General features: G+C 50.4%; 2 protein-coding genes across 7 annotated transcripts in view; one reads left to right on the top strand and one right to left on the bottom strand.

The window, feature by feature from the left end:
* Morn1 (MORN repeat containing 1) overlaps positions 1-46,705 on the top strand; it is a 63,751-nt gene extending 17,046 nt beyond the window's left edge. For 4 of the 5 annotated variants that reach the window (XM_027398507.2, XM_027398506.2, XM_027398505.2 and 1 more), the window contains 6 exons: positions 3,268-3,391; positions 3,884-4,056; positions 29,250-29,386; positions 29,469-29,548; positions 43,543-43,586; positions 46,369-46,705. In XM_027398507.2, the coding sequence (XP_027254308.2) occupies positions 3,268-3,391; positions 3,884-4,056; positions 29,250-29,386; positions 29,469-29,548; positions 43,543-43,586; positions 46,369-46,517 (707 nt within the window). In that variant the 3' untranslated portion in view covers positions 46,518-46,705. Of the gene's footprint in view, positions 1-3,267; positions 3,392-3,883; positions 4,057-4,220; positions 4,605-29,249; positions 29,387-29,468; positions 29,549-43,542; positions 43,587-46,368 lie in introns of those variants that run through there. The other variant, XM_027398508.2, reaches the window with a different exon arrangement.
* A 10,270-nt stretch (positions 46,706-56,975) lies between these two features.
* On the bottom strand, positions 56,976-121,894 carry Ski (SKI proto-oncogene). 2 transcript variants are annotated; one of them, XM_027398509.2, is made up of 7 exons: positions 120,725-121,891; positions 63,646-63,768; positions 63,389-63,504; positions 62,581-62,843; positions 62,163-62,455; positions 60,758-60,988; positions 56,976-60,277 (listed from the first exon to the last, which is right to left on the bottom strand). In XM_027398509.2, exons 1-7 carry the CDS (start codon positions 121,691-121,693, stop codon positions 60,089-60,091), a joined length of 2,184 nt encoding a protein of 727 aa, XP_027254310.1. In that variant the 5' UTR covers positions 121,694-121,891; the 3' UTR covers positions 56,976-60,088. The 2 variants fall into 2 exon arrangements, with proteins under 2 accessions (XP_027254310.1, XP_027254311.1); XM_027398510.2 differs by lacking the exon at positions 63,646-63,768 and having other exon boundaries at positions 120,725-121,894.
* Between the last annotated feature and the right edge of the window lie 20,758 nt (positions 121,895-142,652).

Genomic DNA, 142,652 nt, shown 5'->3' with positions numbered 1-142,652 from the left:
CTGTAAGACGCTGTCCTCCCCCCAGCTGTAAGACGCTGTCCTCCCCCCAGCTGTAAGACGCTGTCCTCCCCCCAGCTGTAGGACGCTGTCCTCCCCAGCTGTAAGACGCTGTCCTCCCTCACAGCTGTAAGACGCTGTCCTCCCCCCAGCTGTAAGACGCTGTCCTCCCCCCAGCTGTAAGACGTCTGCTCCTCCTCCCCAGCTGTAGGACGCTGTCCTCCCCCCAGCTCACAGCTGTAAGACGCTGTCCTCCCCCCAGCTCACAGCTGTAAGACGCTGTCCTCCCCCCAGCTGTAAGATGCTGTCCTCCCCCCAGCTGTAAGACGCTGTCCTCCCCCAGCTGTAAGACGCTGTCCTCCCCCAGCTGTAAGACGCTGTCCTCCCCCCAGCTGTAAGCTGTAAGCTGTCCTGTCCCCCCAGCTGTAAGACGCTGTCCTCCCCCAGCTGTAAGACGCTGTCCTCCCCCCAGCTGTAAGACGCTGTCCTCCCCCCAGCTGTAAGACGCTGTCCTCCCTCACAGCTGTAGGACGCTGTCCTCCCCCCCAGCTGTAAGACGTTGTCTCCCTCACAGCTGTAGGACGCTGTCTCCCTCACAGCTGTAGACGCTGCTGTCCTCCCTGCTGTAAGACGCTGTCCTCCCTGTAAGACGCTGTCCTCCCCCCAGCGCTGTCCTCCCTGCTCGCTGTCCTCCCCCCAGCTGTAAGACGCTGTCCTCCCCCCAGCTGTAAGACGCTGTCCTCCCCCAGCTGTAAGACGCTGTCCTCCCCCCAGCTGTAACGACGCTGTCCTGTCCTCCCTCACAGCTGTAAGACGCTGTCCTCCCTCAGCTGTAAGACGCTGTAGCTGTAAGACGCTGTCCTCCCCCAGCTGTAAGACGCTGTCCTCCCCCCAGCTGTAGCGCTGTCCTCCCCCCAGCTGTAGGACGCTGTCCTCCCTCACAGCTGTAAGACGCTGTCCTCCCTCACAGCTGTAAGACGCTGTCCTCCCCCCAGCTGTAAGATGCTGTCCTCCCCCCAGCTGTAAGACGCTGTCCTCCCCCAGCTGTAAGACGCTGTCCTCCCCCAGCTGTAAGACGCTGTCCTCCCCCCAGCTGTAAGACGCTGTCCTCCCCCCAGCTGTAAGACGCTGTCCTCCCTCACAGCTGTAGGACGCTGTCCTCCCCCCCAGCTGTAAGACGTTGTCTCCCTCACAGCTGTAGGACGCTGTCTCCCTCAGTGTTGCAGAAGTGTGCGGCTCCATCGTCTTCTCCACTTGCACTGAGTGTCTTCCATCTATGGATGTCCAGTGTCATCACATTAGGAAAATGTCCGGCATTTATTTCTCCCAGAAGTTTCTCTGCCACTCTCTTATTTCCCATGTGTGAGATTGCCAGAAATCGTCCTACTGTGTGCAGAGTCCCTCCCTCCTCCTCTTTTTCTTTTTCTCCCCCACTGTGTTCAATTTTTTTTTTTTTTTGGATGACTTCTCTAGCTAATTTTTAGGCTCATAAATCTTTCCTTCTGCATCAGTTAATTCATTGTGGACACATCCAGTGTACTTTTTACCTCACTCATTGTTTACAGAATCTCTCCGTATTTTCCTAGCTGGCCTGGAACTCAGTATGTACATTAGGCTGGCCTTGATCTTGCAGCAGATCCTCCTGCCTCCATCTCTTGAGTGCTAAGATTGCAGACGGGAGCCACCATGCCCAACAGCATGGTAGTTTTCATCTCTTGTTCTTTTCTTACCTCCTGTGTCTCTACTTCACTGATGAGCAGAAGAACACAGTTACAGTACCTGGTCCCCCACTGCTGTAAGTGCTGGGATTACAGCCTGGATTGTAATAAATTTGTCCCTGATTGTTAATTCCAGCACCCGGGTCATTTGCAACTAATTTATTTTTTTTCTCCTCATTATACACCATACTTTTTCTGCATTCTTTGCATGCCTGGTAATCTTTGAGTGAATGCCAGATATTATAAATTTTACTTTATTGGATGCCAGATATTTTTGTATTCCTATAAATATTCCTGAGCTTTTGTTCTGAAGCAGAGTTAATTTATATGGAAAAGGCTTAATCCTCTTGGCCTTGTTTTCATGGTTTCTCTAACAGGTCTGAAGGAGAAAGCACTATCTGGTACCAGCTTGTCCCCCAGGGTTGAAGCACCCACCTAACCAGTCTCCTGTGACTTCTGAGTCTCACTGTCTAGGCTCGTAAGGACAGGCCATCCCCAGCCTTGTGAGCTTTAGTTTTCTTTAGTTCTTTCTTAGCCTCATGGAGACTTCTTGCTTGTATGTCTCTCAACACTGTGCTGAGAGCATTTGCTGGGAAGCACCAGGGGTCTGAGCTGACCTTCTCCACTGCCACCTCAAGTCAGAGCTCACTGGGGGTCTGCCACTTTGTCTGAGTTTTTCCCTCAGTCTGTAGAACTCGGCTACTTCCTAAGTCCCCTGTCAGGCTGGCGACTCATCTCAGAGCTCTGTTTCAGGCCTGGGAGCTCAAGGCTGTCACTCTGTCCCATCACAGCCCTGCCCATCACTCGCACAGACATCTTGTCTTATCCACAACACTCAAGGTGTTCTACATATTAGCCAGCCCTTCTCCTCACCGGGCCTCCAGATGTGGCCACGTGTCTAGCTTTATTACCGCTGCCTGCCCCAGAAGGGTCCAGGGGATCTGTGCTCTGTGGTTCAGACAAGACTGCTGCCTGCAGAGCACCAGGCCCATCAGCATATGTGTCCATTCATAAAATACTTCCTATGTGTCAGTTGTGTCAGTTATTTTAGCGACTAGGGAGGTGGGTGGTTGAGGCTGAGCCTACAACCCATGGTCAAGCTGGTAGCTGAGCAGAATGAGCAACTTACCCATCTAGGGCAAGTTGTAGCATGTTGACCCACAAGATGGTGAGGAGGAGACCCTCCCCGAGTATGAAGGCAACTGGCCAGTGCAGGATAGCCTTCAGGGAGATGAGGTCCAGAGCTGAAGAGTTGGTGTCAGGATTCAAGGTGAAGGAGCAGAGGTATAAAGTGAAAGAGGGAACCTAGAGGTGTCAAGGCCGGCAGGAAGGAGACTTCTGCCAGGCATTCATCCAAGGACATCGAAACAGGGACCTTCCAAGTGACTAGCCAAAGGTGGGATGTAGCCACAATCAGTTATGAGTGGGGCAGCCCAGATGCCCTTCACCTTAAGCCCATCTTGGGTAGACCCCAGATCCTCCCACCCCAACCTGGATCCTTCATTCCTCACACTGCATTAAGGGTGCTTCTCTTGATTTCTTCCTCTGGAAGGTGAGAGTGGCCGGATCCTGAAGATCTCAGCAGGTGTCAGATACGTGCAGCTCCCAGAATACTCTGAGGTCAGCTTTTTCAAGATGGATGAAGATCACATGGAGGAGCCCATCGAGACACCATTGTAAGGATGATACGTCCTCCCTAGGGGCACCTCTGAGGAGATTGGACTAGGAGGATGTCCCCATGGCTCCCTTGCCCATTCTTTCCCACATACTATAACTGGGCCAGGCCTGGACGCATTGCCAACCAGCGAGACTTTGGAAGGTAGAAACAAAAGTGGGTGAGTTGACAGGGAGTGGAGGCCTGGAGGGAGCCACGTGCCTAATGATCACCAGACACAGGGAGCAGGAAGGGACCGACTGGCTGGTTGTTCTTTGGCCTTAGTTGGCCCAGCTCAGCAAGCATTTCAGGGTGACCCACACAACACTCCGAGTATGACTAAATAGTGCTCCTTGACAAGTTCCAGGATCAGGGTCAGGGCCAGGACATATGCAGAGTGTGGGCTGCCTCAGTTGCCCCTGCCCCCCACACCTGCCCCAGGCCCTGACCCCTACCCCTTTGTTCCCCAGCCTGCTCTCTTGACCCACACTGGTATTTGTGGTCTCTTTCCTAGTGGATTCCAGTGTATTCCCTATCCTCTGTCCATCCCCACGTCCTGGGAACTGGAGCCTGGTTCCCCTGAGGAAAATGGCAGAGCCGACATACTACTCTCCAAGAGAGACTCAGAGCTGGAGCAGGACTCAGGAGCCTTCCATGTCGAGGGAGACACCCCCAGCATCCTGCCAGGTGAGTGGGCCATATCAGCAGTGTGCAAAGTAACAGTGCTTAGGACCTGAGTGGGAAGGTGACGGGGCACAGTGGACCTGGGAGAAACATGAAGCTCAGGGAACTGGACCCAGGCCGGAGCAGCTGTCAGCAGAGAGAAAATATAACCTTTCCAAGGCCCACAGGGAGATGGGGCTTCCTACCCTGGGTGATCATGCAGCCTACATCTATCTTGACCACACAAACCCAGCAGCTGTGGAAGACAAATGGTCCCGGGCTGGCCAAAGCTGTAGGATCCAACCTGAACTGAGCAAGACCAACGGTCTGTGGGTCCATGGCCCTACTTGTCACAAGCTTCTTGGCCATTTCACTGCACACTTCACAAAGATGTGGTCCCAACTTCCAGGCCAAGCAGGTGGAGCTGCACCCTGAAAGAATTCAAAGCCAGATTTATTTTGAGTCATTTGAGAGTTATTCATGCAGTTCAAGTTCAAATCACTGCAGTTTGCAGTTTGTTGTGCCTGGCAGTACTAAGTTATCTTATACTTTGATACATCATAAATACTCAGCTTGCATCTTTTTTTTTTTTTTCTTGGTTTTGGTTTCTTTCTTCTTTTTTTTTTTTTTTTTTTTTTTGAGACAGGGTCTCTCTACACAGCTCTGACTGTCCTAGGACTCACTATGTAGACCAGGCTGGCCTCGAATTCACAGAGATCTGCCTGCTTCTGCTTGAGTGCTGGGATTAAAGGTGTGGGCCACCATACCTGGATCAGCTTGCCATATCTTAATATGGCAACAGGTGTAACCTTAGTAGTGTGTGGCATTAATGCAGGCATCTGATTGGGGGTGGGCTCTGGAGACCAGCAGGAGAGTGCAGTGCCACTAGGGATCATGTGGTCTCATGGATCTTCTTGTGGCCTCCTTGCTGTGGACCGGCATCTCCGTTCATCTGAACTCTTAACAGGAGCGAGAAGTTCAGTAAGAAGGTGCCTTCCAGGCAAAATCACACACCTTATGTTTAGGACCCTTTGAGGGCTCCCTGGCTTGGGATTGACAGCCGGGATCCCCAGCCCCCAGGACTGGGATCCTAGCTCTCTGGTTGCCAGGCACAGAGTACAGGCTCTGGGTCAGTGGTTCTCGACCTTCCTAACCCTGTCACCCTTAAACAGTACAGTTCCTCATGGTGTGGTGACCCCTAACCAAAAGTTACTTTTTTTTTTTTCAGAAGTTACTTTTGATGCTACTTCATAACTGTAATTTTGTTACTATTATGAGTGGTAATATAAATAACTGATATGAAGAACATCTGTTATGTTTCACAGGGACTCTTGTGAAAGGGTCTTTATACCTTCAGGGGTCATGACCCATAGGTTGAGAACCCCTGCTCTAGGTGATTAGAAAGGCAAAGCAGAGTTAAACAGAAAACTGTAGCACATCCCAGACCTGAAACCAAGGGCAGATGTGGCATGGGGCTGAGAGTCCCATAGCTCTCCACAACTTGTATGTAAGCCTGGACTAGTTAGTGGTGTTGGTTAGTTGGTTTGTTAGTTGATTTTTGAGAGGGGGTCTTGCTGTGTCTCTCACACAGCTGTCTTCCTCCTGACTCAGCTTTTCTAATGCTGGGACTACAGATATATGCTACCATTCCTGGCAAAAGCTAAGGTTTGACAGGACTTTTCTGATCGTCACAAGTATGCTCAGACATGTCTGTCCTTCCTGCCTGTTGCTTCACCATGGCTGCCAGTGGGAGCTAGAGTCCTACCTTGACCCCCTTTGTCCTTGCAAACCACAAACAGCCCTAAGTAGAGTCCCTCTCTTTGTGGCTAATACATAGATGAGGTCACCAGGTGGCTGTCTAGTCAGGTGAATACCCTGAAGTTTCCATTCAGGCATATCCCCCACCTCTGACACGACCCCCTCACAGAGCCCTCTTACCGGCCCCCAACAAACCCCTCCCTCCCTCCCTGGCTCCTCTTTTCTTCAGATGGCCCAGCCCCTCCACAGGCTGGAGCTTCCTATACCCTGACTCTGCCCCTTTGGCCCATCCTGGCTATACAGCCTATGGCCTCTAACATGTCTCACTCATCCTCTTGCCTGGTCTCCCCTGACTCCAGCTCAAGCTCTTCACAGGCTGTCCTACCTGATGGTGGTGTCTAAGCGCTCCTGAGCTTCCTAAGGTTCATCCTGAGCCTTCTGAGGCCCTGTGTGGCCCCAGGACTCTCAAAGGCCCCCCTGGCTTGTTCTCTCTGTAGTTGTGCTAGCCACATGACAGAAGAAAGGCAGAAGACAGTGGTAAGGGGGCAGTTCAAAGTCTCAGTAGCACAGATCTTTGGGGTATGCCCCCCCAAGACTCCCCAGAAATCCTGCCAGTAGGTGGCCAGAGGCTTCCAGAGTGATAGGCCTGTCTTTGCTAGGGCAACAACATTTCTGACAAAAAAGAGGACCGTCCAAACAGCCATCTTGAGGCAAGCAGCAAAGGCTGAAGGTCCTCCCATATAAACACAAAGGCTGGGAGGGTGGGGCTCATATTCTTTCCTTATGGGCAAGCTGTAGTCTCCAGAGGAGAACCAGACCCTGTATACCCGTGAGCAGAAGCCTGCTTGACCTGGCCTGGGGGTCAGCACAGCCACAGGACCCCGGGAGCCAGCCTGGTCCATCTCCCCCTTTGTCTGACTCCACCTCAGTTACAGGAGCAATTTCCTGCTGCATCAGCAGAATAGTTCTCATGTTTCTGCATAAAAATACTCACTGGGCGCCACGCCTTCCGCTCTGAGAGACTTTCAGAGCCAAGTGCTGCAGTCTCAATGAAAACCAGGCCCCAGAATTCAGCTTGCCCTGTGCTGCCAGAAAGTGCCTGCCCTGTCTCCTGCAGACAGCTCCATGGTGCGGCTCAGAGTATGATCTTGTGGTGAATTATAGGATAGCCGAGAAGCAGTCATCCAGGGTCCCCAGTGGTTAACACAGGAGCCAGGCCCAGGTCCTTTCTGGGACCTGTGAGATCTGTGTCACCTCAGGGTCTCAGGCACTTAGGAAGTCACAAGGTGCATGGCTCTCCTTTCAGAAGATCCACAAGGCTTTGAATCTGACACTTGAAGTCTAATACTGACCTTGGTCATTCTAGGTAAACACTCTACCACTGAGCTACATCCCTGGTCATTGTTCCCTGTTGGGAGCTCCTCAAGGGCTGGCCAGCACCTCTGGACCCAACTGTGAGAGCCTAGACTGCCATTTCTCTGTTGTTTCTAAAGGACTTGTGCTCATTCCATAAAATGGGATCAGCAACCCCCACCTCCCAGAGCTGGCAGGCCACATGCTTAACCACCCTCACCCCATCCTCCTCCCTGTGCAGGAGGTCAAGGTGAGGGTGGACCCACTTAAATCCAGACTGAACCAAGGTGGCAGACCAAGGGTCAGAGAAATGGATTACTGCCTATTTCTACTTTTCTTAAAACTTACTTGCCCAAGAGTCTGATGGAATGGGTAAGCCTTTGCTCTGTCTGCCCATCTGTCTCAGCAGGTGGGCTGGAGGGCCCAGGAGTGGCCCCTGGGTAGGCAGTTTCAGGCCCTTGGACCCCACTGGGAGCTGGGATGTTCACTGAACAAGAGACACCTGAATTCCCTTCCTTCTCCAGGAGTTCCCTGAGCTCCCAGGGCTCCAGTACCAAGGGCTGGCACCTGTCTCTTAGCACTGCTTCCAGCTGAGGTGACTCTCTCTTCTGCCGCCATTCCGTGCCTGTGTTGTAAAACCTAAATCCCCGCAGGAAGTGCAGAGGCCCAAGCCAAGAGGAAAAGCAGCAGCCCAGGAGACAAGGTGACCCCTTTTCACCAGCCAGTGGGGGATAAAGCTGAACACACCCTTCTCCCTTGTTTCTGGAGTCTTACCCTTGTCTTCTGTGATCACATGTAGGACAGTACATTATTGTACTACTAATTTTCAAACTATGATCCAGTTAAACTCGTTTTCCTTCTATCAAAGTTACTTTCTTCTGTTAGTCTGCCTTGTACCCAGTGACAAAGACACCTGGCTCCTCTGCTCCAGGGATCCCCCGAAGAAATTGCAGGGTCCCCACCCAGCACCTCCAGTTTCCTACTCTGGGCCTTTGCAGGATGGAGGGGCCCTAGGCCCTGTGCCTTTCCTCTCCAGGCATTCTGCAGAGCTGTTAATTAAGTCACTACAGAAGTTTAACTCTGTCCTGGGCAAGAACAAGTTATGATTAAAAAAAAAAAAAAAAAAAAAAAAAAAAAAGACCCTCAACCAGAATGATGAATCCCCTGTAGCTAGGAAACCTGAATTGTACAGCTGAGGACCAAACCTGTGTCAAGTACCTGGCTGAGGCTTCTCCCACATCTCGGGGACAGTCCTAGAGCCCCTCTCTGCATCAGCAGGAAGGAGGCATCTGGGGAGGCATGCCTCAACCTGTGACAAGGAACTAAAGGGCAAATCCTACACAGAAGAAATGCCAAACTGTGCCTAAAGACTCCAACCAGAGCGGGGCACTAGTTTCCTTGAGGAAGGCAACAATAGGTAGAAATCCAAAACAGTCTCATTGTGTAAAGGGAAACTGGACCAGGGACTGTGTCCTTAGAGTGGACCTCAGTGTTTCAGACAGACAGAAACGCTGATCACCTTGCTCTTGTCCCTGGTGCCAACACCCGTCTCTTCTAGGCAGATGTTTGCCGAGGCTGGGAGGCATTCTCGGGTCCTATGGTTCTGAAAGCTATGTGAAGGATTGAGGGCCAGCCTAGAGCTGCTGCCCACCCTGGGCACCGTGGGTCAAGGAAGTCCTGATTATATGTTTGGTTGTCTCAGAAACTGTCCACTCATCTTACCATCTAGACAAGTCACTCAAGAGCAAGGCAGAGACAAGAGCCCAGAGAGCTCACATCAATAGCTATGCTGTTAACCCAGCAGAAGGCCCGAGATGGAGGAGACCAAAACCTTCATTGATCTTGTTCCTGCTGAGGCTCCTTAGGCTAGTGTAGGAGTACGTAAGATACGTCAGAGGCCATGTGCACATGTCTCCTGCTTACCAAGCTGCAAGCATAGCCAGAACCAAGATGATTTCCATCCCACTTGTTACCCTCGCTTTGGAGCTGACCCAGATATATGGGACTGACCTGTGCTCCTGAAAAATACGGCTTCCTTGTGAGAAGGATGAGTGCCTAGGATGAGACGCGGCTGCTTTTAGCAAATGGCACAACAATAACTTTGCTCCCCCCACCCCACCCTGTACAGGGACAGGGACAAGTCCATCACCAGTCATGGGATCCCCATTTCTCTCTCTCTTATTCTGCTTCTCTGTGGTTTTCATTTACCATGTCACCATCCTAGAAGCTTTGGATATCATGCTGAATTTTACTAGGAAGGAAGAAAATATGAGGGGCAGAACTTGGTTACACAGCCAGATACCAGGTGGCACAGAGATGAGTATAATGTGGAGAAGAAGGGGAAAGTGGACAGTGGGCTTCTTTGCCGAGGATAAATGCCATCAAGGGTGGCCATCCATTGATGCACACACAGATGGGCACCAGAGAGGGTCCCCAGCACGGCTTCAGGCACAGACCATCCCTGACCAAGGCTGTCCTGTCGTGACCCCCAAAGCCTGTCAACCCAGCCTCTAACACCCCAGACACCACGGGGCTATGATGGTGGGCTTACCAGCTGTAATAGCCCTGGTAGTGAGCAGGCTGCTGTCTGTGCGAGGCAAGCAGGGAGTGTAGAAAGGACCATGCTGGTCTCAGCTGACTTCACACTGCAGGAGTTTGGCAGGTTGACCAGTGGCCTCTGCTCAGGATCATTCATGTGAGAGCTTGGGGACATGCTACGTAGGCCCCCTCCTACCACGAACTCACTAGAGGACAACATGTTCACCCAGCCACCCGTTTCCAACCTTAGTACCAAGGGGTTTCCGTTTGGATCAAACAGACGGAGAGAGCTCAGAGGTCAGGCTGCCCTGAGGAAGAGGTGGGAAAGAGACTCTGGAGTGGAATATAGAGCATACATGAGTCAGGCCTGAAATGAAAGCAGCACAGGAGGCGGCACACACTTTAAAGCAACCGTCAGTGTTTCAATGTGTTCCCGAAGCCTGAGGCTGACAGCCAAGGGAGAGGGAGCCCCATCTCCAAGGTAGAAACAGCTGTCGCTCTGCAGGTCCAAGGCATCCCCAGGTTACCCTCAATTCCTCTAGACTGAAAGGTAATGGGCTTGAATGTGACACAGTGGCCTTGTAAGAAGAGCTCCACAGGGCTGGCAGTAGAGGCTTCGGGAGCATTGTCTGATGGGTGGAGGCCACTGATTCCCCCTGAGAGCCTGCTGCCCAGAGGAGACTAGACTCAGTCCAGCCCCCTATCTCACCTGCAGGTAGACTTCTTGAGATTTACTAGACATGAACCAGCTACCAGATCATTGAGGCAACTCTGGAAAGTACCCCATCCTTCCAGGCACTCTCTGGCTTTGGCCCACCATAGTGTCTCGAGCTTCCTTGGTCTGGGATTCCAGACAATTCAAAACACAAACCCTCCAAAAACTTGTGTTTCCACTTACACAAAAAAGAGAAAATGTATTCTGCTTCTGGAGGCCCAATGTCAGTAATAGGTAATTGCAAAGTGTGGTATTTCATTATTCTGTTGATATGAAATATTTCAGTTGTTTTAATTGTTTTTAAGTTTCCAGTAGACTATTTGCATTTCGATGAGCAGAACCGACAATTCCTAGGCATGGAGTATTGCCAGATATTGCAAGTCCTATTTTGGATAAATTACAGCACCCAGATTTTAGCAACAAAGCACATTGATTTTATATTCAAAGGGCTTTTTATATTTAGTCTCTTAACCTTTTGTAATCCCCACCCACAGCTTGAAGCGCAGAGCCCTTTGTGTTCCTTGTTCTCGGTGGGGTGTCTGCCTCGCCCCGCAATTTGGGTCCATTGACTCATGCGGCAGGTGCGGATGATTGCGGGTGGACGCTGTGGGCTCCGGCTGGTGATTGCAGGAGGGACGAGGTGGGCTCTGGGCCCGTGGCTCAGACAATCCCTTGCAAATTAGCTCTGGGAACCTAGAAGAGCCAGTGCCATGATAGAAGGTTGGATTTCTTTTCTTTTCTTTCTTTCTTTCCTTTTTTTTTTTTTAATACACAAAACCCTCCTAGTGAATGTTTTCAATTGGACTGAATGATTTCTCTTTTTCATGTGTTGGACAAATGGTTTTGAGTATTCATCACATTCGCTCTATGAAGAATCAACCGTTATTGTATGACAGTTTTAAAACCAAGGTGCCCTTTGCTGCTAATTCAATCTTGCCAATAAAGTGGCAGAATGTGTAGCAGAGAATTTGTGGAAATTTCATTGCCTCACAGGGTGACACTGCATTTTAATATTAATTGTCTGTGGTTAATTACTCGGCAGGATAGCCTGAGAGAGCCGTATTTCTAAAGTGAAGTTTGTTTGATAAATTCATTTTTAAGGAATTATTGTATAGAGGGAATGTCCCAGAAAAAAATATAGCATGAAAAGATGTTGTGCTTCCCATGCTGAAACAGTAATAAGCGTGGACGTTCACTCAGATGTTAGGTATTTGTGCAAAAACACACAGAGGGTTTGTGAGGTGGCAGGGTCCCCCACGTCATCACTGAGCAAGTTCAGTTTTCGGTTTGACATGCAGGAGAGGTGGAGGAAGAGGAGGAGTACCCCTCCCTTCCTCAGGGTTCAGCTGTGCCTTCAGCATAACTTCTCTTTTGTCTTTTGAGTAAAGTTGAATCTCTCACTGCCTCCTCTTCTAGGGCTTCTTAATTTTCAAAGGTTCTCTCTTATCATAGATATAAAAAAAAAGGTTTAATTCTATTTTGGTCTTTATTTATGAGAGGAGGATATGTTCTTGCCGTGGCATGTATGTGGAAGTCAGAGGCCAACTCTCCTGAGTTCAGCTCTCTCCTTCCACTTTGTGGTTCCTGGGGAATCGAACGTAGGTCAGGCTTGGCAACAAGCATCTCTACCCACTGAGCTATCCCACCAACCCCTGAGGTTCTCTCTTGCTTTATCCTCCCTTCCAGTCCTGAAAAAAAAAAAAAGAAGAAGAAGAAGAAGGTTATTAAGTCTGAACCATGAAGACATATCTGGGGCCCATGAGGGATGCTAAGGGCATGAAAGGGGGGCCCTGGGTGGCATAAAGAAGAGTGGTTTGGCCTGAGAGGTTGGGGGAGGCCCTGTGAGGACCATGGTGGTGACAGAATCAAGACACTAGGGTTGGTCCAATGAGTCCCTGCCTTGAGAGTCCTGAGAAAGGAAGTCAGATACGGAAAATGAGACACTGAGGGCCCAAAGGGTGATATAAAAGTAGACCTCGGTGTGTGTCTATATTCCTAAGTACAGACAGCTGGGTGTGTGAGCAGGCCCCCCCACCCAGCAGCAGAGAACAGGCATTGCACCTGGTGCCTGACCTCCATACCCCTGCACACCAGAGTGTGCAGATGGGAGGGGAATCACAGAGGGTGTCTGCCAGTGGGGAAGGGCACTGCAGGCCAACCTGAGACAATTTGGGGCATTGAAATAATGAGTAATGCCCCTCAAACCAAGGCCACTGAAGAGTGTGTGCCTGAACCTGGAGAATCAAGTCGGCATGTCTTGTATGTCTGACGGCATGTGACATTTTAGGTGGCCTTGAAGCCCCATAAAATCCTGCCAGAGTTCAAGGAGAAGAGATAATGCTCTGAGGGACTAGAAGCTGCCACCATAACCAAGCCCCATATTGGACCCCGTAGGTAACTTCAGAGAACTCCCACTCCACCTGGGTTGGGAGCAGACCTGAAGCCACTTCTGCCAAAAATTCACAGCCTGCTTCTAACTTTACTAGGACCTGTGACAGACAGATACAGACAGAGGCCTGGTCTGGAACTTTCATAGGTCCCAGGGTCATAGCAGCCAAGGAAAGGCCAGGGTCTCTGCCCTGGTGTACCTGCCATGGACAGGTGTTTTGTGAATTGTGGTGAAAGAGGGACTTGGTAGGAAATACTTCAGGGTCTGGGACAAATCGCAAGCCCTGCCATCTGCTGTTTCTGCAGCTGTCTGTAGATCTAAGACATTTTGTACCAATGGACTTCTGCAGTACGAGGGATAGAAGCCAGGGTCCTGCAGATACCACTGAGCCACCCCCTCCCCCAGTTCCCCAATAGGTTTTTGTTTTGTTTTGTTTTTTGAGACAGGGTTTCTCTGTGTAGCTTTGGAGCCTATCCTGGCTCTCGATCTGGAGACCAGGCTGGCCTCAAACTCACAGAGATCCGCCTGCCTCTGCCTCACGAGTGCTGGGATTAAAGGCGGGTGCCATCAATGCCAGCCCCAATAGTTCTTTTTTTTTTTTTTTCAACTTTTTTTATTTGAATTAGAAACAGGATTGTTTTACATGACAATCCCAGTTCCCTTCTCCCACCTGTCCTCCCCTACCCCCCCAACTAAAACCTTATCTGTCACATATCTTTCCTGCTCCCCTGGATGATGAGGCCTTCCCTAGGGTGTCATCAGAGTCTTTCGTATCCTTTGGGATAGGGCCTAGGCCCACCCCCGTGTGTCTTGGCTCAGGGAGTATTCCTCTATATGGAATGGGCTCCCAAAGTCCACACCTATGCTAGGAATAAATACTGGGCTTCTACAGGAGGTCCCATAGATTTCTGAGGTTTCCTCACAGAAACCCATGTTCCTGGGGTCTGGATCAGTCCCAGACTGGTATTCCAGCTATCAGACTGGGGAGCAAGAGTTCCCGGATGTTCAGGTCAGCTGTTTCTGTGGGTTTCACCAGCCTGGTCTGGAGCTCTGTGCTCTTCACTGGTCCTTCTCTGCATCTGGGTTCCAGTTCAGTTTGGTGATTAGTTGTGGGTGTCTGCTTCTACTTCCACCAGCTGCTGGATGAAGGCTATAGGATGGCATATAAGTCAGTCATCAATCTCATAATCAGGGGAGGGCATTTAAGGTAGCCTCTCCTCTGTTGCTGAGATAGTTAGCTGGTGTCATCTTTGTAGATCTCCAGACATTTCCCTAGTGCCTGATTTCTCTGTAAACCAAAAATGTCTCCCTCTGTTATGCTATCTCCATTCTTGTTACCGTGTATTCTTCCCCGGACTCAACCTTTCTGCTTCCTCATGTCCTCAGCATCCCTCCTCTTCTCCCCTTCTCATTCTCCTAGCTCCCTCCCCCCTCTTCCCCTGCTCCCAATTTGCTCAGGGGATCTTGAACCTCTCCCCTTCTGCAGGGGACCATGTATGTCTCTCTTAGGATCCTCCTTGTTTACTAGCTTCTCTGGCAGTGTGGACTGTAGGCTGGTAATCCTTTACTCTATGTCTAAAATCCGCATATCAGTGAGTACATACCATGTTTGTCTTTTTGCAACTGGGTTACCTCACTCAGGATGGTTTCTTCTAGATCCATCCATTTTCCTGCAAATTTCAAGATTCCATTGTTTTTTCTGCTGAGTAGTACTCCATTGTGTAAATATACCACATTTTCTCTATCCATTCTTCAATTGAGGGGCATCTAGGTTGCTTCCAGTTTCTGGCTACTACAAATAATGCTGCTATGAACATTGTTGAACAGATGTCCTTGTTGTATGAATGTGCTTCTTTTGGGTATATGTCTAGGAGTGGAATTGCTGGATCTTGTGGTAGACTGATTCCCATTTTTTTTTTTTTGAGGAGTCGCCATACTGATTTCCAAAGTGGCTGTCCAAGTTGGCACTCCCACCAGCAGTGGAGAAGTGTTCCCCTTTCTCCACATCCTCTTCAACATGAACTGTCATTGGTGATTTTGATTTTGGCCATTCCGACAGGAGTAAGATGGTATCTCAGAGTTGTTTTGAGTTGCATTTCCCTGATGGCTAAAGATGTTGAACACTTTCTTATGTGTCTTTCAGCCATTTTAGATTCCTCTATTGAGAATTGTCAATTTAGTTATGTACCCCACTTTTTAATTGGGTTGTTTGGTGTTTTGTGGGACTAGCTTCTTGAGTTCTTTGTATATTTTGGAGATCAGCCCTCTGTCAGATGTGGGGTTGGTGAATATCTTTTCCCAGTCTGTCAGCTGCTGTTTTGTCTTGCTGACTGTCTCCTTTGCTTTACAGAAGCTTCTCAGTTTCAGGAGGTCCCATTTATCAATTGTTGACCTCAGTGTCTGTGCTACTGGTGTAATGTTCAGGAAGCGGTCTCCTGTACCAATTAATTCAAGGGTATTTCCCACTTTGTCTTCTAATAAGTTCAGTGTAGCTGGATTTATGTTGAGATCTTTGATCCATTTTAACTTAAGTTTTGTGCAAGGCTTGGGTCTAACTGCAGTCTTCTACATGTCTGCAACCAGTTATGCCAGCACCATTTGTTGAAGATGTTCTCTTTGTTCCATCGTATAAATTTGGATTGTTTGTCAAAAATCAGGTGTTCAGGGGGTTGGAGAGATGGCTCAGAGGTTAAGAGCACTGACTGCTCTTCCAGAGGTCCTGAGTTCAATTCCCAGCAACCACATGGTGGCTCACAACCATCCATTATGAGATCTGGTGCCCTCTTCTGGTGTGCAGATATACATGGAAGCAGAATGTTGTATACATAATAAATAAAATCTTTAAAAAAATCAGGTGTTCATAGGTGTGTGGGTTAATATCAGGGTTTTCAATTCAATTCCATTGGTCTACCTGTCTATTTTTGTGCCAATACCAAGCTGTTTTCAGTACTATAGCTCTGTAATAGAGCTTGAAGTGAGGGATGGTGATGCCTCCAGAAGTTCCTTTATTGTACAGGGTTGTTTCAGCTATCCTGGGTCTTTTGTTTCTCCATATAAAGTTGAGAATTGTTCTTTCAAGGTCTGTGAAGAATTGTATTGGGATTTTGATGGGGATTTCATTGAATCTGTAGATTGCTTTTGGCAAGATTGCCATTTTTACTATGTTGATCCTACCTATCCAAGAGCATGGGAGATCTTTCCATTTTCTGGTATCTTCTTTAATTTCTTTCTTTAGAGACTCAAAATTTTTATGGTACAGGTCTTTCACATTTTTGGTTAGTGTTACCCCAAGGTATTTTATGTTGTCGGTGACAATTGTAAAGGGTGATGTTTCTCTGATTACTTTCTCCACCAATGTGTCATCGGTATATAGTAGGGCTACGGATTTTTTGAGTTAATCTTGTATCCTGCCACTTTGCTGAAGGTGTTTATTGTAGGAGTTCCCTGGTAGAGTTTTTCGGGTCACTAATATAGACTATCGTATCGTCTGCAAATAGTGAGATTGACTTCTTCCTTTCTGATTTGTATTCCCTTGATCTCCTTTTGTTGTCTTATTGCTCTAGCTAAGACTTCAAGGACAATATTGAAGAGGTATGGAGAGTGGACAGCCTTGTCTTGTCCCCGATTTTAGAGGATTTGGATCGAGTGTCTCTCCATTTAATTTGATGTTGGCTGTTGGCTTGCTGTATATTGCTTTTATTATGTTGAGATATGTTTCTGTTATCCCTGATTTCTCCAAGACCTTTATCATGAAGGGGTGTTGGATTTTGTCAAAGGCTTTTTCGGCATCATGTGGGGTTTTTTTTTTCTCAGTCTGTTTATATGGTGGATTACATTGATGGATTTTCATATGTTGAACCATCCTTGCATCCCTGGGATGATGCCTACTTGATCATGGTGGATGATTTCTCTGATATGATCTTGTATTCGATTTTCCAGGACTTTATTGAGAATTTTTGTATCAATGTTCATGAGGGATATTGGTCTGTAGTTCTCTTTCTTAGTTGTGTCTTTGTGTGGCTTGGGTATTAAGGTTGTAGCCTAGTAAAAAGACTTTGGCAATGTCCCTTCTGCTTCTATTTTGTGGAACAATTTGAGGAGTATTGGTATTAGCACTTCTTTGAATTTCTGGTAGAACTCTTCAGAGAATCCATTTGGCCCCAGGTTTTTTTTGGTTGGGAGACTTTTGATGACTGCTTCTATTTCCTTGGAGGTTATAGGTCTGTTTAAGTTGCTTATCTGTTCTTGATTCAATTTTGGTAAGGGATAACTGTCCAGAAAATTGTCCATTTCCTTTAAATTTTCAAATTTTGTGGAGTACAGGTTTTCAAAGTATGACCTGAAGATTCTCTGGATTTCCTCAGTGTTCGTTGTTATGTCCCCCTTTTCATTTCTGATTTTGTTAATTTGCATCATCTCTCTCTGCCTTTTGGTTAGTTTGGATAACGGTTTGTCTATCTTGTTTATTTTCTGGAAGAACCAACTCTTTGTTATATTGATTCTTTGAATTGTTTTCTTTGTTTTGACTTTATTGATTTCTGCCTTCAGTTTGATTATTTCCTGGCGTCTGCTCCTCCGGGGTGAATTTGCTTCCATTTTTTTCTAGAGCTTTCAGCTGTGATGTTAAATCTCTGGTGTGGCTATTCTCTAGTTTCTTCATGTGAGCACTTAGAGCTATGAACTTTCCTCTTAGTACTGCTTTCAAAGTGTCCCATAAGTTTGGGTATGTTTTGTCAACATTTTCATTGAATTCTAAGAAGTCTTTAATTTCTTTCTTTATTTCTTCCTTGACCCAAGAATGTTGCAATTGCATGTTGTTCAATTTCCATGAGTTGATAGGTTTTTTGCACTTTGATTTGTTTTTGATTTCTAGCTTTAAAGCATGGTGTTCTGATAAGACACAGGGGATTATCCCAATTTTTTTGTACCTGTTGAGGTTTGCTATGTTGCCGAGAATGTGGTCGATTTTTGAGAAGCTTTCATGTGATGCTGAAAAGAAGGTATATTCTTTTGTGTTTGTATAGAAAGTTCTATAAATGTCTGTTAATCCCAATTGGGTCATAACTTCTGTTAGTTCCTTTGTCTCTTTGTTAAGTTTCTGTTTGGTGGTCCTGTCCAGTGGTGAGGGTGGGGTGTTGAAGTCTCCCACTATAACTGTGTGAGGCCTTATGTGTGATTTGAGTTTTAATAATGTTTCTTTTACGAATGTTGGTGCCTTTGTATTTGGGGCATAGATGTTTAGAATTGAGACTTCTTCCTGATGGATTTTTCCTGTGATGACTATGAAATGACCTCCTTCATCTCTTTTGATTGATTTTAGTTTGAAGTCTATCTTGTTAGATACTAGGATAGCTACCCCAGCTCGTTTCTTGGGTCCATTTGATTGGAATATCTTATCCCAACCCTTTACTCTGAGGTAATGTCTGTCTTTGAATTCGAGGTGTGTTTCTTGTATGCAGCAGAAGGATGGATTCTGTCTTCGTATCCAATCTGTTAGCCTGTGTCTTTTTATAGGCGAGTTAAGACCATTAATATTGAGGGAAATTAAGATCCATCGAGTGTTTATTCTCATTTGTTTTTGGTTTGTTGTTGGTACTGGTATTGTATGTAGATTTACCCTGTCTTTTATTTTGTGTTTTTGTAGAGTGGGATTATCTATTGCCTATGTTTATGCGAGTGCAGTTAATTTCCTTAGGTTGGAGTTTTCCTTCCAGTACTTTCTGTCGGGCTGGATTAGTGGTTACATATTGATTAAATCTGGTTTTGTCGTGGAATATCTTGTTTTCTCCATTTATAGTGATTGAAAGCTTTGCTGGGTATAGTAGTCTGGGCTGGCATCCATGTTCTCTCAGAGTTGGTAGAATATCTATCCAGGACCTTCTGGCTTTCAGAGTTTCCATGGAGAAGTGTGGTATAATTCTGATAGGTTTGCCTTTATATGTTACTTGGCCTTTTCCCCTTGCTGCTCTTAATATTTTTTCTTTATTCTGTACGTTTGGTGTTTTAATTATTATGTGACGACGGGACTTTCTTTTGTGGTCCACTCTAGTTGGCATTCTGTAGGCTTCTTGTACTTTCATTGGCATGTCTTTCTTTAGGTTGGGAAAGTTTTCTTCCATTGATTTTGTTGAATATGTTTTCTGCACCTTTGAGTTGGGTTTCTTCACCTTCTTCTATACCTATTATCCTTAGGTTTGGTCTTTTCATGGTGTCCCATATTTCCTGGATATTTTGTGTTATGGATTTGTTAGACTTCAGATTTTCTTTGTTTGACAAGTTTATTTCTTCTAGTTTGTCTTCAGCGTCTGAGATTCTGTCTTCCATCTCTTGTATTCTATTGGTTATGCTTGCATCTGTGGTTCCTGTTTGTTTACTCAGCTTTTCCACTTCCAGCATTCCCTCAGTTTGTGTTTTCTTTATTGTCTCTAATTCAGTTTTCAGGTCCTGTACTGTTTCCTTCAGCTGTTTAATTGTATTTTCTTGGCTTTTTTGGCTTTCCTTGATCTCTTGCATCTTTTGGTTTGTCTTTTCTTCCATTTCTCTGAAGGATTTTCTGATTTCCTCTCTTAGGTTCTCTATCATCTGCATGAAATTGTTTTTTGTTTTGTTTTGTTTCTGTTGTTTTTGTTTTTGTTTTTGTTTTTGTTTTGTTTTGTTTTGTTTTGTTTTGAGACAGGGTTTCTCTGTAGCTGTGGAGCCTATCCTGGAACTAGCTCTTGTAGACCAGACTGGTCTTGAACTCACAGAGATCCACCTGCCTCTGCCTCCCAAGTGCTGGGACGCCCGGCATGAAATTGTTTTTAAGATTTCTCTCTTCTGCTTCTTCTGTGTTGGGATGTTCATGTCTTGCTGGTGTAAAGTCCCTAGATCTGGTGGTGTCATATTGGTTTTCCTGTTGTTGGATGTGTTCTTGTAATGTCGGCTTCCCATCTCTTGTTCCAGTGGATACAGTTGGTGTCACTTCCTTTCCTGGTGTGTATGGGTCCGGTGTTCTCTTCAGGTGTGTGCAATTGACTTTGATACTCTGATGGGTTTCAAGTTGGGTGCAGGCAGGTCTGAGGCACTCGCTCTCCAGGTGGGTGAGAGCAGCACTGGTGCAGCAGACTCTGGGTTGCTTGGTCCTCAGGGGTCGAGTCGCCCTGTCGAAGATCCCTGGGCAGGGTTTGCCAGGGTGGGCAGATGGAAGTTGGGCCCGAGGCAGGGGCTGAAGCAGCTCATCTCTGCACTCTCTGAACTCTGTGGGGGCCGGAATGGCCCATCGAGCTCAGCAGAGTCAGGATCCCAGGGTCCTCAGGGACCGATTCAGTCTGCCTGCAGTTCCTGGGGCGGGATTTGTCAGGGTGGGCAGATGGAAGTTGGGCCCAAGGCAGGGGCTGAAGCAGCTCACCTCTGCACTCTCTGCACTCTGTGTGGGGCCGGAATCCCCAATAGTTCTTATGAGTAAAGAAAAAAAAAAAAAAAAAAAAAAAAAAAAAGACCTTCCTGCCCTCCTACCTGGTGTTTTCCTAAGAGAACATGCAGTTAGTTGCTGGACAGTTTTCAGCAGCACCCTGATGTCAGGATGGAGCCTGCAGCCCTTGCAGCCTTTTGGTGCTCATCCTCCCAAGTACCGGGAACCCTGCCAGCTCTACCACTGGAGTCCACAATGGGACATTGATGGGTTTGCCCTATCAACCCTAAAAGAACCTAGTACTCCCCACCCACCCCCTGCCCCGATGTTCCTTTTTGAGCTGGACATCTATGTCCCCCACAGCTCTGAGAACCCGGAGGCCTCTCTACCACTGCTAGGAAGGAGGTGGCAACAGGCTCTACAACAGTGCAGGCCTCTCGGGACAGCAAGTCAAGGTAAATTGTATGGGGCAGTGATCCTTTCAGGAGGCCTCGGATGCATTGCGTCTTAAATGGTAGATGGTCACACGTACTATCACTGCCTGAGTGGCTCTGCTGTCATTCTCTGCCGACAGTGCCAATGCTGAAACCATTGAGGGGCAAAGGGAGAGGAAGCATGGCCCATTCCATGGCGGACCTTGATAGAGGCCACAGGGACAGGCAGTTTTCCAGACCAGGCTCTGTCTCCCTGGGAACGCTAGCTCCCAGAGTGCCTGAGCCCTTAGTGTCTGCAGGTGTGCCGTTCCTGCCTTCACAGGTACCCTTAGTGCTGAGATCACCCTCCCCTGTGACTGTGGGCCATTCTAAAGACCTTCCGCCACCACCACCTAAGCAGTAAGGTTGCTGGCATCGCATCCTGACCAACCGGGAGGAAGCTTTGTTGTTGTTACTGTTTGCTTTGTTTTTTAAAAACAGGGTCTATGAGCCAGGTGGTGGCAGACACAGGCAGGCCTCTGTGAGTTCAAGGCCAGCCTAGTCTACAGAGTGAGTTCCAGGACAGCCAGGTCTACACAGAAAAACCCTGTCTTAAAACAAATACATACATACATACATACATACATACATACATACATACATTCATACATACAGGGTCTATGAAGTCCTGGTCTACAGTGAATTCCAGGACAACCAGGGCTACACAGAGAAACACTGTCTCAAAAAGCCAAATAAATAAATAAAATCAGGGTCTATGAGGTCCTGGCTGTCCTAGAACTTACTTAGGATTAGGCTGGCTTTGAACTCACAGAGATTCTCTTACTTCTGCCTCCTGAGTGCTGAGATCAAAGGTGTGCTCCACCACACCCAGCTTCAGGGACAGTGATGATGGAAGTGAGAAAGAGGAAACCAAGTCAACAAAAATCATCTGTGACGGATCCTACCTCACCTGCCACCTCTACCTAGGACCCTGCTGTCCCCACCCAGGACCCCTGTCAGCCAGCCTTTCTATTCTACTTACTCTGTGTCTGCTGGCATGTGCTTGGCCAGAGTGGGAACCCCAACCATTCATGACCATCTGTGATCATCTCTGTACACCTGTGGCCCTGACCCAGGGCCCCTCAAGTTGGTTTCTGCTCACCCAAAGTGCCCTAATCTTGAGGATTGTGTGTATCCATCCCGCCCAGGAACATAGGGGCTCATGCTCCATGCCACAGTCATTTAGAGTCGGGTAGGCAGAGTTTCAGAAGGGCTCTAGGCTTGGTGGACACCCAGACTCATCCCTGGGATGCTTTGCTGCTTGCTTTTCGGTTCTCACCACCCAGCTGACCCTAGATGGCTGCTGCTCCTGAGGAAGAGCCCCCTGCAGAGGACGAACAGTTATCAGGAACTCCACATAAGCAGGCACCTGGGGGCCCCATACTAACTCCTTCTGGCCTGGGGCCCTTCCAGCATCCCTACAGGGCCTGGGACTGTCCCAGTGGCCCAGCCTTGCTTGTTTGGCTGTATACAAACAGCTTGGCTGGGGAGAGCCTCCTGAAGGCGAGGAGTGGGCGGGGGGGGGGGGGCGGGTGTCAGAAACAGACTGAGAAAGAACCTCGAATTAGCCCGGCCTTGGCTGCTTGCCAGCCACAGCACGCTGGCTTCCCTGCTCCAAAGCAGCTCTGACACAGAGCTCCAGAAGGCAGGCATGGAGCAGCCGCGTGCCTGAGGCTGCAGAGTTTCACAAAGGAGTTTCCAACCAGCTTAGGTGTGGCATGGGCTCTTGAGAAAAAGAGATCACATGGGGCAGGCGGTGGCTCATGCCTGTTCCCTCAGCACTGGGAGGCTGAAATGGAGGGGGGGGGTGTCGAGAGTTCAAGACCAGCTGGGGCTACACAGTTCTAGACCAGCCTGGACTATATAATATGACCCTGCCTTAATTTTTTTTTTTTTTAAAGCCACCAAGTAGAACCCAAATGGAAATGGCTCTTGGTGTTCAAGAGTAGACGGCACTGGGCCCCTCCTGGCAAAGGAGGTTGGGGTGGGGTGAGGGCAGGCTTTGCACTGTTGTCTCAGTGTCTTGTCGCTCCAGTGGCCCTACTCAGCAGCCATGTTGTTGCATCTGCCTGGGGTCCCAGAGCCACCACTGTCCATCTCGGAGCCTGGCTCAGAAAACGGATAGCAGGCGAATCACAGTTCCCATCAGGCTACACACTATCTCTGTCCCCAGGGCTTCAGAGACCAACATTTGCAAATTAGATTTTTGTTTTTTGTTTTAGTCTTTGGCAGGGCCTCCTGTAATTTGGGCTGGCTTCATATGTTAATGTAGTCAGGGATGACCTTGGACTTCTGGCCCTCCTATCTCCACCTTCTGAGTGCTGGGATTACAGGCATGGACCACCATGCCCAGTCTTAATTTTTTTTTCTGAGGGTTTTTTTGTTTTGATTTTGATTTTGATTTTCAAGACAGGGTCTCTCTGTGTAGCTCTGGCTGTCCTGGCACTCCCTCTGTAGACCAGGCTGGCCTCAAACTCACAGAGATCTACCTGTCTCTACTTCCCACGTGCTGGGAGCAAAGGTGTGCACCACCAACTACTGCCCTGCCCCAGCCAATTTTGATTTATTCTTTTATCAAAAGTTTAGGGCAGTGGTGTTGCGCACACCTTTGCTCCCAGCACTCAGGAAGCAGAGGGCCTCTGAGTTCAAGACCAGCCTGTTCTACAGAGAGAGTTGGATCAGGGAAGGTGGAGTGTCTGGAGAGATGGCTCAGCAGTTTTTAAAGCTCTGTCTCAGGTTGTTTCCAGCACCCACAGGCCATCTCACAACTGTCTATACCTCTAGTTCCAAGGAATCAAATGTCTTCTCCTGGCACCAGGTATGCATGTGGCACACAGACATAATACATGTGGCAAAACACCGTAACACATAAAATAAAAGTAAAATCTCGAACAAACAAAAAAGAGAGAAACACCAAAAACTGGCCTGCAGAGGGAGGGGGCAGGGCAGAGCTGAAGCTAGAGATGGCAGTGCACAAGAAACAACCATTTACACAGCCGATACTCAGGAAAGGCCCCTGGCCCCAGGTCAAAGAGTACAGCCCTGGGAGGGGTCGTCTGGCATTGCAGGCACAGCTCATTGGTTCTCCAGAACCAAGACCAGTACCTCCTTTCCACCTCGAGATGAGGCACATGGTCTTTATTAGTGACCCTTTGGGCTCAGGGTTCTCGGGGTTCTCATCCATGGCCACTTGGCCCCCATGCACTTCGACAAGATGTCATAGCAACAAGAACGTGTCATGGAAGAGGGCTGTCTTTTTATGTATTGGCGTGGGCTGGAGAGATGGCTCAGCTGTCAGAGAGGTTAGTTAGGCTCACAACCAAAATAGGCGGGGCCAGAGGCTTCTGTACCCTGCTTTCATGCATGCCCTAGGGATCCAAACTCAGGGTTCAAGCTTGTTCAGCAAGTACCTTACCCACTGAACCATCTCATTCCCCTCCCCCACCGCCCCCCCCCTCCGGCCCCCTTCACTTCTTGGTGGACAGGAAGCACTGAGAGTAGAAGATTGAAGACCTGGTATAACCTTCAAATCTAAGCCCAGTGACCTGATTCCTTTCAAAGTTTCTCCAACCTCCCAAAATAGTGCCACCAGCTGGAGGCCTGTATGGTTGTACCAGTTCCTGCACTTGTAAAGGGGGCAATGGGTGGTCGCTGGGTGTATGCAAGCTATATGAGAAGTGCTTATCAAGGCTCTCTGGTCCTGGGAGCCTCAGGGTGCTGCACATGACTGAGTCACCTATGCTGCCCTGTGAAGACTTGACAGAGGTGTCTGAGAGCTGGAGGGCTGCATGCTGGGGAGACCTGTGCAGACTGGGCAGGACCAGGCACTGCTGCTCCATAGCTGCCAGGTAGAACCTCTCTGGCAGCTGATGGCAGACCCTCCAGGTTAGTCCTAGCCACAGCAGGGTCAAAACAAGCAGAGCATCCCTGGGTGAACAGGGCAGACATAATGACAGCACAGAAACCCTCAGACACCAGGGCAGTTCTCAAAGTTCTGCTGGGCCCTTGGCAGCATGGAGACTTACCTTGGGCGTCCTTTTGATGGGAACTCTTCTGCGCAGACTTATCCAGGCACTGCGCTGCTCCTTGCTAATGGGGTGCACGATGAAGACTAATGCACTGTGTCTGGTCACCTCCAGGCGAGTCCATTCTGCCCCCTCAGGGCTAGTAACGTTTGATTTTTTTTTTTTAATTCACTTAAACAAAGAAAATATTTCAGCCTACAGCTGCGCTCCTCCTGCAAGTCCTGGACCCAGGATGGCTGTTTCACGGTGGGGCAAGTCCTCAGTCTTGTTTATTCCTGCAGTTTCTCCACCTTCTGCCTCGGTGTCCTACACAGGTGATTAGGGAGTCTAATTGGTTTGCCTGTAAAAGGATAATTAATTGATATTTCCTTCAAGAGGTCAGGCTGCCCTAGCAGAGCCTCTGTCTCCAGAGTCGCCTCCCCCTCCCCTCCCCCCCCCCCCCCCCGCTATCCCCCAGGTGGCTCAGCAACCTTTATCTTGTTGATAAAGCCATAATTACCATCAGCACTGACATAGGCCTTAGGGTTGATTCCCAGAGATTGAGAGTCCTTCCCGTTCCTGGGCCTCTTGGTTGGGGGAGGTAGCAAATGTAGATACTAGGGCAGGAGAGCCTCCAAAAAATGAACCAGGCATGGCCACAGAGCACTTGGTAGCTACCATGGAAACTACTTGCAGCAAAGTCCCTGTCCTTTAGAACTGGTGGAGGTGAGAATGCCATGCCTACCCTATTCCCCCCCCCACACACACACACACCACAGTCAAGGGTGGGTCCCCCTGCAGGGATGGCATGGGGTAATGTGTAGTGCTGGAATACATCTCCCTTGTGTCTCTTCAAGTGTTGGAAGTGATCCCCAGGCTGGCAGTGGCTGGAAGACAGACACTCCTATTGACAGCACTGCTCCCCTATCTGATAACAGCTCTGTGGCTTATCTCTCCTAGGCAGTAAGATCTTAAGCCTTTAGAAGGCCCTTGCAGTCTTTGGCCTTATCTCTTCTCCTATGGTTCAGCCTAATAGGAATTTGCAGACAGGGTGGGCACAGTGAGACTAGTGCCCCAGGGTAAACCAAGCAGGAGGTCAGATGCACCACAACCATTGAGATTCAAGACAGAAGAGGCAGAATTGGTTCTGACACCTCTCCAGGTGCTACCTACAATAGTACCTGTAGGATGATGGACAGGGAACAAATAGCCCTCAGGGCAGAAGAGGCAGCTGGTGAGAGAGGCTCTAGGGGTGTCTGAAGGATGAATAGCAGCTGAGAGTGTGGAGCAGGGGAGGGAGGGGCTTGTCCCCCTACCACCCTGGCAGAGCTGAGAGCATGAGACAGAGAATGTAATCCATCCCATGGCCTCTGCCTAGAGGTTTCACTTGTGTCCCACAAGGCAGACAAAAGCCCTTAGAAGTTCAGGGCAACCATCACAGGGTCCCACCAGTGCTGGAGGTGAAAAGTGAGTTACAGGGCAGACTGGTGACATCTAGGACCATCACAGTCATCCCACTGCAGACAGTAGTGGCCTGGACTCAAGAATGGGTATATAGACCTGCCCATGGGAGTAGAATAATGAGAGGAGTAGGGCTAGCTACTTGGAGAAAGTGTATCTGTAATGGGGAGGAGAGGAATTGATTTGGAGGCCCAAGTGCCTGTGTCTGCAGTATGTGGATATCCCAGGTTATAATAGGAAGCTAGCTGTGCATCTGTTCTCCCAGGAGTCAGGAGTTGGGGCTCCTCCGGATGAGCGTGACACTTGGCTCTGTGAGAAGTGAGAGGGTGTACGAGCAGAACAGAAGCCAGCTTCTATCAGGGGCGCCAGCAGCAGGACCTGGCATGGTGTGGACCTGGGCAGTAGCCAGGGATGATGGGGTAGGTTACAGTTGCCCTGAAGCTGGGGTTTAGAGGGTACCAACTGTTTTCTTGTGAAACCCGGATCTTCATCCCCTAAGAAGAAGCCATGGACAGAAGCATATCTGTTCCTGGATGCTAATACTGTGAGTCAACTTCACTTCATGTTTCTAGGAAGAGCAGTCGGCAGGGCCTCCTCCAGCTGGCAAGCCTTCCAAGTGGCCCCTTTCCTCTAGGGAAGCCACATGCTTGTGGGTGCCTCTAGCCTGTTCCCTGGCCATGAGTCTCCCCTCCCTTAAGAGCTCTGACCAGATACACACAGGGTTAGTACAGCAGAGGCAGCTGGTGACCTTGTGTGGCCTGTCTGGACACCATCCCTGCAGAGCAAAGGCCTGCTGAGTGAGCAGTCTGGTAGGCCACAGGGATGGAAGAGGCAAAGGTGAGAAGTGGAGATTTTCTCCTCCTTGAAATGACAAAGGAGGGTTGTGGTTAACCAGACAGCCTCATTCTTGGGGTGGGCGAAGGTCTGTCACATACCCAGATGGCTTCGAGTGTCAATCCTGTGTGGACTGAGGAACCAGGCTTCCAGGTCCCCACTGTTCCGTGTCATTTTTCCCATGAAGCAGCATGGTTAGCATCAGTAATGTGAGCGTCCTACGTTGTCATCGTGGTTCCCATTCACCTTAACGTCCTCTTTCAGCAGCTACATGGTAGCAGTGACAGCCTTTGTTACATGAGGTCACCAGATATGACCACAGACGAGTGGCCCCAAGCAGATGCTCTGTAGATGCCAGCTGTGGTAATTTCTGGAGAAGTCCTTTAACAATAAGGCCAGAAACCTTCAAGCCTGGGGGAGACACTCACAGCCTTGATCTAGATATGTTTTATTTACCCATCAGAAACTCTTGCTGGGTCTTTTACCTACTCCACTTCCCGGAATTGGCACATGGCAAGGCCGTGGCCTGAAGCACTATTATGGTGTGGGCCTAGAGTCGTCAGTGTTCCCAGTTAGGGGCCACTCAGTGTTCATCCTGACTGGGCACAAGCCTCCGAGATACGAAGGCAGAGCCGGCATCTTAATGCCCAAAGTTGTTCTTAAAGGAGAAAGCAGAGCTGGTACCCCTGGTCCACATGGCCCATCAGTGTGCAGAGAGCTGAAAACCATGTTGTCAGCATTGCTGTTCCCAGTCATTGCCCAGGACATCAGTGGTGCAGGGCACAGAGCTGTGGGGAAGGACATTAGCTAAGAATGTCCTTGCATAAGAAAAAGGTTTTTATTAACGCACCATAAGACAAAATTAATACACCTTGGAGAGAAATAATTCTCCCACCTGTAATTTGGAGATATTTCAGAGACCCAGCTGCCACAAACTGGACTCTGGGGAGGGGACACTAATGCCTCTGGCCCCAGGGCCCTGTCTAGCGCACATATGAAAGACACTCACCCCAGTCCCACTGAGGGAGCTAGCCCTGAGAACTGAGCATGGAGTCCCCCCTTTTCCCTGATGAGACAGTGTCCTGGGACATCTCACCACCCCTAATGATGCTGGCCTAGACTGTACCCCTTCTTTCAGGTCCCCACCCAGGTACTACCCTCTCTTCTCCCTTGTCTTCTAGGCGTGTGTTACTCTTGTGAAACACCCCACCAGCTCTGCAGCTCATAATCTGAGGCTACTGCTCTAGTCAGAGCCTCACCCTTTACAACTCCCTGGTCCTCTGGCTCTCAAGGGGCTTACATGTATTTGAGAGGAACCGGGAACCTTGAACCAACCTAGCATTGGAACTCACGATTTGGGCTAGCTATGCCGCTAACTATGAAAAAGACAGAAGGTTCTGTGATTACAGCTCTACCTGTGGGCAGAGTAGAGGCAGAGGAAGTTGCCCTGTGCCCCTCACACCTTGGGATCCTGAAAGCGGAAGGAGCCCAGTGTAGGCAAAGATTTATGGGGCCATCTTCTGAGCCTCTTGGGGCTGATGGTGACCAGAAGTTCCTGTATCCCAATCTGCTGTGGTTTGGGTCAAGAGAGCCAAGTGCCTCTTTCTGGTCTGGCTGAAGTAGCTAACCCTCCTGTTTGTCAGGCAAGGCCTGCTGATTCTGTGTAAATCCCAGACAAGCCCAAGTCCATGTTACACACTGCGTATACTGAACATAAAACCCTGCCCACAGTGCTGTGTCCACACTGCCTACTCTATACGCCTCTGTCCGTACTGCTCTGTCTGTCCACACTTGCCCCAGCCATGCCACTCGGTCTACACTTCTGTCTGTTGCCTTGTCTACATTGCTATGTCCGGGTTGTTCTTTTCACCTTGCCTGGCCCATACTCCTCTGTCCACAGGCTCGGTCCATACTGTCCTACCCATACTCCACCAACCTACTCCATCCTGCCCACACTGCCTGGTCTGTACCCCTCCACTCAAACTGCTGTGTCCACGCTGCCCCAACCACATTGTCTGGCTTTTGCTCCTCTTTCCACCCTCCCTTGGATACACTGTCCTGTCCACTCTGCCCTGTCCGTGCTACCTTGATCCAAACTCTATCTATCCTGCGTGTCCACTTCATACTTCCCCTCCGTGCCCCTCTCGAACTGGCTAGGAAGAAAACCCAGGATATAGGTTCATCCCCAACCAGGCTCCACCTCTGTTCCCTTGCCTACTTACCTGGCGAAAGGAAAACTTTCCCTTTGCTCAGGGTTCACAGGGCCTCTCTTTGCTTTATTTTTCCGGGCAAACCCACTCAGCGGGGAGCAGACATGAATCCTGCTCTCCTGAAACCTGTCTGCAAGTGCAGCAAGGTTGTGCTGAATTTGCGGACATCTTCCTCGGACCCCTTCCACCGGAGATGCAGCCCTTTCTGTTCCTGCCCAGCGTGCTTGAGGTAAGCCCAGACGCCATAGGGGGCTCTTCCTTAAACCACTGTGCCCCTCTTAACCTCCTCTCCCTCTGCTTGACCCCCCTAGAAGACCGACAGTAGTCCCAAAGATGATCAGAGTCCCCCAGAGGTGGTGCCCACTACCCAGGATCCTCCAAAAGGCATCAGGTAAAAAGTGTACCCCCATGGGGTCTGCTGAAGCAATGCCCTGGCCTCGGTCACACACATGCCTTAGCTGCCTCTGAGCCTGCCACTCAGAGACCACCACGGTGAGGGTGTCTGTGAGGTGATGGCCAGAAAGAGTTGCAGGGTATCTAGGCAGACAGCACATTTGTTCGGAGCCTGCTGCTAGAGAATGAGCCGCACTCATGTCTCTGTGGATAGTGACCACTGCTTACCCAGCAAGGCCCAAGGTGAGCAGTCAGCCTGCTGCTGCTGCCCTCTTACAACAAACCCTGCACCCCAACACCAAGTAGAGCCCCAGGAGGCTTGGTAGCAGTGGCATGGGGAGTCACTATGGGCCCCTCAGAGGGTAGGGTAGATAGCAGTCAACAATGGAGTCACAGGGAGTTCCATGTTGGGTAGGGATCACTGGTGGGGTTGGGGCCCTCATGGAATGCACATGTTTTCTCAACATTCCATATGAGGAGGCTGCGCTGTGGGCACATCCAGTCATGTGCTGTAACTAACCCCATTGCACAGGAGAGGAAATGGAGGCAATGGCTCTCCCTAAATCAAGTCTGGATTTCTGTCTGACAAATCAGAAGGCTGCTTGTCACAGTGGGTGGTAAAGAGACAGCATGTCTGCTGACTCAGGAGGATGTGGCAGCCAGTTCTATCCCCACCCTTCTAGCAGCTATGAACCAAGGAGACATGGTAGGTACCTTGCAGAGCAGCCAGCACCCACATGCCAGGTGCTCTGCTAGTGGAACATGTGGGGTGTAGGCCGTCACTGGACCTAATTGGATCAGGAAGTCCTGGCAATTCCCGAGAGACTGGCAATCAGGGCAGGCCAGGGCCAGGGAAGCCTGTGGACAGAAGAACATTGTTCCTGAGATGGCCAGGAGAAAGATTAAGGCACAGGTAAAGGGTGCCTACACATTACCAGCCAGATCTCTCAGCATTGTAGCCTTGGCAGCCTTCTGCCCCATGCAGAGGCCAGGAATACGCTGAGGTCACTGCTTCAGTGTGGGGCTTACATGAAATGCCCAGAACAGACTGGCATAACAGCGAGGTTACCAGAGAAGATGGAAGGAGAGCCTGTGGCCTACCAGAGCTGAGGCTGTCTGCTGGCAGTCCTGCAGAGGGATTGCTCCTTGGTGACGCAGTGGGTGTAGGACGAGCCAGGAATGCCGGAGGCTGGTGCAGTGTTGGCGAACTGACAAGTCTGAATCCCCTCACAAGGCAGCACCGGGACAGAGCCTCTTACAGCAGGAGATGTGTCCCGTGCTGCTCTGAGTCAGGGCCTGCAAATCGACCATGCAGCATATTTGTACAACAGCCAAAGCTGACTTAAAAATATAACCAAGATCTGGCTAGCCTGGAGCTCCCATCAGCCCTGTGTTTCCTCCCAGAGAGGATATGAGAGCCAACAGTTGAACACGGGGGCCATTTGTGTTGATTGCCTCAAGCTCCAGGATGCTCTATCTGGCCAAGGCTGTCATGGGCACCTTTCTCCCTTCAACCAAAGGCTTGTGCTGCCTCCTCCAGAAAAGATTTGGAAGGTAGCTAGTCCATTCTCTCACCCACTAAGGAACTTCAAGGTGTCTTCAATTAAATGACCACAGAATAGGATTCCTGAACCCCCGAGAGGCAGCTGAATCAGTGTGCAGACTCAAAAATGATCCATGCCTCCAGCGTCTGCTTGTACCCTGCTTTGCCTGCTTTCTGTATTTCTTCCAGCATCACAGTGGAATCTGGGCTATATACAGTAGTCACCAGGCTCTACTTTCTACTTTCCGTCATTCTCTGGGGAACTTTGCCTCTGGGCAGCCAGTCTCCTGTTTCCAGAATATGGAAACACCAGAGAGAACTTTAAAATTGTTTATTTTTGAGATTGGATCTAATGTAGCCCAGGCTGGCCTGGAACTTGTTATGTTGCTGAGGGTGACCTTGAACTTCTGATCCTGCTGCCTCCCACTGCTGAATGTTAGGATTGCAGGACACTGTGCTGCCACACTTGATTTATCAGTGCTGCAAATGGAGCCCAGTGTTTTATTCATGATAGGCAAGCACTCTGCCAACTGAGCTACATCCCGGAGAGACAATGTGGTTAGGACAATAGTCATAGGCAGTAAGGCTCCCCAGCCCCCTAGCACCATGTTCTCAGAGCCATGACAAGTTCTGTCTTCTGACCTGGCCATCCTTACCATGCAAATGCCGTTCCTGGATGCTGACCTTAAGACATCATCCAGGGCTTCTCAGTTCTGTCCCCTGAAGACCCCCTAATCTCTCCGAAAGTTTAACCTCTTCCCTAAGAAAAAATGTGGGAGCCATGGGCAGGGTCTATCCCCACTGTGTCTCCAGCATCTCTGGCAATCAAAGGGTTCTGCCATCCTCTTGCAACACCAGATCCTCAAGTGCCTTGACCAAAAGAGCCCACCTTCCAGGATTCTAGGACAGCTGCCCTTTCCAGCAGTCTTGCCTGGCTCTGCAAGCCAGGAGGGTAAGAGCCCAGTAGCATCATGGGGGTACACTTCTGGCCTGGGCCCCTCACCTGGGCAGAGCTCACACATGAGAGGCTCATGCCCACAAGCCCTGATAAGTAGGAGGGTAAGAATTAAGGGCCATTCTGGACTAGGAACCTGGCTGTTGAACCTTTATTAGGACATAGGAGGAGGGGGACTCTTGTGATCTGAGCTTGGAGTCGTCAAGACTCAAACCTTGCCAATAAAGACCAGATCTGGAGTGCCCCCCCCCAAGCCCCAGCACTCGAGAGACTTCCAGTTCGAGTGCTCCTCAGGTCACTTTGGCACCGTTTCCCCTCCAACCTCGCAGAGTATGGATCATACATTATTAGACTACTCACACCTTTCATGGGGCCGCAACCCTACCTGGTTCTGCCTGTTGGCCTACTGCTACCCAGTATCAGGAACACCTTGAGGATATGACCCAACATTTGTCACACTTTTTGCCACAATGCTCTTACCACTCCCAACCTAACACAGCCACTGGGTCACAACTGTCCTGAGCAAACCCCTGGTCTGGCTTTTCTAGGGGATCCCACAAGGGTCTAATTGTGATCATTTGGGCTCCCTCCTTTCACATTTTTCTATTTTATGTGCATTGGTGGTTCTGCCTGCATGTGTGTCTGTGTGAGGGTGTCAGATCCCCTGGAGGTTAGTTACAGGCATTTGTGAGCTGCCACGTGGGTGGTGGGAACTGAACCTAGGTCTTCTGGAAGAGCAGTCAGTTCTCTTAACCACTGAGCCATCTCTCTCCTGCGTTAGTCTACAGAGAGGTAGGCCTCAGGGCCACCTCCCCTGTCCCTGCCTAACCCAGCTGGGCTGGCTGCCACACCTGGGTCATAGTTCTTAATCTTCCTTCTCTCCTGGCAAAGACTGGGCTCTGCAGCCAAGATGCCAAGGGAATAATTTCAGTCAGCCAAGGTAAGCACATCAGATGACTACAACTTTGAGACGTTGCCACCACTACACGCCACCTCAACCTGCCAGGCATGAAGGGAGAGAAGCCCCTCACACTGCTGGAAAATGCTAGCTGAACTGGAAGCCACTTGCAGCCCTCTTGGAACCCTTCCACCACCACCCTCCATTCAATCACCCTTCTTGACCTCACTATAGATAGCCAAGGCCTACCATATAGCCAAGGCCAGTGGTGGTTTGTGTATTGGTTAATGTTGGACAGAAGTTACGGTGGAATAGTGGACCATAGCCTCTGGGTATTTAGCCATAAGCAGCTCAAGGTCAAGGACTGTAGGTGGAGAAGCTGAAAAGTTCAGGTAGCTATCATCCCACCAAGAGTGACCCGTGTGTGAGATGAGAAGAGGCAGCTTTCCTGCCCATGGTATCCAGGAGTTAACAGTCAAGGGTGGCCCCAGGACATGCTGGGATTGCATCCTTGAGGACGCCTCTGTCCCTCAAGCTACAGTGTCTTAGTCAGGGGGTTATTGTTACTGTTATGAAATACCATGACCGAAAAGCAAGTTGGGGAGGAAAGAGTTTATTTGGCTCACACTTCGATATCACTGTTCATCATTGAAGGAACTCAAACAGGGCAGGAACTTGGAGGCAGGAGCTGAGGCAGAGGCCATGGAAGGGTGTTACTTACTGGCTTGCTCCCTATAGCTTGCTCAGCCTGCCTTCTTGTAGAATCCACAATGGGCTGGTCCCTCCCCCCATCAATCACTAATTAAGAAAATGCCAACCAGGCAGTTGTGGCACACGCCTTTATTCCCAGCACTCAGGAGGCAGGGGCAGGCAGATCTCTGTGAGTTCAAGGCCAGCCTAATCTACAGAGTGAGTTCCAGGACAGCCAGGGCTACATAGAAAAACCCTACCTTGAAAAGCCAAAAGAAAAAGAAAATGCCCTACAACTGGATCTTTTCTCAATTGTGATTTCTACCTTACTGATAACTCTGGCTTGTGGTCAAGTTGATGTAAAACTACCCAGCAAAAAACGGGACCCTTACCCTTATCCCTGTGGCCTTCAGAAAATACTCTGGGCTTCTAGGTTCTGGGGAGAGACTGGCCCTGGCCACCAGCTGGTGGCTCTTGAAACCGGAGGCAATCTCATTGGTGAGGTTTGCCTGAGTCAGAGCCAGCAGTCACTACAGTCATCTGAAGGCTTCAGACAAAAGGACTTCGTGAGGAAGAAGCTCCTCCACCCCTGCAAAGATTGAGAGTGACATGCCACCCTGTAATTTCAGAGCAGAGCAGGGGAACATGGGGTCTAATTTACATAAGAGCACAGCACTTGGAGAGCCTGTTTGCCTCTTACAACTCGCAGGCATCATTCGGGAACATCTCATTTGACTACAAACGTGTCCCTTCGTGCTGCCTGTAAATGGGTGCTTTGGTAGGAGAGGGAGGCATAACATCTCAGCAGCACCTAGCTCAACATGAGCGAGGTCCTGGGCACAGGTTAGGGCCCTCCTCCCTCCTCTGCCCTCCAACAGACACAGGGCCCGTGTGAAGCTCACCAGGCCTGGTCCCTTACGTACACGGCAATAAAGGAGGAGTGTGCCTATCCGGGGCCCTGTTTGGACAGGCAAGTTCAGAGTCCAGACCTTGAGTGCAAGGAGCTGTTGACCTCCGGGCTCCAGTGATGCTGCAGGTGATCTGATGAGGTTGGGGCCCAGGCCTGGGAGGACTGAATGACAGGGAAAGGTGGGTCCTAGGTAGATACGTTCTTGGGCTCTCAGGAAGGGGGTTCCTCTTATTCTGTAAGTGGGCTTTTCATGTTCTCAAGAGTCTGATCTCTGTCTTAATACACGCTTATTCAAAGCCAGACCAGCACCACTCCAAGGAAAGAAATGATTGTGGATGAGTATACCCCAGCAGCGGGGAGAGGCAGGCAGTAGAGGTGACGGTCCTGCAGGCACCTTTCTGCTAGCTTTCCTGGGATTGAACATGTTTCTGTCCAGGGCCCCTTGCTGCATTCCTGCAGAGACATTCCAAGCATGTTATGGAATTTCACTATACGACAAAGGGCCCTGTCAGTCTCTGCACGATGTGAAATTGTGTCAGCTGCAAAAGATGGACTTGATTTAATAAGAGTGGTTGTGCCACACATGAACATTCCATACATGAACATTCTGTAGGAGAATGGCTCTGGTTACATGTGTGCTGTGTCGTGTCCATCCGTCCCCCCCCCCGCCAAAACCCTAATTGCATGCTTTGAGATGGAAAAAATGCAACTGCCTGAAACCCATCAGTGAAGATGCTGAGAGACATCCAGGCACTCAGTAATGTATGTGGGAAGTTCTGGCAGATGACCTTGGGCCCAATTGTACCTTGGTGTCTCTCACCCACTCACCCAGTGCCTGACACATGCTGGGGACCATCAGAGCCTCTCCTCCCTCCTCAGTTCTGAGGGGAAAAAAAAAGGGTTTTAATTAAGACTTCCATGATTAGTCATTTAATCAGTCATTAAGCCAACACAGATGGAATATATATATATATATATATATATATATTATATATATATATTTGAAAAGATAGTTGATGTTTTGGACAACCCCCTGCGCTGACTGTAGGTGGCCATTGTGCCCCTAACGCTGGAGTTTTGTACCCCTGAAGGGAGCACCACACACCTATGGTAGGGAGATGCTAGCTAGCTTCCTTAGGCTTTCACCTACCCTGAACCTGGGGAATCAAGATGATGCCACAGGCAAGGCTGCCTCACAAGAAGCCTTTGAGTAGCCTCTAGCCATTAGCCCACTAGTGTATCAAGATATTTGGGGCAAAAACCCAATCAACCACTGGCTTGGAGCCTGAAACAATACGGTTGGTGCAGGGTAGCACTGAGCCCCACAGTTGTGACAAACTGAGGAAGATCTAGCCAGTGAGGCAGCCATGCAGCCAACAGAGAGACATCACACCTCAGGCTTGGAGCACAGTTCTCTTACACCCAGCCACTGTGTACAAGACCCAGTGAAGGGTGCTTGCTGTCAGACTATGAGAAGGGGATGTAACACAGGGAAGAGGTCTCACAGCTCCTCTCTGCCCCACTGCAGTCCCTCCTTGCCGGACCCCCCACCCCCAGCCTCTTAATGTCTTAATGCTACATGCCTGGCTCACCCTGGGGCTTATTCTGAATGCACTTTTGTGTGTCTCAATCCCCTCTGCTTCCCTTACAAGCCATGCTGGGAGACTACTGGAGCAAATGCTGGGGTTTTTTTGTTTGTTTTCTTACGATGAGGTTTCTCTGTGTAGAGCCCTCTGTCCTGGAACTCACTCTGTAGAGCAGGCTGGCCTTGAACTCAAGGAGATCTGCCTGCCTCTGGAGCAAATGATTTTAAATGGTCTCTGATGGACCCAGAGATTCACAAAATGTGGTTGTGACACCACAGGCACCGCCTGGTCCCTTCTGACTGCTGGGCGGATGACGCTGGGGGGTCATGTGCAGAGCTATGGGGTTCACATTGGCCTGGGATGAGGCCCCCCATAGCTTGGCTGCAGGGAAACATGGGGGTGCTATGCCAGGTCTGCCCCAGGGAAGATTAGCACTCTAGAGATGAGGGACTGGGCAGCCTGGAGCGTGGTTAGACCCTTGTGTAGACATTGGAGTGAAAGGACAAGGGGAAGTAGGAGTTGTGTTATGGGATCCTGAGGCTCTTGTGGCCTGGCCCCATTGTGGACCTGCTTACCTGAGCAGTGACTGCAGAAAGCCCTTCTGGGAAAGCAAGGAGTAGTGAAGGAATTCCTGGGCCCCTCCTTTCTTTAGGAAGTTTGGTTTTTAAATAGTGTGTGTGTGTGTGTGTGTGTGTGTGTGTGTCTGTCTGTCTGTCTGTCTGTCTGTCTGTCTGTCGTCTGTCTGTCTATGCATGTGGATGTGTGTGAAGTTGCCGGCATAGTCTGCCCAGAAGAGGGTATCACACCCTCTGGAGCTGGAGTTATGGGCAGGTACAAGGCACCTGATGTGGGTTCCAGGAACCAAATTCCGGTCCTGTGAAAGAGCAGCAAGCACTCTTAACTGTGGAGCCATCTTTCCAGCTTCTTCTAAAAAAGTTTTAAGGAACGGAAAATGAGCCCTGTTTTGTCTAAGCAGGAGTAACAAACCGAAACAGGTGTGAGGGCTGGGAGGGAGCAGCTGGCCCTCCTCGGATGTGCCTGCTGCCTGCTGCTGTCCTGGAGCACTAATCTCCCCCACACAGCAGGCTGTTTCCCGCCTGCCTGCCAGTGCTGGGATAATGACCCATGGCAGAATGAGACAGGACAGCAGCCTTAACCCTTCACATGCCACTCTCAAGGGACCCTTCCCCAGCTAAACTGGCACCCTACTCCAAATGAAGTGAATGATCTGGGTTTCCCACTTGGGACAGAGCACTGGAGGGCAAAGTCATCAAGCCCCTGTTCTATGGCCTGGGAAACAGCCACAGCCACAGTAATCCATGGCTGCCCAGAAGCCTGGCTGAGCGTCTGTTTGGGGCCTCATGGGAGAGGCATATGGCAATGTGACCCCAGAGCCAACCTAGCCCATGTGCTGAAGTTCCTGCCCTGGCCAATGTCCAGGAGAGGGGATCACAGGACTGGAATCAGTACCCTGACTGTGGGAACACAAATGTCACTGGCCAAGCACCACTCAGGCCCTTATTCCTCTCCTTGGAGACTCAGGGGGTGGAGAGTGACAGCATCACTGTGCGAGCGCGTGCGTGCGCGCGTGTGCACACACACACACACACACACACACACACACACACACACACACACACACACACTGAGCTCTGGCTATTGGTTCTAATTTTGGAATTTTGGTTTGTAGTCCTGGGGCTTACAGAAGCCCTGGGGTCTCCTGCTAAGGGTAGCCTGGCCTGACTCTTTGGCAGTTTTTCCCAGTTTGTGTCTTGGTTGGCTCTTGACTGTGGTCTGTGAATGCATGGGCTTGGCTTTATTCACCCTCTAAGCATCCTAGGACAGAAGCATCTACTCAGGCTCCTGGCCTTGACCTGGAAGTTGAGATAGGTTCTTCAGAGACCTAGGAACCTGCACCTTGTATCCCTGTGGCAATCTTTCCTCTAGCCTGGAATCAGGAGCACCTCCGGCTCAGTGGGCTCAGACCCTACTTCAGATCCCCTGACGAGGTCAGACTAGGAACAAGGATGGCGCTGGGTATCTGATTCATAAGTTGGACCACCACAGGCAAAAAAGACAAAGCAAGGCCCACTCTAGGACCCCAGAGCCCCTGCAGGGCTTGCAAAACCTGACCTGTAGCCACAGAGGGCCAAGCCCATTGGGTAGAAATGCGTGCTGTCTGAATCTCTGAGACCTGCGCTGTGTTCTGCTATCTCTGTTCCTTGATGAGATCTGTTCACACAAGCCCACCACACAAGCCTGTGGCTCCTCAGTTCTCCAGTGAGCCATGGAGACCCACGATGCCCTTCACAAATACACTCGAGTTAGGAGTGATGCTAAGTTGAAGGATGGTGCAGGTATCGGTGGCATGTCCCTGCAGATCAAGCAGCAGTTAGGACTGAGAACCCACGTGAGGCCCCACTGAGTCTCAGGCTGCTGGAACAGGTGACAGGAGAAGTATGGAGGAGGCTCTGCTGTGTGCCTGGTCAGCCTGGGACCAGCTTCCTGCCATGCCTCAGGCTGCTTCCTGCAGTTTTCTAACCCTGACAGCCTCCACGTGCTTCTGACAGCTTTGCTCTCCAACAGAGCCCAAATGGTCTTGAGAGGAAAGACAGGCTTCCTGTCCACAGACACCCCACGGTCCCTGGGTCTGTAACCTGCAGCTTGCAGCAGGCGTCTCAGGAACTGAGCTAGAGTAGAATTCCGGGCAAGAATGAGCATCCCATTGAGAAGCCTCTGGGAGCAAGCATCCGGGCAAGAATGAGCAGCCCATTGGGAAGCCTCTGGGAGCAAGCATCAGAGCTCTCCGTGGCTGAGAAGCATCCTCTTCAGACTTGCATCCTTGGAACATGTCAGGTGACTGGGAGCAGTTCCTAAGCTTGGACTTCACTGAGAACCGCTTCCATCCCATCTGCTGGACTCTCAGAAGGTGAATTGGTACTGGCAGGGCCTCTTCGTCTGGTGTTGGTCTGTAGATGTGGGAACAGATTCTTCTTCCAGCCAAGATGGAATATGTGGGATATGACTTGTCCCCTCAAAAATAAGGAAGCAGTTAAAAAACAGAGAAAGATAGGAGATCCACTGGAAGTCAGCCAAGGAAGGGTAGGGAGCCCCAGGGGGAAAACCATCACAGTGAGGAGCCTCCAGGCTGCAGTGCTAGGAAGGGAACCCCAGCAAGCCTGGGACTCTTCTGAGGTGAGGAGATGAAGCTGGGAGCCTGGGGAAAGGTAAAGAATAAGCCCCATAGCATGGTGGCACACATTTTTAGTCCCAGCACGAGGGAGGCAGGGGCCAGCCTGGTCCACAGAGTGAGTTCCAGGACAGCCAGGGCTACACAGAGAAGCCCCGTCTCAAACAACTAAAAAGAAAAGTCAGAGTCTCAGAGTCAGTCAGTTGAGCCAAGGTCAGTATGTCCAGGCCAAGACAGAGCCACAGGTATGCTGGGTGGAGACACCCAGCTGGAGCCCTCGAAATACACTGGGTACTGGCAGAGTTCCCCTAGTAGTTCAGAATAATTAAACTGAACTTAAACCACACCCAAGAAGTCCTGAAAGGAAAACCCAGATGGAAGACACCTTCTCTCAGCAAGTAACCTTCAAGAACATTTCAGCGGAAACAACATAAAGACCTCAACAGGGCACACAATTCATAGCGTCTGGAGTCTGATGAAAGATCGGGAAGGGCCAAGGGCGCAGCTCAGCAGAATGTTAGCACTCTGGAGACCCTGTTGTCTACCACCACACTACTGAATAACTCAGAAAGCAAGCAAAGGATGCAGGAAAATACAACCTGTAATGAGAAAATGATCAGCTGAGCAGTGGTAGTGAACGTGGTTAAGACCAGCACTTGGGAGGCAGAGGCAGGTGGATCTCCGTGTTCAAGGCCAGCCTGGTCTACAGCACGAGTTCCAGGACAGCCAGGGCTACACAGAGGAACCTTGTCAGGGAGAGAGAGGGAGGGAGGGAAGGAGGGAGAGAGAGAGAGTCAAATTCACTGGAGAGAGGCGAGACAAGAGCATGGGGCAGCTGTAACTGGACTCTATGCTCACTAGGAAATCTTAAGGGACAGACAGAGTCCTAAGAAGTGCTACAAAGTCTCTCAGGTCAAACTCGCAGGGGGGACCCAGTATGTGTGAGGCCTTGGATACCACACTCACCTGCAAAACAATCCAGCAGTTGGCAGGGATGAAACTGAGCCATCTAAAGTTAAAAACCTCCCTGAGGAGTGTAGGGACATTGAAAAAGAGAAGCTGTGCCAACCAGGAGACGGCCTTCAGATCATGCCAGGACTCAAGAAAGGTGAGAGACAAGCAGAACACGCAGGCAGCCACACCCCCAGAAGGGGGGACAGCAAGTGGGAAAGGAGACAACGGCCACGTTTTGTGCAGGCGCGCAATGTGTTGAGGTTGTGGGCGTGCCGCGGTGTGAGTGTGGAGGTCAGGGGCAAGTTTTAAAAGTCCGTCCTCTCTTTCCGTCGTGGGATCCAAGGGTTGTCAGGCTTGCGTAGCAAATGTTTTCACCCACTGCCAGCCTTGCTTGATTTTTAGACAGGGCTTCAGATTGCCCAGGCTTTCTTTGAACTCCTGATTCTCTTGCCTTCACCTACCAAATGCTGAGATTCAAACTATTTATTTTGGTTTTGATTTTGGTTTTTCAAAGCAAGGTTCCTCTGTGTGTAGTCCTGGCTGTCCTGGAACTAACTCAGTAGACCAGGCTGGCCTGGAAATCACAGAGATCCACCTGCCTCTACCTCCTGAGTGCTGGGATTAATGGTGTGTATCGTCACCACCGAACTTTAATTAGGGCAAACTTTAAAAAAAAAATTAATGGAAATAAAAATTCACACCAGGAGTCCCAATCATAAAAACAAGAAGAAGCCAAGCATGATGGGGGCATTCCTGAGATCCCAGCACCCAGTAATCCAGGCCGGCTTGGGCTACATAGTCCTTACTTCAAAACAGAGTGTTAGAGGTACAGCTCAATGGGTAGCATGCTTGCCTAGCATGCATGTAGTTCTGGTTTCAATGTTTGGCACCCCACACACTGGACTGGTGTGCACATGTAACCCTAGCGCTCTGGAGGTGGAGGCAGGAGCATGAGGAGTTGAAACCGTCCTTGGCAATATAACCAGTTCAAAGCTAGCCCAGGATATATGAAACCTTGTCTCAAAAAAATGAAAGAAACAAATTGGAAAAGACTCTTAGAGGAGGTCATGCAAAATGGAGGGTCTTCCAAGTTTACCCAAGAATGCCAGCCCAGCTGTGGCTCTCCCTACCCAGGGTTGGCAACACTGCCTCCTTGGCTAGACTGCAAGAGAAATGTCTATCAGGATCTCTGGTCTGAATCTCCTTCCTGCTGAGCCAATGGATGTGCATACTATTTCTACCTAATCCACCATTTTGGGACCAGTGGGAACCTCCCCACAGAAAAGCCACAAGGTACCATAGAACAGCCCACTTTGCTCAGACCATTTCTCAGGTCTCAAGGCCCAACCACCACGTATCTTCCTGTAATGCCCAGTTAACCACCAGCTCTGACGCCGGCTTCTACCCAGCTCTGTCTGGCCTCCTCCAAGCCCTGGGGCTCTCCAAATCTCTCAGGATTCTTGTAACCCCCTTTATTTCTCTTAAAGCTGGCAGCCTGACAGACACTAGTTATTCCTGCTGCTAAATTATTTATCTCTTCCCCTTTAAGGTACTCTTGGGGCCCACCCAGCCCAAGCCCATTTTTTTCCCTACTTAAAATGAAGTCATTTTTAAAATCTTTTGTCTTTAATTTTTTATCACCCAAACCAGGAGCATGGTCTTTAAGTTTGTCCAGGGATCAGAACCTGCTGTTCACTTAAGCTCCACCTGGACAGGGACCCTGCACACTGTCCCTAGAACCACACTGGCTGTTGGCCACCTTGGACCACTAGTGACAGGAACTCGACTGCCCGGGATGGAGGGCCAGGGTCAGGGAGGAGGCCCAAGCGACCAGTATTTTGAGTCTCCTCCCCGTCAGTAGGGACCCATCATTCAGCATGCAGCCCAGCTCAACACATCTGGGATTGAGGCCAGGTATCTGCATGGAGCCAGCATCCTCATCCTCCACCAGGAATGAGAAGAGGCTGAGAACTCGATTCAGAGACCCAAACCCAGGTTGTGCCAGAGGGCCCCAGTTTGCCACGTGTACTGGACACATTCAGCAGGGCCTTGCCAGGTCCTCCTCAGATGACCTACCCGGGCAGCTGGTCCTTCTTCAGGGGGTGTCTCAAAAGCTGAACGGGCCCTCATTGGCTGTTTCCAGATCCTGAGGGTGTAGGCCTTGGGCCCAATGTAGGACTTGGGCTTGAGTCTAAAGCATGTATCCAGACGGGCTGCACCTACATTGGAAATCCCACAGGGTTCTCACGGGCCCTGTGGGCAGCAGAGGCCTCCATCTCTCAGACACAGGAGGCCGGAGCAGAGCACAGGGGGTTCCAGAGTGAGACCTTTTCCCTACCTTTGTCTTCATCTGTCTCCCCTTTTTTCCCCACTCTGGAGTCTCCCAGGTGATACTGGCCTTTGTTTTTTGAAGGATCACGTGGGTGCCTCAGCCGTGTGTATGTGTGTGTGTGTGTGTGTGTGTGTGTGTGTGTGTGTGTGTGTGTGTGTGAGTGTAGAGCAGAGGATAACTTTGGATGCCGTCCTCAGGAACACTGTCCACCTCCTCTGAGACAAGGTCTCTCTCTGGCCTGGAGTTCTCCAATTAGGCTAGCCTGGATGGCCATTGAGCCCCAGGGATCCTCTTGTCTCCACCTCACCAGTGCTGGGGTTTCAAAAACATGTCACCATATCTGATACTTTTACATGGCTCCTGGGATTTAACCTGGGTCCTTGTGCTTGCAAAGCTAGGGCTTAACTAACCCAGCCACCTCCACAGCCCCTTGAGTCACTCCTTTCTGAAAAATCGATGTGTCTCTTGGCAACATCCAAGCAGGTCCAGATCTCAGTTGTTCTCAGACCAACTCCTAACTCCTCCATCTTGTGGTAGGCTGGGTTATGAGAGCCTCTCGCATTCCAAAAGCCATACCTTGGTTCTGAGGAGGCAAGACTGACCAGGGTCATGAGGTGGTTGTTACACCACTGCCCGGCAATTCTGAGATTACCAAGGCATCAGACAGAACTCTATCTGTGGGACCTAGAGGGCAGAGAGCCAGGAATGGGCTGCTTGGTGCAACTCTCCAGGCGTTGGGAATGTGAGCATACAGCGTTGGAAGACAGAGGCGAACCTTAGAGAAGGCACGCCACACAAACAGGCAGGCACTACAGGCTCTGCTGTCCTGAGGCCCAGCATCTGCCCCAGAACGACAGGCCTTAGTTCAGGTGAAATCAACACCCAAAGGGAACTGGGTAGAATACTAAGGGGTTCTTCCTTCTTCTCCCCGCAGGCCTGATGGGACTGCAGAAGAGCCATCAACCTCTGCATACCTAGGTAGGCGTTTTGGTGTAGACCACTAAGAAGCCCCCTCACTGTGTTTCAAAGGCAGAGGCAAACAGTGTCTGGGGGGCAGACACTGCTTCCTGCCAATACAGGCCTCTGGGTGGTGGTGGTGGTCCAGGGAAGGTCACACATGCCCAAGCATCCCAGAGGTTGACGGAGGTGTGTGAACCGTGGGTAGGGGGTACACCACAAGCCACTTCTGGGCCTTGAGCTTTGAGGCAGCCAGGAAGATTGACAGGTAAGAAGAATGTACCAGAAAGGGAGGAGCTGAGCAGGGTAGGAACAGAAGTCTTGAGTGACCAAGTGAGGTGGGGGTGGGAGTCGTGGGTCCTGCTGACTGTCGCAGGGGAGTAGCTGCCAAGGCAGTGGCTGAACTGGCCACGGACCAGACCAGCAGCTGGACCCGAAAGATATGGGGAACTCAAAGTGGCCATGAGTTTCAGACTCTCAGACACTCATGTGCCCTAGCACAGAGTCCCTGCCTGTTGGTCTACCCGACACCCCATTTGGTTAGTAAGAGAAATGTGTGTGCTCTAGGGTCTCAGCCAGCAGAGCCCCAGGCTTGAGAAAAAGGGTCATTGGTCCAGGGCTTATTCATAGCTGAGATGGTCCTAGGGACCGGGCAGTGCCAAATCCCCTTTTGTAAAGTTGTCCTCAGCCTTGGGGAACCAGTCAAGCCTGGGCCCTCCTCTCCATGCCAGAGAGCCAAGCCAGAGAAGCCAAGGCCTTTAATTCATCGGAACACAGGACAGAAATGACTTCTCTAGATGAAGTTCCATCCCCTAAAAGTGCCCAGGCTTTGGGTAGCTGACATTGGTGCTTGTCTGCCTGGCCCCCAAATTTACCCTTGCTCCAGCATCTCTGGGATCCTGGTGGGAGCCCAATAGGCTGTGTGATACAGACCCATCTCACATAGGCTCATGGGAAGCCTAAGAAATCAGCCACTTACAGCTCTGGCAGGGCCTTGAGGTCAGGGTAAGCCTGGGCTTGCAGCTCTGCTAGGGGGCTTTACTAAAAAAGAGTCTCCAGCCCCAGGCAGTGGTGATGCAAGCCTTTAGTCCCAGCACTCTGGAGACAGAGGCAGATAGAGCTCTGTGAGTTCAAGGCCAGCCTGGTCTAGAGGGAGTTCCAAGACAGACTCACACTGCTGAGCCTGAAGGTTGACCCTGGGGGAAGGGCCCCTCCCATGCCCTCTGCCCCATGTCCCCCTCTCCAAACAGTGAGAAGAATCTTTTAGTTCCACAGCCTCTGCCAACAGAACCCCAGGCCTGATTTGCAGTTTCGTGGTAACTCTAGGGACTGAGGGCACCACACCCAGTAAGGCCAGGTGAGAGCCAAGCCCCTCACTCAGCAAGTGCTGGCCTGGGGGACAGCAGGCTCCAAGCCCACAACTGTACAATGTGGTATCAGGGCCAGGCCTTCAGTGCACACACCAGCCAGCACCTCTCATGCCAGTCTTCTGCATCCAATGGGGACAGGCCCCAGGAACAGGGTCAGATCAGGCCTGTGGCCTGGTTCTGCGGCCATGGCCGTGAGCTCACACTGGCTTTCCAGGCCAGCACCCTTGGCGGAGCCTGGTGCAGCTGCATGTCCCTGGGAACGCCTAGAGATGGGCTGATTGGGAACACTGTGGTGTCGTCGCTATGCAGGGCTTTTCTTCCAGCTGCCGGAGAGCCTGGCCGGCTGCCGGTGCATGTCCCCCTCCCCAAGTACCCCAGCCCCAGCTCATGGGCCTCCTAGAGCCAGTTTCTCTGAAGAAGCTGACCCAAGGCCAAGCGAATTCCTCCAGCTCCCAGGCCCATTCTTATCCTGTCCAGGAAGGCACAGCCCTCAGCTTAGCCAGAATGGAGGGTAACCACTTGCTCAGTGGCTGGAATGTCGCTCGGCTGGGCTCTGCTGCACTCGCTTGGTGGTGGGAGCCTGCTCCAGCCCAGTTTCAGCTGCGGCCACATTCCTGGTGTGAGCCTGGGCCAGCCAAGGAGCTTTTTCCACACTCTGGTGCCAGCCCCAGCGGGCTCAGGGGAGGGAGAGAGGGCCGTTTCTATGGCAACTTCCCTTTTTGTTATTTCTTATTTTCTTTTTTATGGTTTCTCCAACTTTGAAGCTCTCCAGACAGTTTACAGACTGTGGAAAGGAAAAGTGCCTTCCCTTCCCCAGCCCCCCAGGCCTTCCCTCCCCCAGCCCCCAGGCCGCCCCTCCCTCAGCACCCCAGGCCTCCCCTCCCCCAGCCCCCCAGGCCTCCCCTCCTCAGCCCCCCAGGCCTTCCCCCCCCCAGTCCCCCAGGCCTTCCCTACCTCAGCCCCCAGGCTTTCCCTCCCCCAGCCCCCGGGCATCCCCCCTGCCTTTTCCCCCCAGGCTTTCCCTCCCCCAGGGCCCCACCAGGCACCTTAAACCTTCAGAAGCCCCGCTATTTCTTAAACATTTAGAGAAAATGAATGCGTTTTCTCCAAAAACAATGCAAGCACGAGAATTTACAAGAAGACTCAGCCATGTGGCCTAATTAGCAGTTGGGAGCAGGGGGCTCTGTGGCTTGACCCTGAGGACTGTCCACACATCTGTCCTCTCAGTCTCCAGGATGCCTGGGTCTGGGAAGCTGGTTACTGTGCCTTAAACACACATCTTCACCCTGCTGACCAAACACCCAGCCTCAGGATGGCAGTCTGGCCCAGGGTCCTAGTGTAGGGGCCTGAGAAAATAGTGGCAGGCAAAGATGACAAGGCCTGAGCTATAGCAGCCACATGAGCCTGATGGCATCCCTCCTTATCCCTCACAGGGGAGTATGTGGTCATGATCTCTGATGAGACCACTCCACCATTCCTGGGCCACAGGCTGCCCACTGCCTTCAAACACCTTCGAGTCTTGGCAAAGAGGGACAGCCAGGGGCCCCACGTCCCTGAAGATCACCCGGAAGCTCTAAACTAGAGGCCACTCCTGGCCCATGGACATAAAGGAGCCAAGAGCACCCTCAAGAGAGGGCCACCCTCCCCTGAATAGAGGCTCATGCTGCCTCCCCCAGGGAGCACACCCTCTGTTCCTGAACAGCCTGGGAGTTGGGAGCTGGCCCTCGTGAGCTCCACAGCTACCCACTTCAATAAAGCTCTCCATACCAACTCAGAGTGCACACTCCTGGGCCCTTCCAGCAGGCCTTGGGCCTTAGCCCTGAGTTGAGTCGGAGTCCTGTGGCATGCAGGAAGGACTCAGTGCCCCGGTGCCCTTTGAGAACCCTCATATCTGCCCTACCCACACGATTTCCAGGCCCATGGAAGTGTGCATGAGAAAGCAGAGATGGGGTAACCGTGACATCCAGCATGGCCAGCCTCAGCTCAGATCCTCATGGCACTTCTTGCCCAGTCCCTCCTCCCCAGCCCTGGAAAGGTTGGGTAGTTGGAGAGAATCACACAGTTGCCACTAAGGGACCCAGTGGCTGCTGAGGAAGCCATTAGCCCACACAGAAGGCATCCCTGGGAGGGCTTACTCCATTACAGAAACCCCCACCTCTTGGCTTCAGAACTGTGGCTGTCAGCCCTTAGCTGGCTGGGCTCACTGGTCCATATGTGGGCCCAGCTGGGCAATGCAGGACATGGCACTGCCTCATCCTGGTCCACTCCCTCCTGGGTTATCCTAGTCACTTGCCAGCACAGCCTACCCTCTCACCCGGCCAACCACTCTCTCTTTCCTGAAGAAATTAAGCCACAGGAAGGGGTATCAAGGCTCAGCTCCCAACTTGATGACACATGCCAGGTCCATGCTCAACACACTAGCACTGCCCACAGAAACCACCGCTGCATATTGCTCAGTGACTTCCCCCACTGGATCACTGCTCCACAGACCCCCATGACCTGCTTCATCCCTGCCCCTGTGTCTCTGAAGCCCTGGGATGTGGGTCACTAAGCCAGTGACTCTCCAGGGACTCACAAGACAGGTGCTTACCCTCTCTATTTTCCCAAAGCCCCTTGTCAAGGTCAGTGGCCTAGGTCTGTGTGCCGCTATGGGCGTCAGAGCTATGGGCGCCAGAGCTGTGGGCGCCAGAGCTGTGGGCGTCAGAGCTGTGGGCGTCAGAGCTGTGGGCGCCAGAGCTGTGGGCGCCAGAGCTGTGGGCGCCAGAGCTGTGGGCGTCAGAGCTGTGGCGCCAGAGCTCAGAGCTGTGGGCGTCAGAGCTATGGCGTCAGAGCTGTGGGCGCCAGAGCTGTGGGCGCCAGAGCTGTGGCGTCAGAGCTGTGGGCGTCAGAGCTATGCGTCAGAGCTGTGGGCGCCAGAGCTGTGGGCGTCAGAGCTGTGGGCGCCAGAGCTGTGGCGCCAGAGCTGTGGGCGCCAGAGCTGTGGGCGCCAGAGCTGTGGGCGCCAGAGCTGTGGGCGTCAGAGCTATGGGCGTCAGAGCTATGGAACCCACATTCTCAGCGCTGCTGTCCACCATCCAGAGCCTGAGGCTGAGGTGAGCTTGAGTTTCTGAGACCAGTGGCCCAAATATCCCAACCCCTTTCGTCAGCCACAAGCACCTTTCACCAGGTCACAGGAGGACTTTGGACCCGCCCTCTGCTTTTCTTCCCACGGGGCAGACCCTGACAGCCTATCTCCCAAACTACTTTGAGCATCACTCCCCAAGTCTGCCCTTCAGACAGTACACCATTCTGTAGCTCCTTTCTCCTCCTCCTCAAGATGAATCCACATTTCTGTCAAAAGGAAAACAAAGAAAATGATGTTTCAATTGAGGAAGGAAAATCGGCTGGGAATGAACAGCAGCAGCTGCCGTTTTCCAGCCGTCGTCAGGCGTCCTTTGGTATTTAATTCCCCCCAAAGCACGCTCAGCTTTTAAAGTCACAAAACCCTGGTCAGGAAACTTGTAGTCACTACTCTGTGTGGGATATGGCAGGCAGGGCCTGTGCCACAGTGGCTTTTCTGCAGACCACAGGTCTGTCCCTCCCGGCAAGGGAGGTCAGGTTGGGGGCGGGGAGATGCTTTCTATCACAGAGCCTCTGCAAACAGGGACAGCTCTGGTCTACCCACCTACACAGTTGTCAGCAAACCTGCCGGCTGATCAGGGCATAGTGGTCCAGACAACAACCCTGCCTCCCCTGCCTGAGCTTCCTGAGGATCCAAGAGGTCACACTGGCTTCTCAGGACATCAGGGATAGCCATGGCACCTAGACAGACACTGCCTCTTCTGGCCAAGAATATCTGCACCAGCAAATACTGGTCTCCTGAGAACTGTGGTCACTGGGACTGTCTTGGCCCTCCATGAAGCCAGGACAGGAACAAGAGCAGATGTTTTTATCTGTAGCTCCCCACCTCCACCAGCCAAGTGGTCCAAGCATATGAAATGTGAACACCTGAGAAGAGGTCTAGAGCCAGGCCTATGGTATTCACCATGCATTCAAGCCCAGCCTTGGTGATACAGACAGACTCCATCTTTAAACAAGAAGAGCAATAAATAAATAAATAAATAAATAAATAATAAATTCAGGTTGGAGAAAGATAGCTCAATTGATAATAGGCTTGCCTTGCAAGCAGGAGGACCTGAGTTTGATTCCCCAGAAGTAATTTAAAAAAAAAATACCTCCCCCCACAATTGGGCAGTTATTTTGCACGTCTTTAATCCCAAGACTAGGGAAGCACAGGCAGTTGGATCTCTGAGTTTGATTAGTATGATCAACAGAATGAGTTCCAGGACACAAAGAAACAGTCTCAAAAAAACCAAAAATACAGAAAATGCCCCTTCCAAGAAAATAAAAGGTTGGCGTGTAGTGGTGATCATTTGTAATCCCAGCCATCTCTGGGGAGGTGGAGGTGGGTGGATTCCTGGGGCACCCTGGCCAGCTAGTCTAGCCTACTTGGCACACTCCAGCCCAGTGAGAAATCATGCCTCTAAATAAACAATTGAAGTGTGGATGGCATCTGAGAATGACACTCAAGATTGTCCTCTGACCTCCAAGCACTCGTGCACATATGTGCACCCACACATATATGCATACATACAAAAGAGTTCAGTGGGGCAGGTCTTGGGTATATACATCTACCTAGCCCAGTGCAAGAACTGCACAGTACACAGCTTATAACACTGTAATGCCCTGCCACAGGAGAGACTGACTTCCAGCCCACAGACCATTCAGGCCCCAGGATTTCACTAGGCAGCAGCATGGCCACGCTGGCCTCTTGGGCAGTAACAAAGACTGGGGATCCCAACCTGAGGGTCCCTCACTATCTTGGCTTTGGCAGGGCTCATTTCCAAAGGTGACTAAGGGTGCAGCTCCCACAACTCAGGCTCTGCCAGACAGTAACCCCCACTCCAGGTTTGTCTATCCCCTGTGGGACCCCTTCTTCTATGATAGTCAGACTGGGCTGTCAGTCCAGCATGAGCACATGTCCAGGGGTGACTGTACCCTAGCTACCCTGTCTTGGTCTGGGTACCCACCACTGGGAAACTTGAGCCTGTGGTCAAAATGAGTGAATACAGGTCTGGCCACAAGCTCTGAGAATGTGGTGGCCTCATGTCTATCCAGAGGCCTGATGCCTACCTAGCACAATGACAGCCAAAATGTCTGTCCTGCATGGGTAGGCTCCCTTCTATGGGTGGGAGGGACCAGGTGTTTGGGCTCCATGGCTTTGTGATCAGCATCACTGCCTGGCAGGAAGAGTGCTGAGTCAGCCCCCTCTGACTGACATGGGTGAGCCTGGCAAAAACCTTTGGACTGCCCGGAGACCCTGTGGGGGTGTGACAGAGCTTCTGAGTTCCTCCCTGAGAACGAGTAGCTCTTAGATCCCCAAATGCTCCAAACATGCTGTCCTCACTTGGGGACTGGCAGGGGGAACAAGTTAGAGGGCATGAACCACCCTCCCCACCCCATTGCAGGGAGAAGCTTCAACACCAGACAAAGCCTTCCTCCCCTGTAATATCTTCTCACCTCTGACCCCTCCAGGGAGGAGACAGTTGGTCTGCCCATCGTTCTCTTAACAGATGATGAGATACTGAGCATGGAGGCAGGGCACGATCACGTGTGTGCTTGTGTAAGATACAAAGATAGAGAGGCAGGGATGGGAAGTAAGAGGGGAAGGAGACGTTCAAGGAAAGATAAAAGGAGGCAAGGAAAAGACTCAGGGGATGGAGAACTGCCTGTCCCTCATGGCCCAAGCATCTAGAGGCACTTCAGAGAACTGGCCCTCCAGGGCACCTGGGACACATCTGGGGTCAGCAGAGGACAGCATGACCAGCATGACCTGGTCTGTGCCACCCTCTCTTCGGGCCCATTTGGCACAGGTGGCTATAGCTCCTCCCAGCCTCTCTCATTGGCCAGTCTGGTCACTCAGGACACTCTGGGGAGGCCTCACCAAGCCGTCTACAGACCGGGCAGGTTGCCTGGTCTTGGTGCCAGGCGGGTGTGAGGCCGGCCAGCTGTGCTCAGCCTGGGCCCCTCCCAGCTAGGGCTTCCTGGAGGTTCCAGGGCCAAGCTTGCCAGACCGGTTCCTACACAGCCTGGCCAGTCCAGCCAGTTCACTGGGAGCCCTTGATCCTGGATAGTGTTATGGTAGCCCCCAGGCCTCTCCCAACAAGACCACTACCAGAGAGACAATTTTCAGTGGTGGCTGGCAGGCCTGCTCCTTTCTGCTCAGATTTCCTCAGGGCAAAAACAGCCTCAAAAAGACTCTCAGTCATAGGGAAGAGACCCTAGGGAGGTTGAGGAGATTCAGGAGTAGTCTGGAGGCGGGGTGAGGAAGGGACTACTGCCTATGGAACTGCTGGCCCTGTATAGGCCTTCAGGGATCAGACAGTGCAGTGGGGAACAGGAGTGTATGGGTGGCCCTGTCCAGGCTCCTCTTGACATAAAACGAAGCCCATCTCTAAGGAGCTGACAGGCTTTGGTGGGATTTGGCCAGCCATGTTAGACCTCAATCCTATGGCCAGTTAGCCATCCCGACAGCAATAGGGATGGTGCTGGTCTCCCACCTTCGTTCTTCAGACAACAAGGACACTGAGGCCTCAGGTTTGCAGCTGGACCCCCAATAGAACAGCCTGAGTCTGACTGAGGGGGTCCTCCCTCCTGGAGTGACTTAGTACAGTGGCAAGCTGGGGACACAGGACAATAGACCGACTCCAGACTCCTAAACCTTGGCCTCTGGGACAGCCACACCAGTGAGGGGCCCAAGCATAGAGCTGCAGTAACCCCCTACTGGAAGGGGATCCTGGGTCCAGTGTCTTCTTGCTGGGTGGAGGTGGGGTTGGGGGTGGAGCTGGACCAACCGGGGTCCTGTTCACAGCAGTCAGCAAGAAGGGCTCTTAAGGGTAAACTTCAAGAATCACACCTTCGCTCAGTGGTTGTTCCCACTCCTGACCAGAGATCCAGGGCCATCTCCTAGGGGCCTCGGCAACTCGAGGCCATACGTGATCTTCCAAGAGTTTCCATGAGACAATTCTTAGCGAGAACTCGTAGAGCACCAATTTCTGTGGAAGCAGTTCGGTGCTGGCAAAAGAAGCCCTGTGGGCTCGGCCTGGGACCCCAGAGACCGCTTCCAACAAGTGCTCTCCGGTTCTGGACAGTGGAAAGGAGAGAACCAGAGAGCTGGGGACAGGTACCTAGGTATGGGCTGGGTAAAACTATACACATCCCCTCTAAACAGGAGAAATGGGGAAGTAACAAGGATCTCGGTGTGGGTTGTTATAGACATGCTCAGAGAACAAGTTAACTTGGCATGTGCAGAGATGATACCTCCCCAACTATGGGCTCCAGTCGTGGGATCCAGACGGCTTGAACGGGAGGCTTTGGGAAGGAGCCTCACTGGGGCCGCAGTGAAGTCACTTTGGAGCTGCTTAAGGCGACCAGAGCCCGTCTTAGGTAACACACAGACTGCACCCCATGGCAAGGTTGGCGGGAACCTTCCGGAAAGGGCGCGACGCTCTCCGCCCAGACTACGAACGCGCATTCCGAGGCCGATCACGAACGTCCGACTGCGGGCCTGGACTCCGGCCGGGGGTCCCCCGGGCCCGACGCCGCAGGAAGTCGGGTTGAGCGCGGGGCGGCGCCGGGCTGGTCCCGCAGGGCCGTGCTCCCTCGTTGCAGCCGGAAACCCCAGGCCCAGCCCGTCGGAATCCGAGGCGGGCGGGGAAGGGAAGCGCACGCGGGGCGGGGCGGGGCGGAGGCCGCGGGGCTGGTGGGCGGCGCCTGCCCTGCCTGGGCTACTGGCCCCAGGCTTTAGGAGCTGCTGGGACTTGGGGTCCGTCCAAGAAATCATCCCGCGGCCTGGGACCGCGGTGGGACAGCAGGAAGTCCCGCGCGGTCGCGCTTCCCCGCAGCAGGCGCCTCCCGGGTCCATTCATCCCGGGCCAGCGGGAGCCTAGCCGGACTGCGGACCGGTCGGAAGGAGCGGGAACGGGGGAAGTTGAAGGGCGCGATGGTTCTCTCCTCCCCCGGGTGTGTTGCAGGCGGCCGCACAAAGCCAGAAACCTGTTTTGTAGGTGAATACCGCACTGGAGAGGTTGTGAACCCCGCGGGGCTTTCCGTCCTTGATGCCGGGGTGGAGGACAACCCCTTGTCTGTGAGACCTTGAGCTTCCAGCTCAGGCCACCTAGGGAGATTAATGGGGGATCCTAGCCGGGCTGCCACTGGGGCCTCGGTAACTTGGGCCGCAGGGGTAACAACACCCTGTGGGGAAGGCAGATGGTGCCTCCAGTACTTGATGGGGCAACTTCCTCAACAACCACCAGACCACCCCCACCCACCCTGCCCCATTCCCATACGCGGTTTCTCTGTGTAGCCCTGGCTGTCCTGGAACTCGCTCTGTAGACCAGGCTTGTCTCTGCCTCCCTAGTGGCTGGGGTTAAAGGCGAGCGCCACCAGTACCCGGCCCTCCAGAGCCTCTGATTGGAGCTGTTACTCTATAGAAACAGGAAACTTAGATGTGGATCACATGTCCGTCCCATAAAGGCGGCAGGATGAGGTTCTTCCTACCGTGACCCATGAACCCTGTCTCAAGCAGGAGCCCCATGTGTTCAAGGCCAGAGGGGGCACAGCACATAGGAGCTCCCTCTGAATCCATGGCCTGGCTTTCCCAGAGGTTCTAGGCTCTGGGCCTCTCCCCTAGGGTAGGGGGTGGGCACAAAGGACTGCCCCAGGGCCTGCAGATGTCTTTGGCGCCTTCTCCAATCTACTGCTCCAGCGCACATGCACACACAGCGCTCACATAAATGTACACATGCTAGAACAGAGACAGGTGTTCTAAGGCCAAGAAACCTCTGTATCCCACCAGACAAGGTACATAGGTTGGATCCCCCACAGCCATGTTCCTGGTCTGTCTCATTTTGGTGGTAGCAGCTGCAGGGGAAGGACTAGGGTGAAGGTACCCTTTGTTTTCCCTCTCTAGAACCATCCCTCCTCTGGTTCCTCAAGAGCCTCAGACAGCTAGCTCTCTCTCAACTCATTGGGCAGGCAGAGGATCTCGGGATATATTATTTTCCTAGAGTAGCCAGTGCAGAATGGTCCCCTCTGAGGAGCAGCTGCTGGATCAGGGCCCATGCTCAGGAGAAACGGAGACGGGAAGGGTAGCCAGAATCTGAGATTAGGCAGCTAAGAAAATAGACTTGAGTGTTGGGGACAGACTGTCAGCTAGCCTTGGATACTTGAAATCCTCTGGTGTTCAGGACTGAGTTGACAGAAGAGGATGAACCCAACGAGCAGCTTGCAAGAGCCAGTACAGATGGACCCAGGGAACACGAGAGACCTGGCTTGCCTAAGTGGGATTGGGCGAGTGGCCTGAGTCTGGCTAAACTAGACAGCTTCCTTTTTAGCTGTGGAGCTGAGCACAGGGCCCCTGATATTTGAGAGCTGCCATGAAACTGCTATAGGGAGGGCTGAGGGGTAACCTCAGGTAGGTGTTTCCTGGAGACGTGGTAAGGGTCCCCACATTGAGTCCCCGGCTTCCCTTGAATGTACCATCACTTGTTCCCCAAACAGGCCTTTGGGGATCAAGATGAATGTGGATCAGAGCCTGGGCCCAGCTTCCTGACACTGAGGGCTACCAGGTCCATACTCAGGGAGAGGAAGGCCCATCCCAGACTGGCAGGACACCTGGCTGAGCACAGGATGCTATGAAGACAAGTTAGGCTAGCCAACTCCTCCTGCCTGTGCCTACCTGCAGTGGGCCACCTGTTCCAGGGCTTGGTGCCCCTGATGCCAAGACTCCTACCAACCTGGCACAGGCCCGATCACAGATGGCTTTATGCGTCACCAAGACCATGGGGTGGTAGGGGTGGACAGGCATCCAGGCCTCAAATATCCTCATTCCCACCCCCTCCTCAGGGTCACCTGGCTGGGTGTCTATGGAGAGGGCTTCATTGCCCAGCATCTTGAGTCATAACTGCCCTTTGCTTTTGGAATCTACTTCCTGTAGGGAATGTACTCCAGGGATTCCTACACCCAGGCCATCAAAAAACAGGACCAAATTTCTTGCAGAGCAGTGAGTGTCTTCCTCTCAGGCCTGCATGGTGGGGCCTAGTTCTACCTCATCCTGGCCAGAAAGAAGTCTGTGACCCCAGGACAGGCAGAGGGAGGGGCTTCTGAGCAGGTGCCGGGCAGGGGGGCAGGGGTGGTAGGACTAGGCTGGGGTCTGGGCTGGATGGCCTGAGGGAGGAGATAAGCTTCTGGAGGAGTGGGGGCATGCAGAAGGTACAGGCTGTCACCACAGTGGGAATGAGCAGAGTGAAGCTGACCAGACTGGCTTTTATAGTAACAGGACATTGGCTTAGGCTTTCCATGGAAGAAGCGTGAGATCTGTCTTTCCAGGTAACAGCTTAATTGCTTGGCCTGGGGCCAGCCCCCTTGACTCTAGAGTGGTGAGTTGGGGCCAGGAAACAAATAGGCACAGCAGCAATGAGGGTGGGCAAGGCAAGGTGTGACTACTGGCGACTGAGTAGAAATGAAAACGGGGGTGGTGTCAACACACACAGGAACTAGAACTACCTGGGAGTTGCCGGCTCTACTCAAGGGTTCCCCAGGCCTTGAGAAACTTGGAAACAGGTACCAGCCAAGAAGGGGTTTCAAGAGCTGCAGCCGAGTCTGGAGGGGCACCCATGTACATAAAGGTCCTGGGCTCATGTAGGAGACCTCACCCAGACCTGGGATGGGGGCTTATCCACTAGGCCTCCCCTCTCTCAACCCTTCCAGGGGGCCTGGTTCCCTTGGATGTATTCTGGGCCAGGGGTACCTGTAATCCTTCTAAGTTCATACCCAGAAATGAAGTCTAGGGCAACCCTGGAGACAGGAGGCTGTGTCTGGATCCTTGGAAAAAGCTGCTGTTGGGAGTTGAGCCCCAGGGCCAGCCACATGCCTTTACCCTGTCTCCAGCTTCTGTAGTTCCTGATGCACTCGATGACAAGGTTGTTCACAACCAGGCCTCCCTTTGGAGGAATAGATTCCTCACGCATCCACCCCACAAGTTATAGAGATGGCTCATAACTGTCATAGTCACTGGAAAGAACCCAGCCTGAGTGGGCCCTTAGTCACCCAGCACTATGGCACAACTCTTCTCCCAGTTCATGCCCAGGCTGCCAGGCAGGGCCTTATTGATAGAGCCACCCACACCCCAGGTTCAAAAGACAGACAAGACTAGGCCTTGAACCTGTGGTGATTTCGACTCTGTTGCCTCTTTAGTGCTGGAATTACATGTGAGCCACCACACCAATACCAACTGTTTTCCTCTGAACCCCTGGGTCTGGTGGATGGGGAGCCCATAGGATGGTGGACTTTTCCAGGCTAACCTTGCTCCTCTTTCTGCAGCTCCTAGGAGAACCCTTCTGGGCACCCTGAAGCAGAACAGGGGAAAGCCACATCAGATGGAGGGATCTAGCCCCACTCCAGGATGCACAGAGACAGGCAGAACTGGGGTACCGGTCTTGTGGCATGGAGGCTGGTGCCCCACTCACAGGCCCCTGTGGTGAAGGCTGCAGACCCTGTGACAAGATTCTGGCTCTGTGAAGGGTTAACAAGAGGCAGGGAGGGCTAAGTGTTGGGTCTAGGGTTCTGTGACTCTGTTCTCTATAGCACACAACACAGGTGGGGATAAGGGGACTGACATAATCCCCCCTGGGAAGATAAACTCTTGTTTGGCCCCAGGAGTTTTGGATCCAACAGACCTTTATGGAAGCCCTCAGGAAGGGGCACATCTGTTTCATCTGTCCACTGTTGAGTCCTGTCCAAACCTGGTCAAGGTTACCTGGCGACAGATAAGTGACCACAGCCCCAGGTCTACCCTGTAGAGAAAACTTCCCTCCCTTTCCTGAGGACTTGACTGCATGTATGGGGGCTGCCGGCGCCCACAGTACTCTCAAAGTCCTTTATTGTACAATGTCATCTGTTTGGGGATGAGGGCAAAAGGACTAACAGGTACACAGAGAAATAGATAAATATGCCAAGCTTTTTCTTTTTTTTTTCCTTTTTAAAATCAGGCATTTATAAACAAGAAAGCATACATTAATTACATAAAAATAGTTCTCGAGTAGCAGAGTAAGCCATCGTATTGTCATTAGCAGCAGCGTAGGACTGGAGGGTGCAGGGGCCTGGGCAGTTATGAAGGTTGAGGTGGGTTTATTTTTAATTGATGAAAATGTCATTTGAGAATCTTGACTTAACACAAAAGCCCCCCCCCCCCCGCCTCCCAGCCCTAGGGTGGGCATGTGGGGAGGGTCCATGGAGGATACTCCAAGTAGGAACTGGGGTCAATGGGTGGCCATGGAGGACACCACATGGGAAATGCCACAAGACGCTTCTGTCCCCTCTGGCAGATGAGCAATTTTTCCTCAGTTAAAAACAACCCAGAAAACAAGACAACCAGCAGGTAAGAAAAGTTTCTGGAAAAGGAATCACCATATACACGTATAATACAACGGTGTGAAATGGAAAAAGTATTTACATGTGAGTTGTTTTTACATTGGCTAGTTCTGTATGAAAAGCAGGGTGTCAATGTGTACGAGTTAGCTGCTCACCAATGAGTGTTATTGCTGTTGGTTTTTCCCTTCGTTAGAAATCTTTCAGGATAGAAATAATGAGTAAACTGATAAAGGGTTTAACATACAGGGAGAGTCAACAGCCAACATGATGGAAACCTCTCCTCCCTTTCTCTGAAAAGAAATCTGCAGCCTTCCTAATGGGGAGCCAGGCAAGCACTGCCTGCTTGTCCTCAGTCCATGTCAGGTCCTGCAGCAAGCAAGCTGCCATCCACGGCAGCAGCACAGAAAACCCAGCTTCACCCAGGAGGCAGAAGCAGTGGGATAACCTAGTCTCTAGCTCCTCAAGGGCCTAATGGCAAGCTTCTGGTAAATGGGAGCCTGTGCTCTGGTCCCACTGCCTTCAAGGGCCTCACAGGAAGCAGAGGGAGGAGGGACCCAGGAGGAATAACTCATGAGATGACAAGCCCTTCCCAGACCCACGTCATTCTGGCACGTGAGGAGAGTCTCTGTTGCAGACAGCGCACTTCTTTCCCATAACGGGGCCAGTGCTAGACCTAAGGAGGTCAGGAAACCGATGGTGACCAGGGCTGTGGCAAAGAGAGGCTCTGCTGAGAAGTGCCCCTGGAACCAATGGCTCAAAGGGGCCCAATCACTGTGATCTCCTACTAGGCAACAGGGACAGCCACACAGAAGCAACACCAACACACTTAAAGCTTTGCTCCAACTAAATCATTTAGTTTTCCTTGAAGAAATGACTGAAAAACACAACTCTAGAAAATCAAGGCTGAGAACAGCATTCTTTGTGTTGTGTAACAAAACTGACCCTTTAGGAGACAAGGTCATAATGCCCATGGGTAGGTCTAGCTATGGAGATGGGAAATCCATGCATACAAGTTTCATAACTGAGAGGAAAAAAAGCCAAAGAAAAAACTCCAGAAAAACGCTGTGTATACATGATGTCCCTTTTGCATTGCACTTCAGAAGGGGGGCCCCGGCAGCAGCCCAGCCCCCTCAGTAAACCAAGGGCAAGACCCTGCAGTCGACCTCGGCACCGAATGTCAGGGCTTAGCAGTCCCCAGTTGCAGGCAACAGTCCTTGAGGTCGTTTGTACCTGCACAAGCCATCTCCACCTCCCCTCAGCTCCTAGCTGCCCTGTTAGGACTAGAGCAGAGGGCTTCTGTGTGATCTTCTCATGTAAATAAACACAATTGGAGGATGGGTGGTGGCCTCTTGTCTACTGGGAAATCATTTTTCAAGCTTGGGCATAAGAAACCTTATACAATTTGCATAAACAGTTAAGAGTAAACGAGATTATTTGGAATAAATGCAAGTAACGTATTTTGACAGTGGCAGATTCAATCGCTACTGAAGACGATATTTTGGGGGTAAAAAGACAAGTCAGGGTTTGCTGTACAAGATGCTGGAAGGCACAGAACGACCCCCAAGTTCAGTCTCTGCATTTTCATTTTCTTGTGATTCCCTTGTTCAACCAAGCACCAGAGGGGATTTCTAAGCACTCGAGCACTTAGGGTTTGAACTGCTCTAGAAATCGGTAAAAACCTCAGTTAACTGGGGAGTAAAAAGAGAAGGGAGGGCTCTGACAAAGTGCAGTTCTAAATACATGTTTAAATGAACAACAACAACAAAAAAAAAAAAAAAAAAAAAAAGGAAAAGGAAAGAAGAAGTGATATAATGCTGTTTTTGTTCCAATGCGGCAGCCTCAGTCCCAGGATGAGAGGAGTGATGTCTGCTGCATTGAAAAGGGGTTGCTGTGGTCAAGCAGCGTGTGGGTGTGTGGGGACAACACAACATGACACTGGACCATGGCCACTGCCTAACACAGGTCAGCCCCAAGGTATAGGTGGGCAGGGGCATCCAGGGGCCTGAACAGACTGTGGCTCAGGCCCCTGTTGCCTACAGGGCAGGGTTAGTAGTGATGTTGGTGGGCGGGGCAGCGGCGGTAAGGCGGGCAGTGTTGGGGCTCATCTTGCACGCGGCGCTCTCCCTGCTCTTCCTGTCAGCAGCAGGAAGACTGGGGTCCTTGTTGCTGAAAAAATAGACTCTGAAGAAAACCCTTGCTGTCCTCGTGCAGCCGCGGGCACAGATGAGCGGTGATGGCTTCCCAGGACGGCGGTGGGTGGGTGCCACCCCCACCAGAGTGGGTGTCCAGATGGCGTCACGTGTAGGGGCCTTTTACAGTCAGTCATTAAAAAACATGTTGATTTTCTGAATATCAAGTCTCCGTACTGGTTTTAAATAGCTTATAACAAAAGTGTAAATGTTAGAATGTTCTAGCAAGCAGAGGACCAGCTACAAGCCACAGAGCCAGCCTCAACTCTGGGTGCAGCTGGGGGACATGGCTTGCTCACTTGAACTTGGCCAGTAGAAAATTTTGCAGTGGATTCCAAAAGTATGTGGTTACAAACACTCGCTTGGTAATAGGCACAGTAGAGACGTTGTGCTGTGTGGCTGCAGGGGCATGGGCTGGGCCCGCAGAGCCACATACCCGCCGCCCTCTGCGCACGCATGGAGGTCCATGTGGCAGTGGCAGGCACTGCCCAGGCTAGGGATCCAGCTCAGCACTGCCCTCGCCACCCACGTTCTCAGGCCGTGGCCGAGGCCACAGCTGCTCCTGAAGCTCCTTCACCACCTTCTCCAGGTGCTCACGGGCCTCACGCTCCCTCAGCAGGTCAGCTCGAAGCTGCTCTCGGTCGGCCTCTGCATGCTGCAGTTTCGCTTGCAGGTCCTCAATCTGAAAGGGATGCTGAGTGGTCAGTAGTGCCTAACACTAGCACTTACCACTCCCTTGAGTTCCTACTGAGCCCTTGGTGCCATGTCTGCCCCCAAACGCCCAGATGCCCAGGCTTGGAAGAGCCTCCTTTCTGAAGTACCCAAGAGGGAACCAAACAGCATTACAGATGTAGAAGACCTTCCCTGCCCCTCTGGGTGTGAGTCCTAAGCTTTGGAAGCTGCCCCTCTGCAGTTACCAAGGCCCATCTCCTGATCCTAACTTAGAACTTGCTTCCCAGTTCTGGGGCCACCTGGACTTCCAACCCTGGCTATGGAAAACAGTCCCTAACACCCAAGCCCACGTCTGCTGGATACACCTCAGGGTCTCCAGGCATGGCACATGATCACAGATCCAGCCTGAATGGTTACATCACGGATGTTGAGTCTGTGAGAGTAGCTATTCACTGTGCATGTCAGTGTACCAACCAACCCACCCTAGTACCTGGGCTGAGTACTTGGCACGCAGACGGCCGGCCTCACAGCCCTTGTCACACACCCGGACCTGCCGTGCCTGCTCCAACTCTCGCTTCAGGCGCACCCGAGACTCATTGGCCTCTTTCATTTTCTTTTCATTTTCAGCTCGGAGACGCTCGATCTCTTTCCTCAAACTGCGCTTGGCCTCTGTGGCTTCCCGCAGTTTCTCCTTCTTGGCCACACGCAAGAATTCTAGCTCCTGGGAGGACACATGTAGCAGACAGGTTCAAGGTATTGCCAACCCAGCACCTTTGTGCCCACCCTGCACCCCAGTCTATTGACCTGACTGCTATCTCCCTTCCCTACAGGGCAGAACGCTTACTAGCTGTTGGTTGCTTATATCAAGGTTGCAGCAGAACCGTCTCACACTCTTCCACCTCAGAAACGCACCTGCCATGCCTCATGGGTAGGGGAGGAAACCACCAGGTAGACAGCGTCAGATACCTGTGCATCTGAGGCCCGGAGGTGACCCCCCAGCCAGATGGAGCCATTTCCTTTTGGTGCTTCCTTTGCTCTTGCCCCACTTGTTAGAATGCAGCATGACACCCGTCCCCCATGGTTTCCCCATGTGGGAAATAACACCTCCACCCAGAATGGGGGCAAGAGAGGATGAGGGAATGACTAAGACTCACTCAGAGGAGAACATCTGAAATCCTGCAGCCCTGAGGATTGACAAGGTTGTGTTGTGCTAAAGCCCACACATGTGAGGCTGCACCCAGAGCTGCCAGACTCAGGCTGAGGTGTGAATTCAGCAGAGGTTGAGCCTACAGCAAAGCCTTAATGCTGAGCCCTGGTGAAGACCAACACAGCTGAGTTCCTCAATCTTCCCAGGCTGCCCAAGAACTGGCCCTCCCTTATGCATGTCAGAAAAACAAAACAGCATGAAAACAAGGTATAAGAGGAATGGCTACTGCCTAGGAAACAGTGAGGTGGGGCCCAGACAAACAGCCAGTAAGCAGTGTGTAAGTACAAGCACACCTCCTAAGCATCTATTCCCCACAGCCTGCTGCTAAGTCCCCTTTGGAGAGACAGCTTCAGAAGTCATCCATGCACTCTATTTGCAGAGCACAAGTCTTGCTAGTAGAGAATAAACCAGACCCTGGCACAGAGAGAGAGGCATCACTAGTTCAGCTACTCCTCACTCACCATTAACACTGGCCTTTACCATGGCCAAGAAAACAGGCCAGTTCTTTCAGTGAGGCCCACACATAGGGGAAGCTGCAGCTGAGACCACTATGTGAGCACAGAAGGACTCTGGACATCAAAGTGCCTCAGAGGGCTGGGTCCTCCAGAGGACCTGGGAAGAGGGCTTGGGCAGCCCAAGAGGGAGGCTGTCTCCTGTATTTCATGGTCCTGCCTGCTGCCCGGCTTACCTGGTGCAGGCTGCGCTTAGCCTGTAGGGCTGCTGTCAGCTTCTCCTCTTGCTTCACACGCATTTTGACCACCTCATGTAGGAACTTCTCTTTGGCTTCCTTGGTATCCAGGCCACCCTCCAGGGCTTGCCGCAGATGCTCCAGCTCTGCCTCCAGCCCGCTTGGGGCATCAGCATGGACTGTAGCATCGGGGCCAGCCACAGGTTGAGCGTGCATGCCTGGGGAGCTCAGGTCCTTGGCAGAGCTGGACGAGGTAAAGGACGGAGAGGACAGCGAGGACAAGGAGGAGGTGACTGAGGACAGAGACAGAGAAACCAGAGCATTAGTGCTGTGGAGTACACTGGCCTGGTCACACCTGCCCCACCCTACCCATCCCCTGTATTGATACCCAAAGGAACGGAGTCCAATCCATACTTACATTCCTCTCTGCTTTCAACTTCCACCTCAGCCTCAGAATCCTTGTCCTCCTCAGGGGCAGCCACGGATGTCAGCATATCTGGGGCTCCTGGTGTTTCCATGGTCAGCTTCCGCTTCCGTGGCTGGATACAAGTGGTGAGAGGTTCTGGTGCCCGGGAGACCACGGTGGTGCATGGTGGACTGTTCACAACCTTTTGCTGGGTTGGTGGTGCTAGGGCCACATTGGGGGCCACAGCTGTCTCAAAGCTCTTGTAGGAGTAAAAGCTGTAGGAGGCAGAGATGCTTAGCCAGGGCACATCTGTCTCACAAGTCCCTATATGAACTAAAGAATGAGCCCTGCTCACTTAGCCAGGACACGGGAAATACCTTTTCTCCCAACTCTAAATCACAAGGTCAAGATTCTAAGGATTAACAACCACAAATTTCCCCATAGCCTAGGCTGGGATGGCACACAGTTGGATCTTCATGTCCATGGAAGGCTATTATTTATTCATTTATTTATTTATTTATTTATTTATTTATTTAGAGGTAGGGTCTTTATACAACCCTAGCTGGCTTAGATTTTGCTATTTAATCCAGCTTGGCCTCAAATGCACAGATTCACTTGCCTCTGCCTCTTGAATGCTGGGATTAAAGGTGTGGATCATCATGCCCTGCTGGGAAGCTAACTCTTAGTAGACAGGTCTGTGAACTCCGTAGCTTCACCCAAGACTTCAAAGTTCTAGACAGTTTATCCTAAGACTAAAGGCACCAAAACCATCACAGCCTGCTAAACCGGAGTTTGGGTTTCCTGTGCACTCCTCACTCACCTGTCTCGAATCAGGGCTGGGAGGTGTGAGGAGGTCTCTTTCTCACTTGCTGACACTGCAGGGGACCAGGGCCGGAAAGCAGAAAGGCGCTGGCGAGGGTGAGGGCAGCCAAGGCTCTGTCAAGAAAGTCCCCTATGTAAGTGACTACAGAAAAACAGGCCACTTTGTGTCCCTGAGACCAGGTAGAGCCACAGAGTTGGCTCTAAGAAGGGTCTGGCACCCTCCCCAAAGACCCCAGTCAGGTTCCCATATAGCACCTTATTGGAGGAACCAGCCAAGGTCCGCAGCCAAGTGGACTGCTTGTCCTTCTCAGAAGACGCAGGGGACTGTGAGGAAGTGTCGTCTGCTTTGGGTCTTATGGAAGCTGGGGGCTCTGAGACCTGTGATCAACACAAAAGGCCCTGTTGGGATCCCTGGGCCCAGTCAGGGTCTAGTCTTCCTACCAGCTCCATGGTAGCAAGTCCCCCACTTGATCATCGCAACTCCTATGAGCTAGGAACATAGTGCACCCTTGGTCCTATGCAGAAAGGTAAGCCTGCTGCCTCTGCGGAGGGGCAAGGGCGTCACATGGGAATAGAGAGGACACTGTGCTGCTGTGAGGTGACCTCACCCACAGCTGCAGCAGACTCTGCGTGGATTGCCAATACCCGCTCTGGCCTCCGCAATGCTCCCACTCTGGCCTCCACAGTGCTCCAACCCTTAGGTTTTTTGCCCTCAGTTCACACTGCTTCCTTAGAACACAGACATATGTTGCTGGAAAGGCTGGAAGGGACCAGTTCCACTCCATGGCCCATGCCAAGATTGGGTTAAATGACCCAGCAGTGACCACAGGCTCAAATGTGAACCGATGCACAGCTATGCTCAAGCTCAGGAGGAGCCTGGGACAGCTGCCCTCAGGGTGGCCTTTGTTACTGCTTCATTAGAGAACATTAGAGATAAGTCCCACCCCCAGAAATAAGCCTTCATCTTGAAGGATCATGCCACAATGCACAAAATAAATAGCTTTATCAGGTGTGACAGTACTACCTTTGCAGTCAGAAGAATGCAGAGGCTACTCAGTACCCCAGCTTATCACAGGCACCAGTTGTGGGCTGTTCTGCTTTCCAGGATTAAGTGGCACACACCTAAACTAATCTGTGTGGGATATTGCCTGTGACCCTCCAGGCAAATGTCACCCCCCACCCCAGGGACATTCCACCTGTAAGACAATCACAGCATGGGCCTCTCAGAGCAGAGAAGCTAGACTACATTCCCTAGGTAGGGCCTAAGTAGATGACAGAGACCCCAAGGCAGTAGAACCAGCAGACATACCAGGGTTTACACCCTGGGGGTGTCTTGAGAAGGATATAGCCAAAGTGAGGTCTCTGACCTCTAGCCAGGGGGCCTCAAATACACAGACGAGCAGGATTCTCCTTCAGAATCCTTGAAGGAAACATCCTACCATACAACTGGCCCAGCAGAAGTGAGGATGAAACCTTGCCCCCTGGAAGGGGCACAGTGGCAGGCAGTCAAGGTGCCACCTTGACAGGAGGGATGGATCAGCCCTAGTGGAGGCCTCACCAAGGCCCAGGTAGTGTGCAGGGCTTTGTGCTGGGTCCCCATCCCAGGTACTTGGGAGGCCTGTTGCCTTCCAAGAATAAGAAGGTATTTGGGGCCACCTCTAGTGCTCAGAAAGGAAAGGACCTCTATTAAGGAGCCTGGGGTAGGGGCACCATTGGAGGGACTGCATTGGTGTTGTTCCCAAATAAGCAGCTACCTAAGGGATGAGGCGGTGCTGTTCCTGGGGCACATTCAGAGACAAACAGCTCAGCTGGGGCACATGTTCCTCAAAGACAAACAACCAAGAGAAAAGGTCTCAACGTCACAGTGTCATTCCACAGAGGCCCTGTCAGTGGAGGCTAGTGTGCTCCCCCTGCAAGGGTAGAGACCCAGGATGCTGGCTGGGGCAGTAGAACCCACTTCCGGAAACGCAAGGATTCCTCCCACAGCGAAGGCAGAAGGGGTGGTGATGTTGCACACCAGGGTGGGGCTTCCTGTCTAAGCAGACACTGGCTGGAGCAGGTGCAGAAAATGAGCTCTGTTCTCTCACAGAGAAAGCCACAAGTCTAGTCTGGTGCTGACTTGAAAACTCCAGAGACCTTGGGGGTGGGGAGTATGAGACACCTCTCAGGCAGTCTCAAGCCAGACTGTGACCTAGCAGAAAAGGCTGGAGAATAGGACAGACCACTGGGTGAGGCTGCTTCCTGTGCAGAAGGGCGGGGGGAGGGGGTGCCAGACTAGTATATTAGGGTCAAAGTCTCCTAAGGCAACCCAGCTGCTTCACACATGAGATGGGGAAGTCCCTGGAGCTAATGGAAGAGTCTGCAGGTACCTGGAACAACTCTGAGACTTTAAAAAACAGCCCAAAGGCAGTAAGATCTCTTACAGAACAAGGAAGTCTTAAAAGTAGATGATGACAGGAATTCCCCATTTAATACCAAGCTAACACCAAGTTGCAAAAGTGGGGATGAAGCTGGCGGGCATCTGTTAAGGGCCACCTGAGATGTGTCCTACTTTTCAAAGCTGCAGAGGAAAGGCTTCAGGCCTGGGATATCACTGTCCACAGCAGAGAGAGATATCAGGGGTCCTCCAAGTCAGTCAACAGTCAGGGACAAAGCTGTACCTCGACAGATCAGTGTTTCCCCTCTGGGAGGACCGGTTAGAACCAGTCAATTACCTCTGGTTTCTGACCTTTCTTGGGGCCTCAAAAACAGTCCATAGTACCTACAAGCCAGTGGGTGGGCTCTGGGCCCACATGCTAAAGTGAGGACCTGAACAGGTCTACTACAAGTGGCAGCCCTGCCCCCAAAAGTCCAATACCATGAGCCATTATCAGGTATCTGAGCTGTATCGGGGAGGAGCAAGTGGGGCTGGCCACAGCAGTGCCCTGTGGCCACTTCCTCTCTGGGGCTTCAGACAGTGGGTGTTTGTTTTTCCCCACATCCCAAGGGCAAAGATACACTGAGAACAGGTGTAACTGAGTGTGAGCCTCTGCACCTGTGCAGGAAGGGCAGGGCCAGTCAGGGCTGTGTATACCATGGATCCCAAAGCAAGTGAAGAGCCAGCTGCATATGCCCACCCCACTCCAACCCACCCCACCCTATTCTACACTGTAGGGTCTGTTACTCTGCCCCTTGGGGACTTAGGAATTCCTTACCCCCACCTCCAGATATCTACCTCAGAAGGAATACTTGAGACACTCGTGCTGACCAAGGATAGAAATGGGCAGGACAATATGGGCCTATGAGAACCAATAGAGCCTGGCATTTAAGAGATGAGCTGTGGCCAATGTGGCTGCTGTCTCAAGCACTTGCCTCTAGCCTCAGACAGTGCAGAGAACAGCCAGGCAGAGCCTCAGGGATTTGTGGCCAGCAGGAGCCACACAGCACAGATTGGGGACTCTAAACCAGACAGGCAGTGTTTCCTGTGGATCTCTGTGCCCAATAAACAAAGACAGTAGGTAGCTGGAGAAACCCTCACAAGGCATGGCGACTTGCCAAAGGCAGAGGGCCCTTGGCTGGTGCTTTGGAGACAGTGGAGTGTGGGCTTGGGGTTCTAAAAGAGACCTGCACATACTGTGCTAAGGTCATGGTAACTAAATACCCACAGCATAAAGTGAGACCCGCTAGGGGCCCAGGAAGCCCCTACATAGCATCTGCTCACCCACAGGCTGCAGAACCCTGGCAGTCCCTACCCATCTTGGGTCCTGAAAGAACATGCTTATTGCCATTCTTTATCCCAGGACCACCCAATATTTAGGACACTTCACTTGTCAGAGTTGGTGGGGGGTGGGCAGTGCACCCACACACCTTTAAACCCAGCACTAGGAATGCAGAGGCAGGCAAATAACAGGGAGTCCAAGGCTAGCCTGGTCTATATAGCAAGTTCCTGGACAGCCAGAGATGTATGAGAGAAGAGTACCTGTGTCAAAACAAGAGTCTGCCTCAGAGCCTGTCCCCATGGCCTGCTCGCCTGGCCACCCTTCCAGCCATCTCCAGTCCCTTGTCTTTGGTGTGTGGCACTAGGTAAGCTAAGGGTCATGTGACCAGAACAGGCAGCCTAACTTCTTACAGTGCTCTGGTCACCATGCCAGCACTGTATGTCTCTGACTGTGTAGACAGTACCCACACCTCAGGGCACAGCCCAGGCATGCTTCCAAGGGACAGTGATGGGAAAGGGCAACAAAAGGAACAAATGTCAGGAAGTGATGCTGGCCTGATTCCAGCCAGGTTCTCAGCCTATCTAGTACCAGGGTCTCTTCTCTTGTCACTCAGGCTCTTAAACACATAAACACAACAGGATAGACTATGAGGAAACACCCAAAAGCAGCAGTTGCCAACAGCAATACAACAGGCAGGCCAGGCACCACCTAAAGGGTCACAGCTACCTGGACAAAGTCTATGATGTCTCAGAGTGCCTCATACCCACACATTCCTTGAGGAACTGTCCCAGGCTTGAGGACTAAACAGCAAGGATGGGATTCTGCTTATGATGGAACAGTCCTCCTAGGTGGGAGCCAGCTCTGCTGTGGGGACATTAAGGGGTGACCATCCGTTTAGAAGCTTTCAGAAATAATGAATCTTCCCTGCAACGAAAGAGATGGCTCAGTGGTTAAGGACACTGGCTATTCTTCTAGAGGACCTGGATTTGTCCCCAGCCCTCACACAGTGACTCAAAACTACCCCCAACTCCAGCTTCACCCTGATGCCCTCTTCTGTCTACATGGGTACCAGTCATGCATGTGGTATGCATACATACGTACGTGCATATATACATACAACATGCAGGCAAACATAAAAATAAATATTTTGGGGGGGTAATTTTACTTTATGTGTATAAATGGTTTGTTTGTTTGTTTGGAGACGGGGTTTCTCTGTGTAGCCCTGGCTGTCCTGAAAGTCACTGGTCTTGAACTCAGAGATCTGCCTGCCTCTGCCTCCCAAGTACTGAGATTAAAAGGCTTGCACCACCAGTACCCAGCTATGTTTAGCTTGTGTGCATGTACATTATATATGTGTTTGTTGGAGCCTCTGCAACTAGAGTTATGGACAGCTGTGAACTGCATGTGGGTACTGGGAATAGAATCCAGGTCTTCTTCAAGAGCAAAAGAAATGTTCTTAACCACAAAGCTATCTCTCCAGCCCCCTCCCCAGGTGAGGGTGGGAGGGAGGGTTGCATCTGTCTCAAGACCCTGACTCATTGTGGACAAAGTACTGACTGTTCCCTCCCAGACTCTAGAGCCTGATACCAGGAGCTGTCAACAGCCCAGAGCAAAAGCAGGGTTCACCTTGCCTGCCACAGTAGGGGTTGCCACACATATAAAAGACTGACCATAAGCCAAGACCCAACTAAACATTATGTGACAGGCAGTCTCTGCCTAAGGGTATCAGGGCCTGGCTGCCTATACACAGAAAGACTGAGATGGACTAGGCCCAGTTGACACACTGCTGGGGTCATCAAGACCCTCAGGGGTTAAATTAGTGGTCTGCCTGTGACTGTGATGGTCCCTTTGGCTAAAACCCTTTGCCAGTGTGGTGCTGTTGATCAGCACCTCAAACCTCCTGGCCACTGGGGTTTGACATCCATACTCAGGCCCAAACAGTAACAAGTGGGAGTCATCTGGAGTCCATGATCTCCCCAGTGTAAGGCAAACCTTTAAGAGGATGGTTTGGTGTCGCCTCAATTCTGGAGCCAGAGACAGTATCAAGCAATCTTACTGCAGTCAGGGACAGCACAACTGGCCACCTCTGAAGGGTGGGGACCTCCATGGTAAGACAGAGTTAACCTATGCTTATGTCTGAGAACAAGCAGTTCCTGAGTTGCTTTTGTCCATGACAGCTGCTTCCTAACAAGAGGTAGAGAGAAGTGGTAAGGCTGACTTAGAAGGCTTGCATGGTCCAGTGGGGTGAGCTGTGGGAAGCTCTAGTTTTGGCCCTGACACAGACCCAAAGGACACTAGTAGACGGCAACACCAGAAAACAGCTCTGCGTAGAGAATGTCGTTTGTGTCTGGCAAGACTCAGCAGAGGGCACCAGGCAGCTAGTAAAGGTGGAAATGCCTTAATCCCACGGTAGATGTTTCTGAAGCACCGACTTGGAGAGGAAGGTGGTGGGAGCAGCTAGGGTAACACACCAGGGACACCAGCTCCACGAAGGACCCAAAGACAACAAGACACCATGGCCTTTCCAGAGTGTGAGGCACTGGGCACAGCCCACACGCAGCTCAGCCTCAGTCTAAGACAGGGCCAGCATGGGGGCTGCATGCTAAGGGAACCCACAAGTGGCTAACAGGGTAAGTGGCCATCATCTTCTAATTTCTAATTTCTTTTTTCTAATTTCTTTTTTCTAATAATCATAATCTATAGATTATGCAGATGGTTTGCCACTAAGCTCCATCTCCAGACCTCTCTCTGCGACTACTGAAATAAGGGTCTCAACCTTCCCCATGCTGTGACCCTTTAATACAGTTCCTCGTGTTGTGGTAAGCACCAACCATTACATTTTGTTTTTTCATTTTTCAAGACAGGGTTTCTCTGTGTATCCCCGGCTGTCCTTGAACTCAGAGACCGGCCTGCCTCTGCCTCCTGAGTGCTGGGATTGAAGGAATGCACTACTGCTGCCCGGCCATAAAATTATTTTCATTGTTACTTCATAACTGTGATTTTGCTGCTTCATATTGTAACACAAATATCTGATATGCATCCTCTGTGAAAGGGTTGCTCAACCCCCAAGGGGTCATGGTTGAGGACCACTGATGCAGAGGGAGGATCTGTGCAGCAGCCAAGGTTAGCGCCATCTAATTCCAAGTGTCTGTACTTCATCTGAGGTGTCACCTGCTCAGCTCGGGCTCAAGGGCCCTCAGGCCTTCCAGGCTTCCCTTCCTAATACAGCATGAGGGTCAAAGGACACAATGGCAAACACACCCTAGACATCCCATTCGGGTGGCTACAGTTAAGCCACGGCCTAACCACTCCTCAGAAAGAGCCTAGCGCAGAGCGATGACTGCTCTAAAGGACAGAATACAACAGACCTGGTGCTGACATCTTCCATCCTCCAACCAAGGACTTGGCAAACTGGAGAATATCTGTCCTGCTAAATTACAGCCTACCAACGTGTTGTAAGCATGGCACCAGCTCTAGTCCCAGAACCTGACCAAGGACTTGGCAAACTGGAGAATATCTGTCCTGCTAAATTACAGCCTACCAATGTGTTGTAAGCATGGCACCAGCTCTAGTCCCAGAACCTGGTATTCACATAGCTCAGGTCTTGTCAGTCTTATGCAGACTCTGGCAAATGCTAGTCCCAGGTAGTAGCTGGACAGTCAAACATGGAAGGGCCAGCAGAGGCCCATGTCAGGACATGCCCTGCAGAGTGTCCCATGCAGGACCCAGAGAACAAGTTTCATCCATCCTGCAGGCATCCAGCCCTTAATTACCCTATCAGAGGTGGACTCCTGCCATGGTCTATTCTGCACCCTCTCCCTCAACATTGCAGCAAATGAATGCATTCCCTACATCTCGACAAAAAGCTGCTCTCCATGACCTCTAGGACCAAGACATCCTGACCCACTACTGTTCAGAGACCATAAAGGTGAGTGGAAGTGCTGTGGACCCAAATCTACATGTGTGCATGAAAATTTCTCCAAATAAATCTACTTTCCACCAAGCACTGAAGATGCTCTATCTGCCTGGTTAAGGAACAAGTCAGGCACAATGAGATACTGTCTCATGCCCATTAGGACAGCCAGAATGAAAACCATAGGCAACAGTAGGTAAGAGGCAGGATGTAGTAAACAGGAAACCTAGTAGCCAACCTACTGGTAGAAATACAAATTTGTAAAGTCACTATAGAACAGTCTGGCAGATCCTCACAGGGTGGCCAAGGTTGTGAATGTCAATCCATTGGAGAGTATTTACCTAGCTAATAATATAAAGCCCTGTGTTTGTTCCCCAGCACCAAAACCCAAAACAATATAAAAACCAAGCAACCAAATAACTAGCCATCTAATGTTTAAGCATTTGTGCTATGCAAGCAAGGTGCCACTACTGAGAGATTCCCTGGTCCCTGCAGGGAATGTCTGCATTGTTTCTTTCCACAACTGTCTCGTGATAAACATTGATTAAAAAGCACAGGGTGGTGGAATGTGTTCCTACAGACATGGTTGTGACTTTTAATACAAGCATTAGCAGTGCTGTGGAGACATGTGTGCAGCTGATGGGGATGTAAAATGCTAAAGCAGCATGACAGCTACTCAAAAAACTACAAAGAATCACATGGCCCAGCAATCCCACTCTAGCTCTGTCCCCAAGATCACAGGAAACAGATCCACACATGGATATACAAATACCTAAAAGTGTTCACAGCACCACTGCTTGCAACAGACAAGAAATGGAAACTACAATGGATGAACAAGCAGACTATGATGTATCCACACTGTGGGACCCACTCAGCCCTCACAAGGAAGCATCTATAGCTACAATGTTGATGACCTTAGAAAACATCTTGCTAAGTGACAAAAGCCAGTTACAGAAAGAAAACAAACAAGCAATCAAAAAACTCACACACATTCTGATTTTGTTAGAAGAAAATTTCTCTAACAAGAGCACACAGAGACAACTTAGATCAGTGTGGCCAGTGGCTAGAGCTTTGGGCGTGGAGAATCTGTAGAATGACAGTTAATGACACCAGATTTCATACTAGAATGATAAACATGCTCTAAAATTAGACAGTTGTGATGGCTGCACATGGTAAAAGCCACATCATTTCTTTTTTTTTGGGGGGGGGGGTTTCGAGACAGGGTTTCTCTGTGGCTTTGGAGGCTGACCTGGAACTAGCTCTTGTAGACCTGGCTGGTCTCAACCTCACAGAGATCCACCTGCCTCTGCCTCCCGAGTGCTGGGATTAAAGGTGTGCGCTACCACCGCCCAGCAAAAGCCACATCATTATGAGGGATAAATGATGCAGTAATTAAAAAAAAAGTAGCAAAAACACAAAACTGTGCTAACGACTTTTTGGAGGAGAACCAAAGCCTGAGCCTGAGGTTTACAGAGTTGTGTCTTCATAGTTCAACACAGATGTGACACCAGGGGAACAGCCCGGGTGCCACTGATGCCACTGCCTCAGAGACCTACACCAAGGGACTAATGATAAGACCACAGGAACACTCTAGGCCTGGGGGCTGTCATCTACAAAACCTACATTACAGACAAGAATATTCGGTATGAACATAGATGAATAACAGAAGCTGTCTCTGTAAGGTCTTTAAAACACCATGCTCATGAGGAAGAGAAAACCCTACGATCAGGTAGCCTGACTTCTGGCTCAAGGAACATTCCAGACTTTGTCATGGGGCATACACCACAGGATACTAGACTTCATACCAGAGAGGAACTCCTCAAATACACAGAACATTCTGGCACTGCTGTACAGTGAGCAGACTCCTGTCCTACCAGAAGCACCTGCCTGCCATAGTCAAAAACCTTGAGGGCAGAGCTGTTAACACATAGATATCTTAAAAGAGCCATCCAGGGGCTCCAGGTATGCCATGATGTCTTTCTTGTGTGTGGGTGTGGGTGGGACAATAGTCACCTCTCACTGCCCCTCCTAGATAGCAAACTCACTCTTACCACACTCAACAATCACAGGCTGGGACAAACACGACTACTATTGCTCACATCATGAGACCAGGAGAGACCTATGCCACTGTCCCCCCCTCCACCAGTGTTCAGAATACCCTCCCCAACTTCCCGGACATCTTCTTCTCCACTCTGTCCTACTGGGACACCAGTCCAGCACCCTAGGGGCCCCACACTGTACATTACCGGTATTTCTATGTCTCACCATTGTATTATGAACCACGAGAAGAAAATTTCAGCCTTGAAATCAGCTCTTGGAGGCCTTAGGAAGTTAAAAAGACACTCTCAACTGGCTTAGGATTCACAGGTGCCACCACATCTGGCTTGTTTAGAAACCTTAGTGAAATACATTTATTTCTTAGTAATGATCCAACTTAAAATTTATTATAGTTTTTATTTTAAAATACTTGTTTTCAATTATGTACATGTGTATGTATACCTATGTTTGAGTATGTAATGTGGGTACAGGTGACCAAAGAAGTCATTAGTGTCTTAGGCCATGGAGCTGGAGTTCCAGGCTGTGGTGCTGGGAACCAAACTTGGGTACTCTGTAAGAGCAGCAAGCATCCTTAGCCTCTAAGCCATCTCTCTAGCCCACCCCACCCCCCAAAAGCCAGAATTTATCATAGACTTAAACCAGCAATACCTTCAAATTAGAAGCATTTATTCATCCAAAGTTTCTGTGAGAATTAAAAAAAAAATTTATTCAGAAAAATTTTTCACACCAATCTCAGAGATTTCCAAGTCCTCTCAGGATGAAGGCCCAGAGCTGCCATTTATATGCACACGGTTTCCAAGCATCTGTAATAATTACTGACCAGGAAGGTACACAGGGTCAAGACTACGGTGGAGGTATGGGGTTTCTGGGGACAGCTGCGTATCTTGTGACAGCCTCAGCCTCTGTCACTTGCTGGGGACTCTTCATAAAATCAGTACAACTGTCATCTACTTTGTGATTTTTCTTTCGTCTACAGGGTTAAACAGATGGAAACTATTCATAGTATGTCACTTTGAAAAGGAAGATACTGGACTTTCAAAATAGTCCCTTCTTAAAATTCTACATCCTGTTATTAAATGTCCCACCAGCCGCATCCTGGCTGCTGTCTGAAAACTGGGAGGGTGGGAGGGTGGAAAAAAAAAAAAAAAAAAAAGGGGCTCATGTTGGGAACTCCCTAGACCCTCAACATGCACCACACTTCGAAATGTCAACTCCTTTAGCACAGAGATTCCCTCCACAGAAAGAATGGGACCTCACAGGCTGCAAGGCAATGAAGAACAGAGGTTGACGGCTTGCTCACATCGGTAGCCACCTGAAATGCACTAACAGGCCCGCAGTGACCTACTCTGAACTTGGTTGGGTCCTCTGTAAGAGCAGCAAGCATTAGCACCTCTAAACCATCTTTTCCCCCCACTAAGGTAGATTTTACCAGACTTAAAACTGGTAATATCTGCTGGGCCGTGGTGGTGCACACCTTTAAAAAGTTCTATGTGAATAAAAAAAAATTCATTTGGAAATTTTGTGACACTAATCTCAGAGGGACCACAAGGCCTCACCATGCCTGGGTTATGGGTAGGGAACAGACTCAAGATGAGCACACAAAAAGAGAATCCCAAACTGTGAGTGGCTCAACAGAGGAATACAAAAGTGATCAGAAGGAAGGAACAAGAAGGAAATTTCCAAAAGACCAGGTATGTCAACAGAAAAAAAAAAAAAAAAGTTTTCTAAGAAAGGATCCAATGAGAATGTCTGCCATAGACACCCATAATTCCAGGGGAGAAAGGCTTAAGATGTGGTCTCTCCTGACTCCTCTCTTTCAAAGCAGGTCAGTGGGTCTTCAACAGACCTTGCAGGCCAGCTTTACAAGGCTTCCCTCACCTCTGCCAGCTTGCAGCCCATTGGCCCTGCCGCAGAACTGCTCTAATCTAATGAGAGCTGAACAGCTTCCGACACAGAAGCAAATCATCATGGTCCAGAACCCTTGTTCCACTTCGTCCTAACTCACACCGAGCCCTGACCCTACCCCAACGAGGTTCCAGGTTATTGCTGTGTCTTGCAGGCCCTATCAGCATCTGCTCCCTATAGCCAGGATCTGCCTGACTCTGGCAAGTTGCCACCACCTGGTCCAGAGTCCTTCCTTTCCTTATACTTAAGGCAAGGCTCCTGTCAGACAGCCAACTGGAGCTAGGGAGGTGGCTCAATAGATCCTGGGGTACACTGGAGAGCTAGTCTAGTGAGGATGATGACCTCCAGGCCAAACAAACAACCAAGCCATTTGTTGTGGATCACATCCACATGACCCAGGGCTGACTGGGTTGTAGTCTTTGTGCTAGGAGGGCCAGAGTGCAGCCATGGGTCCTGAGAGAACAGTGGCCCATAGCTAGCAGGAGCAGCCCAGAGTTCTAAGTGCAGACATCAGTCTAGCCAACAGCAGGTTCCTAATGAGCATTTAGCCAGGAGAGTCACGTCCCCTGCTAATCCTTCTCTGGGCAGACCAGAGCTAGAATAATGTAGTCACTCCAGTGAGGCCTTAGGCAAAACACCAGACATGGGCCTCACTACAGGGCTTGTTAAGGCCACAAGCTTGCAAGGTAAAACCTGTATTGCCTCACTCTGGAGTTGGCTCAATTTGAGCTATGAGTCTTTTCTAAAGATTCCATAGCTCTAGAAGTTGCAAAGCTATTTTTGTAATCACCATTAATATTTTACACATGATAATTCACATTTTCTCATCATGCTCAAATTAACCTATTTTCTAACTATTGTGCTACTGGGGAAGCAGATTAGATTTCCAAGACAACCCCAAGCCCCAAATGAAGTAGAAGCACCAGTTTTGAATACTGTTTTAACTTAAGTAGGTCATTTCTGTAGTTACTTCTATGCTGTTCACAAGACTTCTCCAAGGAAACTAAGTTACCAAGAGCCTGCCTTCCCCTTCCTGGGAGGACCCACTGAAGAATCCTTCCCCTCCCAAGCTCCAACTGAACATCTGTGAGGGGCTCATGGCTCTCTTAAAAAAAAAAAAGCCTCAGGAGATGGGTATGACAATAAGCTCCTTCCATGGACCTGGGTCTGTCCATGGCAAGAACCCATCCTTGGGAGGGGATTTCTTTTATGTGTGTGGGGGAGAGGGAGCTAAGCGAAGCCTGCAGAGAAGGGCTAGGGGACAAGGACCCCAAAGTGAAGCCAGTGCTTGAACTCCAAGAAGATATTAGACATATGTCCCGGTCCCATGAGCCACACAACCCAAGCCTCACAACTCTGCACTACCCTAAAGGCACTGAAACCTCACAAACATCTCCAGAAGCAGAGAGTAATCCAAGTCCCCAAACAGACAGGTGCTCCTATATGGTCACCAGAAAATAACCAGCCAGGCGGCAGTGGCGCACACCTTTAATCTCTGCACTTGGGAGGCAGAGGCAGGAGGATTTCTGTGAGTTTGAAGCCAGCCTGGTCTACAGAGTGAGTTCCAGGACAGCCAGGGATACAGAGAAACCCCGTCTCAAAAAACCAAAACAAACTACAAACAGAAGACTTAAAGCACAAGGTCCAGCAGCAGCAGCACACCAGTAGTCTGTGATTTGGGTGGGTGTGTCCCAGCCTGGGAGCGCTAGTCTGGGTGGGGCGGGGCAAAAGGACCTATTCTTTCCCAGAGTCCCTCAGATGCTCCCAGTAGACATTCCATCAAGATGACTCGCCAGAGGGCGGGGCAGCCTGTAATGGCTGCTTGGCCACCTGCCACCCCTTCACCAGAGATGATAAAGATAAACAGGCCTTCCCATCAGGGCTGGAGGAGAGCCTGCAGGCTGCAGGCTGCAGTGGGAAGGACAGGGATGGGGAGGTGCAAATTGCTGCAGGCTCTGTTCTTGGAAGGCTGCTTCACCAAGAATCATGGCTTTCTCCAAGCCAGCAGAAGGGTCCTTACTTCCCCACCTCCTGTACTTCCTACAGCCTAGTGACAAGTCCTCAATAGCACAGAGCAGGGTATAAACAGCCTCATGGTCTGACCAGCTTGAGTCCAAACAGCCCAAATCAGGCCTTCCTCTTCAACATTTGGAAATAGCAGGCTGGCCCTGACCCACAACAAGTAACCAAAAACATACAACATGTATCACTGAGGAGCTGTAGCCCGAGAAGGGTGATCCAAGCCCTTGTAACCTTTAAGTATCCAGACTAAGCCCAGTCCAGTAAATACCCTGTCTGAGCCTCAGAGAGCAGTCAGGGTTCTGCCTGGTTGATCCCAAAGCCAAAGGAGTTATGGCTATGCTGGAGAAAGAGTCTGCTCAGGACCCAGATATAGTACCCTAGGACCCATAGCTTCTGGCTTTCCTGCCACTTTCCAGGAACTAGGTAGGGTTTATGTGAGTCAATGAGCACAGAGAAAGGGGGCGGATCCACAGCATGGAAGGCACAGAAGGGATCCTGATGCTGGGTTCCAAGGGAGAGTGCAGGAGGGATTCTTGTAGGATAAGACTGCCTCAGAGGATACTGTTCCTTGTTCTTTGGCCTCCTAAGGTTCATTGCTCCTCAAGGGAGGGGCAACCGTAGCCTACCAGGTTTCCATACAAAGTACAGCCTATGCTCAACTTTCCTGTATTTCTAATAACAAGGCCCAAGTAGGTGTTGGCAATAAGTCACATTCTTAGCTTATTGACAAGTGGGACCCAGAGTCCTGCCAGAGGTGACAGGATGGCAACCAGGGACCTACAGGTGACACACGGTATCTCTGGCTCAGACTTGCTGCCTTGAGGGGAACCATCACCTCACACCCCCAAACTCAGACAGTGGGGCCTGCCTACACACCTTCCTGCTTTGTGGGCAGCGCTAGCTCACAAAGGCAGCTTAACTTGATGTTAATTAGGAGGGGGGGTCTAAGGTGAAAACTTCAGTGTCTACAGGCTTCCCTCCTATCTACCTCAGCAGTCACCAGAGTCACATGGGCAGTGTTGTGACTCCTAACGGGCCAGTGACAGCTCCAACTATAGCCCCATAGAAATGGGCTAAGAGCCATTGTCATCACACCTGTGATAAGAACTTAGAGGAACACATGTGAGCACACATGTACACACCGTGCGCACTTAACACATGTGCATCAACAAACACGCATATACCAACAGAAGAGAACTGAAGACAACTGCCTGCCGCTTCCACAGGAAAAGCTGCTACTGAGACTGTGTTGGGCCTAATAAAATATTAAATTGAATTTGAACCTCTACAGAAGTCAGCCACACCTGATGGTGCAGTAATCTTGGTGCTAGGAAGGCTAAGGCAGGGAGGATGTTTTTGTGGAGCTGGGGATTAAATCTAGGGCCTCGAACATAACAAGGCAAGCACTCTGTCCCTGCGCTTGCCCGGCACTAGTGTTCATTTTCCCTTTTCATAATATTTTGGGGGAGATAGGTTTGAGGCAGGGACTCACTCTAGCTATCCCAGAACTCACAGAGATGGATGGATGGATGGATGGATGGATGGATGGATGGATGGATGGGCATGTGTGAAGAGAACCACTGGTGAGGTCTACTGCCCACAATCCAGTCTCACCAGTGAGATGTTCTCATTGAAAGGAAAACAGCTTGGGCAGGAATGTCAGCCAAAAAGACTTTTGACAAAGCAACACCAGACAAGGCAGATCCTTGCCCAGAATCCAGCACCACGTGCAAAGGCTCTGCCACACTGATGATGCTGCTCCATCCCAGAGTGACATGTTCGGAGATTTCCATTTCCCTCTAAATTGGAAATAATTTTCTTGCCCAGAAAAAACACACTGGCCACATTTCCTGCCCAGGGTCAACACTTTCCTGCCTTCAAAGACTAAATAAAGACACGCTCATGTGGTCTTGCCTCTCTCTGCATGGATCAGGGAAGCAGGGAAAGGCTGGAGCCTGCATAGCCATGCAAGGAGCCCTGTGACCAAGCAAGAACCGCTCACCACACTCATGGGCATCTACAGCACCTCCAGAGGCAGCGGCAGACAGGACTGTCTCTAACCCTGCCTGCCCCATGCTCACACAAGCTAGGACCCTTGTCTGGGAAGAAAATAGGACTTCTGCAATTACTTTTAGTTCAAAGGTAAGACACCTCAGTGGCAGGCACCTACGACACCATTGGGCTCAATTCTAGAACAGCCATTACATATTCATATTGCCTGCCATGTGTCCAGCAAGACCCAGAGTGGTTTGGGGAGAGTGTTTTTCAACGTCCTCAAGGCCAGGCTTCTTCAGACAGACTAAAAGGTTGATATCAAAGCATGAAGGCCAACAACATCTCTACCAAGTGACTTTCCTAATTCACTCAACAACTGAGCTATAAACCGCACTGGAATATAAGACAGACACACCCCATCCAACCTCCCTCACTCCATCAGTGAGCTAGAGAGTGAAGTGTACAAATGTGAGGGCCAAGGAGTGAAGAAAAAAATGGAGTTAGTTTCCTATAGCTTTTCCATGGTGTAGCAACAATAATTACATATGCTCAAGGTACAAAACATGAATTGTGTGACTTCAGTGGCTCCACAACGGAACCAACTGTTCGACACCTGTACCTCACACTGGCTCCATACAAGGATGATCATTCTCTGATAACTAGATACCACTGTGACTGACTGGGAGATGAAAGGTCTCTAACTCAACTGCACCATGGTATCCCACACAGCAGGCGGCACCTGTACAGCATGGGTTAAGGGTAGAGTAACTCTTCAGGCAGAGAGAGGGCTTAATGAACAAGAGGCCCTCCAAAGTACTGGTTCAGAATTTCTCTCAAACTAAAGGCATCCACAGAGTGCTGGTCTGTACCACACCAAGCAGCACCACTGAGCCCAGAGCCCCTAGGAGACACAAGAGAGGCCTTGACCCAAAGGCTGGAATCAACATCACTCACTCTGGCTATGGGAACTTGGAAACAAATTTCTAGTCTATTACCAAAAAATCTGTCAAAGGAAAAGTCTTCAGCCTGTTTGTTAACACCTTCCACATGCACATCAAGAAGCCAGCTGAGGGTAAGAGATGGAAATTCACTGGGCAGAAGGGAGGCTGTGCCTCCCTCGGTCACGTAAACTGCCTTTAATGCACAGCTCCACACCGGCCCAGGGACACCCAACAGGCCCAGGATCAGAGAACAGTTTTATTAGAGGTACAAGGGGACCCTCTCTTCTGCTAATTTAAATTATACACACATATACAGACAAAAATAGTTTGACTTATCAAAATAGCCCAAGCTTTCTACACTGGTGCCTAGGAAACAAGCCACTGGAACGACTATGGGTACTGACGCCTCACCAGGGCCTCAGCATGGGCCTGTGGCCTCCTCTGCTACTTGTTCCCTCTGTCTGAAGCAGGCCAAGGATACAAATGGTCAGTCCACAGCAGACAGCTGTGTCCACTCACTTCTCCAGAGTCTCATTAGGTCAATGGAGACAGTGAACCTCAGGTATAGGATCCTTGTATGCCGGCATCTGCCTCACTCAGTGTGGACAAAATTTCTCTCAATCTTTACTTGACGAAGAAAAGCAAATCCCTAAACTTCTGTTAAAACACGAGAAAAGGATGAAACCACTGTTACAGGCCACTTAGACTCAAAGAGGAGGGCATCCTTCCAGAGTCCCCTATGAACCCATAGCCAGGCCAGTGAGGCTGCTATGTCTGGACCTGAATATATGGAACCCAGGGCTGCCAGCATTCTACTTTTGAAGGAGCTACTGTCCTAAGACCCAAGCCCCTGTTCTTGTGGTAGGAAGTGGCATAGGCACAGCACCTACCCACATGGCGTCTAGTCTGGAATCCTTTCCTGCCTCACCAGGAGGAGGATCAGCTAGTGCCTCCCTCAACCAGCTCTGCTTTGCTCCCTCAGCCTCCTCCCTCCCACCTCAACTGTCGCTGGCCAGCCCATGTTGTTTTATCTCCATAGAAACAGACACAATACAGGGTGGATGGCCCTGCAGAACTAAAGGCAGCTCAGAGCTGTTGTGGCAGCTGTTCAACCTTTCTTTCTTTCTTTTTTCCAAACATGCATGGGTGTTTGCCTGCATGTTGTCTGTGAACCCTGTGCATGCAGTGCCTGGAGGCCAGATCACCCGAGACTGAAGTCAGACAGCTGTGAGGCACCACATAGGTGCTGGGATACAAACCAGATACCCCTGAAGAGCAGCCAGCACTCTTGACCACTGAGCCATCTTTCCAGCCCCTCAGTTTCTTGATGGTGGGGTATCAAGGCAGCCCCTTGACCCCACACTAGTTAGCACCCCAGCACACTGCCATTCAGAGGATCCAGAGCCATGAATATGTATGTCCTGAAGACTGAGATGCCCAAACCCAGGAGCCCATGGCCTGCCCTAATGCACATCTGAGCACGGGAACTCAAGGTCACCAGGCTTTCCAGAACAGCAGTGGATTCTAAGTAAACTGGGAAACTTGTTTTGACAGACACACACCTTCCAATGAAGCCCAGTCAGAGCTTCCAAGTTACTGTCCGTCGTGGGGTAGGCTAAAGGAGAGGGTAGTAAAGGATTCCAGAATATACATTTCTACCTGGTGCCTCCAAAGCCAAGGACCGAAAGAGTAGCACCACATCTTCTGGAAATGGTTTCTCAGAACCCTGACCCACAGAGTTGCCTTGCTCAGGAACTACTCAAGGACTCTAGACTGGTCTGTCAGCCCAGAACCTTGTTTTTCCAGAGTAACACTAACAGTGAACTGGCCACCTGGGACCTCAAGCCTCTTTCTCAGGGACAAAATGTCTCAGAGTGTGAGTGAATGTGCCAAGGTTAGCAAGTCAGCATTATGGCCACAGGTCAGGGGCTGCAGGGCCCAGGACTTCACCAAAGACTTTGGTACACAAAGGATATGCTGGGCAACTGGGAACCCCCAGAAACCATTCCTTGGTCTTGAGCCTGGCTGCCGATTCCAGCCACTCCCTTCTGTCCTGTTGGAAACTCAGTGACAAACAGCAGCAACTCTACCAGGTCCCTGTCATTCCCACTCTTCCACATCTCTGCCAGTCATTTAGTTAAGGCATCAGGCCTTAGTGGTCAGCCTGTCCTCAGATTTTTACTCAAAAGGGGTGTGTGTGCACACATGTGTGTGCATGCACAACTCACCACACACAGAGTTGAACAGAGGTCAGAATGTTGTAAGTTAAATTAGGGCTGGATGCCCAGCTGATGCTCCAGGAGCTAGTGCTCCCGGAGGCCAGGCCTCCTGAGATCTGGAAGGGGCCAGGGTCAGCCCCCTGAAGAGGTCTTTTAGGAGTGAAATTTGGTTCAAAAGATACTCTTGAATGGCTGGAGGTACTGCTGGTGGTAAGGTCAGGACTTAATCTGCTCTAAATAAACTCTGCTGTAAAACATTCACAACAGTCTTGCTCAGGAGGCTTGCATCCAACAAGGACCATCCCATGACAGGCTTCCAATCCCCCCCTCACAGGGCACGGGTAAGGGTCCAAAATTAGTTGAAAGAATCCTGTAGCTAAACTGTCTTGTTCCTGGTGTGGGAGGAAAAACTGCCACCTCCATCTCTCCCTTTCCTGCCCCTTCCCCAAAGCTGGAGTGAAGTCAGAGGAAAGGCGACTCCCGTGTCCCCTCCTCCAAAGGGAGGCAAACTAAGAATCAAGGAGAGGACCATCAGGAGCTGGAAGGGAAGTCAGGCAGCCACATATGGGCGGGACTTGCAGACTTGGGCTAGGAAGGAAGTGGGGGTTGAGGGAGGATGAGGCAGCCAGAGACAGACAGGAGGGACATGCACCATGGATACAAGGTGATCTCTGCAAAGTGAGGCCCAGGATACCCAGAGCTGTTACAGAGAAACTCTGTCTAAAAATCAATAAACAGAAAGGCTGGGGAAATTCCTCCTCCAAGGCACACCAGAGGCCTCTGGTTTCCAAAGAGTGATCACTGCAGTCAGTGCAGGTGTGGTCCGGGTCCCTCCAGGACAGAGTGAGGACACCTGTTGAGCTAGTCACTGGCTACTCAGACCAGCTCCATTCTTGCCTATACAGAGTTGGTGGTGGGGGAAGCAACCAAGACAGCAGACCGGCTGAACAGAGAGCCACTGACCACCACTCTTCCACCTTCTCATCACTTGCCCTTTCCACATCTTGAATCGAGAATTAGCCCAACTTTCATGGGAGGGGGAGCATTTGCTGGAAGGCTGACAGGAAGGGGTAGTCTTGGCTCAAAAGTAATGAGCCTAGGGATTCCAGGCAAGGACTCCTGCCAACAGAACTGTGCATCAAGAGGACTCGGCCACTGTTAGAAAATGTTCCTGTTGCTGTGATAAATAAACCCCGACAAAGCAACTTAAGGGAGAAAAGGTTTGCTCTGGCTCACAGTTAAGGTGTGGCAGGGAAGGTATGGTACTGGAGCCTTGAAGCAGTTGGTCACACTGCATCCAGAGTCAAGAAACTGATTAATGCTGCTGGCTTGGCCTGCTTTCTCCTTTTTGTTCAGTCCAGGGCCTTAGCCCATGGAATGGTGCCACTCACAGTTAAGGTGACTCAACTCAGTTAGGGTAACTTGTTCAATTTACCTTACATAGATAATCCATGGTTTTACTTTTTGCTGTTTTTGCGACAGGGTCTCTCTGTGTAGTCTGACTGTCCTGGAACTCACTCCAGACCAAGCTGGCCTGGAAACTCACACAGATCCAATCCACCTGCCTCTGAGTGCTGGGATTAAATGTGTGGACCCTTTAATCACTCTTTCACAGACGTGCCCTGAACTGTCCTAGTCTACACAGCCCCCAGTGGGCATGTCCAAAAGCTGATCTAGCACAGCCACCACACAGGTGACACTAGATGTGCTCTCCCGGAGGTGCCAGGCGATGGACAACTAAAGGCACTGGGTAGCTGTGGAGGCTGGAAACAGGGCTCTTCTCTAGGCACTCACAGGCTCCTAAGAGCAGTAGCCTTCCTTTTTAAAAGTTTTAAAACTTTGAGGTGCTGGGGGTTGAACCAAGGCCTTGTAGGTCCAGGCTGTACCCTGAGCCATGCTCCTAGGCCTGTGAGCATCTTTAAAGAATCATTTCTGCTTTATCAAGAGGCTAAGCCAGGAGGGTCACAAATTTAAGATCTCCTGGGCTATAGAGACAAGTCAACATCAGCCTGGGCATCTTTGAGACTTTGTCACAAAATAAAAAGAAAAACACGGCTCAGAGTCGAGTGCTTGCCTAGCACATTTGAGACCACAGAACCAAACCCTGATACTTAAAAGGGGTGGTAATATGACAACGGTTTTCATTAATTTTTGCTTTTTTATTTTCTTCCACAGCAGCTAATCCCTGCCTCTGCCCTCAAAAACAAAAAGGGGAGGCCAACTTCTGTGCTACACACACACACACACAACACACACACACACACACACACACACACACACACCCACCCACCCACCCACCCCAGACAGTAGGCACAGCTGACCCTAGCTCACATTAGGGATGCCCAATTTCCTTCCTTTACAACACAGACAGCCACATGACCCCACACTCTGCTGTAAAGACCTCCTCCAGTCTAGACAATGAGATAGCTGGAGTGACCATCAGGCTTTGCCCAGGCTCCTGATGACAAAACTGCTGCCAGCCCCATCCTGAGTACCTTCCCCTAGACTTTATTTACCCAAGTCAGAAACCAGCAAGCACCCAGCTCATGAAAGCCACAGTACACATGTACTTGAGTAGATACCATGCTACCAGATGCAAACAGATCACCCCTGCCCACAAACCACCTTGGAGGCAAAGGATACCCGATGGTGTGGACAGAGAGCAAAAGCAGATTCCCAAGTCACCAACAGTTCAAATTTAGATTTATATAGTAGTCTTTTTTGAAACAACCATACAACCTTGGGACAGGAATTCTTCCAGCACACCCAGTCCTTGGGAGCAGCTGACAGCTGAGAGACTCACAAAATACATCAGGGGCTTCAGGGACTCAAGAACAGGAGAGGAAGACTTCCAGGGGAAGTCCAGTCATCAAGACACTAGCTACACAAAGCAGCAGCTCACGTCTTGCCGGTCAGAGCAGGGACATGGACAGAAGTGTCTATTTTGAGTACGAGGCATGCAACCTAAGTCCTCAAGCATGCTAGGCAAGCACTCTACCACTGAGTTATAATCCCGGCTCAAAGGCTGGTATAGTTAAAGCTTATAAAAAGGCACTTTCTGGTAAGCCTAACAACCCGAATTCAACCCCCAGAACCCACATGATAGACAGAGAACTGACTCCCACAAGCTGTCCTCTAACCTCTGATCCTCCACACAAAATAAGTGATTTTTTAAAGTTTTTAGACTTGTTTACTTACGTGTGAGTGTCTTGCCTACATGCATGTATGCATACCACAAGCATGCAGTGCTCTCAGAGACCAGAAAAGGGCACTGGATCTCCTGTAACTGGAGTTAAGGATAAGCCACCATGTGGTGCTGGGAACTAAATCCAGGTCCTCTGCAAGAGCAACAACTGCCCTTACCCACTGACCCATCTCTCCAGGAAAGGAACTAGCTAGCTTCAGATTCAGAGGGCAGCCACACTCAAGGGTAGCAGGCGAGACCTTACCACACCCTTCTCAGTAGGAGCAGTGGGCCAGTCCAGGTAAGGGCGGGCCCATCAGCACCTCAATATTTTACTTACAAACTAAAAGTTTCAGACACTCGTTTTTGTAGGATCCAGGATGACTTCAGAAGTACAGAGAGCCACCCCAGGGTTCTGTGGAACCCGGCGAGCAGCAGCTGCAGGGTCACAGTTCTTGGACCTATCTGGGAGCATGGGTACATTTCAGAAATAGCCTGATTGCTGGGTCTCTGAGAGTGGAGGTGCTTTCCAGGGCTGCCCATAGGCCTGGATGTACAGAGTAATTCCTTCCTCAGTAAACTGGACAAAACATGTCAGACTATGAGCAAAGAGTTTTGCCCTAGATCAGCACAGTGCCTTCAGTAGAACCAAGATTTCACAGCCCAGTACCTCCCTCTGCACAAGGATGGGGGTGGGGTGGAGCCATCCCTAGAAAGAGCAGAAGGGAACAGTACATGCTTACAGAACTGAGAAAAAGTAAATAAAATAACAGGAGCACCAAGGAGTTCTCCTAGACTCAGCCCCAATTTCTCTGCAGGCTCATGGGCTTGTAAAATTCCTATAGGAGAGGATGGCTGAGAGCCAGGGTACTCTTGGGGGCCTGCAAAGGGGATCTGTATAAGACCCTCCCACAGGTGGGGCCAAGAAAATCAAATTAAGTCAAGCTCTTTCTTCTATACCAGACTGGGGTCTCAGACAAAGAGCACAGCCGAGATACCCCCAGGTAGAGGACTGCATCAAACTCAAAGAAGCAAACTACACAGTTTTTCTGGGGCACCAAGATAACTGCACAGGCCATCTGCCCCAGAGCCACTGCTCTGAATCTTCAGGGGGTTTAAAGTCCCTTTCAAAACAGACCAGAAGCCAGAGCATGCCATCATTCGCCAAGTTAGGAGTAATTTCTCAAGGCCCTTCTCTCACATAGCAGCAGTCTTATAGAGGAGAGGGGCAGGGCTCACAACAGGCCTAGCCTCCCTGCCACAACCCAAGCAGGATGACACACACAGACTAGGCAGGTACCTGTTGTGGAATATTATTTTAAGGTGTATTACTTCTGTTTATGCTCTGGAACATTTGTTTTAATGATGCAAAGATGTATTGCAACCTTTTATGCTGTATTTGTTTAACTCTGTGTAGCTGTGATTCTTTGTCTAAAACACCTGGTGACCTAATAAAGAGCTAAACAGCCAATAACAATATGTAACACAGGAGAAAGGATAGCTGGGGCTGGCAAGCAGAGAGGAATGAGAAAAGGTGGTGAGGAGGGCACCAGGAGCCAGCCACCTAGCCACATGTCAATCCACGGAGAAAGAGTTAAAGTAAAATTTACAGAAGTAAGAAAAAAAAAAAAAAGGCCCAGAGGCAAAAGGTGGTCAGGATAATTTAAGAAAAGCTGGCTAGAAATAAGCTAAGGCTGGGCATTCATGAGAAAGAATAAGCCGGGCGTTGGTGGCAGCGCACGCCTTTAATCCCAGCATTCGGGAGGCAGAGGCAGGCGGATCTCTGTGAGTTCGAGACCAGCCCGGTCTACAAGAGCTAGTTCCAGGACAGCCTCCAAAGCCACAGAGAAACCCTGTCTCGAAAAAAAACAAAACAAAACAAACAAACAAACAAAACAAAAAAAGACTAGCCAGAATCCCTGTCATGATTTGGGAGCTGGGTGGTGGGCCTCCAAAAGAACAAAAAGTCAAAAGCCCAAGAGTAAAGAATAAGGGAAAACAAAACAAAACAAAACAACCAGCAGCATTTACCTGGGAGGATTATTACAGAGTGCAAAGGATAGCCAAGACCCCAGACAACTAGGGTTCTGTGCTTGCCTCCTCTGCTAAGAACCAGGAACGGGAGAGGTATCATTGCCTCGTACCACTTGCAACAATGATTAGATAGGTAAGCAAGGTGCGGCGCAGGCCTGCCTCACCTCTGAGAGTATTTCATGGCTTCTCACCCTGGTACCCCTATCACTGCCACTGTTCTCCTGGGGTTTGGGGGGGGGGAGTGTCATGGCATCCTGAGGCCACTATGAGACTAGCTGGGCCAATGCCCCATCAGGCTTTTGAGAGTCCAACCTGGAATCTCACTTCTACATGCTAGGTTGAGTAGTGGTTCTCAACTGTCCTAATACTGTGACCCTTTAATGCAGTTCCTCATGTTGCGGTGACCCCTAACGTGAAATTATTTTTGTTGCTTCTTCATAACTGTAGCAAAACTACACCTATGAAACATAATGTAAATATCTGTGTTTTCCGATGGTCTTAATCGACCCCTGTGAAAGGGTCATTCAACCCTTACAGGGGTCACAACCCACAGGTTGAGAACTGCTGTGCTAGAGGAAGGTCCACAACCAGTCATCACCCAGAGTGCCAAATGTGACAGGAATGAACCCCAGATGGCTCCAGGAGGAAGGGCCACATGCCTGGTCCTTCTGATGATCTGAGACATCGAACCTCAAGAGCAGTGAGGGACGTTATCACTTAGGCAAATCCCAATCATGCAGAGAGTACCCAGCTTCCAAGTCTACATGCAACCGGTCTCCCTACAGCCGACAAGGAAGCCAATGGAGTAAGAAAACTGCTCAGTCGAGAATATAGGGTCTGGCAGCAGGACCTTGGGACACACCATGAGCACAAGAGAAGTGCAGAGCTTATGGTGGGATGCAGGCATGAACCACTGTGATGCCCACTGGCAAGGCGGCTTCCCTAACCAGAGCCATCCCCTTGTTTCCCAGGGAGCTTTAATACTGTTCTTTTCACAATTAAAAATGGGCTCCAGCCCTGGGCCAGGATTCAGCAGAGAAGAGTGGTAAGGAAGGCTCAGCATGAGAAGGAAAAGCTACCGTAATTCACTGGACCTTTCCCAGTTCCCTGCAAGATGCTGGTAGGGGTCGACATATTCCCATGGCTTTACATCAACAGCACCTCTAAGACATAAAAGGGTTAAAAATTCACAGACCTTTATGTGTTTTTATTTACTCAATAAAATTCTGCATTAAAGGAAATGGGCAAAGATGAAAATAGAACTCATAGACCAAATCAAGCCTCACCACAAAAATATTAGACTTGGCAAACATAGCTGAGCGTGGTGGCACATACCTTCGTGCTAGTAATCATGAGATAGAGGCTGGAGGTCAGGAGTACAAGGCCATCCCCCGTTATAGTTTGAGTTCTAGGCCAGCCTGGGCTATGGGAAACCTGGTGGTGGGGAAGACAAAAACAACACAAAACAGGGCAAGAGAATGGCAGAGGGAAGAGAAGGAGAACAGAAATACTGTTTTTCTTTGCAGTACAGCTCCATGGTATAAGGTGTGCTTCAGTGTGCATGGCCTGGGGTCAAACACTGATCACCCTCTAGCACTCTTCAGACATACATAGAGGTCACCCTGCCTATGCAGACTGGGCATGAGTGGGGAGCAAGGTGCTCACTGTGGCCGTGACCCTGCTGAGTGAGAGCACTGTGCCAGAAATCATGTCCCAAAGCTGCCACAGTGCAAAATGGTCACCATTCCCTTCCTAGAAGCCAGGCAGCAGGTGATGACCCCTGAGACCTTCTACAACGTGGAACACCTCAGGCTCTTGATAGAAAAGTTGCTAAAAGTCTAGACCCCCTTCTCCACCCAGTTGAGACGCTTACAAAAACCCAAGAAAAGGTCATAGATCAAGGTCCCATCTCTAGGATCACATCCTCACAGAGAACTTAGCAGTTCTTAAAATACTTCTGACCACCATCCTTGACTCAGCTTAGGGACACAGCTCTGTGCTTGCCTGATTTAGGTCAGGACCATTTATTAAAGGTTAACAATAACGTATACCCATCAACAGAGTCGGTTCTGGGGCTTCCCATTTCCAGGCAGGTGAAAGGAGGAGCAAATATCCACATTGGCCTTTTTCTGCCTTCTCTGACAGAGCACACCTTCCCAGGCCCAGCATTGAGGCTCCCAATCCTTGGAACTGATCCACTTCCTATGAGGTTATGAGTGCCACCCACTAAAGAACTGGAGTTAGCCGGATGGAGATCATAGAAATTATCCTGCCTCCTTACCACCCCCTCTCTCTCTCGTCTCTCTCTCTCTCTCTCTCTCTCTCTCTCTCTCTCTCTCTCTCACACACACACACACTCACACACACACACACACAGAAAGAGAGAGAGAGCAATCCACAACTGGGGAAAGTGGGCAGGGTCTGGCTAGAGGCCCCAGCCAGCTCCTGCTGCTAGGAGTAATGGGCAGAGCTCAAGTCAGACAGTGCATCCCTGCGGCCAGCTGAAGAACCCTTCTTCATCTGTCACCAGGACAAAGGCCAAATGGTTTCAGGGGTGGCCTCAGGAAGACAGTGCCCCCACAACATTAGCACTTTGAATTGGTGACAACCTAACAAATGTCTGTGTTTTCAGGTGTTCTCCTGGCTATTTGATTATTTTTACTACCACTAAGGCAGTTTCCTGATTTAAGACTTGGAAAAAGAGTACCCTCAACATTTCACATGCCCCAGGGGAGCCTCAGGGAAGGAGGAGGCATAAAAAGACCCAGACATAATACTGACAAGCCCAGATTCTAGAATAACAACAGGAAAAGACTCTGGCCGTGACAGAACAGGCATTTCCCTTAAGGGCAACATTTGTGAGATGGTACTGAAGGATCCTCGGACAAAAATATGAACCAGCCAGCTCCCTCTTCATTACAAAGTCACACATAGTGTGTGCAGTTCAGAGGAGACGGAGACACACACACTCAGCTGCTCCAGGGACAGCCATGTCCACCGGGTACCAGGATCCAAGGCGGCCCCACTAAGACTGAGGATACTGACTTCTGTATTTTGCTGTCCTGTCTTAGAAGGCAACCTCTGCCTCTGTTGGCCTTTGAACCGGTGGAAACCTAACAAATGTGTTTTTTTTGTGTTCTCCTGGCTATCTGACTATTTTTACTACCACGAACAGGCACTTGTCAGTACCCTGAGTTTGTTCAATGTCTTAAACACACACGGGTGCAAGTCAGTGTCCCTTTTTTACCAAGTGAACCCTGGGCATCAGCCTTGACCATAAGCACCTTGACCCACTGCACCCTTTTGCTGGTCACTTTGCTTCATTTTTAACGTCATTTCTAGGCTACTGGAACACTTAACCTTGGTTGCTTCAGATTCAAACCATTCAGCAGATTTTTAACCCTCTGAAGGCCGGGCCCTGTCAAAGGTCCATTCCCCACAGTCTGTGCAGAGGGCAAAGGGTCGTGAGAACTTGAAAGACACAATAAAAATCAGGGCAGTGACCTTTTGAACTGGACTCTTCACAGGGCGATGGCCTGGAGAAAACAGTGGCCAGGAGCTCGAGGTGCCTCAACCTCTTTCCAGAGTTTGGCTGCCCCTGCACCTGGGAGGGGGGCACACAAGGGGCAAGTCCTCTCCCCAGAGAAGGATCAGAGCAAATAGCCTCTGCCCTCCCAGTTGATTTGTGGACTAGGTGTGTCTTAAAGGCCACTCTCTGGAAACACTGCCAGTCTTCCCCAGGGTGTTGGCCTCCAGAGCCATCAGTGCAAATGCTTCCTGAAACCTCCATGTCCCTCAGTAACTGGCCTGGATATCAGGGAAGAGAGCAGTTGGTGTTCCCAAAGCCCCCAGGCTTGGGGGGGTAGTTTCAAAAGGACAAAGGTTTCTGTAAGGAAAGAGCAGATCAGCCTAAAAGCCAGTAGTGGGATCAGTGCTTGGCAATTGAAGATCCAGAGTTTGAGGCACAGTGGTGGATGCCTTTAACCTCAGCAGTTAGGAAGACAGGTGCTGTGTGAGTTAGAGGCCAACCCAACCTACATAGTGAGTTCCAGGATAGCCAAGGCTTCTTAGCAAGTATTTGTCTTAAAAAAAAAAACAGAGGAGATGATGAAATAACCTGAGTACTTCCTGCTCTTCCAGAGGTCAGTTCTCAGCACCCACAACTGCCTACAGCTCCAGCTCCAAGGGGTCTAAACGCCTCCTTCTGTCTCCAGGCACACATGACACACAAACACATAAATAAAAAATAATAATGAATCTGTGAAAATGATCCCCACACAAAAGACCAAACTTAACACTGCCTAAAGGGAGGAAGGAAGGAAGGAAGGGAGGGAGGGAGGGAGGGAGGGAGGGAGGGAGGGAGGGAGGACCGACCTCTGGAGCTCTGCCTGGTAAAGACCCTTTGCCCTGCCTGGCCTTGGGCATCAGAGGTTGGCTGCAACTGGCCATGCACCCAGCCCAGGGTTGACAGGCAGCTCCTGCAGGCACTAACAGGAGCAGTGCGCATCCTCTCAAGCCTATTCCTTTCAACAGGCTTGCCTACATCTCTGCATGCCTCTCAGGGATGATTTTGCACAGTTATGGCTGTACTCTGGCCATGTTTTTCTCTGTGACTAAGACAGTAAGGTCTTATTAGCTCCTCACTGCCAGAGGAGTGAGAGTTGAGAGCTGAGTTGAGAGCACTAACCCAAAAGGCAAGCTTTCAGTCTTCCCAGGGCTCTTCCAATCTCTGTGGGTCTCCCAAGGGGGTTCTGGGAGAAACTGGTTACACTAACCTGATGCCAGGGGCTGGAATAGCCCCTGTTGGGATCTGTTGTCTCAGATGCAGCCCTGGTCCCTGAAGGATGGGAGGTGTGGCCACAGTCATCGCTTTGTTCTGTTTATGGGAGGTCAGTCGGCCACATGGGGGAGGGAGGCCTCTGGCCCCTGGGGGCTGCCATCTGGCAATTGTAAAAGGGGCAATCCACATTTTTGGAGGGGGGATGGTAGGGAACAAATTGCAGACAGGTCAAGAGGGCCCTCCACCCCTGTGCCTCCCAGGCAGACACCTCTGTGGCCTTTCTTCCAGTGTCTGTGCCCAAGGTGAAAAGTTCAGGCTGTCCAGTCCCCAGAGAGGCTAGAGGTGGGGCAGTCTTGCAGACAGAATCTAGCTGGCCACTCCTCAGTTTTTCCTCCTGTTCCCTGGACCCTGGAGGCCAGGGTGGGTCAGCCGGTGGAAGTTCTTGCCAGTACTTAGCAAGACTTTCCAGCTGGGCTAGCATGGGACAGATAAATTCACATCCCACCCTCTGGGTTCAGTAATCCAGATACTGGGTCTCCTTGGGCTATACTGAGTATGCGCGGGGCCTGTTGGGGCTGAGCACATACCACCGTTTGTGGGTCCTTCTCATCCCAGATCAGTCCACTGCTTGCCTTGCTTCCCAGAAGTCTGTAGGAATCATCTCACTGAGCCCATTGGAGAGGTTCGGTGAGCATGAAACTGTGGTTTGCAAAAATGCCTCTCACCCCCACCCCCACCCCGGCTTCTCTGTGTCTGACAAGTAATCTAGCAATGGCTACCCTTGATTCCCCACCCCCACTTTTTTTTTAAAGACAGGGTCTCACTATGTAGCCTTGGCTGGCCAGGAACTTGATATGTATACTCAGTGGCAACAAACTTGAATGGGTGACCCAGGACAGGCTCGAAAGCTACACAGAGAAACTCTGTCTTGAAAAACATAAACAACAAAAAGAAAAAGAAAAAAAGAAAGAAAAGAAAAGAAAAATAGCTCAGTCAGGAACCCCACTACCCCTGACAACCAGAGCCCAGGACATCATTACTCAAGATAACCAGACACAGGACTAGAACTCACAATGCCCACCTCTGCACATCTTCAGATCTGCCGGGGATGCAACTCTAATCTGCCCTGAGGCTAGTCTCCCTCAGGATCCCGACCCTGACCTTTACCTAAGGTATGTCACACAGGTGAGCAGCCATGGGGGGAGGGACTAAGGACCATAATCAGCAATGAACTTTGTGTAATAAAATATAACTTTGGCTGGGTGTTAGTGGCACACGCCTTTAATCCCAGCAGAGGCAGGCAGATCCCTGTGAGTTCGAGGCCAACCTGGTCTCCAGAGTGAGTGTGAGGATAGGCTCCAAAGCTACACAGAGAAACCCTGTCTTGAAAAACCAAAAAAACACATTTATATATTGTAGTATGAATTCTAGTTGGTCTTAATTATAAAACCTCGGAGTCAGCTTTCTGGGGGTGAAAGCTGAAGGATTAGAGAAGCAGAGTAGCCAGCTACTACAGTTCTTCCCCCGTCTCCTCTGCCTTATATATATTCCTCTCTCCATCCAGTCATATTACTCCTGTCTCCACCTCCCTAGTGCTAGGATTAAAGGCATGGATCTCAAGTGCTGGGATCACCTTTGTGTGAGCTCTGTTTCTCTTTTAGACAGATTCCATCTTGTGTAGTCAGGGTGGCTTTGAACACATAGAGATCCATCTGCCTCTGTCTCCAGAATGCTGGGGTTAAAGGTGTGTGCTACCACTGCCTGGCTTCTATGGTTAACTATGGCTTACCTATGCACTCTGATCTTCAGGCAAGCTTTATTTGTTATAGCATAAACAAAATATCACCACATTATATCAACTATGCATATCTACCTTCTTGCACACCCACTGGGGGACTATGGGAGGCACAGGAGCTGGCTATCTAGTTGCAAGGCTTTCATCAGGGTTCCAAAAGTACTACCATAATAGCACCAGGTGACAGAACCTGACTCAGATCCTTACAGCCTCCCATCATCACAGGTGCTCCCAAACGCTACTGGGAATGGAACCAAACTGTACCTAGGATGTGTGTGCTCACTGTCAGCAGAAAGACTGCAAGTTAACCCCTTAATGCTGGAAGCTCAAGTCAGTAGTGCTCCCTGAAGGTCTACCAGCACCAGCCAGTCTGGAAGTAAAACAGAGTATTTGGCACCTCCTTAGAACAAGACCATTGTGGTACTGGGACTGCCCAGCAGCCCCTAAAGCTCTTGCTCCCCCAGAACACTTCATAATACAGCGCTTCCGTATTTGGCCTAGCCAAAACCTAAAGCAACCCACTCTACCTTCACTTTGAAAATGCCTGGACAATGAATGCAGTATGTGAATGCAAACGTCCATCCCCAGCAACACACCATGGGCAGTCAGACCTTCCTGTCACTCCACAGCCATTGAGGCAGCACAGATGAACCCCTGCTCCACATGGAAAGGGACTATGCTTCCTGGAATTTTCTGCAAACAAACCAAAAAAATTCTATTTCATCTCTGCTGAAGCTGAATTCTGAATGGCCCTTGGCGATCCCCTTCCTGATCACCAGCCTGTCTTTGCAGATGTTACTGGACCCCACACTTGTTAAAAAACCAAGAGTGCTGGCTCAATGCAGTTGTTAGCCTGAATAGTCAAAATCATGGCACTTTGTTCATAATCAATCTCGACTAAAACTGAAAAGGCAGTAATGAAGATGTTAACAAAACGAATTTAATGCAGCCAAAATTATTGCAAAAGGAAAACATCCACTCAGAATGGATATGCGAGTCAGCACAATTCAGGCACTTTTCTGAAACCTGCTACTGCGGGAGCACGACTTGCTTACCTTCCCTACATCAAACCAAACTCACCCCACCCCAGGTCCTCTCTCTCCAAACTCTCAAGTTATTTCTGGGTTGTGTAGTCTTCAGTCTAGAGTACTGGGCAACTTTCTCAAAACACTGTTAAGAATGGGCCCAGGGAAGGAGGCCTGATGGCTGCAAATGTCCAAACCGGCGTGATGACAGCAATGAAAAGAATGCCTGATTAGAGAGCTGTAAGTCACAAATGGATGAGGAAACAACCACACTAGGATGCCAGCAGCCAGCATACAGCCCATTGCCCTCTCACCTAGGACACACATAACACAAAACTCAACTGGCAAGGTTCAGATCCCAGGTTAAGCTGGAGCAGAAGGTCCCAGAGATGAGTGGCACCAAAATTCATGGATCAGAGCAAAAAGCAAGGCACAGAGGTCCCAGGTCTGCAGGGTCCTCTGGAATTCAACAAAATCCAGGCCCAGTGTGTACAGGCATTCTAGGAGGTCCGGAAACAGAGAACAGGCCCAGGGCTCACGTCCAGTTCACAGGGTCTTGTTCCTCTAGAAGATCTGCTATGCTAATGAGGAAGAGCACTACCACACCCATATTTATACCCACCTAAAAGAAAAATCATAAAACCAAAACCAAGACTGAAATTACCTCCCAATAACTGACTGCATCCTAAGATGAAACTCAAGAGGATTTACATAAATAAAAGTTTCTGCAAATAGGTAAATTCCAGAATAGTGGAAGAAACAGGAGACTGTAATCTGTAAAGAGGAAATGGTCCATCATCTAGAAAGGACCACAGTCAGCACAGTGACAGACAGACAGACAGTACTAAAGCTACACTTCCAGCTGAGCTCTTTGCATTTAAATGCCAGCAAATGAACAATAGTAAGTCCAAAATCAAACTCACAGAAGTGAAATTAACAGCAGGGGGTACCACATAAAAGAAGACAGAGATCCTGCATGCAGCAACAGAACTGCCCAACAGAGGAGGCTCCAGAAGACAAGCACTGCTCCAATACAGCCAAACATACAAGTAACTGAGGTACCTAAAAGACAGCTGTGTGCCTGTGCACAGAAAACAAAAAAAAAAAAAAAAAAAGACGAAAAAGCTGGGCGGTGGTGGCACACGCCTTTAATTCCAGCACTCTCAGGCAGAAGCCATCCTGGTCTACAGCTCAAGTTCTAAGATAGCCAGGGCTGTTAACAGAACAACCGTGTTTAGAAAAAGGAGAAAAAAAAAAAAAAAAAAAAAGCAACAACCTAGAAAGAGAACAAATTCAGCCAAAATAAGTCAAAGAAAGTGTAGTATAAAGTTCAAAATGTGAACCAAACAAATAGGAAAAATAAAAGACAATCAGTGGGATCAAAAGCCAGTTCTTTGAAAGACCCCTGATGGTGATAAAGTTTACTACAGACTGGCGGGACGGAGAGATTATCACAGGAGTGGAAGGCTGCACCCCCACGCCAAGGTAGTGAGAGGGGGATTAGGCTGGGAACACAGCCCAAGCACCAGGATCTGAATTTGATTCCCCAAAACCAGTGTTGGAGAGGTGCAGACCTAGGGCTCCTGGACAGAGAACCTAAAACCAAAATCATTCTCATATTCTCTCTCTCTCTCTCTCTCCATCTCTCTCCCTCCCTCCCTCCCCCTCCCTCCCTCCCTCCCCCCTCTCCCTCCATCCCTCCCTCCCTCTCTCATAAGAAGTGGCACAAAGTGGCGTGGGGGTGAGCCAGGAACAAGTGTGGCAAGTTGGTGGACTGAAAAATTACCATCTAAATACTACTTAACTCTCATAAGAATAGATAATTGGTGGGCAGTGGTGGCGCACGCCTTTAATCCCAGCACTCAGGAGGCAGAGGCAGGTGGATCTCTGTGAGTTTGAGACTAGCCTGGTCTACAGAGTGAGTGCCAGGACAGCCAATACTACACAGAGAAACCCTGTTCCAAAAAAGATCATCTGCAGACTCCAGAAGCTGAAACTCTGACTATAGCCCAGCTTCCTGCTAGTTTTTACCAAACACTTAGAAGAAAAATTATTTCTTGACATTTATGAAGAGAGGACACTTCTCAATAGTCTAAAACTAAAGGCATTTCTAGAGGAAAAATTAATCCTCCTACTACAGACCAGCTACTGTGCCCTTCACAGTCTTAAGATGGCAAGATGGCTCAGAGAGTAAAGGTACTATTTATTAACAAGTCCAATGACCTGAGTTTGCTCTCTGGTACCTAATGAACCCACTCCCAAGTTGTCCTCAGACTTCCATACAAACATCATGGCTTATATAAGCATGCATGCATGCATGCATACATATATACATACATACAAATAAATATAATAAAAATTTAAATAAATAAAACAAAAATAGACTTTCACCACTCACCATAATCAATCTGACAAACTTCAACATCCACTTCTGATAAAAAGTGAATCAGGGGCCTGGGGTGCTGACAAACACCTACACTCCCACAGTTGGGAAGGTGAGGCAGAATGGTCACAAACTCCAGGCTAGTCTGGGCTATGTAGTGAAGACTCCAACTCAAAAAGAAACCTACAGGAGCTTAAGAGTGCTAACTGCTGTTCCAAAGGACTCAGGTTCAATTCCCAGCACCCACATGGTAGTTCACGAATGTCTGTAATTCCAGTTCCAAGGGATCTGACACTCTTACACAGACAATACATGCAGGCCAAAAACCAATACACATAAAATAAAAAGTAAATAATTTAGAAAAGAAAAAGGAATCCTACAAACCCTATTTGAGTAAGGGACTTCAGCAAGTCTGCAGGTCATATGATCAACACACAAAAGTAAATTGTACCATAACACACCATAAGGAATTGATTTTTCTTTTCATTCTTCTTTTTAAGAGAAAGAGAGGAGGACTTGTGATTTCGGCATGAAAAGGGTGTGGAAGACCCGTGCACAGAAAATTACAAAACACTGAGAGCAATGGCAAGCAGTCCAAGAACTAGAGCTCTGCTGTCTACCACAGTGAAGATGTCAGTTCTTCCCAAATCCATGCAGAGAACCAACACAGAACAGAACTCGAGCAGGGGGTTTTGTTTTTTATCCACAGAAGTCAACACCACCTAAAATTCATATGGAAATGCAGAGTCCCAAGAATAGACAGAGCAAATGTGAAAAAAAGGAGTCAGGTCCCTGCTGAAAAGCTTCCGTGGTAATCAAGTGTGGTAGTAACAACATGAAAGCAGATGTGAGCACAGGTGAACTGAAGTCAGGTGAGGGAGCGAATCACAGGAGCTGGCTCTAGTGCCCACACAACTGCACATCCAGACACAAAACAACACACACAAAAGTAAACTCAAAGCAGACCACAGGCCTGAGCAGGAAAGTTTAAAAGCTTAGCACCCTCTGAAGGAACACAGAAGACAATCCCTGCAACCTGAAACCAAGGGAAGATGCCTGGAGAACAAATACAACACTGGAGGCAGGGTAGGGGGCATTACAGGCTGGGAGAAAGCTCCCAAGGAGCACAAGTGCAGGCTACAGTTGGATCCCACCAAGGAAACCAGCAGAAAACAGAGCCCAGCCCAAGCAACAACCAAGGTAACAAACACCTTATCAAAGATGCTGCAAAGAGAACTGTAAGACATTCAAAAATAACACCATGGTCACCAGTTACCAAGAAAATGTAAGCCTCAATCACAGTATGAAATCAGAGTGGATCTAACAGAGAGCTAGACAGAGGACCTGGAACTGTGAAAGGGCATGACCAGTTTGGAAGACAGCCTGAGAAACAAAAGTAGGCAAAGTTGTTTGTCCCTACAAACCTTGGGATACTGAGTTCACTGAACTTTTACTTGTAATGATCAAGAGCTGCAAACAGCTGGCTTTAGTGGTGCGTGCATACCTGTAATCTAAGCACAGAGAGAAAGAACTGCAAATACCAAGCTAGTCTGGGCTGCATATGTAAGACCTTGTCTTCTAAAATAGAAAATGGACAATAAATAACAAGAATAAGATTTCACAACAGGTGAATTAAAAATGGACACATACATCCATACAACCAGATACTACCGAGTAGTAACAAGGAACCATTGATGCTTTCCACAGTATTTCAAAGTGTCTCAAAAAATAAAATTATTACACTGAAAGAAAGCCAAAAACCCATTATTATATGGATGCATTTTACATAGAGCAAGAGAGAGGCAAACACCCTCAGTGGCAGAGGTGCCAGGTCTTGATGAGTACAGGAGGTATGGATAGGGGTATGAGGAGTCTGGGTACTAGATTGGCTGGCTGGCTTATTATAGTTAGTGTTTTACAAATATGTATGTACAAACAGACACACTTTAAATGCATAAAGAGCCAGAGATGTAGTTCTTTGGTATGGTGTTTGCCTAGCAGGTGTGAGGCCCTGGGTTGGACCCCCCATGACTAAATAAACCAGGTACATTGGGATATGCCTGTAATGCCAATACTAAGGAGGTAGCAGCAAGAGAATCAGGAGTTCGAGGTCATGGGCTATATTCAGAATTCAAGAACAGCCTGGGTAGATAAGACACTATGAACTAATAAATGAATGAACTGCAGTTAAGGCTTCAAAAAGCCATTGAAATGGTTATGCAGCTATCACCTCAACCGGACCCTTCATAGATAGATTTTCATTTGTTCTATAGCGTTAAGCATTCCCCACAGGTCAAGACCTTGTAACCTAGCAGCAAAAGGACATCATTTCTTCTATGAACAATGATTCCAAATATATCCTTTTCCATCCCAAAACATTTCACAAAAACAAGGCAGCACAGTTTTGCAATCATGTCTTTTCTAGATCCTGTGAAGAACCAAATCAGTGTGTGCAACTTTGGGGACATGTGTTCTGACTCACAGCTCCAACTCCACTGTGGTATCACAAAAGCAGCTACAAACAGCACAGGCAGGTGCAGGCACAGGCACAGCCTCAGGCCTCTGAAATCTGTTTACCTAAGCAGGAAGGGCTACTGTGACCCACACACACAGCAGTTACCACCATTTCCTGGGAACTTGTCAGAAATACATATTTTTCAGGTCTCATCTCCTACCACAAAGAATCTGGAACATATCACTTAAGAAGCCACATTGTGGGCCAGGTAAGGTGGTGGAAGCCTTTAATCCCAGCATTTAAGGAGGTAGAGGCGGGCAGATCTCTGTGAGTTGAGGCCAGCCTAATCTATAAAGTAAGTTCCAGGGCAGACAGGGCTGTTACACAGAGAAACCCTGTCATAAAAAAAAAAAAAAAAAAAAAAGTCACATTGTGCCAGGCGATGGTGGCACATGCCTTTAATCCCACCACTTGTGAGGCAGAGGCAGGTGGATCTGAGTTCAAGGCCAGCCTGGTCTACAGAGTGAGCTGCAGGACAGCCACGACTACAGAGACCCTGTGTTGATTTATTAAAAAAAAAGGCAGCAGCCACTGTTATGATTCAAAAGCTCAGACTTGAGCCTTCGGTTCAGAAAACTACCAAGATAAACTGACCCTGGGACCAAGTGCCCGCTAGAGGCTGCACTGGGCCTCAACAGTCGGTCAGCTCTGTGTGCAGCATTCAGAGATTAGCGCTTGCCTGGCCTGTGTGAGACTCTAGGTTCCGCCAAGCACAGGTGCAGGGAGCTCATCAAGGGGTACAAACACTGAAGGGATAGAGAGTCAAAAACAGGAAAAGAAAACTGTAACACGAATTAATTAAAGACCCAGAGACTGTATTGGGGTTCAATCTTTAAGCTGAAGTTCAGAAAAGCAAAGCAGAGGGCCACTAGCTCTCACCTCTAATTCAGCTGAAAGGGCTGATCCACGATCTCTTCACCAAGCCTCAAACTGCTGCGTCTTCTCAGTGTGGCTGGAGAACAAAACCTCCTTGATACTGACACCTTGCTCCTGCCTTACATACCTCCCTAATGGTGGGATTAAGGCGTGTGATCCCAGGTGCTGAGATCATCTTTGTGTGAGCTGTTTCTCTTTAGGACTGGATCAATCTCATGTATCCCTGGGTGGCCTTGGACTCACAGAGATCCGTCTACCTCTTAATCCTGAGTCCTAGGATTAAGGGTGTGCACCACTACCTCCTAGCTTCTGGCTGCTGGGATTAAAGGTGTATGCCTGGCTTCTATGGCTTGTTGCTGTCTTTGCTTTCTGAATCTTCAGGCCAGCTTTAATAACTCATAAATAACATATCACTACAGGAAACCAAAACTCTCTGTGATCCATGCTCTTGACTAAATGGCTTTTCCTGGTTCTTATCATGGGGGGTATGCTGGGGATAGAAGCTGCACACAATAGACAAGCCCTCTGTCACCGAACTGTAGCCCTAGCCTTTTCAAGAAATCTTACCCATTTTTTTTTCTTAATTCTGCACCACAAACAGAGTCTGTTGTTTAGATATGCTCTGGGAACTGTTAAACTTAGAATCCTAGAATGGGGTATTTGAGTCGTTCCTCCGAACATAGCCAAGACTACTGTGCCCGCAACATGACACGGAGGTCAGGATGCAATGACCATGAAACCTAAATGCACACAAATACAAAAGTAGTCAGACGTTCTGAAAAAAAGAAGCCCTGATTACCTGAAGACTTCTGGTTAAAGTCACAAATGGCATTAATGTACTTCCCATTTTAAAGCACCTCCTCCAATGCTTAAAATGTAACCTGGCCAGTAAGACAGTTCAGCAGGGATAGGCACTTGCCACCATGCCTGGCAACCTGAGCTCGATCCCTGGGATCCACAGGGTGGAAGGAGAGAATCAACTCCTACAAGTCCTCCACATGCATGCTGTGGCACACCCACATATGCATAAACTAAATTAAAATGTAATAAAAATGTATTAACACTGACACCTGTCATAGAATATTATTTTGAGATGTGTTACATTGTTTATGCTGTGGAACATTTATTTTAATGATACAAGGATGTGTTGCTGTTATTTTATGTTGCATTTGTTTAACTCTGTGAAGCTGTGATTCTTTGCCTGTCTAAAACACCTGGTAAGTAGCCTAATAAAGAGCTGAATAGCCAGGCTGGAGAGATGGCTTGGCAGTTAAGAGTACAAGCTACTCTTTCAGTGGACCTGGGTTCAATTCCAAGCACCCACATAGCAACTCACAACTGTCTGTAACTCCATTTCCAGGGGATCTAACACCTTCACACCAACACACATAAAATAAAGTTAAATAATTTTTAAAAAGAGCTGAATGGCCAATAATAAGGCAGGAGAAAGGATAGGCAGGACTGGCAAGCAGAGAGAATAAACAGGAGAGAGGACGGAGAGGAGGACCATAGGACCCATTGACCCAGCTACACAGCCGTTAAGTTCTAGGACAGCCAGGACTGTTACAAAGAGAAACCTTGTCTTAGAAAACCAGAAAAGAAAAAGAAAAACGGAGACTCAAGAAGCAAGTAAAGCCGGGCGTTGGTGGCGCCCGCCTTTAATCCCAGCACTCGGGAGGCAGAGGCAGGTGGATCTCTGTGAGTTCGAGGCCAGCCTGGTCTCCAGAGCGAGTGCCAGGATAGGCTCCAAAGCTACACAGAGAATCCCTGTCTCGAAAAACCAAAAAAGAAAAAAAAGAAAAAAAAAAAAAGAAGAAGCAGAAGCAGCAGCAGCAGCAGCAGCAGCAAGTAAAGTCCACTACCCAGGATATGACAGGGGGCACAGAGACAAAGTCTCCCAACCAGGGCCATTACTTGAGGTCTTGAAAGCTCTCAATAAAAAGAGGCAGGTCACTTGCAAAGGCTCCTTCTTGTCAGGTGGCACCGGTGTTCTCTATCAGGACACGGGAGGTGTTAGGCAAGCAAACTACTTCCAGTCCAACCCTGGATGCAAAATTAAATAAATACCCAGCCATGAACCAGGAATGGTAGCACATGTCTATAACCCCAGTGCTCATGGATCTCTGTGAGTTCAAGGCCAGTCTGGGAAAAAAAAAAAGTGCAGCCAGGCAACACCAAAAGCCTGACTTCCCAGACTCCTGTCCACACTGCATGCTGTGGTCACTGTGACGAAAGAATAGGGACTCCTAGAGCTCCACATCAGAAGAGACAGATACCCTCAGAATGAAGAAAAGCCCTGAGAACAGCAACTAGCAGCAGATGGAGGTGCAGGCCACATAGTTAAGATACCGAAGAGAGCAATGCTCAAAGGCAAGACAGCAGGGGTGGAGTAGCCAAGGAGCCTGAGAGAAAAGTATGTGCAAAGAGCAGAGACAACGGGACTCCAGGAACACACATAAAGTAGGCACACAACTTCGGGGCAGAAATGTGTCCAGACAGGAAGTGAGGTGGGGACAGAGTGGTGCTACGCTGAAACCCAGGCTTTGGGGACGTAGTGCGGTGGAAACTACTTGAGAAGGAGGTATTCAACTGGAGGAAGTGGGTTGCTGGAGATGGGCCCTTGAAGATTACTTGTTCCTGGTTCTTCCTTCTGTCGTGGCTTCCTGGCTCCCACATGATGACTGGCACTCCTCTGCCACGCTCTTTCTGCTTTGTTGCAGGTTTATCGAAAACTCTGAAACTGTGAGCAGAAATGAACCTGAAAACTGTTTTGGTCACCTCATTAAAAAACTGACTGAACTTAAGTTGTAGTTTTGTGGTGACTGTCTGGGACTGCCCGGGAGCCATATAACTGCTTGGCATGGACTAGGCCCCTCCTGTGATTTTCCTCTTATGTCCGTTTCTGATTTGGAGCTGGCTGTACCAAGTACAGGTTTTCTATTTATGTTTTTTATCACTACAAAAGGACTCTTACGTGTCCTAGATCCTGAGTGTCATCGGCCAGGTGGGTGACATTCAATACCCCACTTTGTCTAATTCTACTTGGCCACAGGCAGGCAGGTCTGTCCCTCCGTCTTCCCCCCCCCTTTTTTTTTAAGATTTTATTTATTATGTATACAACATTCTGCTTCCATGTATATCTGCACACCAGAAGAGGGCACCTGATCTCATAACAGATGGTTGTGAGCCACCATGTGGTTGCTGGGAATTGAACTCAGGACCTCTGGAAGAGCAGTCAGTGCTCTTAACCTCTGAGCCATCTCTCCAGCTCCCCTCTTCCTCCTTTTTGACAAGGTCTCACAGTATACCCCTGGCTGCTCACACAGCTGGCCAGGTTGGTACCTGCCACTGAGCGCAATGTTGCTAACCCTTCTTCAGCTGTTTTGACTTCTATGACTTGTTCAACACTTGTCTCATACATCTGAGTGTGGTGGGATGTTCGTACACTGTGTGAAGGTGTGTTGCTATGAATGGTATAATAAAAAGCCGAATGGCCAATAGCTAGGCAAGGGGTGTAGGTGGGATTTCTGGGTAAAGAAAGGAAGACGGGGAACTGAGGCACACAGAGAGACGTCAATGAGACATGGGAGTTGGACATACAGAATGAAGATAAAAAGGCCAAACAATGAAACATAGATTAAAAGAAGCAGTTTAAGTTATAAGAGCTAGTGGGAAAAGCCTATGCTAAGGCCATGCCTTCCTAATTAATAATGTCATTTATGAGCAGGCCATGCCGCTAAACATCAACCTTTGATGAATCTGTTCCTTTTTTATTATGAAGACTTGGTGGCATCTTGATGATTCTGTCATTTACTTTTGATGCCACTGTCTTGACATCATTTTCTGGTTTGGAACACAAAATTTTTTGCTCATTTCCTATCTGTACCACTCTGCACCCAACTATAACACTCTGAAACCCAGTGTTCACCCTGGCTCCAGGACTCAGGTAAACAGCAAAGGAGCCATAGTCAGGTAACACAGAGGGTTCTACTGGCTTTGCTATTCTACAGCAGACTCCCAGTGACCTTGCCAAGACTGTGATCATGGCAGAGATGGAGAGGAAACTCTGCCTCAGCCCTGCCATCATTAGGACACAGGGCCAGTTGATGGCCATGAGCTGTGTTCATCTGCATAGTCAACTAAGTGTAAAAGCAGCCAAGTTAACACTAGCTAGGATCTTGAGTCTGCAGAGTTTGGTGGTTTCTGGAGTGAGGTAGCATCATCATTGGGCTGCTTGCTCCAGTAAAAAGCTGGAGGTCATAGCTGGGCTGAGGTCTCCAAAACTCCTGCCTACCTGCCACTAACAACAGGAGGGATGTGGGCTGGGAACACAATCTATGCAGTTACATCCAGCCAGGCTGTAGCCCCTCTGCACAGGAACCTTCAACCCTCTTCAGCACAGATGTCCAGAGATAAGTGAGCAACTCCTGTGTATTAAAACTTGTGTAGGATAGTGTTTTACCAATTCCCTTAATACCAAGAGGTCACCTAGAGCACACACAGAAAAAACATGACTGACTAAGCGCTAGAAACTACAGCTAGGGCAGCTGAGTGCTCTGCTAAGTCACACGCTCACACATCCTACTCCACTCCCACCAAATCCAAAAGGTACTGGGACTTCTTCCATTCCTATAGCCCAGGCCAGGGCCAGGGCCAGGGCCAGGGCCAGGGCCAGGGCCAGGGCCAGGGCCAGGGCCAGGCCAGTGTGGTCACCTCCTGCTATAAGGACAACAATCAGACGACATGGTTGCCAACACCTAGACAGTGATTCTACCAGAGCAGACCCCAAAGCTGAGAGAGAAAGGCCCAAGAAGGTACCAAGCCTGTAGCTGAGACTTTCCTTCTGTCTAGGACACAGACCTCTCCCTCCCCAGAAAACTGCTATGGGTAGTTGTCTGTGGGAATCCTTGGCAGAAGAGATGGCTCCGTAGTTAAAGAGTGCTTGCAGCAATTTGCAGGGGACCAGATTTCAGTTCCCAACACCCACAACAGGTGGCTTACAAACTCCTGTAACTCCAGCTCTAAGGGACCTGACACCCTCTTCTGGCTTCCTGGGTCACCTGTCACTAATGTGAGCACATATATAGAGAGATACAATCACAATCACTTACACTTTAATTTTAAAAAACAAAAAGAAAACCCCCTAAAAAGGAGTGCTTTGAAATCATCAGCACCTTCTTTCCTGCCTCACACATCCACAGGGCACCCAGTATGGTGTGCAAAAGCACAGCACAGAAGAGGAGGGGCCCCACAGGCATGTCTGGGCACAGCCACCGCCAGGGAGAGCGAAATTCCAACTGGCACAACGGGATGGACAGCTTCCAGAGACAGTCTCAAGTAGGTAAGCCATACAGCAGGAAGTACAGAAAAGAAGAGAGAGCCCATGGTTCTTACCAACATGGAGACAACAATCACACACAGACCAGATATTCGGCAGAAGATTTTGCTGGAAGCAGCCATTTGGACAACCCAAACTTAGTGATGGAGACTTGTAAATATATCAGACAACTGGGTTTCACCAGTAATGCAATGGGCTACCAACAGCCACCATGGATGGCAGCTCCAACGGTGACAGCATAGGCTGGCTCTACTGAGAGGACAGTGAGGCTGAGACTCAAACAGCAGAATCACGCAGGTAACACAGCATGGGCCAAAACAGGGTGTCTGGGGCACTCGGGGGAGGGGTGCTAGTTCTCTAAAAGTTATCAACAAAGACAATGGGGGACCAGAAACTAACAATAGAGACAGCAAAATGACTGTGATCTGGTGACAGGAAGATGGTGTACTCTACACAGCAGAGAGCTATGCCTCAAAGGCTGCAGCATGCCTGGGCCAGGCAGGATCACCAGGAACAAAGTTCATGGGGACTACAAGAGCCAAAAGTCTTCTCCTTAGTTACTTAGTAACCACAGATGGGAAAGACTCCCAAAGCAGAATACAAACATCCAAAACACCTCAAGTGCCATCAAGTTCTGCATTCCTGGCTTAGCAAAGCTCAGGAGAAACGTGGTGGCTGAGGTAGCGCGGCACTGGGGCAGTCATATGCCCTTGTCTTAGAGAAAGGACACCAACACCTAAACATCCCAACCACTATCACCAAAAACTTATGGGGGGGGGGGAGGAGCAAGAATGGTGGCACACACCTTTAATGCTGTTGCTCAGGAGGCAAAGACAGGCAGATCTCTGAGTTCAAGGCCAGTCTGGTACACACAATGAAGCCCTCTTTTTCAAAGCAACTATAAAATGATCCCTTTGGGCTGAGGTTCTTAACCTGTGGGTCATGACCCCTTTGGCAAACCTCTATCTCCAAAAATATTTACATTACAATTCATAATGGTAGCAAAATCACAATTATGAAGTAGCAACGAAAATTTTACGGTTGGGGGTCACCACAACATGAGGAACTAACTGTGTTAAAGGGTCACAGCAGCATTAGGAAGGCTGAGAACCACTGCCTTAGGGAAACAAGTGAGGCAGAACACAGGCAAAAGCTGATCCTTACACAAGAGGTTCCCCACCTGGCTCTAACAGTTTGAGGATTCTTCAAACAGAAAGTCTTAAACCAAAGACAGGCAAGCTCACTAACAGGTCAGCCCCTTTCCTCCTCCTTGGGCCTCAGCGGCAGGACACACAAATGGCATCAGGCCACAGGAATGTCAGGACCAGAGAGAAGGGCCCCAGCATGACAATGGGTACCCTTCATTCATGAGCAGTATCCAGCAGCTTCGATGAAACAGGCAGAAGCCTGGATCCCAAACAGAACAACATCCAACTACAAAAGTCCCAAATTTCCTCAACTATAACCAACCCCAGCTAAAGTCAGAACTAAATTCCAGCTCAGTGATTGATGAGTGCAGAATGTACTGTAACCTGCACAGACAGGAAGGTGGGACTCTGTAGTTTACTTGAGAACTTGGCAAGGGGCCCTTCCCACTGGCTCCTCTCTCTCCCAAACTCTCAGCTCCAGTGCAGCAGGGCACAGACAGACATCTCTAAGATACTGTCCACACTACCTAACTTGCTTTCTGGAAAAATAGATCAAGCAAGTACCATTCACTGTGAGGTCATCTCCAAACCACTGTCTCAATGGTAAATTTGTAAATGTCTCTGTCGACAGTCTTTGCTCTAAAATTGTGGGAGTCCCTTTACCAGGAGCAGCAGCCAGCTGCAACTATACCCACCTGGCCACCTAGACCCCAGAGCTCACATCTTCAACCTGCGCCCCTAGAGCATCAAGGACAGGAAAAATCCCAATCAGACACACCTAATAAAAGGCCTCTACCTTAGGGCAAACAATTAAGAGTGCCTGGTAATGCCAAGAATCACCAGCGTAGGCACATGGACAAGCGGGACTCTGGCCTGGTGTGCTTCATTGTGCCTGTTGGCATTCACCACTGATTAAGTGTTCCGGCTGGCTATGGTTACATCACTTGCACTCAAGCCAAGATCACTTGTGCTCAGGCCACTGAGGCTTCTGGAATTGCTAGTGGGATATAGCTCCCCCCCCAAAAAAAAAAAAGAGGCCAAAAGAATTAAGTCTTCAAGATGCCTCACAACACAACACTGTCTAGGTGTTTGTTCACAGGGTGCTGTGAAATGTCACGTCCCAGGACCATAGAATGAGTGACCCGAGGCCAGCTTGACTTAGGATCTCACATCCGTAACCACTACACAAATCTGCTTCTAAACTCCAAGAAACTGATGCTTGGCCAGAAGCACAAAACACAACAAAGGAGGAGGTGAAAACCTCCTTCTACAGCAAGAGATGACTTTCACTCACCCTCGGCCAATCACAGGCAGGGCAGGTGACAAAGTGCTGGCCTAATCTACCAACTCTCCCTTTCTTTAAAAAAAGCCAAACACAAAGAACCACCTTCCCTGTGGCTGCAGGTCAAAAGCTACCAGCCCCTCCTCTAGGCACCAGGTTAGCCTGTGGAATCCACCAGCACCAATACCCTCACTGCTAGCATCATTTGCAAAACAAAAGGTTCTTGTTTTCAAGAACCACCTTGGCCTGCCCTCCTAGCCTCCCTCATTAGCATTCAACAATCATGATCAAGTCTGACAAAGTGTCCCAGGCACCTCCGCCAGGATGCCAGGATGCCAGGATGCCAGGCCACCAGGCCAAGAGAGACACTTACAAACAGATGTTGGGAATGGCAGCTGGCCTGGCTGAGTAATCGGCTTGTGCAGAACAACACTAGGATAGGAATAAGGCCCTAGAAGATACTCCCAGGTTCTGGACGTATTGCTGTATGGAAAGGCAGCTAGCCCGGCTTTCAGGGTCCAGGGAGAAACAAAGGGGCTCTGCATGGGGTATGTACATGAACTAACTGTGGCTCACAGCACACACAGACTCTCCACGAGGTGAGGTGCTGCAGCCCAACAGTAGACACACCTAGCAAGGCCACCTGTCACTCCCTAGAACCCATAACACCAAACCAGTCTAGTATGGCCCAAGAAGAGGCCATAATGAAGCAGCCCTGGTGATGGGCAAAGTATACTAAGGCACAGGAAAGGCTGACTGGAGGAAGCAAGAGACTTAGTAGGAAGACACAGGTTCTGCCAGTTCCTACCTAACACTGGACAGAGATGCTTCCTCCAGAGAACAGGAAGGTGAAGGAATGGGTCCTGGTCTGGAGGTGAGGCCCTATACTCCCCTCCCATTTTCTAGAAAGCTGAAGCTGAGCCAGTGGTGGCCCCTACCAAGAAAGAATGTCTTGAAGAAATTCAGAAATGCTTTCTTCTTTCTCCAGACCGTCCTTACATCCTGAAACCCTCCTGCTATCGTTTTCTCCCAAACTGAAGTGTCTATCATGCAGGCCCTGCCCCTTTCAGACACGTGCCAGTAAAAGCAGACTCACACATGCACAACAGCTATGGCACAGGCCTCCCAAAAGACAAAAGCAGCCTACTACACATTTCCTCCTGCAGCCACTCCCAGCCTGTCTGTCTCAGAGTGGGCTGCTACCAGCTCCACCTCAAACAGGAACCCTTTCCATGACCCTTTGCCAACCCCAGGCACAGCCCCTGTTCAGGCAGGGAAGGGACAGTCATACCCATCACAGGCACAAAGGAAAGGATCCAGCTCAGAGATGATCCTGTCTGCTGGTACACAAAGGACAACTGGGGGCACCCTGTGGGCCACAAGACAAATCATGGTCCATGCCAGTAAGTAAAATATTAAGTGATTAATGCAAAATAGGTAAAAACTAAAACAGAACAAAACAAAAAACCAAGTGAGGGTTGCCTGAGTGATAAGAGTGTGTGTTGCTCCTGCAGTGTTCCTTTCCCAGTACCCTCATCAGGTGGCACACAACCAATAATCTGAAACTCTAGCTCCAGAGGATCCAATCCAACACCCTTTTGTGGACTCCACGGGCACCCATAAATGTAGCATTCCCATTCACACACACACACACACACACACAGAGTAATATTCATAAAAAGATCAACAAGGAAGTGTTGGTGCACACCTTTAATCCCAGCAGAGTCACACAGATTCGCGAGCTCAAGGCCAGCACAGTCTACACAGTGAGTTCCAGGATAGCCAGGGCTACATAAAGAACCCTGTTTTGAAAAATCAACCAAACAACAACAACAAAAAAACCCAACCTTAGTCAAAACAGACAAAGGAACTGAATGGACACACGGCAAGCGAAGTGCTGAACACCACCAAACACCACAGAGGCACAGATCAAACCACCAAGAAATGCCACCTTACATCCATTAGGATAGCTGGTATCAAAAAAAACAAGAGAAATCAGGGCTGATGAAATGGCAAGCCCAATGACCTGAGTGAATACTAGAACCCACAGGGTGCCACACTGAGAGTTGACTCTTGAATGCTGTCCTATGATCTCCACATGCATGCCATGGTATATATGTACTCATACCATACACAGTACACATGCCTGCAAAGTAGAGGTAGAGGAGGGGAGCAAACCCTTACATGGGGTAGCACCCATGCCAATGGTCATACAGAGCACACAATGTACAGCCAAGAAAAGTTCACAGCTACACAACTCCACAACTGCTCTGGGTGGAGTTGTATAGGGCTTCATCTCAAGCATGAAAGCTAAAGGAACAGGAAGGACCCTGCTGAGTCCTGTTCACCATCCTCAGCCCACAGACAAACACTCTACAGAGAAAACAAGATCCCTTTCTCCCTCTGGAATCAGTTAAATTTACCCAAAACCCAATCCAAATCAAATACTTAAATGAGAAAACAGATCAAGCACAGGCAGGTGCAAGCCTATACCTCAAGCCAATGCTTTAGTAACAGGCCACATGCACACAATCAGTTCCACAAGAAATGACAGAGCTCAAAACTCCTACCACCTAGTGTTCGTTCTTCCTTCTTTTCTTCCCTTTCTTCCTTTGAGACAGGGTCTTATTATGCAGCCTAAGGTGGCCTCAAACTTGCCACCCTTATGCCTCAGCTTCCCAAGCACTGAGATTATAGGTCTATGCCACCACATTCCTGCCTAGCCCTCTCCAATGGACCTGGTGCTCCTCCCTCTGCTATGGACCTGGTGCTCTGCACTCTCCTATGGACCTGTAAACCCTGCAACTCTGAAAACAAGAGTCTATGGATGGCCAATTGCATGGATCACATATCTCACCTAATAGGACACGGCCCCTTGCTGTCCCATACCCACAGTTCCCCAACACAGTCTAGCCTTCCTGATGCCCACTCCCGGCACCCACCTACCCCTGGGCAGCATACATGTGCTCTATTAACACCAGACCCAAGCAAAGGAGGCTTCTTCATGCCATCCACCAGGGAAGCCCAGGGAGGCTCCCTGTCAGCCTGTGCCAGGAAAACAAGGAATGTGACCTAACTGACTGACTGAGCTGTGCAGAGAGGCAACTCACAAGGTCCACCTTGTTTTCACAGTTTAAAGATCTTTATAAATTGAGACAAACCCACTAGGGTCAGGCAAGCTGGGCGACATTTATTGCATAGAAGGATGTTAAAAAAAAAAAATCACAGTTTTGATAGTTCTGCAAAAAAAAACTTAGCAAATTTACAACAAAACTGTCAAGTAATTAAGGCAAGGCACTTCACACATGAACTTAAACTGCTAATTAAAATCCCCTCGCTTAATTGACTACATTTGCATATCATTCAACTTGGGAGTATAATTCTTTTAATGGTTTGGGCAACACCGTTGTAACACCAGGAAGCAGAAGGCAGCAGGTGAAGCAGAAAAAAAGACAGCCAACACCATCAAACACCAGGTGGCAGCCCCAGCAGTGTGACCGGGACATCCCTACAAGCACCAAGAAAAGGCACAGCTGAGGTGCCTTGGGGACCTCACCCCAAAAGAGTCAAGCAAGCCAGGGTAGGTTCCCGAGTAACGCACTCCAGAATACAGGACACCCCCAACAAGGTCCAGCCACGGAGGACTTCCTTCAGCTGCTCTGTGGCAACAGCCTAGGGACAGCACAAGTTCCAGTATGTACCTCACTTAGTTTCTGCAGAACTAGGGGCCAAGTGAACCCTTAGCATCACATGTGGAACAGTGGCCTATTCACTGGTTCTTAATGGTGTGGCCCAGCTGTCTCCCACCTGCCAGCCTGGTCCACCTCCTGCTTGAACTAGAGGTCAAAGTCCATGCCTAGCATTCACCTTCAACAAACAAGTACAATAGCCAGGGTGGTGGAACATACCTGTAATCTCAATTCAAAAGACAGAAGCAGGAGGACCACAAGTCAAGAACAGGCTATAGCCGGGTGGTGGTGGTGCCAGCACTCGGGAGGCAGAGGCAGAGGCAGGTGGATCTCTGAGTTTGAGGCCAGCCTGGTCTACAAGGGCTAGTTCCAGGATAGGCTCTAAAGCTACACAGAGAAACCCTGTCTCAAAAAACCAGAGAGAGAGAGAGAGAGAGAGAGAGAGAGAGAGAGAGAGAGAGAGAGAGAGAGAGAGAGAGACAGGCTAGACCACATAGCAAGGGCCTGCCCTCCCTCCTACCTCCCCCAAAAAGCAAGTCTCTCTTGACAATCCAGGGTTCTCTTCACTTCCAAAGAAAGGTGCCCCAATGTTTGTACATCAAAACAGGTGCCAGGGATGGAGGAGATGGAGAAAGGAGAACATCTTGCCCCAACAGCCTAAACAGAACTGGAACACAGAAGGACAGGGTGCCAAAACCAAGACTGGCTTGTGGTTGAATGAGAGGCCCAGACTGCCAATCCTTCAGGGTGGCAGGGTGTAACAGCACCCAAGGGGCCAGAGATACTGCAAGCCAGTGGCAAGGCGGCCATGATGAGAGCCACAGGAGCCACAGAAGGAAAGCACAAAACAAACTGCTGTCTTCCCCTTTTCGGGTCAGCCTATTACTTCTATGTTTCTGGAGTGTGTGCTGCTTTAGTTTATTTACTACATGAACTGAAAGCAAAGGAGGCTCTCTGAGAAAACTGTCCACTCACAACTTCTACAAAGAGGACCCAGAACTACCCACCCTCAGGCTGCACTAGGAAAGGATCATCAGGCTGAACCTGGCACAGCAACTGGCACAGAATAGACCCTTTTGCCAGCACATATAGGGGCAGCAGGACTGCTATGTGAACATATCCATTTCCTTAGGTGCCCTAACTCCTGCTGGTCACACACCTTCTAGGACTGAGGACATTCATGAATGAGGCCTTCAAACTTCCTGGAGGCCTGGCAGGACTTACCCACACCTCGAGGAAGGGTACCCCAGCAAGGCAGGAGGGACTTCACCAGCCTCGTCTCTAAAGACAGACACCAAGATCCAGGGAGCTAGCTAGGCAAGTGAAGTGCTTGCTGCACAAGTGTGAGACCCAAGTGCAAACCCTCGTTCCCACGCCAGTTGCATGCACCTCTACCCCCAGCACTGGGTGGAGAGAGAAGCAGACCCTGGAGCTGGCTGCCCAGCTAATCTGGCCAAAACACAGTGAATTCGAGGTTCAGAGAACCCCAATCTCAAAATAAGGTGGGGAAGGATAGAGAAGGACACCCAACATCAACCTCAGACTTACACACACACAGGTATGTCAACACATGGGCATACACACACCATGCACACAAAAAATAAAAATGAAATGAAAATAGGCACTACGAATTCTGTCTACAAGCAAAAGGCCACATTCCATAGTCAAAACAAAAATATTCCCATGTTACCTTCAGTGCAGAGCCAACAGATTCTGCTAGTAGCAGTGCTCTGACTGGCCAGCCTTCCCAGTAGCTAGACCAGCAATGCCTAGCACGGGCTGAGGGGTCTGCAAGGGCAACAGCCATTTCCTGCTCTAGTTACTTACAAACTTACTTGTGGACAGACAACACTACACTTAGAACAATCTGTCAGCTGACAATGGCTTTCCTCACAGCACTGGAGTAAGGTGATACCAAAGGAGACCACTAGTACCCAGGGTACACACGTTACATGTGACCACAGAATCAGGGCGGTGTCACAGGACACCCACCAGTTATACCTGAGGCATAGCTACAACTCCTCAACTAAACTGGTATGGCCTCTCTGGGAACTTCACCATCCCCTCAACTATTATCTCAATATGTTGGCCTCTCCTTCCTAACACTTGTCACTTCACAAACTCAGGGGAATCAGAAAAGCAAAGGGCCACATCAGAGCCCAATTATCACCCTGGCCCCCAGGTCAGCTCCACCTGCTGGCCCACAAGTCTTCACAGTACACCATCACCTCCACCAGGTCCTGGCATAAAGCCAGCTCCCAACACCCATGCCTGCATTTCCCTGAAACAGCAAGTACAGTGGGAGCTGCAGGAAGCTGTTCCCAACAAGAGCTGCTTCTTTCACAGTGACCAGCGGACGTTCCAGAGGAAGCCACAGTCGGCTTGAAGAGGGCTGGGAAGAACACCAACGCTCACAGCCCCGGCCAAGGGAAACATTCCAGGGCTTTTCAAGCACTGCGACTGGAAGCAGGGTCCAGGTACCCCAATCACATGTGAGGAAAACAGCCTTCTTTACGAACAGGACAGAGATAGATGGATAGACGGATAAGCGAAGAACGGCACCAAGGACAATCCCAACCTTTCCTCCCTTCCATTCCAAAGCCATTGGAGATCTGGGCCCTAGGCCCTGCCAGCCCTGCCAGCAGTGACTGCTTGCTTCCACTGAGTCACTCCTCCACCTCCACTGCCCAGAGACCCAGCTGAGATCAGCCCCCATTCATTCCCAGAACCAACAACAAAACACACCGTACCACCACAGGCAGCAGACAGCTCCCATAGTGTACACAACAGACTAGGGGTATGGTGATACACCTCATCCCCATTGTTACTGAAGTCCTGGCACCCTTTCAGTCATTAGAAGCCACAAAAGTAAAATCGGAGACAACACAAATGCCAAACACCAAGACAGATCTCTGGTGACTCTGGGCTGTTGCCAAGATCCCTTTATCTGTTTCCACACAAACAAATTCTTTTGTGACTCAAAAGAATGCACAGACAAGCATAGCGAAATCTACTCACAGGACACTTGGTAATGTCACCGTGCAGCCAGGTGCATGTGTCCCCTGAGGGCCACAGGCTCCTGCCCTCACTTTAGTATTATTTCCAGTCTCACTAAAAATACTTCCAGATAGACAATTGGTCCTTCAGAAAATAGGAGGGTACTGACAGCAGCAGCGAACCTAGAACCCAGGGATCTCTAGAGAGCAGCACAAAAGTTGAGGTCAAGGCCTCATCTGCAGAGAGAACAGCACTATGAGCAGTCATTTACTACACTCTGCCCTGGTGACATGGGGGTGCTTCCAGACAGTGACCCAGAATAACCTCTCAAAGTACCTCGACAGGCAGAAAGATGACTGGTACACAATACTTAGGATAGAAAAGGCCCATCAGGTCACAAGAGAAGGTGGGAGACCACCTTGCTGAAGTAGTATAGGCAAGTTAGCATTACAGGATCCACAGGGTGCTGTCTGTGGCTACAAGGCATACTGAGCAAACCTGTTCCTGACCATACAGGGCACCAGGAGCAGAGCATCTCCCAGACAATGATCCCAAGCTCCCATCTAAACAGTATCCACCTCCCAAACACTTCCATTGTAGCCAGGGGGTTAAAAAAGGCAAGAGGCTCCCCTCTACTCAGCTCTCCTAGATCTCACAGAAGTAATCTAGGCTGTGTTTTGATTCAAAACAAAGAAACTTAAAAAAAAAAAAATTTCAGTTGAAACTTGCATAATTCTTCCAAAGTAGAAACCTTCCCTCAACTTTCGCAATCCTTAGAAAGAGGCACTATTGCACAGAGTCCAGCCCCAACCATAGCCACCTCACCTCCTGCCAGACAGCAGGGGCAGGCTAGCCTCTGAACCGCAGCCTCCCTCCTGGGGCTGCAGAGACAGCAACTCAGACCTGGCCCAGGGGGGCCCCACCCGGCTCCAGAGCAGGGCTGGGTTCACACTTGGCCCAGACTTCCTCACCCTCTGCATCCTGTCTGCCCTTAGACACTTCAGACAGACATTACACAAACTGACTACAGGGGAGGTTGAGAAACACTGAGAGTCAATGACCTTACTCTTAGAAGCTTCTTGATGACCCAGGGCCTCCAGTGGGCAGCTAGGGACAGAGGTGAGGGCTACTCAATGACCCTGCTTCCTCCAGATGGTGAGGGACTCAGATGGCTCCCAGAGGAGCCCCAGAAGGTAGCAGGATAGATGGACAGACAGACAGGCTGAAAGCCTACGCTGAGAGAACTTGGCCCTATGTAGGTGGATGTGCACCCCCACCACCCCCACCCACAGCTGGCTACAGTGTGAAAACCTAGAGCCCATTCTCAAGCTGCTGTCCCACCCTAGCAAGACCCACTGGCCGTAGACTAGAGCCATCACCTGGGCAGCCTTCCCAAAGAGCCCTCCTAGACCAGGACCTCCTCAGGGCCTGGCACCCCACCTTCCTGGCCCAAGGGTCTGAAAGGGAAAATCAAAAGTAACTCCAAGAAAGCCCAGTGCAGGACATGAGGCCAGGGGCAAAGGGCAGCTGATCTTTGGAAGCACACCCAGACCTGCAGGTGTCCAGCAAACAGGGTCCCAGCATGGTGACACTGTCCTTTCCTATAGCAATCTTCACATACGAACAAATCACAGCTGACATGGTGGTACACAAATGTGATCCCACCACTCAGAGGGAAGACCAACCCTACATCCCAAGAAAACCAAAGGAGCAAACTACAACCCACTGAGAGGGCTCCTGAACTCAGCACCCAGCTCTGCACCCAAAACATACCCAGGGCTCAACGCTCCCTAAAGCTAACCACCTACCTAAGTGTCTAGTTAAGAATATGACCTCTGGCCGGGCGTTGGTGGCGCACGCCTTTAATCCCAGCACTCGGGAGGCAGAGGCAGGTGGATCTCTGTGAGTTTGAGACCAGCCTGGTCTACAAGAGCTAGTTCCAGGACAGCCTCCAAAGCCACAGAGAAACCCTGTCTCAAAAACCCAAAAAAAAAAAAAAAAAAAAAAAAAGGAATATGACCTCTGGACAATAGAGGCGCACGCCTTTAATCCCAGCACTTGGAAGACAGAGACAGGTGGATCTCTGAATTTGAGGCCAGCCTGGTCTACAGAGCTAGTTCCAGGACAGCGAAAGCTACACAGAGAAACCAACAGGGGAACACGGGATGGACAACTAGCCAAGAAGCATGACCTCAGTCTTATTGTCCCACTATGAGGAATTCCAAGCCCACATAAGGTGACCATATCAGCTGACAGAAGAAAGTCCTGAGAACCCAAGCTCAGAAGCCGACAGAGATGCAGTAACCTAAGATAACCCAAGCACCTTCACACCGAAGCCCACTTCTCAGACCCACAGATAGGGAGCTGCTATGGCTAAAAGGAGACCCTGTGGCACCTGTGTCCAGCCTGGAATGGCAGCTGCTCATGGTTACAAATCTTCCTATGGCCCAGCAGTCACATCCCACAAAGCACACAAACTGCCAGCTCAAAAATGCCACTGTCCATTTACCTTTTTATGCTGATGATCAGAACTGAACTCTGTGGGAAGTCTAACAACTACCAGACTACCCCAAAGGAAGAGAGCACGGTCCAGGCAGCCTCTAAATGCAAGGGAAGGCTCAGAGGTTCCCATTTGACTGTGCTGACCCCAGAAATATGATTCTAAGACAGGTTCAATATAGTGTTGGTCTCGATTTACATAAGGAAGCTGAGGCACAGAGGGGCTAAGCAATTTGCTCAAGCTTGCACAAACAGTGAAGAACAGAGTGGGAATGTAAGACCAACTCCATGAGGTTCCACAGCACAACTGACTCCCTACAGATCTGCAACGAAAGCGGAGGGGGGGGGTGTCCCTCGGAATGACAGGTTCACTGCGCAGCATCCATACAGCCTGCGTTTTCTTCAGAGCTTTATGCTGGGAAGCTGGGCCTGGCAGTTCCAGGAGAGAATTGACTTTTCCCATTCCCCATGACATTAGGAGGGCACTGCAGACCTTCGTACTGTCACAGCATGCTGACACACCAAGGTCTGGGGTACAGTGGCCTGCACCAAGGTTTTCAGGCTCAAAGCTGAAACTCCCACACACTCATCTGACCACAGAAACCACAATTCCACCTCAACCAGGCCAATTCCACCTGATTCAAGCGGACCCTACCTCAACCAGACAGAAGCTACCTCACCTCAGTCAGACTGCCACAGAGCACAGCAGCCAAATGTCACCCGTGCATCGAGAACTCAGGAAAACCACTGACCTCTACACCTTCCCACCATGGGCTTGAAAACCCACCCCTTCCCACAAAGCACTCAGCTCACCCTTAGTTCAACAGAGTGCAAAGGCCTGTCAAAGGCTACACTGCCCTACAAAATGGTTCAGCACATCTTTGTTCCTTGTGCCCTCCTCCTCAGTTGACCAAAACTATTAAAATAAGCTTTGAAGGGAGTGAGGGAATCCTAGCATTCAGGCCGCTCCCCTCAGGACAAGCTAAGTTTGGGCAGCCATGGGTCCATAACTACCCAGACTGACAGCCCCTTCCTGCTGGGTGTTACCCACAGTTCATGCAGATAAGCTCACAACGTCCAATAGGGACTAAAGAGCACAGTCCAGACCAAACCCTAATTACAAGCTCACAGTCAATGAAGCAGCAACACTGATGGCTGCACTGGGATCACCCAGGGGCTGGGAGCACCCCACAAACGGGAAACAGCCCCACTAGTCCCTCGTCATGTAAGCACTCAGGAGCTGGCCAAAGTATAGGAACCCAAGCTGATGCCACCACTGCTTCAGTGGTGCTGGAGACACAAATCACTCGAGAAATGTCTCTTCACTCAGCAGATGAGGCGTCAGACCATTGCCAGGGTGGCTATCAAGGGAAGGGCAGCTACAAACCACGGCGGAAACGACCCAGGCACATGACCATGGCTCAGTGCACTATCCTGTCTTCTAACCCCATAGTGCTGGCACGAGCATCTGAGCCACCTCCTCTGAGCCCAAAGACCCCACACCAGAATCACCAAGCTTGTAAACAGAGAAGGCAGAAGTCTACTCCATTCAATAGTGGCCGGGACAAAGGGACCATGGCAGTCCCCTAAACCTGGATAGAAAGACCACAAACACACATGACCCAAAGCAGACAAACACAAACACAGACACACCCAACTCAGACAAGACTCCTTGCCTGCTCCCAAGATAAGAGGTGTGAATGCTTCCCAGTGGCTCATCCTCACTAGTCCCACATCTCTACAGTAGCCCCAGCAAGTCCACCAGTCGCTATATTCAAATGACTACCTCAGGCTACATTAGCTGACAAGGGTGCAGACAGCCCAGATAGGCCTCCACTGGTAGGACCCACATCAGCCTGCCTACTGCCAAGTCCACTTGAAAAGACCCGCCTGCAACCGCCTGCCATCATGCACTGCCCTAGCTGGGGCAAAAGTGCCATAGGACACACAGTATGTGCACACTCTCTGCAGCCCCCAAAGAATTAGGCAACGGTCCTTCTTCAGAGCCCCTTCCCCCCACGATTCTGACACTCTGCTGGAGGGGCGCCCAGAGAAAACCGGGCTGCAGCATCTATTCACAGATTTAGAAAAAAAAAAAAAAGTTTGATGCAATAGCTGAATTAATTAGGTCTCCCAAGAATAGCTGAGCCAATGCAGCATTCTGTGTGTGCAATTTAATAAGCAGGGATATTTAAAAGTTACAGATACTTAGGATGCATATGCAAAGAAACTTCCTCTGGACCCCAGTGAAAGGTTTTGGTACTAAGTGGCCAGGGTCATGCCAAGAAGATCCCACAAAGCCCGTGACGCACACACGGCACAGCCTAGGCAGGCAGGCCTCCACACCAAGTGCAAGAGCAACAGAAGGAAATGGGTGAGTCTAAAGAAACTGCATACTATCAGCAACTCTGAGTCAGAGAAGCAAGACTCTGCTACCATTGACCAGGCCAAGTGGTCCTCAAGGTGCACCAACAGGAGACTCTAGGGGCTGCAAGTGCCAAGTCTCTGCCAGGACAACTAGCTAGCTTCATTTTAGTGTCTTTGCCCCATGATTTAAACACAAAACAAGAGAGCCAGTAAACATACAAGGCGTATCAGCTGGAAACCACAAGAAGACATCCCTGTCATCAGAAAAAAAGGGGGCAAACTTCATTCTCATCTGTCAAGATCCCATGGAGATCTGGGCCATAAAGTCATAGCCTGGGTTCTTTCTCTTCAGGAAGTCCAAGCTCCCAGAGCTTGAGGCAGCCTTTCTCAGACCTTCAGAGCGTAGCCTATGTGGTCAAGGGCTATGTGTCCTGAGAGGGCTTTTTTCCATTCACTCTACAGTGCTCAGACAGCACCAAGGCGGCCTTATGGCCTTACCCACAGGAGACTAACTAGGCCCCTAATTTCCTGAAATCAAAACAACCCAAAGCCAAATAAGGTCGAACCAGGTGCCCCAACATTTAGAAGCCAGAGTGCCCAGCCCAAGAGGACCACCGCCTCCCCTCCTTGGACAAATGGCTTGCCAACCCCCAAGACCTGGAGACACTTACCCGGGGCACCCTCCGCTTGTACTTGTTGGCATAGTCGAACTTCTCCTTCACGTCGTCCAGGCAGCGGCCAAGGCGGGCCTGCTCCTCCTTGCCTGTGTAGTCCTGGCTCAGCAGGATGTAGGCCCGCCAGTTGGCTGAGTCGAAGCCCCAGTGGCAGGTCCGGTTCTCCAGGGCCTTGTGCGAGTGTACCACGAACTTGTGCGGCGGGTACATGAGGCGGCAGTCGAGGCACTGGATGCAGGCGGCGCTAGGACTGCTGTACAGCTCGGGCACCAGCAGCCCCTTGCACTTGCCGAAGCACTCGTGGTACACGCGGACGCTGCGCTCGCTGAGCTCCAGGCCCAGCGCCAGGCTGGCCGCCAGCTCCTTCTTGCAAGGCGGCGGGTAGGCGCCGCCGTAGAGCAGCGCGTTACACAGGCGCTCGGCGTCCGTCTTGGTGATGAGCCCGCACGAGGGCGCGGAGAAGGGCAGGATGCCCATGACTTTGAGGATCTCCAGCTGGTCGGCGGTGCAGCGCGAGCAGTAGATGTGCAGCTCATCGCACACCGAGTTGATCTGCTGCAGTGAGAAGTCGCGCAGCACCGAGTTGAGGATCTGCGGCAAGCACAGACGCTTCTCGCCTCCCACTACGAAACAAGAGATGGTCTCCCCTTCCAGCACGGTCTCACAGCGCTCGGTGGAGCGATCCGACGGCATGAAGAAGGGCCCGGGCAGTACGGGCGGCGGCGGCTGGATGGCAGGCAGGTGCAGCACGGGCGGCGGCTCCGCGGCAGTGGGCACCGGCGCCGGCACCGTGGCCGCGCCCGCCTCCTTGGCGCTCTCCTTCTTGTAGGCCTCCTGCGCCCAGCGCGCCGAGAAAGCGGCCGGGCCGCCCAGCGAGCTCATGGAGCTCAGGTGGAACTGCTCCAACGTCTTCTGCAACCCCGGGTGCGGCTGGAAGCCGCCCCGGCCGGCCGCCGCCGCTTCCATGGTGCGATCGGGCTCCCCGGGCCGCTCCCGTGCGCCCGGGCCCCCACGGCCTCGCCGCCGCCCCGCGCACCCCGCCGCCGACCGCGACCGCGGCCCCGACGCCCCCCGTCGCCGGCTCACGGCCGATCACGGCCCCGGCCTCGGCCTCGCCCGGGGCGCGCGAAGGCGAAGGCGGGCGGGCGAAGGGGTCCCGCCGCTGGAGCCCGCCGCCACCCGGGCCCGGCGCCACATCACGCGCCCCGCGCCGCGCCGCCGCCGCCGCCGCCCCGGCCCCCCGCGCGCCCCCCGCGGCTCTAGGCGCGGCATGCCCCGGCGCGCGCCGCCAACGCCAACGCCAACGCTCGCGGCCCGGGCGCTCGCGGGGCGCGCGCGGCAGGTGCCGGCCGCGAGGCGCGAATCGCCGCGGCGGCCGAGCCGAGGGGCCGGGGAGAGCGGGGGCGCGGGCGCGGGGCCCGCCGGGCCGTCCTCGCGCGGCGCGGCCGCGCTGCCCCGCTCCTCCCACCGCGCGGCGCCCTCGGGCTCGTCCCGCGGTGCTGGCCGGCCGCGTCGCGCCCGCCGCTGGCCCCCGCCGCCTGCCCGCCCGCGCGGCCGCCCGGCTCCCGGCCGCCCGCGCCCGCGCGCGCCGGCCCCGGGGCGGCGGAGGCGCTCTAGCCCGCGGCTCAGAGCGCGGCGGCGGCGCGGGGCTCGGCGCGCTCGGCGCACATCTTTCGGGCGGCTCGCTCCGGCTCGGACTGAGCGCCGGGAGCTGAGCTCACGCCGCCGCGCGCCCCGCCCCGTACCCCCGCCCCGCCCGCGCCGGCCCCGCCTCCCGCGTTGTTTGTTGCTGTGCGTCCGCCTCAGCCGGAGTGAGGGCCAGGAATGTGACCAGCTTCGGGCCGGCTCTTCCAAGAACGCGCGCTCCCCCTCCCGGGCTCGGTGGCGCTCGGCTACGCCCGGCCCGTACTCGGCCAAGCTCGGCTCCGTCCGCCCACAGTTCGACTCCGCTCGGGTCCCCCGGGCCGGAGCTCGGCCCCGCTCGGCCCCGCTCGGCCCCGCTCGGCCCCACTCGGCCCTACTCGGTCCCGCTCGGCCCCGCCTTGTGAAGGCCGCTGGAGGCGGCTGCAGCGAGGCGCCTGGGGCCCCCCTTCCGGCCGAGGCCGCTTCCTGCGCGGCTGGGAAGTCTCCGGTCCTGCTGACACCACGGTCTTGGGGCCCCGAAACCCACAAGGCCCCTGCCACAACCGCAGACCAGCTGAGTGGCGGTCCGCAGTAGATCTGCGCCGCTGCCTCCTTAGGTCCCGGGGTCCCCATTCTACGGAGATAACTGGGAAATAGCCTCCACTCCCCATACTGCTGGGCGTCGTTCTCTACAGGACCGGGACGCCACGCGACACCCCAGAGTTTGCACTCATAAAAAGGACCCCAGGTGCCCCCTCATGACAAGGATGCCACAAAACATTGGGGTCTGGATACAAGAGCGTCTCAAAGCACCCTAGCGTCTCCACACGACCGAAGTGCCTGGCCCCCTATGATAAGGACACCACAGCATGCATTCCAGGTCCCTGCATAAGGACACCACGAAATACTCAGGACAGGCTGTCCTTATGATGAGAAGATACGAGAGAGAGAAAAAAAAAAAAAATCCAGGTGCCCATACAACCGGAACCTCTCAAAGAATCACCCGGTGATTCTTCTCAAAGGCCTCCGGTGCAGAAGGACTGCCCAAAGCACATCTGGGTTTCCATGTGTAGTACTGATGCCACCTAATACACAGAGCTCCCACACCCAAGCGCCACACAGCCAGAATTGCAGAACCTAGAAGCTCACAGCATCCATGACCTAGGGATGCCAAGATGCAGAGGAGGCATAGTTGTGGAAAGTCCCTGGGTCACCGGCAGGCAAAATCCACCACCCCATGAACTGTGACAACCACCAGTAGTAGCTCCTGTCTAGTGGACCCTGTTCTGTGAGACGGGGACTTTAGGACACAAGTCTGCATTGAAGAAGCTGTGACTAGCAGCTATTGCCCCTTCTTGAGCCACCCATTAGCCAGTAACTTGGGCAGCAGATTCCTGTGATTCTCAGGCTGGCAGCTGCTGTGACCCTTACCCTTCAGCCTCCAGGACCGAGAACTAAATATACACCTGCACATCAGGTGTCCAGATTATGGCCAGAGTAAGACAACACCGCCTGCCCTTCAATGTATTGGTTGTACAATGGAATCAACATAGGACAGTCTTTTGCCGAGCAACACCCAAATTAGCTAACGTAGAGCTGAAGGCCAGGCACGGGAATTCAAAACCAGAGCCTAAAGGGCAGTGTAAGTAAAGAAATGGGAAATCCCTGCACCCCCACCCCACCCCTGCCCCGAGCCTCTCCTGCAAAAGACCCAGACCTCAAACTGTCCTGGGCACAGGCCCTTCCTGGTTGGTGAAAGTCAGAAGGCCATGCATGCACAGGGCAGCCTGGGTTACCTCCAGCTTGTGACCTGTTTCTCACCTCCTGGGTAAGACCAGAACAGGCACAAACCAACACTCCTAGACACAGCTACCCCATCTCAAGTCAGGGCTTGATACTCAAAGTTCAGGGTTCCCTGTCTGAAAAACTAGATTGTCCCCAGTGTGGAGACACATGTCCACTCCTGAGTTCCCCATGCTTGCCCACAGTGCCCAGGGGATCAGCCTTCCTTCTTAACACATTTTGTTTGTTTGTTTGTTTTGTTTTTCGAGACAGGGTTTTTCTGTGGCTTTGGAGGCTGTCCTAGAACTAGCTCCTGTAGACCAGACTGGTGTCGAATTCACAGAGATCTGCCTGCCTCTGCCTCCCGAGTGCTGGGTTTAAAGGCGTGCACCGCCGCCGCCGTCGCCGCCACCACCACCACCTGGCATCTTAGCACAATTTTTAGGCTCAAAGTTCACTCTTCTGACTTCATTCATAGTGAAGAGAGGTTTCCACTTTTAGTTACCTCCTCTGTGAACACATAAGACAGCTGGTAAGGGACTGGCAAGATGGCTCAGCAGGTAACTGGTTGCCCCCAAAGCTGACAACCCGAGAGGCAGAAAGAGAACTATCTGCTGACTTCCATACAAGCACTGTGGCAAGAGCTCCCTGCTACTTAAAAAATGTTTTTTTTTTTCAGTGTAGTAAAATAGGGTTGTTGTTTTGTTTTGTTTTGTTTTTTAAGACGGCTGATTATTCATTAAGGGAAAATTTAAAAAACAAAAGAGATTTAGTTGTATCTCTGTAGATAGCTTTGTCTACCTATAATGTAGACCCCATACACATAAATGTCACATTTGAGGGAGTGTCTTCTTTGCATAGGATTGTATTCCATACAATTCAGGCAAATTGTATCCAAAGAAGATGGCTTAGACAGCCCTTGAATGAGTTGTGCCCGGTGAAACAGGCCTTTAATCCTGGCACTTGGGAGGCAGAGGCAGGCAGATCTCTGTCAGTTCCAGATTAGCCTGGTCTACATAATTACGGGGGAAGGCAAGGAAATTATGCTGTTTATCTTAGTGGGGCCCTGGACACCAGTCTCAGTGATCAGTGCTTGAAAAGATGCTATACGCATTGTATGGTTATCTCGATGCAAGGCCAAAGCCAGGGACTAGCACTGATCCAGTGATACAGCCATGGCCAGGTGCAGTGTAAAGGGTACTTGTCCCTAAAGGGCAGATAGGAAGGAGGTGTAGGGTAAAGAGCCCCAGGAAGCAAGGAGAACTTCAGGCTGGCTTCTGTGGCTTCCAACCTCAGTGGACTCAAAGGCTTTCCCTCTGCTCAAGACAAAGGAACTTCTGAAGCAGCCCAACCTACAGGGTCAGGGAAGCTGTGACAGACGGTACTAGCAGGGCCCCATGCTCTCCCTGAACTCAGTGGAGAGTTTCTACCTGCTAGCTTTCTTCCTTCAATCCCTCCCTCAGCTGTTCTGGCCCATTACACAGCCATGCTATGGGCCAGGCCGACGTATGTGTAAATGGAGCATCAAGGCCATGGACACAGCCATATTGGGTGAAGGACTGAAGGCTTGGTGCCTGCCTAGAGGATCCCCCAGCTTGCAGGCAGGGGCAAGGACCAATTACACCAGGCCCATCCAGCTCACTGCCTGGACCTCCTCAAACTAGTGTTTTTGGACAGCTGGTCAAATGCTGTCTTGCTTCTAGATGCACACACTTGCTGATCTCCCTCCCTCTACAAGTGTCAGCTGGGGCCAGGGACTGGTGGGAAGAAGACCAAGTTCTGACATGAGTGGCTTCCTTCCAGTCTTGTGTGAGAGACTAACAATGGAGGACAGGCCTGCCCAGATAGATGAGGGCCTGAGGAGCAGAGGTGGGGATGGGACCAGGTTTAGACAGGGAAGACTTCCCAGGGAGTAGATTTCCGGGAGTAAGAAGCAAGCATCTTAGAGACTGGCTGACAACTGCAGGATCAGAGAGAGTCCCCAATGTGCTCCTATTCTAAGGGGACTTAGACCCAGCAAGGGGAAATGCTCTGTGAGAGCCAGGCCAATAGCTCCAAAGACATCTTCCCATTCAAAACCCAGATCTTCAGGGCAGGGCAAAGCTCCTGGCCCTGACCCCACCACCCCTTCTTGGGATGGGAAAAGATCTGTCGCACCCTGGCATAAACTGCCATCATAAATTATTACTGTTTCAAAACCTTGGATATGACTAGGTATAGTGGCTCTCATACGTAAGTAATCTTAGCACTTGGGAGCTTGAAAGTTGAAGACCCACTAGTTAATTGAGATTTAGACTAGCATAGGGGCTACAGAGGAAGATTCCTTCTCAAAACAAACAAAATCATTCAGTGTGAAGAAAAAAAATTAGTAATAGGAGTGAAAGACTTCTGTCTAGTTTAGGCTCCACTAAATACAGACCCAAGATAGATTTGAGCCAGGCTGTGGTGGCTCACGCCTTTAGTCCCAGCACTCAGGAGGCAGAGACAGATGAATCTCTGAGTTCAAGGCCAGCCTGGTCTACAGAGTGAGTTGCAGGACAGCCAGGGCTACAAAGAGAAACCCTGTCTTGGGAAAAAAAAAAAAAAGATAAATTTGAGTGTAACTCATTTGTTTAGGAGGCCATTCCAGTATTCAAAGTTGTTAGAGAAGAAAGAGGAGCCAGGCCACAGGGAGTATGGAACAAAGCTTTTAGCTATTGGACAACAGCAGCAGCATCTTCACCTGCAGAGGATTTAGAGCCATCCCTGGGGCAACCACACAGGTAACAGAGACCCAAGGTTGAGGGACATGCCCAGGACTAGAGAGACTAATTCTGTACTGCTAATGTATGAGGAGAACCAAGACCAGTTTCTCACTATTAGAGATAGGCATTATTCTTTTTTTTTTTTTTTTGGTTTTTTTTTTTTTTGGTTTTTCGAGACAGGGTTTCTCTGTAGCTTTGGAGGCTGTCCTGGAACTAGCTCTTGTAGACCAGGCTGGTCTTGAACTCACAGAGATCTGCCTGCCTCTGCCTCCCGAGTACTGGGACTAAAGTACTACCTCCCGAGTACTCACCACCGCCCTGTGAGATAGGCATTATTCTTAATGGGATAAGGGGTGACTGGAAAGATGACTCAATTATAAAGAGTTTGCTACCTAAATGTAAGAAACTGGATTCAGGCTGGGTGGCGATGGTGCAATGCCTTTGATTCCAGCACTCAGAAAGCAGAGGCCAGCCTGGTCTACGGAGAAATTCCAGGACAGCCAAGGTTGTATGGAGAAACTCTGCTTTGAAACAAACAAACAAAACCAACAAAAAAAGAGCCCGAATTCAAATCCTTACTACCAGTGTAAAAAAAGCCAGCCATAGTAGTATGCAGCTGTAATCCCAGTGCTGGGGAAGTAGAGACAGGAGAAGCCCCAGGACTTGCTGGAAGCTGGCAAGATGGTTTAGCAGGTAAACCACTTGCCTACAAGCTTTACAATCTGAGTTTGATTCTTTGAGTCCCACAAAGCAGAAGGAGAGAGCAGACTCTACAAGTTGTCGTTTAACCTGTCCCCTACTGTGGTTAACATGGGTGTGCTAGTGGTATGCACACTCACTAATAAACATATTTTTAAAATAATTTTAAAGATGGTGAGTGATTGAGGAAGTCACCTAACATTGACCTCTGTCCTTCAAACACATGTGCACACATGTACACATACTGACAAATGTATGTATTTCCACTCATGTGCATATACTCCCACACATATGTGCGTGCACACATACACACACAAAACATGGGAATGAAAAATATGTGGCATTAAAACAGAAGTGGTGACTGCTTGGGGGAAAGTTGAGGACTAATAAAAAGAGGTGGGGAGAGTGGCAGAGGGCAGTGGGTAGGGGGAAAAACAAGAACAAAAGAAAGCGACCAGTTCATGAAAGAAAATACCATGGTGGAAAGGGGCTGGAGAGATGGCTCAGCGGTTAAAAGCACTGGCTGCTCTGCTCTTCCAGAGGACCCGTTCAATTCCCAGCACCCACACAGCAGTTCGCAGCTGCCAAGAGCTCTAGTTTCAGGGGATCTGACACCTTCACACAGACAAACACACAGACAAAATATGAATGCACATGAAATAAATTATTTTAAAAAACATGAGAAGGAAAGGAACTGTGTGGTGTTGGATTGGAATCAGTGATATTGTGTGACCTCCCACCCTATCTATAAACAGAATGAGATATAAACATCACTCCTGGCTTTGTCCACTGGAGGAAGGACTCTGAACATCAGTGAGCAATGCAAGACAAAAACCTTGGCTTTTGTATTAGGTTCTTCTGAAAAGACCCAGAGCCTGGGGAGAAACAGGTGTGTCTGGGGCAAGCAAGAGGGAAGACCTCCGAGAATGAAAGCCTTGAGCAGTGGACTTTGCAAGAGCTGCCCCTGGCCAGATCAGACAGTGTAACAGCAGTAGAAGATAAGGGATGGATAGTAATCACTGACTAAGATAAGAAACCACAAGCTCATACACATTTTAACATTTACTATAATGGTGAGTTAAAAGCTAAATGAGAACTATTTGCATATTTAAAAGTATTTCCCCTAAAACTGCTTATTTGTTTTAGGGGAAAACAAATAAGAAGAATTTCATAGTAGAGATTCTGAAAGCTTCTTTCTTAACTAAGCCACTGGAGTGGATCCTGGAAATAACAGGATTGGTGACATTCCAATATGAGTATGAGCAGACCTGCAGCCACTTCTGTCATTAGCTCCAAAGACCCACAACCTACACCTAACTGTGACAGGTCCTCAGTGATGAAACATTCAAGCATAGTTATGGGGACTTTCCCCAGAAGGCCTTGCCAGGAGCCTTTCTAGGCATCAAGGCCACTGCAGACAGGGAGAGGCCAGGCATGTTGAAGACTAGCAGAGACTGAGATATGCTTCTGACCAGGCTGATCTATCTTGTCCCAAAAAGAGACATTACTGGGACAACCAGGGAGCCCTGGATTGGGTCTCAGTCCCGTTAGGGTATTACAAAAAAAAAAAAAAAAAATTGTCCTTGGGTATGGTGAAATGTCAAAGACTGCCTGAACGATGAGCTCCTATGTTACTGTTGCAGCATTTTTGTAAGTCTGAGATTGTGTCAAAGTAAAAACTTTACTGTTAAAAACGTTGGATGAGGCAGGCTGATTTCTCCATGTCTGTTGAGTATACACTATAAAACAGGCTAGAGAGGCTAGAGAAACTCCTCTTGTGGGGCCCTGTGAGAACACACAGGACAGCTCGACCAAGACAGTACAAGGTTCCCTTCTCAGTCTAAGCACAAATACAAGAAATAAATATGACAGAAAAAAAATGTGTTGTTTAAACATTCTGCAAAAAATGTGCAAGGAAGCTGGGTGGTGGTATGGCACACCTTTAATCCCAGCACTTAGGAGGCAGAGGCAGGTGGATGTGTGTGTGTGTGTGTGTGTGTGTGTGTGTGAGAGAGAGAGAGAGAGAGGGGGAGGGAGAGAGAGAGAGGAAGAGAGAAGGGGGGAGGGAGAGAGAGAGAGGAAGAGAGCACGTGTACATATATACATATATAAGCTAGACATATTCGAGCCAGTTGTAAGGCAGAAGGCCAAACAATCAGCATGAATCCACCCTTTGAGGGGCAGGGATTAAGGCGGGTGTGGGACAAAATTGAGGTTAACTGTCCATTCTGAAACAATAACTGGGACTGGGTTTTTGTCAAGAAAAGAACTAAGTAGGGCTGTCCAGTCTGTGAGGACAAGCAACTCAGACTAATACAGAGGAGAGGAGGATGGAAGAAAATTTGGACCAAAACAGGATGTATTTAATTGGGTCAAACTAGGTAGAAAACTTGTTGGAAGCTATAAGAGGGATTACCTTGGATCCAGAGAAAACTCAGGGGATTAAAAAAAAAAAAGAAAGAAAGAAAGCAAAGCAAATATTAACTTCAGGAAAAACAAAGAGAAAAATTCAAACAGAGTTTACTACTTGGCTCAACAGTGAATAATATTTACATAGTTATAACGACATAAATGACTTAACAAAAAATTACGAAATTGCTCATTCGGGAAGAGAAAAGAGGTGGGCGGAGGGCATTGTTGGGTAAGAGCCTCATCCTCAGCAGGACATGGTGGCACACTCCTTTAATCCCAGCACTTGGGAGGCAGAGGCAGGCAGATCTGTGGGATGCCAGCCTGGTCTACAGAGTAAGTTCCAGGACAGTTAGGGCAACACAGAGAAACCCTGCCTTGGAAAAGGAAAAACAAACAAAAACCTCATCCTGTTACATCTTACTATGGTCTTAGCTGCTAGACTCAAGACAGAAAGAGACCAGTAAGAGAATAATATTTGAAAAGATTAAAGAGGCTACTGCAGAAAACAGTTTAGAAAGAAGGCCTGAGAGAGGCATATCGTACCATATCTTGACACCCTCCTAACTTATAGGGGGGCTTTTAAAAATTTATATTAATTTATTATTATTATTGTTTGTTTGTTTGTTTGAGACAGGGTTTCTCTGTATTATTTTGGAGCCTATCCTGGCACTTGCTCTGGAGACCAGGCTGGCCTTGAACTCAGAGAGATCTGCCTGCCTCTGCCTCCCGAGTGCTGGGATTAAAGGCATGCACCACCAATGCCCAGCTATTATTATTATTATTATTGTTTGTGCATGCCAAGGTTCGAATGTGGAGGTCAGAGGACACTTTCAGAGTCAGTTCTCTTTTTCCACCATGGGAGTCTCAAGGACCAAACTCGGGTCATCAGTCTTGGCAGCAAGTGCCTTTACCCTTTAACAGCGACATTTCGTTGGCTCAGGTGTTCTCTTTGTTCCTTCTATGTATCCTTATCTCATTGGTAAAAGTTAAATAAACAGGGGCTGGAGATACAGTTCAATGACTGAGTGCTTGCCTACCTTGTATGAAGTCCTAGGTTCAACCCCAGCACCACCAAGAAATACAAATAAAAAATTAGGCAGTGGTGAATTCCTTTAATCCCAGTACTCAGGAAGCAAAGACAAACAGGTGCTTTAGGGTTCCAGACCAGCCTGGTCTACCTAGTGAGACCCTCTCTTTAGATGAATGAATTAAAGAATGAATACATACATACATACATACATACATACATACATACATACATACCAGTGGTGGTGGCATACACCTTTAATCCCAGCACTTGGGAGGCAGATTTCTGAGTTTGAGGCCAGCCAGGTCTACAGAGCTAGTTCCAGGACAGCCAGGGCTGTTACACAGAGAAATCCTGTCAACAACAACAACAAAATAGTGCTGGCATAGTGCCATCCCTGTGTAACCCAAGTATTTGGAGGTGGAGGCAGAGGATCAGAAGTTTGAGGCCAGCCTGAGCTACATGAGACTCTGTATCAAAAAGCAAAAATTAAAGATAAAAATATTAAATTAAAGCCGGGTGTTGGTGGTGCATGCCTTGAATCCCAGCACTCAGGAGGCAGAGGCAGGCGGATCTCTGTGAGTTCGAGGCCAGCCTGGTCTCCAGAGCAAGTGCCAGAATAGGCTCCAAAGCTACACAGAGAAACCCTGTCTCAAAAAACAAAACAAAAAACAAAAAACCATTAAATTAAAAAGAAATAAAAATAATTAAATAAAGAAAAGCCCCAGACCGGGCGTTGGTGGCGCATGCCTTTAATCCCAGCACTCGGGAGGTAGAGGCAGGTGGATCTCTGTGAGTTCGAGACCAGCCTGGTCTACAAGAGCTAGTTCCAGGACAGCCTCCAAAGCCACAGAGAAACCCTGTCTCAAAAAAAAAAAAAAAAAAAAAAGAAAAGCCCCAACCTGAAGCTAAAAATAAGACAGATGGCTCAAAGGGCAAAGGTATTTGTTGCAAGGGTGATGACCTGAGTTTAAAACCTGAAAGTCACATGGTGGACAGAGCATCAATTACTGGAAGTCGTTCCCTGACCTCTATGTGCAGCTGCTGCACATATGCACACACACACACACACACACACACACACACACACACACACAATAAACAAATGTAATTTTAAAATTAAAAAACAAATAAGCAAACAGGAAAATGAGCTCACAGTCTCAACATAAAAGCACAATAGTCTGGGGCTAGACAAGACATACTTTGAATAAGTCATTTTATTTATTTATTTACTTTTGTTTATCGAGGCAGGGTTTCTCTGTGTAGCCCTGACTGTCCTGGAACTCACTCTGCCTCTGCCTCCTGAGTGCTGGGATTAAAGGCATGTGCCACCACTGCCCAGCTGAATAAGTCATTTATTAAGGAAGGAATAAAGGTGGGGGCTTGGTTGTGTGAGAGCTGTAATCCTAGCTACTTGGGAGGTAGAAATAGGAGAATTGAAAGTTTAGGAACTCCATGGGGCTACAGAGCAAGTGAGCTCAAGGGCCGTATAGGCAACATATGCCTGTTTCAAAATAAAAGGTGAAAAGAGGGTTTGGGGGACAGCTCAGTGGTAGAGTGCACTCCACTGTATATAAAGTTCTGGGATTGATCCCCAGAATTGTGTGGGGCAGGAAGAAGGAAACAGCAAATGGAAATAATTTTTTAAAAAACTTTTAGATTTATTTATTTTATTATTTTGTGTGTATGAGTTTTTGCCTGCATGCATGTTTGTGTGTCGTGTGCATGCCTGGTGCCTGCTGAAGTCAGAACAGGGAATCAGATCCTCTGGGACTGGAGTTAACAGACAACTGTGAGCTGCCTTGTGGGTGGGTGTTCAGAATAGAACCCAGGGCCTCTACAACAGCAACAAACACTCTTAACCCACCTAGCTAACTCTCCAGAATGCTTTAGCCTCCATAAAATGTTTTAAACTTAAATCAATTACTATCAGTATTCCTGGACAAAAAGTGACAATGTGCTTTGATTTTGTGTGGTGCTAGGATCAAACTCAAGGTGTTGAGTGTTAAACAAGTATTTTAGCCCTGGGAATAACACCAGTCTGGTACTTACAAATCCTACAGCTTTCATCTTACACACAAAAACATGAAAGTGGGTTTTGTAGGAGCCACAGGTATTTTAAATTTTCTTCTTTGTGTAAACCTGTATTTCTTACTTTCAAAAAAAAAAAAAAGATACTTTTGGTTGATCTTCTCCATTGTTTCTCTAGACCATTCTAGCCAGGAGAAACTTCTCCCACCATGAGAATTTCTGTAGGGTCAGCCACATCGCCCATACAGGGTCACTTGTTCTGGGTGGCCTTAGGTAGATGCCTGCATCCCCTAGGATAGTCCTGGAGCCAGAGCAGATCCCAGCATCCCACAGGAAGTCCTGACCAGCCTTTAACACACAGGAAGTGGGAACAGAAGGTTTATCATGGGGTCATACCTATGGGTTATCCTGTACTTTTGGTCTGTGGGGATTAGACGGTGAGCACTAGGCTCCCTCCCACTTCCAGCAGCGTCCCTTGACCCTTGACATCCTACAGGTGGAAAAAAATAAAAGCAGGGCTCCTTTCCTGTGTCAAACAGGGGCGCCTGTTTGCCTACATCACTGCCAACCTAGAAGGGCAGCCATGGGCTCACCAGTCTCTGAGACCCAGGACAGGACAATAGCCAATCTCAGGACCCCAATGATTCAGGACCTAGGCTGTGGAAGCAGGGTGAGATCCTGGACTCTTCTCTTGTGGAAGACCCCTAACCAACCCCATTTGCCCAACATGTAGATCTAAGGCTGAAGGTATGGCACAGCAGAGGGAATGAGGGGCCTCCCATTCCAAGCAGCTTTGGGTCTGGAGCTGATGATGCGTCCAAAGCCCGTGGACAGCCAGCAGGGCATTCCAGCAAAGGCTGGGCTGGAGGAGCTGCACACTGAGCCTGGAGGTGAGCATATATGGACACCCTACCCTACAGTCCCACCAAAGCCTCCTGGACCCTGTTCCCTGAAGCGTGCTGTGCTGTTCTGGAATGTGCACCTAGCCAGCAATAGCCTGCCTTAGGCTCTAGCCACACTGTGATGATCACAGCATAGCCGCTGCCTCATGCCCATGGCCTACAGCACTCTGCCAGGCCTGAGCCCCAAGGCTAAAGCTGTGGTCCCGAGTGGCTAAAGGGATCATGTGTAAAACATAAGGGCAGAAGGCCCAGGGGCTTCAGGGCAGAGGGGGCAGGGACCATGGCAATACCGGCACATCCCTGTCATCCTGTGGGCTCCCTGTGCTGCCCCTTTGCCTGGCACATGGGCAACAATGGCACTGTCCTAGTCACATGAAGGTTTACCCTGCTCCTTCAACAGTTAAGGCCACACCTCAATGCCTCTCCCAGGGCCCAAAACTGCAGGTTGTTGGGAATAATAGGACTTCACGTGCCACAAAATCAGGAGCCCTGACGCCAGGCTTATTTCACCATGAGGCTCAAAGGGTTGTGTTAGTGTCTATACAGCACACGCAGCATTTGAAGACACTAACTAGTACAGGGCTGGGAAGTCAATGCAAGTTGTGCTTACAGGACTCACACGGAATCACCTAGAATGTACAGGGCAGGGTACATTCTTAGGGCTGGACCCCAGGGTTCTTGAGGAGCCCCTACAACAGACTCCTACCCATGAGACATACCTGTTGTGCCTCTCAGCAGTCAGGCAAGGCCCTAAAATCTATCTTCCTCTTATGTAGAGGAAGACCAGCTTTCAGGCCCAGACCAAGCCCTCATGAGAGTCCAAGCCCCTTGCTCTCCTCCTCCTTGCTACTCCCCCCATAAGTCAGTCCCATGCTGAGCACCTCAGGCAGCCCCAGCCTCTTTCCACTCTTCTCCCCAAGACCTGTAAAGCAGGGCATAAGACCCTCCCCAAGGGCTGTCCACCTCTCAAGACTTGGCCAGGCTGCTGACCCAGATCCCTCGTGCCTGGTGTACCCTCACTCTACGGCTGGTTGCCAGGGTTTGCTGGCTTTCTAGGCTGGGAACAGACAGGAGACTCTCACTACATATTAGGGAGTAGTTCAATGTCCCAGTAGAAGTGGTTGAAGTAAGGTGGTGGTGGCTCAGGTCTGCTCTGGGAGAAGACTCCTGTGTGGCTAGCTAGTAGGCTGTTTCCCTTCCAGCTTCCCACAAGTCTGTGGGCTCCTCCGCCCCCTGCTGAGGTAGCTGCCTCCCTTGGGAGCTTCCCAGGCCAGACAGTTAAGGTGGAAGCATCACCGCAGTCGCTGGCATCCATAGACCCAAAGAGTCTGGATGTTATGGTGGAAGTTCCATCAAGTCCCCCTCCCCATCTCCCTCCAAACCCTGCTGCATCTCAGGAAGCCCGCCAAATGATGACCCTTCCTCTAGAGATGCTCAAGACCACTCCCACAGGGTATTTAAACTGCCCCCCAGAAATCAGACTCATGCTTTTTCCAGTCTCCCTTTCCGGTCTCCTCTCTGGGAGACTGGAAGGCCATCTGGGAGCTCTGTATCTGTTAGATGTGGGCTTTTTCTAATTTGGTTTGATTTGGTCTGATTTGGATTGCTTCGTCGGCAGAGAGGCTTAATGGGGTGTAGAAACTTTTCATTCTCTAAGCCTGCAGATTGCCCTGGCCCCAAAGAAGCACCAGTGGCCTCCAACATAGCCTCTTCAATGTGCCCTCCATCTTTGGACCTAAAATCCTCAGAGGATGCCCACCAAGATGCTGCTTGACCCCATCCTAAGTGTACACCCTGTGTTTAGTCCTGCCATAGGAGGAAGGTGATGCTCAACAGTCTCGGATAGGCAGAGGAGGGACCCAGGTGCCGTCAGAGAGGAGCAGCTATACATCTTGGAATCCAGTCCCACCAGAGTCACTCTTAGAGCAAGCATAGGCCTTGGTTCACGATCCCATGAATGGAGGGTCAGGAGGCAGAGGGCAGCTGGGGCTATCAGAAATAGCTCTGCCTGCCTGCTACTCCTCCACACCCTCCAGGGCTTCTCCAGGGATGGTCCTGGGTAACTGTGGAGCAGCCCTTTCCTCTGAATCATTGTTCTTTCTGGCATCAGCCTGGTGGAGGCAGCAGGGTGGACTTGAGTCTGTGGCTGCTTGGTGATCAGTCAACACAGCTACCTGACACACCCTACACCCCGGGCCAGCCACAACGCCAGCACCGCCACCCCCCACACACACACACATTCAGGCTCTGGGGCCTGTTTTTGCCCCCATAAGGACCTAGCCTGTATCCCTGCTGCCCCTGCACCCCTGGGCTGGTGCAGCATCCTCCTCCCCTGTACAGGCCCCAGGCCCTTCTCTCCTGGAAGCAGGGCCTCCTCGTAAATCTGAGCCACACTTGGTTCCTGAGCAGGCCCCCTCCCGCCAGCCCGCCCTCGTGCCGTCATTTCTGGCAGGCCCTCGCAGTGAGCTCACGCATTACATAAGGCATTCGAGCTATTTCTTGGGGGAACAGCTCCCCCTTCGTGGGGCTCCACTTACCCTCACCCTTCCCAACCACCAACTGCCAAGCCAAGGGAGGTCTGGGCATGAAAGGACAGACCCTGTTCAGGGAAGGAGCTGCCCCTGCTCCTGCCTAAGGGGACCCAGCCACCAGAAAACAATGGTATTTGCAACAGGGGGACACATGAGCCCAGATGCCTAGGACATGGCACCTCAGGGAGCCCAGGGCAGAGATGCAAAAGAAGGAAGGAAGGAGGGAGGAGGGAAGAGGGAAGTAGGGGTGAAAGGGGGGGAGGAAGGAAGCAGTACTCCAGACTGCCAGGACAGCGTGGGTTCCAGGGCAGACAGCCACCAGCGATAGAGCAGACTTTTGTCTCTGCCACTCATCGGGAAGGCTCTTGGTCCATCTCAGGGCACCCAAGTCCTCCTGGGGCCTCAAGCTCAGTGTTATCTAGTCGGCAACTACATTCTACTTTGGCCAGGATGTAGGTTCCTTTGGGACTCTGGAAAGTGCCTGCTGGGGGTGGAGCCCTCAGGTGCCGAGTTTACTTGCTGATTCCTGCAGCCCAGCCCAGAAATCCGGGGAATCCTCTCGGGCCTCAGTTCCTGGGAAGCAAGGCTCTGGCCGCTCAAGCCCCCTGCTGTATTTTTGTGGCCTGGATGTAAAGGAACCTGTAAGGGCAGGCACAGCAGACCCCTGGGGGTGGGGAGAACAGCTGCAGAGACATGTGAACAGTATGCGCTGGCCCTATCCCAGCCTGTTCCAGAGGGAAAACCTGACTCCTGCAAGGAAAAGGTTGTTTTCCTCACATGGCCACCTTTCCTTGCTGCATCAGGGCAGGAAAAGTGGACCTGGGCCAGAGCCAAAAAGCCCTCTCTAGTGTCCCCCGCCCCCCCATGCGGAGTCTGCCTGAGGCCAGAGTTCAGCCTGAAGGAGCAGGAAGCTGAGCTCCTCCAGCAGGCTAGCCACTTCCCCTTTCTGAGGAAGGGACACCCCAGTGGAGCAGCTTTCTATGTCCCAGAAAAGGCCATATGCCTGCAGATGTCCCCTGCTGGGAGCCTGTCTCATGCCATACCCTGAGTGGGGGCACTGTCCTGTTAAGACCAGGGACACCTAGGTCACAAACGCGTGTGTGGCAGTGGCCTGAAGGCACCATGACTCCCCCTCATTAGTCTCCAGGATGGCGTCTCTGCCCTCGTGAGCAACAAGAACATGTATTCCTCTCTCTTTTCAGACTCTGATTCTTGGAACTTACACCCTCTTGGGTTTGCTATTTTTACCCACCCTGAGCCTTCCGGTCTCCATGGCGACGCCTCCAAACAGCAGATTCCAGGCGGCAATGACGTCACCTTTCCCTTTCCTGCCGCCCAGGCCTCTAGGCGCTGCTGCCTGGGGCCCAGAGGCTGCCCTGTTCTGTGCCCCCTCAGAGCAGCCCTCAGCCAAGACTCCAAGGTCTGCGGGCCACAGCTGAACCTCTCTGCTTCCTGCTGGCCCAGTAGTTGGGGGCCTGGGGGAGAGCGTCCATCCTTCTCCATGCCCCTTGGAGTGGTTCTGCCAGAGCCCCTTGGCAGAGGGCACCGGCCCAGGGGAGGTGACCCAGAAGCAGCCTCCCTCCCACTCTGGGCTCTCTGCCACACCGGCTGCCCTGTTCTACGGAGCTGCCGCAGGCCCTGGTGGCTGGAGAGGAAGGGGCTGGCCGGCGCCAGCCTGCAGTCTGTCTGGCCTGGGAAGCTCCCCATGGCCCCTGCCTCAGAAGCCGGTTCCCAAGAGAGGCAGCTACCTCAGCAGGGGGCTGAGGAGCCCACAGACTTGTGGGAAGCTGGAGTAGGGAAACAAGCCTACTAGCCGGTTTGCCAGGAGCTTGCAGGGTGCCCAAGTGCATCCAACCCCCTCAAGTGAGGCTGAAAACAGGGCCTCATCCCACCCCTAGGTCCTGGCCAGGCTCCAAAGATGGTCACATCCCTCCCCACAGCCCACGTTCCCTGTAGTCAGCCTGCCTCTGTTAGGGGCCACCTTTTTCCCAGCTGGGGAAGTCTCAGCCCAAACTAAGAGCAAAGGACACCTGTGATCAAGATAGGGTAGGAAGGTATATCTCCTGCTTTCCGTGTTCTCTGTAGGAAGAGAACATCATGTCTTACTATGGCTCAGACATTGACTGTAAGAACTGAGAAGCCTCCCCTGTGCCTGGGGGCTGTGGATGTGTAGGTAGAGTGCTTGCCTAGCATGAAGTCCTCCCTGGGTTTGAGCCCCAGCACCTTGTGAAGCCTGCTTGGTGGCAGAAGCCTATAATCTCGGCACTCAGAAGGGAGAGACAGGAAGATCAGAAGCCCAAGGCTGTCTTTGGCTATATGGTAAGTGTGAAGCCAGTCTGAACTACTCAAGACCCTGTCTCAAAAACAAACAAACACACAAAAAAAGTCTTAAATTTTCGTGGAAGAATGGGCAAGCTGGTTTCAAGAACTCTACATCTCTTTCTGTAGCCAAGGGGGCTTTCTCTGGCCCCCAAAATAGAGCTTGCTCTTCAGTGGCCTGCAGGGTTCTGGCTGACTCATGCCCATCCTTAACACCCAAATCAGGTCTTAGGGGTCAAGGAGAAAAGTAGCGCCGGGCGTTGGTGGCACATGTTTTGAATCCCAGCACTCGGGAGGCAGAGGCAGAGGCAGGTGGATATCTGTGAGTTCAAGGCCAGCCTGGTCTACACAGTGAATTCCAAGACAGCCAGGGCTGTTACACAGAGAAACCATGTCTCAAAAAAAACAAACAAAAGAAGGGGAAGAGGAGGAGGAGGAGGAGGAGGAGGAGGAAGAGGAAGACAAAAAAAGTAGAAAGTGGCTGGAGAGATGGCTCAGTAGTTAAGAACATTGATTGCTCTTCCAGAAGACTTGGTTTCAATTCCCAGCACCCATGTGGCAGCTCACTGCTGTCCATTACTTGAGTTCCAGGAGACCTGGCACACCCTCACACAGACATACAGGCAAAACAGCAATGCACATAAAATAACAATGAATAAAAAGAAAGCAAAGTACAACATAGCTGTAAGGGTCACTGGGGACTGGAGCCCTAGTGTGGGGCCTCATGCTGTCCTGCTGGACTCTAGCAGGAAAAGCAATCCTCAGAGGCTGAGGACTGAAGGAAGGTGGTTTCTAGGCTCACATTCCTGCCCTCCTGCTTGATTCCAGGTATGAAGTCCCAACTCGCCTCCATCTGACATCGGCAGGCACAACCACAGGTCCGGGCAGGAGGCAGGCAGGTGGGTGGCGGTCTCCAGAGCCCCACACAGACCTAGTCACCAACCAGGTGTGCAGGGTGTTCAGCTAGGTCTTTCCAGTCAGGCCAGTGCTCAGGAGCCCCCACCCAAGGCTGTATCCAAGGTAAAGGGCAGGGAGGCCTCTTGAGACAGGATTAGAGAGCCAGCAAGGGACTGAATGTCTGACCCAGGTGGCTCAACTCTCAGAAATGGCTACTGGTGGTGAGGAAGAAGGCTATGGCTTGTCTGGTAGAGTGGCCACCACTACAAGCTCCATCTGGACATCAGGCGGGAAGGAGGCCAAAGAACCCTGGGGAGTGGTGCAACGAGCAGGGAGGCTCCACATCGAGGAAGTGAAATTCACAGATGAGCATCTTCCAGGATGAAACAGAGGGCCACACTTCATCAGTCATGTGGGTAACCTCTTCACCTTGGTACTTTTACAAGGCCTCCTGGATCATACCGCCCTGTCCAGCAACTTTTCTTCCCACCTAGGAGCACGGCAGCCTGATGGGAGGCCCCAGTCCAAGAACTGGCCAGCCTGTTCCACCTGAGTCATGGTCTTGAAGGGACATTGATCCTTGGGGTACACCTAGGCCAGGTCAGAACATGGAATTAGGAGAAGGGCTGTCATGATGAGTCTAGAGTGAAAGTCTTACTCCTAGGTTCATCTGATCAATACTCCAGAATGGGTAGCGGTGAGCATTCTGGATAGGCAGAACAGCAGATACATAGACCCTGAGGCAAGAGAGCATTTGGTCGCCGCCGTATGGCTCATGCAGAGGAACGGGAGGCGGGGTGGTAGAAGAGAAAGTGTGAGTTGGGTAGTCAGACAATATAGTTTTACTCCCTGGGAGACCTGGGCCTGAGGAGGCACTAAATTGGACTTCACCCCCAAAACCATAGTGGACAGGCTGAGTGAGGAGAGTGGGAGTCGGGTTCTCATGCCACCCAGTTCCTGGGGCTCCCAGGTTCTTGTACCAACACAGCCGCATGCATCCACTTCCCTGTTAGGAAAACCAACGGGGTAATGGAGAAATTATGTGGGGTGGACAAGGCTGTTTTTCCTGAACATTTTGTTCCCGGCTCTCCCCCTAACTTGGCATAAGGCTAGAATGGGCAGCTAAAGGGAAGGCCTTCATCTGGCCAGCTCAAGCCCCTCTGGGGCCCCTAGCCAGCTCCTCCTACCTTGCCCATGGAACCACTGCCCACTGGCCTGCAGAATCTGCAGAATGGAGAGTGGGGGGCTAAGCAAACAGGCACCTTAGCAACTCAGAGGGGAGGGCAGAGGCTGGAGGGGCCCAGGTGCAGACCCAGGCTCAGGGTGCCCTTGCCTCACAACCAACTGTTGCAGGGTCTTCAGAGGCTTCAGGAATAGCATCTGCCTCCACCCAGCACCTTTCAGAGATTAGTCCACTTCCAGTCTGAGAGCTGCCCAGCAAGGCTCCCATCTCCATGAGTAATATTTAACTTGGAAGGGCCCTGGGACAACTGCAGGGGAGAAGTTAATAACAAGTTTGGATTGCAATCTGCTTGCCAGGAGAGGAGGGAGGGAGAGGCATAAAGGGAGGACAAAGTTGAGAGGGAGAAAGGAGGGCAGGAAGCAGGGCATAGAGACAGAGCTCCATGAACTGCTCCAGCCAGGGAATCCAGGGCTGTGGTCTGAGTGTAGCCAAGGGCCCAGGGCCACAGCATCATTTTACCTCAGGAGTGGGGATTCTGAGGCCAACTAGTGGTTAGAGACACACTGGACATGTGGCTGAGCCTGCCAGGCCTTAGTTTCCCCTGAAGAAACCACCAAGGATTAATGAGAAGTCTGGCAAAGACCACCACCACCATCACCACACACACACATACCAACACACACACACACACACACACACACACACCCACCCACACACACACACACACACACACACACACCCCTGCCTGTAACTCTAAGGCTTCAACCCAAGGCTGGAAAAATCCATGAGGCTGGAGTGAGAATGAGTTTCCACCCTGAGGGTGGGGAGTTGGGACTAGAGCTAGGGCAGGCCGCTGCAGAGGACTGGGCACTTTCAGGGTTGACTGTCATAGACCTGGGCTGTACAAGGCTGTGGCCATGTGCCCTCACTTATCACAGGAAACAGTACGGATATTCCTGGACGGGGGGGGGTGGGGGGGGCAGGGGGAGCAGGGATAATCTCTGGCACCTGCCTGGCAAAATGTACCCTGCAAAACACAGAAAATGAGTGAGAGTTGGAAGCTGGGCCAGGCTGCCCTCACATGAGTGTGGGGGGAGGGGAAGGCTGGGCTTAGGAGTGCCAAGCTTTTATGACTCCAACCAAACTCCCAGAGAGACCCAGGAGCTCTTTCCTGGCATTGGGGTGCTTTCTCACTCAGAAAAGAAGAAAGAGGCCTGTATACCAGTGTCTAGCCTCCATAAGACCTTAGCTGCTATTGCTGAAGGCCCTTCCCCAAAGGACCAGGGCAGGCTGCCCTGGGTCTCTGTACTACTTGGTCCTGGACTACTAGAGCAGCCTCAGAATGCCTGGCTCCATTCTGCTCCCGTTCTCACTCCCTGGCCTCTATTCCACAGTGTGGCCAACCTATGTGGGTTTTGTTTGTTTGTTTGGTTTTGGATTTTGTTTTGGAGACAGGGTTTCTCTCTGTAGCCCTCGCTGTCCTGGAATTCACTCTGTAGATCAGGCTGGTGTTGAACTCAGAGCGATCCATCTGCCTCTGCCTTCCGAGTGCACCACAATGTCCAGCCCTGTACCTATGTTTTCAAATGGTACTGTTTTTCAGTTATGTGCACTTTCACAGGGAAAAGACTTCTCTTTCCCCCACCTCTTGGGCTGTTTGTGATTTCTCGGTGGCTGTTGGATACATCATTAGTGTAGCATCTTTATCCGGGCAGGGCACACTCTGAGACACTCCCAGAGCCTCAGTGTGACAAAGTCACACCCACAAAATGGGA

The sequence above is a fragment of the Cricetulus griseus genome, chromosome 2, assembly GCF_003668045.3.
Source record: "Cricetulus griseus strain 17A/GY chromosome 2, alternate assembly CriGri-PICRH-1.0, whole genome shotgun sequence".
Taxonomy (NCBI): Eukaryota; Metazoa; Chordata; class Mammalia; order Rodentia; family Cricetidae; genus Cricetulus; species Cricetulus griseus.
The sequence above is the reverse complement of the archived record's forward strand: the minus strand, read 5'-3'. Positions and strand labels throughout refer to the sequence as shown.

What these genes read in the sequence shown, in the direction of transcription:
- Ski (XM_027398509.2), bottom strand. Translation starts at nt 121,693, where the DNA reads ATGGAAGCGGCGGCGGCCGGCCGGGGCGGCTTCCAGCCGCACCCGGGG. An exon ending in CCAGCCCTGATTCGAGACAG is followed by an intron (nt 62,844 to 63,388) that starts GTGAGTGAGGAG and finishes TGCCTCCTACAG; the next exon opens with CTTTTACTCCTACAAGAGCT. An exon ending in CTAAGCGCAGCCTGCACCAG is followed by an intron (nt 60,989 to 62,162) that starts GTAAGCCGGGCA and finishes GTGTCCTCCCAG; the next exon opens with GAGCTAGAATTCTTGCGTGT.